Below are 138,510 nucleotides of genomic sequence, written 5' to 3' on the forward strand. Positions count from 1 at the left end.
GCATGGAACATGGAACATCATCATGACATTTCCAATGCCCACATGGAGCTGCACAAGGGGGTTGATGAGGCCCAACTGAAGATGGCACACACACGAGGCTGGCCCTGGCACACAAAAACTAAGCCTGAACAGCCTGCTTTGATGAGGTCTACACTCAATCCTCTGGGGAGACCACTACCCTGCTGGAGTTTCAGCGCTTGGAGCTTCCTGGGACCTAACCCTAACCTTAACTGTGACACTCACATACCGCTCAAACTAAACTTCACCCTAACTCTAAACCTAACCCTACACATGACCCGCAACCACGCATGGACCCTCATTCAGTCCTCCAGGGTGATCACGGCACTGGTGTCGCTTCGGCCCTGGCAACGTCCATGGAACGAACCTTAACCTTGGCTAAAGCTTTCTCCTAATGGGGACCCAATTCCTAAGTCTGAGGACATGACAGACATGGGGCCCAGAAGTGGAGGAGGATTACTCGGTATGGAACCTGGAACATCACCATGTCATTTCCAAAGACCAGAAGGAGCTCCACAGGGGACTTCTTGAGGTCTAACCGAGGAGTGGCCATGGCACCCAAAACTCAGCCTGACTGGGACCCTCCTTAGACCCCTCTACTCAGCCCTGCGGGGAGACAACTGCCCTACTGGGGGTATAGCGCCAGGAACCTCCTGTGACCAAGCCCTAATCTTAACGGTGACCCACAGTATACACGTGAACCTAAACCTCACCTCACTTTAACACTCACCCTACACCTGGCTCGCACCATGCATGTACCCTCACATCATCAATACAGGGAGATCACAGGACTGGTGTCACTTCGGGCCTGGAGATTTCCCTGGCCCAAACCCTAACTGTAGCTAAGGCTTTCTCCACATGGGGACCGAATTCCACACTCTGACAACAGCACGCACAATGGGTTGAGAAGTAGTGCAGGATAATTCTGTGTGAAACGTGGAACACCACCATGTCATTTCCAAAGCACGGCTTCCGATGCAGAGGAGGATTCCTGAGGCCTACCAAGTGTGCGGATATAGATGTCTGGCTTGGAACGCAAAGACTAATGCTAACAGGTACCCTCCCTTCTGCACTCCAGTCAGCCCTTTGGGGAGACAACTGCACTGCTGTAGGTTCAGGGCCTGGAACCTCCTGGGAACCCCAAACAGAACCGTAACACTACCCCTAAACCTAAACCTAACATGATCTCTCAACTAACTCTACATGAGACCCACACCCACCCATGTGCCCAAATTTCAGCCTTCCATGGAATTCATAAGAATGGTGTCGCATCGGCCCTGGCGACGTCCCTGGACCAAACCCTAACCCTAGCTAAGGCTCTCTCCCCATGGGAACCCAATTCCAAGTCTGACAACAGCATGAACATGGGTTCGAGAATCTCTGCAGAAATACTCAGCATGGAACGTGGAACATCACCATGCCATTTCCAAAGCGCAACTGCAGCTGCACGAGAGGATTCCTGAGGCCTACACGAAGGATGGGCCACACATTTGTCTAGCCTTGGAACCCAAAACTAATCCTGACTGGCACCCTCCGTTGTGTACTCCACTCAACGCTTCGGGGAGACAACTCCTCTGCTGTGTGGTCAGTGCCTTGAGCCTCCTGGGACCTAACCCTACCCCTAACCAGAACCCTCAACTGAAACCTAACCCTCTCTCCAACCCTACAATTCACCCCTCGAGGGAGATCACGGGTTACAACCCTAAACCTACACTTCAGCCGCACCGTCGCGTGGGCCCTCACTTCAGCCCTCGAGGGAGATCACGAAACTGGAGTCGCTTCAGCTCTGGCGACGTCCGTGGACTAAACCATAACACTAGCTAAGGCTATCTCCCCATGGGGACCCAATACCAAAGTCTGACAACACCACACGCCTGGGTCAAGAAGCGGTGCAGGATCCCTCCACATAGAACCTGGAACACCATGTGGTTTCCAAGGCCCGGCTACAGCTGCCCGAGAGGATTCCTGAGGCCTACCCGACCAGTGGCCCATACACTTGTCTGGCCTTGGAACCCAAAGACTAATCCTGACCGGCACCCTCCCTGGTGCACTCCACTCAGCCCTTAGGGGAGACAACTGCACTGCTGTGGGTTCAGCGCCTGGAGTCTCCTGGGACCTAACCCTAATCCTAACCCTAACCTTAACCCTAACCCTAGTCTTCTGCAGAGGGTCAAGGGTCAGTTCCCAGGTCTGAACCAGGTGGCCTCAGGGATGCGGCTCTGGCCTTGGAGTTGCTGCTGTTGCTGCTACATCGCAGCTGAATGTGGCGTGGCTATTTGTCTCTGACGCTGTGAGAGGGAGAAGTTCCTCTGGCAGCTAGGAGTGAGACATGAGAGGAAAGAGCTGTGTGCCTGTACAGAGCAGCTGCCTGTGGTCAGCAATTCTGGCCTTTTACCGATTGGAGATTCCCATCCAAAGTCCTGGATTCACCCAAAATTGGGCTATTAAGTATATAAACTGGGCCACTTCATTCTACAAGTCTCAACTGTTAAAAAATAAGGCTAACAGAAAAACCGGGGAGCGTGTTTATGTCTCTGACACAGAAGGCGTCCTTGGGCTGGTAGAGAAGCCCTAGGAGCTGTCCAGGTGCTGAAAATGTGTTGAAAGAGGGTTATAGTTTTTTTAGTCACAGCTCCGTATCTCCTGCCCTCTCCCTCTAAATCCAAGTGTTCAGAGTGATAAGGGCATAGATGTGTCACCACTGCTACTAATGAGTGGGGAAAAACTGCCCTCTTATATCAGGGTGGTAACCAACACTAAGAATTATAATAATCTTGTTTTTCAATTAGGATTTTATGTTGTTGCAGCTTAAAAAGGGACTCATTTGGGAAATGAATGGATACTGTTGACTTAGGAAAATTCACTCGAGCAGAATTTTCCTTTTTTGAATATGAAAATTCTCAAAATATACTACAGAGAGTGACATAATGAATACCTACACACAAACACAGACTTTGCAATTATTATAAATTTGCCATGTTTGCTTGACATCTTCTATTGTGAAAGATTGTAGGTTATAGACATCACAAGATTTCACTCCTAATTAATTCAGTATTCACCTATACCAAAGGAGACATGATCTCCTACAAAACCACACTAGCATTTGCGCATAAAAAACTTAAAAAAAAAAATTCCTGCATATCTTCTAATAGTCAGTCAGGAAGGGTTTTTCAAAAGACAATTAACATCAGAAAGTGGGGGAAATAGCGAGCATTGAGAACAGGCCATGAGAAATGATACTTCCATGGCTAAGAATTTAGGAGTTTCAAAGAATCAACAGAAAAATCCCCTTTGTAAAAAGAAAAGAGAAACTACTGTTTTTCCATGAAACTATAAGGATAACCCTACAATTATGTGTGTGAGAGCTTGCCTGTGTCTCTGCCTGGTGTACCAATATGTCCTAACTTTCCTAACCTGTAAGAACCACTGGGCCCAAGAAACTGTATCTCTGCTTTCTCATTGATGCATACCAGCATGCCAAGTGTCTGGGTGGTGGTTACTCAAACAGTAAGCAGACTGTGACTTTTATGCCTTTTGAGGACTCTGGACACAGGTCTGGGCAATATAGCACTCTATTTTCACGGCTGTGGTCCTGGGGTCTTCAGGAAGCACCGAGGCACTCTCCCACTCAGAGCCAGCAACAGGGCCCTCAGCTACATGCTGCTCAACTCCCCCACCTTACAGTTCATCGGCCGTCCCAACACAGCCACCCACATGCTCCAGCAAACCGCATTTGGAGTGGTTTTTATTGTGGCTGTTTCCACTGTTACGGCCCAAACCATCACTGTGGCCTTGGTCTTCAGGGTCACTGCACCAGGGAAGAGAGGGTGGCTCCCTGAGCCCCAGCTCCCTGTGGGCTCCGGCTGGGAACCTCGCCCCGTTCCCTGACACAGACACAGTCCGAGCCTGGGTATGTCCTCCTCCTGTGCAGCAAGGGCTCCGCCATTGTCCTCTACTGTGTCCTGGGATGCCTCGGCTCTGGGCCCGGGGCTCCATCACTGCCCTCTACTGTGTCCTGTGATGCCTCAGCTCCCGCGCCCCGGGGCAGTTTCATGGTGGCTTTCCTGACGCCTCCAGCAAGTTCCTGACATCCAGCACGCTGGCGTTCTGTGGCATCCAGGCCACCCTCCTGCCTGTCTCTCATAGCACCAAGGGCAAGGTCACGGAGGCCAGAGAGATGGTCTCAATCCGGGGCTTCAAGGCTGCATCTGTGCCCCCAGGTGCTACATTATCCCCCTGAGGCCTGGCCAGAACACCCCAAGAGGGGTGTGGCATAAAGACATCTTCTATGGGCAAATAAAACATTAACAGTTAACAGTAAGTCACCCATTTTGCAAATATTTAATGTTTTTTAATGTTTCTTCTCATTTTTGAGAGAGAGAACGAGAGAGAGAGGGGGGCAGGGGCAGAGAGAGAGGGAGACGCAGAATCTGAAGCAGGCTCCAGGCTCCAGGCTCCAAACTGTCAGCACAGAGCCCAACGCAAGGCTCCCAACCCACGAACCCTGAGACCATGACCTGAACCAAAGTCAGACGCTTAACCGACGGAGCCCCCCAGCGCCCCTGCACTTGTTCAGTACAAAAGTCAAACTCACGGGTCACCTGGGTGGCTCAGTTGGTTGAGCGTCCGACTTCGGCTCAGGTCGTGATCTCGCGGTCTGTGAGTTCAAGCCCCGCATGGGGCTCTGTGCTGACAGCTGGGAGCCTGGAGCCTGCTTCGGATTCTGTGTCTCCCTCTCTCTCTGCCCCTCCCACGCTCACGCTCTGTCTGTCTCTCTCTCTCTCTCTGTCAAAAATAAACATTTAAAACATTAAGAAAAAGTCAAACTCACTGCTGACAATGTCACTGAAAAGGTGAGCTCTGGATGCTCTGCATCATTTGAAGGCGCCAGCCTCTTGGACGCACGCAGGATCCGCCACTCGCGGTGCATGCCGCTTCTTGAGCCACTGCTCTGGCCCAGGCCCCAGGTTTGCCTCAACTTCATTTTCTGTTTTCCCCAATTACAAAAGCCTTCCCTACACTAAGATTTTGATCATGTCTCCTTTTTAAAAGCATGCACTTCTCACGGTTAGTCTCCATCTATTTTACGTCTATTTCACTTTGGTGAACGGTGGGGAGTCACCATTCCCGGACCGAGTAGGAGCTGGTTCCGAAGCCCCAGGTGAGTGACCACAGGGGAAGAGTCAGGACAAAGGAGCTGCAGCTTTGTGAGCCCTCCAGGAACACAGTATGTGGGCAGACTCGGAGCCCCAGGAACCCCAGGTATGTCGGTTAAAGGGGGGGACTTCCGAGATGGGAAGATTTAAGGGCAGGGTCCCAGTCAGTTGGAGGGGATCACCAAGCAGAAAGGGGGATAAGGAGCCCAGTGCCAGGCCCATGCCCCATGTGTGACCTTTCAGGCTCCACCATAGGAGGCCTGGGGTACAGCTCTGCAGATTCCGGCCCCTCTGACTATACCTTAGCCATATGTGAATTTCTTCCCAGGAGTTTCCGTTTGGGGACCTCTATTGGGGGAGCAGGATGGGGGAGGGGTGCTTTCAGGAGAGGCCTCCCTATTGTGAGGGGAGAGCCATGAAGACACCTTTCTCCACTGACTCGGCACTTGGGGTTTCCCCAGTCCTAGCCCTCCGCCTGGGCCCAGACACCTGCAGGAGCCTCGTGCTGCTGCACCCGACCCCTGACCCAAGCGCCGTGCCGTGGGGAAAGTGCACCGGGCAGCTGGTGCATTCTCCAGCTTTCCCCTTGCTGATAGGACCAGAGGAAGCCAGTAAAGGCCTGGCTGTTACTTTCATTTGTCTTCTTGACTAGATGGATTCATAGACAATTCTTTCAGTTTCTGGACCCAATTTCAACGTCCAGGAAGTGCCCCTCCTCAAAAAAAAAAAAAAAAAAAAAACCACAAAGCAATTCTTGGACACCACTGGGGTATCCAAGAACTCAGTTCTGACACCTTCTACCTCAAGACAGCATCAGGTTCTACAGGTTAAGGACTCGGTCCCACCCCCCACTTCAGATGCCAGTCACAAGCCCCAGGCTGTTACCTGTGCTTCTAACCCACTGACTAGACTGGAAGGTCCCAATGACCTCCTCCTTAGGGTCTCTATTTGCTGGAGTGGCTCACAGAAATCAGGGAACACTTAGGTTTACCAGTTTATTAAAGGGTGTGATAATTATGAATCGACAGCCAGATGAAGAGATATACAGGGTGAGGCCAGGGAAAGAGTGTACCACTCTCCCCGCATCTCCAAAGGGCAACATTGCCACCAGCCACTTTGACTCCTGAGCTCAGCTGAGCCCCAAGCAAGGAAGTGTCTCCCCCTCTGCTGTACGAACAGTGCTCAGAATGGCCATAAGGAATAGAGGCTATCATCAGTTGTCGAGCAAACACTCTATTTTACTCAAAGTCCACATATACATTACACTTTACAAAAACAGCATCTAGCTGGGTCTCTTGGTCCCCCTCTAATCCAACAAAAGGGAGAAAAGAGGACAAAGTCCCTCTTTTAAACGCTGGGGCTGCCCTGTGCACCCCCAGACCCCTGGTCCAGTGCACAGCAGGCAGGGTTAGTGGAACGCCCACCAGCGGCCAGCACAGGGCACCCGGAGCCCTCACCACCAGGCTAGCGGAGGTCCCTGCCAGGACCATGAACACGCAGATGCACAGAAGGACCCCGCCTCAAGAGGAGGAGACCGGGTACCCATAGTGGTTGCGGTCAGCTTCACCCAGGGTCAGTGTCAGTGACAGGCTGGGCTTCCGTCCCAGCTCCTCCTCCTCCAGGCAGCGCTGTGGGGGCCGGGACTTAAAGAAATCCGAGACGTAGCGAACCTAGGAGACAAGACAAGGGCTGATGGGGGCAGGGGAACGGGAAGGTCGTGGGGGGGTGAGGGATGGGCTCTGAGGGGGAAGAGTGGAGTAGGGAGGGCAAGAGGATCCCCCCACCCAGGGTGGGTCTCCTGACCCAGGAGCTCACCGTGAGGCCGGCCACCAGTGCCCCCTGCAGGAGGCCAACAAGGACATCACTCCAGTGGTGCTTGTGGTCAGACACTCGGGTGTAGCCGACGTAGAGAGCAAAGGCCAGCAGGAAAAACTGCACTGTGGGCCGCAGAAGCCGCGCCCACTTCCAGCAAAGCCGTGCCTGCACGTAGAGCTGGGGGCCGGAGGGCAGCCATCAGCCCAGGAGCCCGCTGGGCTCACCCCACACCCAGGGCGCAGACGGGAGTGGAGGCCAGGAACACAAAGCCAGCAGCCTCCAGTTTCTAAGAACAAACCAGTCACCTCGACCCATCACCACCTCCCCTTCCCCCTTTTGCAGAAGGAGAAACTGAGGCCCAGTCCCACAAGCCAATCCTGGGAAACAGACTTACCGCCAAGAACATCATGCAGTACATCCCAAAGGAGGAGTGTCCAGAATAGAAAGACAGTCTAAGAAAGGAGAGCACAGGTGTCAGGAGGGGCTGCACAGGGAACAGAGCCCAGGGCCCAGGCTCAGAGACCGGGAAGCTCACTGACATCTCTGCCTTCGAAGTCCCCGGGCCCCTGGCCCCCAGCCCCCTGTGTATCCCACAGTCTGGGACCCAGCATAGGGAGGGTTTTATGGGGAAACGTGGCCCCTTTTCATTTCCCTGACCACACAAAGCAAAGTCTCCAACTGGGGCTCACAGTCTTTAACAAGGATACCGTAGGCCACAAACTCAGAACCAGGGCAGACAAACAGATAACACCACAGTTTGGGGATCATTTCCCATCTGTGGTTCTTGATGCAGGAATTAAGCTCAAGGTTTAGCAAAAGGGACACCAGTGGACAAGAGAATGGCAGATTAAGGAACTCCAAAGGTCCAGCCCTCCATAAACATAATGAAATCACACTGGCAGTGGCCACCACCAGGACTAGCAAAACAGACCTCTTTGCACGGATTTGTGATTGTCTGGACCCATCTGGTGGATCTGCAGAGCTACGCCACTCTCCTGTGGCCGACGCAGCTACCTGGGGAATTGCTCTGAAGCCTTTACAGCAAATGTCGGTCACTGCTGCCCAGGGCAATGCATGGCAGCCGAGGCACAGGGACCCACCAGGACGCTCAGGAAAGGAGCCCTTGGCTCTCACCTCTGGCTGACCTTCAGGTGCTGCGCAAACAGGAAGCCTGCCTGAGCTCGGAAGGCAGGCCCCGACACAGCACACACAGCCCATCGGCAAACTCAGAGAGAGGTCTTTCTCCCAGTGCCAGATGTTTAAGGAAATCTCTGTCCAAGTACTAGCTGATCGTGCAGCTAACAGAAAGAACTTCATGGCCACACAGGACAAAGAATACAGAATTTACAAAATTAGTTCAAAAGGTCGCTAACCAACCGACCGACAACTGCAACAAAGAGCAACAATAATCGCTGGGTGGGAGAGCACAAGATATTTCCAGAGTTGCTACATGACAACATTAAAGATGCCCAGTTCTCAACCAAATAGTCACAAAGCATACAGGGGGAAAAGTGTGGCCGATACACAGGGTGAAAAGAAATCTGTTAACAGAAGCTGTCCCCAGGATGCCCAGGTGCTAGACTTACTGGACAAAGACTTTTCTCTGGCCATTTAAAATCTGTTTAAAGAGGGAAACAATGTCTCACTAAACAGAGAATATCAGCAAAGAGACAGAAGTTACCCAAAGGAACCAAACAGAAATTCTGGAGCTGAAAACAGTAAGTAGTATCTGAAATGAAAAATCACTAGCAGGTCTGAATGGGCAGAAAGAACCGTGAGCATGGACACAGGTCAACTGAGACAATTCAACTGGAGGGGCACAGAGTAAGAAGGGAGAAAAAGAGGTAGGCACCAGGGATGCCCACACACACGGGGGAGCCCAAAGAGGGGAGGAGAGACAGACAGGGGCAGAAAGAGTATTTGAAGACATAATGGCTGAACACTGCCCAAGCCGGATCAAAGACACGAATCTACACATCTAAGAAGCTTGAGAACTCGAACGGGAGAAGCTCAGAGACACAGCGTAATCAAACTGCCAAGGACAGTCAAGCAAGAACCGTGCACACGGCAAGAGAAGAGGCCGCTGTGGTACGAGGGTCCTTAGTACGACTAGCAGCCAGTTTCTTGTCAGAAGCCATGGAAGCCAGAGGCAGTGGGGTGATACTTTCAAAATAACCAAGAATTCTAGGTCTGGCAAAATCACCTCCTAAAAATGAAGGAGAAATTCGGACATTCCCAGATAAACACAAACTGAAAGAATTCATTACTCAAACACCCGCCCTATAAGAAATTCCAAAAGGGAGTCTTTCCAGGAGAGATGAAGGGTACTAGACAGTTAGCTCAGGCTCACACAAAGATCTGAGATACACGAGTCAAGGTAGTTACACAATACGACCATCAGTATTCATGTACTTGAGCTCGTAATTCCTGATTTTTTTCTAACAATTTTATGGGATGCCTGCGTGGTTCACTTGGTTAAGCATCTGACTTTGGTTCAGGTCATGATCTCGCAGTGTGTGAGTTCAAGCCCAGTGCTGGGCTCCATGCTGACAGCTGAGAGCCCGGAACCTGCTTCAGAGTCTGTGTCTCCCTCAGTCTCTACCCCTCCTGCCACTTGTGTGCTCTCTCTCTTTCTCTCAAAAATAAATAAATTGGGGCGCCTGGGTGGCTCAGTCGGTTAAGCGTCCGACTTCGGCTCAGGTCATGATATCACGGCTCGTGGGTTCGAGCCCCACATCGGGCTCTGTGCTGACAGCTCAGAGCCTGGAGCCTGTTTCAGATTCTGTGTCTCCCTCTCTCTCTGACCCTCTCTTGTTCATGCTCTGTCTCTCTCTGTCTCAAAAAAATCAGCAAACGTTAAAAAAAATTGTTTTTGAATAAACAAATAAAAATTTAAAAAAATAATTTTTTAACTGCACATACAGATGGGTGTTAGCTAGATTTATTGTGGTGATCATTTCAAGGTAAATACAAATGTTGAACCATGTTGCGCACCTAAAACAAACATCGCATCATATTAATTATGTCAATTATGCCTCATTTTTCTTTTTTTTTTTTTTTTAGTGATTAATTTTTTTTTTCCTGAAATTTATTGACAAATTGGTTTCCATACAACACCCAGTGTTCATCCCAAAAGGTGCCCTCCTCAATACCCATCACCCACCCTCTCCTCCCTCCCACCCCCCATCAACCCTCAGTTTGTTCTCAGTTTTTAACAGTCTCTTATGCTTTGGCTCTCTCCCATTCTAACCTCTTTTTTTTTTTTTTTCCTTCCCCTCCCCCATGGGTTCCTGTTAAGTTTCTCAGGATCCACATAAGAGTGAAACCATATGGTATCTGTCTTTCTCTGTATGGCTTATTTCACTTAGCATCACACTCTCCAGTTCCATCCACGTTGCTACAAAAGGCCATATTCATTTTTTCCCATTGCCACGTAATATTCCATTGTGTATATAAACCACAATTTCTTTATCCATTCATCAGTTGATGGACATTAAGGCTCTTTCCATAATTTGGCTATTGTTGAGAGTGCTGCTATGAACATTGGGGTACAAGTGGCCCTATGCATCAGTGCTCCTGTATCCCTTGGATAAATTCCTAGCAGTGCTATTGCTGGGTCATAGGGTAGGTCTATTTTTAATTTTCTGAGGAACCTCCGCACTGCTTTCCAGAGCGGCTGCACCAATTTGCATTCCCACCAACAGTGCCAGAGGGTTCCCGTTTCTCCACATCCTCTCCAGCATCTACAGTCTCCTGATTTGTTCATTTTGGCCACTCTGTATGCCTCATTTTTCAAAAACCTGAGTAAAACAGTAATTATAAATCTGAGTTGATGAACACACAATGTATAAAATATAATTTGTGAAAATAATCTCATAAGGGGGGCAGAGCTATATAGCCACAAACTTTCTGCACAATCAGTAACTAACGTAAAAGGCAGTAATGAAGAAATTCTAAAGCCAGGAAAAAAGAATATGTAGAAAGCAAATAACAAACACCAGAAGCTCTTTCCTATGGGGGATTACATTAAATATAAATGTATTAACCTCTCCAATTAAAAGGCGGAGGTTGCAAAACAAACTTACAAAGTGACGTAACTTTGCATATGCCGTATACCTTCAGACGCACAAACAGGCTGAAAGTACAAATGTGGGAAAAGCATTCCATTCAGACAGCAACCAAAAGACAGCCAGAGTGGCCACGCTGCTATGGGACAAAACAGACGATGAAAAGAAAAGAAAAAAACCGTTCACAGAGACAAAGGACGTTACACAGTGATCAAGGCACACGTGTCAAGAACACATCACAATCACAAAGAAAACTCACAGAACAAGAACCCCGAAAGAAGTGAGGCAGAAACACACACACCTCACATGTGAGCACAGACACGGGAGAGGCCAGACAAAAGACTGCACGGTGTGTGACCCCACGTGCGTGAAGCGTCAGAAGAGGCACACCCACCCACAGGAAGGGGGTTCGTGAGTGCCGGGGGCCTCGTAACTAATAGACACAGAGCTTCTTTCTTGGGATGATAAAACATATTCTGGAATACGAGAGTGGGGATGGTGGCACGACACTGTGAATGTACTAAGAATCAATGAATTGTACGTATTGAAATAGTTAAATTTGTGATTTTTAGGGATGTGAATTTTCTTTCAAAATTTTAAACAGGAAAATAGATGCCAATTAATTGAGAAGTTTATCAGAGAATGTGAGAGCACAGAGCAGAAGCCGGACAGCGGGGCCTGAGGTCTGGGGGGCTGTTCTGCTCAGGACCCCGCATCCCGGCCCCACCTCACATCCCCACACCTCCCCAACCCAGGCCCACGGGCCCCACCCGGCCTCACCCCACCTTACCCTCCAGGAAGCTCACCCTTCCACATCCAGCGCCTGGGGGTCCTGCTCTAGCCCCGACTCCTCCCCCAGGGGTGGGGACAGCCGTGGCTTAGGGTCCCCAGCATCGCCCCGAGTGAAGGCGGCCGGTCCAGCACCCACCTGGACTCGGTGACGTTGGCGGGGCTTCCCCTGCACACCTTCTCCACCTGCACGTACACGGAGCAGTTGACGCGGCTCCAGTCAGGGTCACACACCGCCAGGAAGTTGGGCCGCAGTCGGCCGATCATGTACTTGGCCAGGTCGGTGAGCGACTGACTCACCGCAGCCCCAAACAGGAACGTCCCCAACACCTTGTAGACGGCCGCCACGTAGTTGTTGAAGTCGGAGCGGGAATAGAGGCGGTCTGTGTATACCAGGTAGGCCTCCCCGGCAGAGACCTGCACAGGGAGCCGCTGAGGGCACTCATGGCTGGGCTGGGGAGGCAACTGTGAGGGTCTCCACCAAGCCCTGGCTCGCTGGGCCTCGGACTCCCCACAGAAAGGGCTTCGGGGTGCCTGGCCTCCCTGAGTCTACTGGGATTCTGGGAACTCCAAAGGGGGGGCCCCCTTCCCCACATACCATTCAGGGCAAAACTTGGCCCCACCCCCAGCACCCAACCTACCACCCTCCAACCTCTCCTGCCTTACGAGGATGATGGTGGCTGTGATGGTGACCCCAGCCATGAGCCCGTGGGTGATGGTGTCTGGACGGTAGGGGTACCGGATGGAGTCATCTCCACAGTAGAACCCTCGCTTATATGGTGCGTTCACAAGCGTCAGGATGGCAAAAGGCAGAGAGGCTGGGGGCAGGGGAGAGAAGCCAGTGGCCACACGGTTCTCCCCATGCTGTGTGGTCCCACCAGCCAAGCCCAGGGGCCACAGATGCCAGCCTTTGTCGGGCACTTGGCCACCTGCCTCGGCCTTCCCGCCCTGGTTTCCTCACCTCCGCGTCAACCTGACGGCGAGAAGGAGCTTTCCCCATGGCGAATGGGAGTCTGCTCCCTCATTAAAACCCCCTCATGGTTCCCCATCGTCCTCAGATAAACACCAAAATCCTCCCCGGGCCCATTGTACAGCCCCCACCCCACCTCCCCCCTCACTCACTCCCATCCAGCCTCCTTTCTCCTCCCTGAGCAAACTCCATAAGCATGCAACCGAGCTCCGTCCCCGAGCTACCTTCCCATGCAACCAAGCTAACCCTAACCCTAACCCTGAGCTCCGTCCACCCTTCCTGACTGCCCACACTGGCGCCCCTTTCACAGAACAGAATTTCTGTTCTCCACGTCTCTGGGCCTGGATGCACTTCTGCAACATAGTGTGATACTTGATTGTCAGCCCCACCCAAAGGGCTTGACGGACACCTGAGGGGGGCCCACCATGTGCAAGGCTGTCCCCGGAGCCTGCCCAGGGCTGGGCCTAGGCAGGTGTTTTAATAAGCATCTTTTAAAAGAAGAGAGGCCCTCCCTGCCCCTCACTGTAAGGCAGGCCAGAGAGACCAGGAACGCACCACAGAAAGGGCCAGAGCTGAGACACCTGCATTCCTGCCTTTAACCCTGAGCCGGCCAAGGGCCTCGACGCCTCAGTCCAAAGACATATTCAGGAGCCACAAGTTCTGGCAGAATAATGAAAGGCATTGCTGTAGTACTGGGGTCCCAGGACCCCGCTGAGCCAAGGGTGACAAACGAAGGCAGGGTGCCCTTTGCCCCCCAGCAGGGCAGGTGACAAGTGTAAAAGGGTGTGACTCTTCTTTGGCATGAATACCGCAGGAGGCAGGGCCAACTCCTCCTCCTAAGACACCGAATTTAGTGCTGAGTCAAGGGAAACACAGAGGTCTGCCCATGGAGCCGAGTGTTAGGGATAAAGAATCATGGGTCGGCGTGACTGGAATCGGGGAGGCCACACGGAAAAGAAGGTGGATCAAGGGAGCTGAGGAAGTTCAGGGCAGATCTGGGGAAGAGCTCCAGGCGGAGGGAAAGGCAGTCCCAGAGAACAGCAAAGGACCCTGCCTGCACGGCTGGAACACTGGGACTGGAGGGTATTGTAAGAACGGGAATCTCGCTGTGAGTGAGGTGGGAGACAGCAGAGAGCTTGGAGCAAAGGAGCAGAGCATGCGTTCAACGGGTTCCCTCAGGCTGCTGTGAGGTAGGGCAAGGGTAGAGGCAGAGAAGCCAGGCAGGAGACCCCCAAAGTTGGGGGGGAGCGGGGAGGCGGGGCCTAGAATATGCTGAGCCACCAAGTCAAGCCCCATCCCTGCAACCCAACCAGGGCAGGGGCTGGTGCAAGGGGCCTCGGCCGCAAGGTTAGCCTCCGCCTCCTGTCCCCCAGCCCCTTCCACTGGAGGCTCATCACCCTCAGCTGGAAGCAGAGCTGTGGATTCAGGAAGCAGAGCTCAAAGCACTGAACTGGGGGGCCTTTCCCTGCCTGGGAAACTCTGGTTCACACCCTCATGGCAGACACTTCCAGAACCTCCCTGCCTTTACATCATCCCCGCCCCCCATTTTTTCATCAGGGTCCTTGTCACCCAATGAAACCCAACTTCTTATATCGTGAAGCTTCAAGAATGGTAGCGGGGTCTGCCTGGGCCTCGAGCGCCTGGCACAAAGAAGCAACACTTGCCTGCAGCAGGTGCCTGAACCTCTCTGGGCTGAAACAGCACCTCCCTTAGACTGTTCCGTGGAAAAGACTTAATTATTTGCACGTCACTTAGCGCCTGGGATACATAAGTGCCACACGGATGTTTAAATGTAAATAACAGGTGCTCAATAAATGATGGCTAGGGCTAGCGGATGGCTAGTCCCCCCTGTGGACCTCTTCCCGTTACCACCTGGCCCACTCCAAAGAGCTTAGGGTTAGGGTGAGGGTTGGGGCTGGCGCGCGATCCTTCAGGGCATTACCCCTCCGCCCTTCAGCGACCTCCGTCCCGGCGGAGGTGCAGGAACCCCACAAGGAGGGGGTGGGGGCTGCGACTTAGGCCCGAGGGGGCCCCTCCCCGCGCCGGGGGGGGGGGTAGAATTCCGGGGCCATTGTCCGCACCGCCCCGGAGCAAACACTCAGCCTTTGTTCCCGGGGCCCTGGGGGAGGGGCGGGGAGGGGGGCGGCCTCGGGCCACCCCCTCCCCCAGCCTGGCCCTCAAACCCGCCCGACAGGTTTGGTCTGCGCCGCCGGAGGCGACGGGTCCACCCGTAGCCCGGGGCCCAGCCTTTCTCTCCACCTGTGCACCCCCTCCCCACACACAACCCGCCTGGGAAGGGGGTTCGAATCCCACCGAGCGGCTGAGTGTGCCCCTGGGGAACGCCGATCCCGGGAGTGGGGGTGGAGGTCCTCCCGGCGGTGCCCCGCCCCCGGCCGCGCCCCCGGCCGCCCAGAACCTGGACCGCCGCCCGCGTGAGTCACCGCCCCGGCCGGGGGACGCAAACCCTCCGCGACCCGGGACGGCCGAGGGGGTGGGGGGGCACGCAGAACGATGTGGGCGCCGAGGTCACCCCAGAGCTCCCCCGCCTGCGGCCCCCACCCCACCCCACCCCACCCCCGCTACAAACCAGCCCTCGGGGCGCCTGGGCGCGCACCGCCGGGGAAGGGGTCCGCCCCGCCACGCGCGGGGCCCCGCGGCTCTTACCGACCAGCACGCACAGCACGTCGAGCAGCACGAAGACCCACCTCCGTTCCATGCCGCCCCCGCCCCGGGCCGCGCCCGCGCCCCCCGACGCCGGTCCCAGCGCGTCCCGTCGCGCCCCGACCTGGCAGCGGGGTCACATGGGCGCCGAGCTGGGCCCAGCAGGGGCGGGGCGGGGCGGGGCGGGGCGTGCAGGGGAGGGCAGCGGAGGGCAGGGGAGCGGCGGGAGGGCGGGGCGGGGCGGGGGCAGAGTCCGGCCGCGGCGGGCAGGGAGGGGCGGGCTGGAGAGTTCCTGCGCGTGGGGGCGGGAGACCCCAGCCCGGGTCTGGAGGGCGGGGAGGGGTCGTCCGCGCCCTGGCCGGGAGGCTGAGGGACCGAGGCCCAGAGTCACCCTCCGACTGGGCCGGCTGAGTCGGGGAAGGGCCGGGTGGCGAGAAGGAAGGAAGGAACCAGCGAACCAGCGAGGGAGGGAGGGAGCGGGCGAGGGGCCAGGCCCCTCTCCGAGCATCGGTTTCACTGGGGGGGCGGCGCTCGCGCTGCGCACATCTTAGTACGTCTGAGTCAGGAAGTGCCTAAAAAGTATGAAAACCGATGGGGTGTCATGGCTTAATCGCGGGGTTTTTTTTCTCTCCTCCTAATGCTGGAAGCCCTGGCATTCCGGTGATGCGTGGCGTTTCAGGTCAGGCCCCTCAGCACCCACTGCGGAGGCTGTTGGCGCTGTCCCCACTTTACAGAGGAGGAAACGGAGGTGGCAGGAGGTAGACGTAGGAACTCGCTCACAAGCTGGTTAGGTTCTGTGCCCCGTGCCCCCACTAGGTCCCAGGGAGCCCTGAGCTGGGAGGCGCCCAGGAGTCAAGAGCATCTAAGCTAGGGAAACTGAGGTCCAAGGGGCCATCACTAGATCCTTTGGGCTGAAACCATCTGAGAAGCCTTGGTGAGAGCCCTGCTTTGACATGGCAGGAAACATGACACAAACACGAGGTTCTGTCACTCAGGGTCACACAGCGTAAAGGGGGAGGTGGGGGAGAGTCGAACCCAGGGGGCCTGGCCCCAGGGTCTGCTCCCTTGACTTCTCAAACACATTCACCCTCCAAGCCCCTCCAACAACCCTAAAACAGGATGTTTCCCAACTCTTTAAAAAAAAATTTTAACATTTATGCATTTTTGAGAGACAGAGCATTAGCGAGGGAGTCTCAACCCTTTTTAGAGATGAAGGGAGCCAGACCCAAAGAAAGACAGGGAGCCCCTGATCCAAAGGCGGCTGGGGCTTAAACTCAGAGTCCCACTGACCCTGCTCCCTGGGAGGGTGACCAGGCACAGGCACTTACAGGGTGCGGGGGACCCAGGAGGGAGCCGGGGACCTTGGGGAAGAGGGGCAGTGTGCAGCAGACCTGGAGCTCCTTTGCTATTAGGGTTGGGGGCGGGTGTCTGAGCGCCAGCTCCTCTGCGCCCTGGGACAACTTCCCTCTTCTGAGGGGCCGGCAGAGACACTCCCCCACACACTCACTCAAAATAACTCAGCCCACTCCCAGGACCTGGCAAAGGCTAGCATGGAAACTTCTGGACCCGGATTTTCCGTCTGTGGTGAGCCGGAAAGATAGTGTGATAGGCATGTCCCCAGTATGGCTTCCCCTCTTTCCAACCGCATTCGTTGTTGGGGGCGGGAGTGATGGGCACATCCTAAAAAAAAAAAAAAATCCAGCTTCCTCCCTCGCCCCTAGACTTCTTCCGGTGGTGGGGGTGGGGTGGGGTGGGGAGATCATATTTACTTGCCCAGAGGGATTTTCCAGTGTCTGGGCCGGGGTGGGGCTGTCCCAAGGGTCCTGTTTCAGGCTCGGCTGGATCCAGCGCTCTGGATCCAGCGCTCCTCGAGCAGGTGCGCCCCCCCCCCCCACCCAGGTAGGCTCCGGCCCTGCTCACTGGCTTTTCCTGCTGCCACTGGGGGGGGGGGGGGGGGGGGCGCCCCGGGGTAAGGCAGGTCCTGGGCTCCAGCTCCCGTCTTTCATTTGTTCACTCATTCAGGCAATGCCTAATGAATCACGGTTTTTGTGCAAATTACCTGACTTACATGCGATCAGCATCCGCGATGCCCAGCAAAATGTTCCATAAATGCTAGCTAGCCTCCTCATTGCTGTATTTAACTCACTTTAACCTCAGGGTGACTGCCCAGACATGTTCAGTTAAGGTAGACGAAGGGCAATGCTATACCAGAGTCCAGGAAATGCGGGGTTCTTACTGAGCGCCTACTACTCGCTGGGGGGAGCGTGCCAATGGGAGCGTGGTCCTGGGGGTGACCTGGGCAGGGGCTGCGAGTGGGACCCAAGCAGTCTCTAGGGGAGGCTCCTGCGGGCAGAGGCCAGGGGTAGGAAGAAGTAGGCCTGTTCTCTGATGAGCCATCAGCCCTCCCCGCTGACCTCAATCCCACCCTGTCCTTAAAACACCTGGATAGGGTCAGGATTAAAATCTAATGTGGGCAGTAAGGATTAGGATTAAGGTTAGGAATGGGGTCTGCTAGCTGGGTTCCTTCACACTTCAAGGAGGCTTTGCACTTGGAATCCGTCTTACATCCTTCTCGGAGAGAATCCGAGGCTAGTGAGGCCTGCTCTGGGGACAGAACCTGGGCTGGGAGCCAGCCCTGGAAGGCTTCTCCCCACCTGCAGGTGCCAGGGACTTGCCTATGTCCCCTAGAGACCACACCAACCCCTTGGTCCCTTATGGTCTACCAAGGAGTGGCGGTCAGTTTTCATCAACCTCATGGGCTCCAGGTGATGAAGTTGAGGGTGCGATGCCCGGGGGGGTGGGCAGAAAGGTGCCGCCCACACACTGGGTGCCACCTGAGTGCCGCCATCACTCCCAGGTCTTTCTACACTTCTCTCAGAGGCTCAGGCCGTACTGGGAGTTCTTCCAGAACTGGGGCTTACCCCCTGCTAAGGGTCCCAGAGCCGTACACCTGGGGAGCTGGGACAGGCCGGTCCGCGAGCATGTCTGCCCACCTAAGCCCTGAGGTGGCACTGAAGTACTTCACCAGGAACACCTGACTCACCAGGAACCACCCCGGAGGGTTAATCAAACAGCAGTGGGGAGGCAGGTACTTGGAGTCCCCTTCAAGTTAGAATCCAGCAGCAGTGAATTCTGAACCCCAGGTTAGGCTGCCACCTCAGGCAGACCACCCTGACTGCACAGTCACCCCCCCCCGCCCCGCCCAGACACACACGCACCTCCGTGTCCAGCAGCCCCTTGAGCTCTGGCACTATCTGTGTCTGTGTACCATCCTCTCCTCCCCAGCCCTGAGCACCAGGGGCAGGGGCCGGCACACAGCAGGCCCCCAATCAATGCTTACCCAATTACGAATGACGGAGGGCCCACAGCCTGGGGTTATCAGGGTGACTCCCACTCCAGGGCCCTTCAGCCTTAGCACCCCTCCGGACTGAGCTGCCGCTCCTGCCCCCACGTGCTCCCTGCTGCTGTCACCCCTCCACCCAGACCGACCGCCAGACCCTGCCTGGGAGGCCGCTTCTTCTGCCTCCGAGGGTGAGCAGCTGACACAGGCCTGGCCGGTCACTAGTTCAGTTACAAGACACTAGAGGACATACTATTCAAGGGCTTCTGCTGGCGCTACTGGGGGAGGGAGCACAGACACAAGGCCCGGTTCCCTGCAGTTTCTGGTGCCACCGCAGGCACCAGGGAGGAAAGCGCACCTAAGGATGAGCATCCAGGAAGCAGAACACCGCACCGGCGATGCCCGGCCTGAGCGCTGCCCACACAGCTGGACCGTCCCAAGAGCACAACTTCCAGCCCTGAGAGGTGCTACCGTCTCAAAGCTGAGGAAGGCAGGAGGAGGACAGCTGCCACCACAAACAGGGCATGCTGGGCAGTGCCACGGTCACAGGGAAGACTGGCAGGGGCCTCTGTATGTCCAGATCAACACTAGGAATAGGACTCATTTACAAACAACAGGCAGGGCTGGAGAAAGGGGGACCCCCAACCCAGAGGAAAGTGCATCCAGAAACGACCCAGAGGCTGAAACAGCAAAGATCCCAGGCGACTATCATAAAAAAGTTAAAGTTTCGACAGGAGAAGGTAGAAAATGGGGAATTTCAGTAGAGAAATGGAAAAACCCAAGTACACATACCGGAACCAAAACATACGAGGTGTGAGCGAGACAACGCTGGGGGACGGGCCACACGCAGTGCGCGTAGCAGCTGGGGGTCCGCAGGACGGAAGGAGACATGTGCGGAGGCCTGCGGGGCAGGGAGCACCCAGCGGTCTCGTGTGTGGCCGGACACTCGGGGGCAGCAGAGATGTCAGGAGAGACAATGGCCAAGACGTCCCCAAACTTAGGAAAGGCACTAACCAGCGTGCCCAAACAGCTCCGCACAAAAGCCACACCTCCGTGCACCCCAATCAGACTGGGGGCGCCACATTCGAAACAAAAATCACCGTCAGAGGAAAGAGACAGGCTCTACCTGGGGAAACCCTGGAGTTTTTCATCTGAAGCAACAGAAACCAGGGGTAAATGGACCATATTTAAAATGCTGAAAGAAGGGGCGCCTGGGTGGCGCAGTCGGTTAAGCGTCCGACTTCAGCCAGGTCACGATCTCGCGGTCTGTGAGTTCGAGCCCCGCGTCGGGCTCTGGGCTGATGGCTCAGAGCCTGGAGCCTGTTTCTGATTCTGTGTCTCCCTCTCTCTCTGCTCCTCCCCCGTTCATACTCTGTCTCTCTCTGTCCCAAAAATAAATAAACGTTGAAAAAAAAAAAAAAGCTGAAAGAAAATAAATCAACCCAGAATCCTGTATCCAGCAAAAATAAAACACAGCTAGGAAGTACTTCAAACACGGAGAAATCAGGGCCTGGTCAGGCCAGCAAAGCTGCCACCCACAGACACTGAGCGCAGCGCCTCACAGTGACAGACAAGGAGCCCGCCCGGAAACCCAGAGTCCAGTGAGGAGTGAGCACAGGGACAGACACCCACCTTCAAAGGCCACGCAGAACAACGAGCTCCCACCACACCCGTCTCCAAACCCGGAATGCAGACACCGAGGGCTGGGGACGGTGTGGCACAGCTGGGGATTTCTCACACAACTGGACACGCTCTTGCCATCTGATTTACCCAAACGAGTTGAAAACGTGTGCTTGAAAACAAACGTGCACACGGATTTTGCAGCGGCTGCCTCCAGAAGTGCCCAAACTGGATGCGACCAAGACAGCCTTCAGCAGGAGGCGATGCCAGACGTGGTCCACGCAGAGGCTGGAATACTACTCAGCACTAACAGAAACGAGCCATCAAACCACAGACTTGGAGGCGCCTTCAATGCACAGAGGGAAGGAGGCCGGGAAGGCCCCACTGCACACACACACCAAGGGACACCCTCATCAAGCTGCTCAGAACCGGCAAGAAAGTCCAGTTTTAGGTTTCAGTACAATCACACACTTATCTGTGAAGCCTTCACTAATCTCCCCAGAAAAGCCAAACATTTTAGGGTCCGCTGCACCAGGATTAGAGAGCCGTGTCAGAATGCTGCAATTACAGGTGTATCTGCAGGTGTCTTCCCTTGTGTAGACAGAAGCGCCCTGAGATGAGAAACATCTTACTCATTTCTTTACCCAAAATATAATTTAGCGCTGACCATACAGGAATGACCAAAAGAACAAACAGGTGAGTGACACCCCAGGGCCTGGGCGGCTCAGTTGGTTGGGCGTCCGACTCCGGCTCAGGTCACGATCTCACGGTTCGTGGGTTTGGGCTCTGTGCCGGGCTCTGTGCTGACAGCTCGGAGCCTGGAGCCTGCTTCGGATTCTGTGTCTCCCTCTCTCTCTCTCTCTCTGCCCCTCCCTGGCTCTCACTGTCTCTCTCTCAAAAATAAACAAACATTAAAAACAATTTTTTTTTTTTTTAAAGATACTTCTAACCTCTAATTCTCCAGAAAGGAGAAACAAAGAAACAAAAGGCATGTTATTGAATACCGGGAAGCAAAAAATAAAAAAATAAAAAGATAAAAATCTTAAAAGCTGGGTAAAAAAACTAAGATAAGCAGATTTCTTGTTGTAAACAGAGCCAACCAGAAGACAGCAGAGCAACTTCTCTAAAGCACTCGGGAAAATGTAACTACACGAAAACGCCTCAATCAAAATCATTCTCAAGTCCCTCTAAGTGCCCTGGCCCCTGTGCCCTGGCTTCCAACACTGGACAACCAACCCTGCAGGAATAAACCCCAGATGTTGAGACCCTGACTCCCCCCACCCTCCCAACATACCTGGTACCTGATTCGTCCTCTCTTGGACTCCACCCCCGTCCCAGCCAGGCTGCCCCCCTCCCCGCTGTCTCCCGCCCCCCCTCCCAGTAAGGTGCCCCACCTGACTCTGACTCCAGCCCCCTCCCCTCTGCAGTCACCACAGGCAACTATGAACAGTGGTCTTAAGCCCCTGCTTACTCCCCCAGGGACTCCAGACCCCGAATGAAGCCAGCCATCCCTGACCTGCCCAGCCTCTCCCACTACCCTCCAGCTCTCACCCTGGGCCTCTTCCCCGGGGACCTGGGGCTTTTCTGTGGCCTTGGCCCTCATGGTGGACCGGCCCCCCACAGCCTGACTGCTGCCAGCACAGGGCCCACCAAACGACCCACGGTCCCCAGCACCTCCTCCCAACAGCACAAGGCATCCATGGGCTTCAAATCAAGTTTAATAAATAAAACAGCAAGGGATTCAAGGCAGTTATCACTTCACAGTGTGGTCCTTGGTGGGGTGAGGGAAGGTCGAGGCCAACTCTGCAGACGGGCTCGAGCCAAAACCCTCTCCTGGTGACACCCGGGGGTTGGGGAGCACTGCCCTGGCCCCATGGAGGACCCCACTCCAATTTGTAAACAGAAACATAAATAAAATGAGGAAAGCTGGGAGAGAGAAGGACCGGGCCCCCAAACCATCTTGCTGGGGAGCTTCAACAGAAATATGACCCACGGGGTCAGGGGAACGGACTGGAGCCAGCCCCCTCGGTGCCTTGGTACCAAGGGGGCAGGGGGGTGGGGGGTCACCTGTCCCCTCGACCCCACCCCCGAGGCTACTCCTGGCTGGAGAGAGGGGGTAGGCAGGTGTGGGGTAAAGTGCGGCTTTTCCTGACGAGGAGAGCAGGGCAGAGGTCGAGGGTGGGCGGGGCCGACATCGAGGTATATGGCTCTGTGCCCCAAGGGGTTTGGCACCGAGTAGCAGCTGCCCACGACCCCCGAGCTGGGGCAGCCTGAGGCCCTGCCAGGTGCAGGGAGACAGAGCCAAGCGGAGGGCCGAGGGCGCCCCGGGCGGAGGCTGCTGGTGGGGCAGCATCCCGCCCCATCTCCCACCTCCCCGATGGGGCAGGGACACCTTCCTCTGCTGGCTAGACGGGGCCGGGCCCTCTGCATCCAGCTGCCTGGCGGGTCCTGCGGTGGGGGCAGCGGCCTGGACAGCACGAACAGTGGTGCTGGGCACTGAGAGCGCCAGTCTGTGTGTGAGGAGGGCAGGGCAGCGTCCCAGCCACCGCTCACCCCCGTCCTTGACGCGTTCTGAAGCAGAGGCGGCGTGACCCGGGACCCACAAGGAGGGGAGGGGTCGGGAAGACTGGCAGAGGCAGGCCCCGCGGTGGCCCCGCGTCCTGTCCGGGCCACACGTGCCGCCCGCGGCCAGAGCTCAACACGTCATCACGTTACAGCTGCAGGGGAGAGACCGAGAGAGGGTGAGGGTCAGTCCAGTCCCACTGAAGGCACGGCCTCGGCGCCGTGGGCTGAAACCGTGGCTCCCGACCTTGCCGCCCCCAGCAGACCGTGTTTTCACTCGTGCTGGCTGACAGGCTCCCCAAGGCAGCACTGTCCTTGGCGCCTGGGGAGGGCTGGTGGCCGGGGCAGGGGTGGGAGGAGCCTGGCACTGGCCCCGTTTGTACCTTTTTGGGTTTTGAACCATATGAGTGTATTACCTAGTCAAAAAAATAAATAAGCCAAATTAAAAGTAGAGAATAAAAGTAAAGAAACCAACAGAGCCTGCTCCACATGGCCATGCCATCCTCGGGCCCTCGGGGGCACATCCCTCCCCTCTCCAAAGCTCAGCCTAAGGCTGGGGGACACTCCAGCTGGGCATGGGGACCCGGGGCAGGGGCCGCACTCACTGTGACAGGGGCTCCGAGTGCAGCCCGGGGGCTGGGCACGCTGGGTGGGCGGCCAGGAAGGGATTCACGTCCCCAATGCCGATGAGTCCAAACTCAGTGACCGACAAGGCCACCTGTGCTGGGGCCACAGCCTCCTCAGACTCTCCATTCATATCCACGTGGCTAGAGATGAGGGGCAGCTCCTCGGGGAGGGCCCCCGGCAGGGCCAAGTCCACAGCCAATCTCGGGCTGGTGCTGGGCTCCGGAGTGGCTGTGGCCGGGGGGTAGAAGGCTGGTTCGGCCAGGGCTGGGGGCCGCCTGGGCAGGGGCACAGCTGGGGGCGTGTCCAGCTGCTGAAACGGACAAGGCCCTGGCTCCGAGGACGGGAGGCTGTCGGAGCTCTCCCCAGGCTCACCAAGACTGCCGGCCGCGCTCTCTACGCTCAGCGGCTCTGCGGGGGAGAACACAGCTGAGGCCGGGCCCCCAGTGGCACCCCACACCAGCCCTCCTGGGACCCAGAGCCATCCTGGCTCAGGTGCACTCAGTTAAAATCACACTTATGCCTCCTACAACCTGTGCGGGGCTCCTGCCCAATCTTTGCGGGGCCCAGCAAAGCCTGAGGACCCCTCTGCAAAAAGGCGTTCTCATGCAAAGACAGAAAATACATACAGACACAAAGGAAACCGGTCGTACTGAAACTGTGTGCCTGGGCTAACAGCCCTGCCCTGGGAGGTACTGACCCCCATTTTTTAAACCAGATCAGAGCGAAACAGGTTCAAAGGAAAACGCCTGGATGCCAAGTACAGCTAAACATGGAATTTGAGAAACCTTTGTGCACAGGTTCATGACGAGCAGTCCCGGGGGGTAGGTAGATGTGGTCCCCCTTTCAGACAAACCATGGAACCTGCCAGATTCAGGAACGAGGGACGATCTAAAGCCCACAGGACCACAGGCTCCCAGAACCAAGGTCCCCACCGTTATCTCTGTGGCCTCTGTCAGAAACTCAGTCCTGAGCCAGACCCGGTCTTGCTCTCGTGTGGCCCTAAGCCCAGGATGCCAGAGAGGCTTGGACACCCATCTGACCTCCCACATGGCACCTGGGGCCTGCAGAGGGGCCCCCACTTCAGGCCATGGGGCACAAGGTTCCCCTCCACGTAACAAGTCCCCACGGCCACTCGTGCGTGTGGCTGCCCACGTATGGTAACGTACTGGGGTAGATGGGCACCGGCTGGCTCCCCGAGCCCAGCCCTGAGAGCTCCTGGGGCCCATGTCAGGGCACCAGTGAGGAGGGGGCTCCCCCAAGAGCAGGGACCCACCCCGTATTCTCACCTGTGTGCATCCGTGCCAGGGGGTCCTGCTCAGAGCCCAGGCTGTCGGCAGTAGGGGGCAGAGGCGGTGAGGAGTGGGGGCGGCCATCAGGGTCACTGCTGTCCAGGTCCTGGTCTACATCCCTGTGGGGGGAGCATACGGTGAGGGGCTGTGGGAGAGACAGCCCCTCAGGTGGGAGGTGTCCGCCTGGGATGCCCACCCCCGGCACGCACGTGGCTCCAGACGGGCCGTATTTCCTCCGGCCCAGCCTCGTCTGCTGGGAGAAGTAGTCGTAGCGCTCGGACTTCTTCCACAGGTAGTAGTACTCCACACATTCGCCCACGGAGCGCGTGCGTACCTGCGAGCGAGCCCAGCGGTCACCGTGGCCCCCAGACCCCACTGTCCTCACCTGCCAGCCCCTTCTGCCTCCAGAACAGCAGGGACAGGTCCTGGCCCCTGCCGCTCCTGGACAAAGCAAGACTCTGCCTGCAGCCCCCATCGCCTGCTTCCAACCCGCCCCCGGGGGGCATCCCCTCTCCTGAAGCAGGACGGCGCCCCATCCCACCACCTAACTGGTGTGGAGCCAGAACCCCATTACTCACCCCAGATCCACACATCCAGTGCCCACCTCCCTCGCTCCAGACCACTAGCTCCCAAAGGCAGCGGCATCCACCTCGTCGCCCAGCAGAGAGGGGGAGCAAAGGTGCTGGTGCAGACACAGGGACGGAAGCCTGCTTTTCCCACCAAGTGCAAAGGGTCACGAACAGCAGGGGAGAGCTGCCCACGAGGGCAAACCAGACACCACTAAGGCACACGCCACGGGTTCGTGAACCCAGCTCAACAACACAACAGGGAAAAGCGAAAATAACTTTGTGTGTATGGTATCCCGGGAAGGGAAGCACACAAATAGGTCTGGCGGGGAGCTGGACCCTCCACTTACAAAACCTCTTGTGGGGAAGAAAAGTCACAGGAATGAAATGTACAACCCAGGGAACATGGTCAACGAAGCGTAACAAGGTTACAGAGCAACAGAAAGCGACTATGTTACTGGGGTGAGCGCTGACTGCACAGAACTGTCCAACCCAAAACCAATACATATCCCGTGCCAACTATACTTGCGTTAGAAACAAATGTTTAAAAACCCTCTCTTGACAACACAGGGCATCTTCCCACTTTGGAGGACCAGCCCACGGCAAGCCCAGGGCTGTGCCTGCAGAGGGCAATGGCACCAGAGTCCACACCACTGTTGGCCAAGATGAGGACCAGACACTGGTGCCCAGGACGAGTCCGGAAACCAGCAGGGACAGGGGCACACGTAGATGGTCTCATCTTCTCAGTGAGACCCCTTCGCACACCCATCTTGCCAGGGGATGAAGTCCTGTGCAATCTCCCTGGGGCCGACTCCAGCAAAAACCGGAAGTGCCCGAAGGAGGCCACAGCCGTAACCAGGGTGGACAGGCACGTGGCTGACGGCACGCGAAGGAAACAACGGCACTGCGCCGACAGTGCCGTGCTTACGAAAGCGGCCTGGGCCGTGGTGAAAACGCGGTGAGCAGAGAGCTGCATCAGGCCACAGGGCACAGATGTGACAAGAGAATCAAGCACTGCCTGTCACAGCGCTGGGCATGGTCGGCTGAGCACCATCAGCCCCCTGACTCTCCACAGGCCTCTGGCCCCCAGCAGGCACCTCATTCACTCCAACCTCCCGGGAGAAGACGCCGAGGCCTGAATGCGAGCCTGGCCTCGGCCAGGCCCTTCTCTACTACATACGTCCCCATGAGCAGCAGGAAGGAGCCACACTAGTAGCCCTAGACAGAGGACAGCAGACTGGATAACGGGTGAGGTGGGGGATCCACGGTGAGACGGAGCCACAGGTATGTGCCCAGGTAGATGTCCCCCAGGCTGCACACCAGAGGGGCCGAGGCTCTGCCAAGAGGTCAATCTGGGAGTCATGACGCACGAAGCCACGGGCAGATGGCATCACCGAGGGATATGCAGGGACCAGCAGAGACCCAGGCCCTGGGGGGGAGGCAGGGGAACCTGGCACTCGGCTGTGCCCCTGGTCATGAGTATTTGCCGTGGGTGGGTCCTCTGAGGAAAGCAGAGACCCTCAGACCGCAAGGCAAGCGGCGGAGGGTGGAGTCCAGGCTGGGGGTGGGCACCACACCAACCAACAGGCTCTACTTCAAGGAACAGCAGGGCAGTACCGAGGAATCGCGAGCAGACAAGACTGCTAGAGTCCACCTCGAGGCAATGTCTCTCCCCAAACTGGAGCCTTCTCTTGGGGACCGGAAGGTGGCCCAGCAAACGTCAGCAGAGGAACCAGAGCAAGACATCAAGGGACGTGTGGCAAGCCAGAGGCAGGCGACAGGGCTTCAGCCACGGCTCAGAGGGCCCCGCCCTGGGCCTGGTGAGTCTCAAGCTCGCTGGGGGGTGAAGGCGACGTGCCTGGGCTCCCAAGCCGCTCGCAGCCCCAAGGCGTAGCTGGTGGAGCCCCGGCGGGAGCAGGGCAGGCCACACCCTCACCTTGTTGGCCTGGATCAGGTGGAAGTTCTTCCCGTGCACTCGGAAGCCATGCTCAAAGTTCCTGCACTCCTCCTCGCTCCAAGCACAGAACCCATCTGCAAGCAGGAGGGAGGGCACAACGGCATCAGCAGTGCCCAGGACGTGACAACAGAGAGAGCGGGAAGAGCTGGCGCTGCACGCTCACCTCGGATCACCTTCACGTTGAATCGCAGCCTCCGCAGAGCCTCCTCTGCGTTGAAATTGCATTTCACCAGCTCATAAAGTGCCTGGGGGGAAGCCACGCTCACTCTTCCAACCTGCCCGCTTCATCCCACCCAACCCACCCCGGAGTAACAGCCAGGGACGTTCACACCACCACAGTCGGGGGGGGGGGGGGGGGACGACATCAGGGGGCATTCAGACCCCCACCGGGGCAGGGATACCAGGAGCGCTCACACTGCCACCAGGGTGGGGAATGTCAGGGACGTTCACACCCCCACCAGAGTGGGGGGACAACATCAGGGAGCATTCACACCCCCATCGGGGCGGGGATACCAAGAGCGCTCACACCCCCACCGGGGTGGGGAATGTCAGGGACGTTCACACCGCCACCAGGGTGGGGATATCGGGAGCACTCACACCCCCACCGGGGCGGGGAATGTCAGGGACGTTCACACCCCCACCAGAGTGGGGGACAACATCAGGGAGCATTCACACCCCCATCGGGGCGGGGATACCAAGAGCGCTCACACCCCCACCGGGGTGGGGAATGTCAGGGACGTTCACACCGCCACCAGGGTGGGGATATCGGGAGCACTCACACCCCCACCGGGGCGGGGAATGTCAGGGACGTTCACACCCCCACCAGGGTGGGGATATCGGGAGCACTCACACCGCCACCAGGGTGGGGAATGTCAGGGACGTTCACACTGCCACCGGGGTGGGGATATCGGGAGCACTCACACCGCCACCAGGGTGGGGAATGTCAGGGACGTTCACACCGCCACCAGGGTGGGGATACCGGGAGCACTCACACCACCACCGGGGTGGGGAATGTCAGGGACGTTCACACCCCCACCAGAGTGGGGGGACAACATCAGGGAGCATTCACACCCCCATCGGGGCGGGGATACCAAGAGCGCTCACACCCCCACCGGGGCGAGGAATGTCAGGGACGTTCACACCCCCACCAGGGTGGGGATACCGGGAGCACTCACACCACCACCGGGGTGGGGAATGTCAGGGACGTTCACACCCCCACCAGAGTGGGGGGACAACATCAGGGAGCACTGACACCCCCATCGGGGTGGGGATACCAAGAGCGCTCACACCCCCACCGGGGCGAGGAATGTCAGGGACGTTCACACCGCCACCAGGGTGGGGATACCGGGAGCACTCACACCACCACCGGGGTGGGGAATGTCAGGGACGTTCACACCCCCACCAGAGTGGGGGGACAACATCAGGGAGCATTCACACCCCCATCGGGGCGGGGATACCAAGAGCGCTCACACCCCCACCGGGGTGGGGAATGTCAGGACGTTCACACCCCCACCAGAGTGGGGGACAACATCAGGGAGCATTCACACCCCCATCGGGGCGGGGATACCAAGAGCGCTCACACCCCCACCGGGGTGGGGAATGTCAGGGACGTTCACACCGCCACCAGGGTGGGGATATCGGGAGCACTCACACCCCCACCGGGGCGGGGAATGTCAGGGACGTTCACACCGCCACCAGGGTAGGGATATCGGGGTGTTTATACCATCATTTCCCCCTTGACAAGTTGTTTTTCATTTCAATTTGCCACCATCACACGACCACACTGGCGCACCTCCCAAACCCCCTCCCGCCCTTGCGTGGGCCCTGCCCTCTGACTCAGGGTGCTACAGCGCCACCGCCCTCTGCGCCCCTGTGGCAGCCCCACCTGCTCGCTGTCTTTCACCGTTTCTCCCTCCGGGAGCTGAGACCCAGCCATCTCGTGCCACCTGCGCTTCACTGCCCGGTACAGGAACTCCTCCACCTCCCTCTCAGGGAGGACGTTGGGGTCCCAAAGCAGCTGGTCGTCATTCTCATAGACTGTGGAGAAGGAGAGCCAGGGTCACATCACAGGCACGCGGCCTGCACCCACCTCCGGAGCTCACGCGCCCCTCTTCCAGCGGCCCCGTCAGAAGCACCTGTCAGGGCAGGCCATCTCAGCTCCTTCCAGGGGATTCCCCTGGTTCTTCCACAACGAAGACCATACGCACAGATATCAAAAGATACTATTTCACGACCAACTAGCGTTTACTCCAGAACGCGAGGTTGGTTTAATGTTTGAAAATCTATCAATATAAAGCATTACATGAACAGGATGGAAAAAAAAACAACCATCTCAAGAGACTCAGAAAAAATACTTGACACGAGTCCAACTCGTTCACGGTAAAAACTGTCAGCTACTAACAGGAGGGAACTTTCTCCTCTACAGATAAAATCACGTTTGTTTGTTTATTTATTTTTTGAGAGAGCATGAGCGCAAGTGAGGAAGGGCAGAGAGAGAGGAGGGAGAGAATCCCAAGCAGGCTCCAGGCTCTACACTGTCAGCACAGAGCGCAACACAGGGCTCGAACTCAGGAACCATGAGATCACGACCTGAGCTGAAACCAAGAGCTGGACATGTAACCGACTGAGCCCCACAGGCGCCTTATCCAATACAGAGCACCTACAGAAGCTTAGAGCCAACAGCATACTAAAGGGGTTACTGAACACTTCCCCCAACTTTGGGAACAAGAGAAAAACGTCCTCTATCACCTCTAGATCCTAGAGGAAACACCAGTACAACAAAGCAAGGAAAAAAAATAAAAATACAAAGATCGCGAAGAAAGCAAGCCATCGCAAGTTATGCCACTGAATACCTAAGAAAATACAAAAGAACCTACAAAACATTAAAGTTGGTAAATGAGTTTAGCAAAGTCACTCCGCACAAGATCAACTAAAACAAAGTGCACTTCTACTGACAGAAATCAAGTACAGACGAAACTTCTGAAAACCTCTCGTAAAGCAGCACAAATAGGAGCACAAAGTATACACAGGACTGCTGCAAAACCACGGCTGGCCCCGCTGGGGTTCGAGAGGGAACCACACGTGTGGACGGCGAGTGTCAATACCACAAAGGTCACTTCTGCACAAATTCATTTCAGGGTCCAGGGCACCCCTGATCACAATCCTGGCAGGCATCTTGAGGCAGCTGACAAGCTGTGCACAACTTGTGTGGACAACAAGGCTCCAGAGGGTGGAGGCCTGGCGTCGTCTCCCACTTCCTCTGAGCGGCAACAGTAAGACAGCGTGCTGATGGCCAGGGTCCCGCTAGAGAGACCGGCAGGGCAGTGGCGGGCCATTCCAGAAGCGGTACTGGAGCAGCGGCACGCCACATGGGTCAAAGCAGTCCTGACCCACACCTCCAACCACACCCTGGACATGAAGCCGAACCTCGGCTTTCTGTGCAGCAGGGAAACAAAGCAGAACGTCTTGCACGGAAACTTCTCACCGGCACACACACTGTGGGCAGAGTGAAAGCTTGGCCGCTGCCTCCCGGGAGGGACCGTGGCGGCACATGCGGCAGATGACAGACTCGTACCCGGAGCGCAGGAGGGACTGCCACAAATGAGAGAGAGAGGCACACCGGTTTGAAAGGGGGGAAAAGCCTTGAGCAGGTGCCTCACAACAGACGCCACGGCCAGTAAACGTGTTCGCCCTCAGAGAAACGCCAATTACAGCCACAAAGAGACGCCCCTCCACACCTGCTAGGAGGGCTCCAGTCAACATCACATTGTCACGTGTGCACGGGGACGCGGAACGTCGCCGGAGGGGCCCCTGACAAGTGTCTCCTGACCAAAACATGAGCCGACAGTGCAGCTCCCAGCCATCTGTCCGGGAAGAGAGAGAGACACACGTACACGTTCGCGGCCACACGTGCCAGCCGTAGCTATCGACCAACAATAGAAGAGATGGGCCATGCGGTCCGTCCACACAAGGAAACAGGGCACAGCGCAATCGAGGTTCTTCTCGGGTGCAGCACAAAGGGAGATGCCAGCTCCCAGCCCCTCGGGGTCAAGGGCCGGCTTGCAGAAGAGGAAAAGGCCCAAAGCCCAGATGCTACTGAGGCTGCGGTTCCAGACTGGGGTCCACCCGTCCTCAAGACCCTCCGAGGGTGTAGCTAAGGAGTGCGCACTGGTGCCTCTTTCTGGCGGACGGTCTCGGGTTCTCTCGCAGACCGCCCTCCACCTGACCTCCCTGTGACCCAGCCGACCTGAGCTTTCCCGGCCCCTCCTTTACCCAAACTGCTTATGGTGCAGCAACCACGTGCCACCAAGCCCACATCCCAGCCACCAGCCAGAGCCCCTGACATCTCCCCTGCCTGCCCCGTCTCTCCGCCAATCTCAGCTGCTGAATCATCCTGGGAAAGACCCCTGGCCATGAGTGCCAGCCCCAGGCTCACAGGGGCTTTGGGGCCCGGAAAACAAGACTCAGGCCAATAGCCAGGTGACTTCACGTCCCATTTTCTTCACCTACAGCTGGAGGTGTCAACGCCTATCTGGAAACACAACAAGCCTCATCCCATGTTCTAGGGGAATCGGGGACAGACAGATATCAGGTCCGGGACGGCGAGCGTCCTGAGCCTCACCCCATGTTCTAGGGGGAACAGTGCAAGGCACAGAGACCCTAGTCTCTGGAGGACACTTGGGACAAGGTCCAGACACATGAAGGGCCAGGTGGGGAAAGGTGTGCATGCCCAGAGAGACGAGGACAGTGACCTGGGCAGGGAGGAAAGGGGCAGAAGGGGCGAGCCGAGGGCAGCAGAGGGGTACCAGCTGCACAGGGTGGCAGGACCACACAGCACTAAGCTGGAAGGACAGTGAGCAGGGATGGGGCGCCAACTGGCCCACCTCTTCCTGCCCTGGCCTTGGCCCCAAGTGTCCTACAAGCTCAGGGTGGTGCAGGGGGCACCTGGCCTGAGCCTGGCCCCTCAGATCCCCCCACCAAGAAGGCATGCAGCAGGTTCGTTCCTGACGGGACTGGGGCTCTCCTCTCTCCTCCTCCCTGTAGCCCACACTCACCAGGCCCCACTTACTTTTCTCACCATGGCGGTCCAAGTGCAGGCTGCTGAGGTCAGCTTGGAACTGAGGCCCAACCATGATCTCCTGCAAAGGCAAAGGCCCAGGACACTCAGGGATGATGGGAGGCCAGGCCACAAGGTGATGACATGGGCCCCTGGGTGGCTGCCTAGAGCCCAGGGCTCATCTGTGCAATCTGCCCACAGATACCAAGTCCTGTGATCTTGAGCACAAGAGGCAGAGGTGGACGTGTGTGCGTGTCAGTGACTCTGTCTACATCCACTTATCCATCTGTCTGCTGTAGCTGTCATGTGGCCAGGGCGGGAGGCTCGAAGACCCAAGGGTTCTGAGGTCCAGTCTGAAGGCCCCAGAAGGACCTCCAGGACAGGACCTTGGGCCACATCACAGGGACAGGACTCCGGGGACAGGTCCTCAGGCCACATGATGGGGACAAGAGCAGCAGGTGTGAGTCTCAGTCCCCAACAGCACGGTCAGGCCACAGCCCAGCTCCCCTCTCAGAAACCACGTGCTCAGCCTTGCCCCCAAGGGGCACGGATCCAGGTTCAAGGCACCGCTGGGTCAGAGCCACTCACCTTCTTACACTTGTTGGCAGGAAGAGGGTCCTCCTCTGTGTCGGACGAGGTGGAGGAGCCAGGCTCTTTGTCTCCGTCAGCCAGGAAGCAGGCTTTGGGGAAAGGGGAACAGCTGAGTCGCGCCCACGGCAGTCTGAGTGGCCTAACTGGCTAGTGGGCCCTGGAGGGCCACTGCCTGCACTTCCCCCCGACTCTCCATCCACCTGACCCCACACTTTGCCCTTCCAGAAAAGGAGCCTGACCCTGGACAGGTGATGGGTGTGAGATGGGCACAGGGCACAGGACAGGGGAGTCAGGAGGCACCTCACACTGCCAGGCCTCACAGGCAGGCAGAGTCGAGGGGACGGGCTGTCAGCTACAAGAACCCGCACATTCCCTCCTCATGTAAACCAAAGCCATTCGTGTCAGCGCACAGGCCAAGGCAAGGAGACAGGAGCCCCTGAGGAGCTCAGACTGAGATCGGGACACATCCAGGTGCAACAGACATCCGTGCACAAGTCCTCGATCCCCAGCATCCCGGGGCCCCTTCCCCTGCATCACCAGAGCTGTGCGTGGCCCGCCCCCAAGGACAGTGCAGGAGCGGGCGGGACACCTACGTCCACTCCGGTTAGGAAACAGATCGGAGGCCTCATGGGAGGTCACGGACGGGGTAAGGTCGTCAGCCGAGGACTGTGTCTCTTCCTCTTCTTCCCCTGAAAGCAAATCCTTCGCTATTTGTTCCTTTTAACAAGAAAGCAAAGAACGTTTTTGTGGTTTGTTTCAACAACCTCGAGACGACACTTAATAACAAGTGACCGCGCTAACTCAGCGACTACCAGCAGCAGCCTCACGCTGGAAATGCCCCAAGAGCGCCCGTGGGTGGTTCCTTCCGCTCTGAAGATGAAGGGACCAGGCACAAGGACAGGCCGGCAAGGGGACCACTCCTTACACCCAGGGTCAGCAGAGCCCCTCCCTCCTGACACCTGCCCCAGAGGGCCCGGCCCGAGGGCATTTCTCCACACCAGTCTCCACTCGGCCCCTTCTCTAGCCCCTGCCCGTGGCCACCCAAGCCATGGGCGGGAAGCCACAGCCACTGAATCAGCTCTGACTCTGGGGAGTGGGGCGGGGGAACAGACAGGGCTCTTTAAGCAGTAGGCCTGGCCTGATGCCACGACAGCACATCTGTGAGCGCCAGGGCCTTCTCGCCTGTCCTCCCTGAACCCTGCTCCCAGTCCACTCACCTTGTCCAGGGTCATGTCAGGGAGATTGGCTGTGGTGTCACTGCCCTCGCTCTCCCGCTCCGAGATGGGGTCTGACGCTTCATAGCCATAGAGGGCAAGCAGTTCATCAAGGGGCATGTCGCTGCTCTGCAGGGGCCAGGGCTGAGTCAGGAGGCTGCTCGGGGTTCTGAGCCACACTGGCCACCACAAGCAGAACCACCTCGTCGCACTCACAGCAGCTAACTCCAGCCAGACCCCAGGCCCAGTCCTTCAACCAAAGACTCCCTTACGACCCCCAGTAGATGCAGGGACAAGACACCTGTTCCCAGAGAAGTCAGCTATTTGCCCAAGGTCACCAGCCTTGAAGGGTGGGGCCAGGATTGGCCTCTCCATCCTCACGGCACTGCCCAGGCTTAACTCCAGCAATGCAAGGATGGCTCAATACCTGTAAATCTACCCTCACAACTTATGATGTCAATAAATCAGATGGGGAAAAACAAGACCATCTTGATAAACGTGAAAGAAACATCTGGGAAAATCCAACATCTGCTTCTGATTGAAAAAACCAAAACAACAACTACAACGACAACGACAACTCAAGATGCTAAGTAGAGAGATGTCTGCCTCATCAATGTGACAGAGGTGCCGTGAGCCCTCAAGGGGTTGGTAACGAGCCACCAGAGCAACCCCATCCCATCTGAACAAGAAGGGAGGCTCAAGCCCACCGTAAGACACTACACGCCAATGCAACAGGACAAGAAACAGGAATGAGACATTTGATGACTGGGAAGGAAGAGACGAAACTACCACTGCCTTCCTCTCTAGGGCTGGTCGCTGTTCCTCACACCCACCTGTCTGCTCCCGAAGCCAGTGTTGTCCAGCCACACTGCGCCCTGACCCTGCGGGTCACAGCCAGCCTCCAGCTCCCTGGACCTCCCTCTCATTCTCTCAAGATGCCTGCCTCCCCTGTACCCCAGTTCCTGCCCTGCCCTCACCCCGGGGGGCTCCAAGTCCACGTGGAAGAACACCCAACTTGTGCCCAGCCCCCTCCCAACTGACCCCGAGGTCCCCCTTCCACCCTCACGGGACCCCACTGACAGGGACATTCGTTACCTCCACCACAGTTTCCAACCGTGCATTTGTTGGGGGATTAACACAGTGGCCCAAAGACCCCCCTGGGCTCCCGGGACCCTTTCTGGGGGGGTCCCAGAGGCACGGCAACTTTCACGGTAACAGGACGTGACTTCCGGCTCTCGCTGTGCTGGCACTGGTGCCAAGGGAGCGAGCCAACGGCGGGGCACAGCACCCTCCGGTCGAGGCAGGAGCACAGGGTGTGCGAGCGGTTAGCGTGCGCACCTCCCACCACCCACTCAGCTGTAAACGTGCCATTCTCGCTCCAGAACATCCGGTACAAAATCACTGATTTCATCAACTCTCCCTCTGAGCAGCCGTGGTTCAATCTGCCGCGTGAGGAGACAGGAAGCACGCGGAGTGGCTGCCACACCCTGCAGTGAGGGTTTGTGCAGAAGCACCAGGGTCACGGCCGTGCCGGACGCACACCGTCCCGAGCTCGCCGCTGCACTCGTACCAGACGGCACGGCTGGCAGGCGACAGTGGTCTGGCCCGGCGCGGACGCCTTCGGACACGGGCCAAGTTGGCCGTTACGTCCAAACAAACAACTATGTGCCACAAGGGTGAAACTCCGGTCCCTGAAGAAAAAATTAGAATTTTGGGAACTCTGGATCTGACAACGTGTGCCTGACAAATTCACGATCCTGTTAGGTAAGGTCATACAGAATGGCAGTGTTTCCACAATTACCTTGGATGTTATATTCTTTCCTGATCAGTTTTTAAAAATTACGTCTGAAGAAAACCTAGATAAGGTATTCAAGTAATAAATGGCTGACTTTAGTTTTTGGTTAGATTTGAGAAGTTTTAAATTCACGTTAAACTTTTGTTTTTTTCTTTAATGTCTATTTATTTATTTTTGAGAGAGACAGAGCATGAAAAGGAGAGGGACACAGAGAGAGAGAGAGAGAGAGAGAGAGAGAGAGAGAGAGAGAGAGAGAAAGAAAGAGAGAGAGAGAGAATCCCAAGCAGGCTCTAGCTGTGAGTGCAGAGCCCCAATGTGGGGCTCAAGCCCAGGAATCTTGAGATCATGACCTGAGCCAAAGTCAACAGTCAGATGTTTAACCGACTGAGCCCCCCAGGTACCCATGTTTTCTTTTTTGTTTTGTTTTTAACTTTTTTATGTTTGTTTATTTTTCAGAAAGAGACAGACAGAGTGTGAGCAGAGGAGGGACAGAGACAGAGGGAGACACAGAATCCGAAGCAGGCTCCAGGCTCCGAGCTGTCAGCCCAGAGCCTGACGTGGGGCTCGAACTCATGAGCCGTGAGATCATGACCTGAGACGAAGTCGGACGCTCAACCGACTGAGCCACCCAGGCAACCTCCGTGTTGTCTTTGCTGAAGAGAAGACTTGCCTTTGGTCCTAAGACCAAATTGGCACCGAGCGATACATAGCACCAAACTGCATAAAGTGCCCACGATTATTGCGTTAAAAAAAAAAAAATTCCCAATACTTGAAAGATGTTTGATGAGATCAGTGTAGATACTGAACAAACCAAATGTTCGTGTCTCGCCAAGATGCACATGCCAGAGCCCCAACTCTCAATGTGACTGCACGTGGGGATGAGCGTTTACACAAGGAATTACAGGGAAATGAGTCGTGAGGATGGGGCCCTGATCCAAGAGGGTCAGGTCCTCAAGAGAACGGGCCCCAGACAACCCGCCCTCGCTCCGACACGAGCATAAGGACACAGCGAGAAGGCAAGGAACCAGAAGTCAGGATGAGAGCCCTCGGCAGAAACCACCATGCCTGAGCCTGGCTGCGGACTTCTGGCCTCCACGATTATGACAGAAATAAATCTCTTGCGCGGAAGCCCCCCGGGTGTCTCGGATCCTGTGGTGCACAGGCTGCAAACACCTCACGATGAGGAGGATAGAGAGCCGCCGCAAGGTCGCCACCAACAGGTCCTGACACAACCAAGCACGGAAGGTCACAGGGCATGTGGCAGAAGCCCCTCTGCAATCCCCTTTACAGAGCCACCACTGACTGACTCTGGGGGCAGCGTCCAGGAATATCCACCACGATCTGGGAAGGCGCTCTCCTCTTCCAAGAACAGACGTGTATGAAGCTAGGTTTACCCTCCAACCAAGAGAACAGATCACTGCTCATCAACGTCTGCCTTCAAGACAGTGGCTGGGCTCTCGGATCCGCTTCTGCATTTACAGAAACACAAAGCGGTTCCACTCTTCTCCCCAACTGGCTTTAGTTGGGGAAAAGCTGTTTTCTCATTTTCACAAAAATACGCTATTTCTATTAACAACGGATTTACTGCATAACCCGCACAAAACCCCTTGAGATCCTCCAACATTTGAAGGCCACAGAGGGGGTTCTGAGGCCAAAAAGTCTGACCACAGTGGGTTTTGTGCCTGGAACCCTAAAGCCCCAGAGGCACGACCGGGTCTGGCCCGGCCCCCACCACCTCAGCTCCTAGCACAGTGCCTGGCGCTTTGCAAACAGATGTGCACACAGCACTTGTCCCTGTGAAATCTGAGCTTCGAGACTAATTCAGCAAATGAAGAAACCGTGACCTTGCCCGGGGGCTCCCCCTACACAGGGGCACAGGGGACGAGCTCAGCCAAGCACCTGGGAGATGAAGTCCTTCTCCAACTCTCCCTCCGGCTTCCCTGGGTCTCCTGCAGCCTGGTCGCACTCCTGCCGAATGCCGTAGTTCTGTGACAGGATCTCAACAAGGTTGAACTGATGGTCTGCAGAGCCCATGGACACCACTGTGGAGGAGACACCCGCCTGCGTGAGCTCCCCACCCCTCACCCCACGCACACCAGCCATCGTGCAAGGCTGAGGACGACTGGGGTAGGACGCAACAGTGGCCCGCTGTCACCTGGGACAAAGCCCACAGCCTGCAGGTACGTGCACGTGTGGGTACATGCATACACGTGCAGAAGGCTGTGTGTGTGTGTGTGTGTGTGTGTGCGCGCGCGCGCGCACGTGCGTGCACGTTCAGACGGGTGTGCACACCAGTGGCCAGCATGGTCAGTCTACCACGTGGGAACTCCCAACAGAACGACCCCTGAGAGAAGAACACACCTGGCTAACTGGACACACGGATTCTGGACATTTGGGGGGATGTGTTCTCCTGGGCGCTTGCTTGGTCCCCCAACCACAGACACCGGTGAGGGTGTGGGCAAGAGCCCACACACTGGGAAGAAATGAGCACCAGGCGAGCGAGGGCAGGAAGAGCGGAAGGCCTGGCGGGGCCCTCAACTCCGGAAACGCACAGGTGACTGCGCACCCACGAGGGCCTGCGGGGGCCAGCACGGTGCGGGCAGGACGCCCGCAGGACACACGCAGCAGGCCCGTCTGAGGCCAGTCCTTTCTGCTGCCTCGGCAGAGCAACACCAGTGCCACCCGCACAGGCCAATGTGTGGTGCACGTCACCGGATTTCTGGTTTTCCCAGAAGAAGCAGGATGTGATCATTGCTCTCTCTCTCCCCATTCTGGTCTTCAGTAAGTCAAATTTAAAGAAAACAAACACAAAAGGAAACGGCTAGAGCTCAATCCCCCCAGGCCAGGGAGCGATGAAGGCTGAGGCTGGACGGGAAGGGGGCCAACAGCCAGCCTGGGAGGGGTGCACAGCACCCGGGAGCTCACCCACAGCAAAGCCCCCAGTTTTCCTGCGGCCAGCGGCTCCAGCCCGAGGCCTTGGCTAAGGTGCCTGCCAGGCCAGCGGGACACGCCAGGAGTAAGGGACTCTGGCCCTCTCCTGGGCAGCCCTGCCCGCACCAGAAAATGGGGAGAGCCCTGGCCACTCTGTCTACATACCTGTCCCTGGACCCTGGGAGCCAGCACACTGTGTCTGGCTCTGCCAGGCTGGGTGGGACTCTGTCTGTCACAACCACAAAGGCCCTGGTGGCCCTGGGCAGGAGGAAGGAAGGGGCAAGGAATGTACCTGCTGTTGTCTGCAAGCTGGGCTCCCCGGGGCACAGGCTGTGAGTGAGGCAGGAGGCCACGCGAGGGCTCTGCCTCTCCAGCGAGGAGGCCTGCAGAGAAAGAGAAGCAAGGTTAGCCCGGTGGGCCCAGGACCCGCTGGGGCACATCTCTGCATCCCGCCTGGGAGCAGGTTCAGGTCAGAGCCCAACTCCCCAGACAGCCTCAGAAATGGCCTCATATGGGAGGAATCTCATCTGGCTTCTGTGCAGAAACTGACAGAGTCCAAAAATCACATGAGGAGGGGCAGGCAGCAAGGGAGACACAGAATCTGAAGCAGGCTCCAGGCTCTGAACTGACAGCACAGAGCCCAACGCAGGGCTCGAACCCACGAACCATGAGATCATGACCTGAGCCAGAGTCGGACACTGAACCGACTGAGCCACCCAGGTGCCCCAAGACATAAAACTATGAAACTATAGAAGTCTTAGAGAAAAACACAGGAATACATCTTTTGTTACCCTGGACACAGGCCGTGGCTTCTTAGATAAGGCACCAAGAGTTAAACTACACGAACCAGATTTCATCTAAAGAAAAACTTTTCTGTTTGAAAGGCCATCACTGAAGAAGGCAATCCACAGAGCAGGGAGAGGCCTTCAAACCGTGCAGCTGAGAAAGGACCTGTGTCGAGAACACACGAGGAACTCTTGCAACTTGTTAATGAAAAGATAACCCAATTTAAAAATGGGCAAAGCATCTGAACAGACATTTCTTCAAAGAGATACCCAGACGGCCAATGAGCACATGAAGAAATGCTCATCAGAAGAAAGCAAATCAAAGGCGGAAATGCAAAACGGAGCCAGCACTTTGGGGAGCAGCTGGCGTAGGAGTTCCACTGATTGCTAGACACCTAGGGGTCAGAGTGTGCCACCCCAACGTGTGCCACTCTGGCGTGAGGGCTACTCTGGGACGAAGACACTGAGCAAGAACAGACACAGGACGACCTCCGTAAATCACTGTGCGGGTGCCTCCCCTCCCAAACCAGGAAGGGAGCAGGTTAGCACCGAAGATGACCGGGCACCCAGCTCACTGAACACACACACCTTACTAACTAGCCTGACCTCCTACTAGTTCCCTGCACATCCACCTTCCCACGACTTGCTGCCTGGGCAGATTCAAAGTCCTCCCGTGTCGTAACAGTCCATACAAGTTTATCGTTCTTTTGTGCAGACGCTCTCAGAAGTCCAAGCCCTAGCCACCCCCTTGGGTTACTCATCTGACTTCTCCGGCACATGTGCTGCTGGGTTAATAAACGGTGTATGTTTCTCCTTTGTTCATCTGTCTCTTGACAGTCTAAGTCCCCACCTGAAAACCTAAGAGGGGAAGGGAAAGGGTTAAGCCCTGCTTCCCCTAAGACACCCAACGGAGAAGAAACCACACATCTACACTAACACTTGCACATGAGCATTCGTGGAGAAACCATTCACGAGAGCCAAAGATGGAAAGAACACGAATGTCCATCCGCTGATGAACAGACAAACCAAAACTGAACAAAGGAACGTCCCTTGGCCCCGAGCAGGAGCGAGGCGCCCACACCCGCCACCCCGCGGACGGACCCTGAACACACGACGCTCAGGGAGGGAACCAGACACAAGAGGCCACACAGGGTGTGAGTCCACGTGTGTGAACGTCCAGAATAGGCCCATCCACGGACAGGAAGGGGGCTCGTGGGGGCCGGGGGTGAGGAAAGATCAGGGGTGACGGCTGATAGAGACAGGGTTTGCTTCAGGGGAGATGGAATGTTCTAGAGTTGACTGCTGATGGTCATACAACTCTGAATGTACTTAAAACCACTGAATTAAAAATTTAAAAAAAAAAAAAAAAAAAAAAGGGGGCGCCTGAGTGGCTCAGTCGGTTGAGCAAGCGACTCATGATCTCACGGTCCGTGGGTTTGAGCCCCGCGTCAGGATCTGTGCTGACAGCTCAGAGCCTGGAGCGTGTTTGAGATTCTGTGCCTCCCTCTCTCTGACCCTCCCCTGTTTATGCTCTGTCTCTCTCTGTCTCAAAAATAAATAAACGTTAAAAAAAATTAAAAAAAAAAAAAAAACCACTGAATTGTACACGTTAAAATGAGCAAACTGTATACGAATTATACCTCCTTAAAGCCATCTGTACGTGCGCGCGCGCACACACACACACAACTGGAGTATTTAATAAAACTTTTAGAGCTTAGAACAGCAGTTTAGTAAGAATTTCCTCAGAGTCCTCAAGAAAACCTCAAGAGGTTGTGTAACCCTCCTCCTAAGAGAAACAAAGGGACTGAAGCTCAGAGAGATCGAGCCACATACCCTAGCTCACACAGCACATAAGGAGAGCGACTACAAACTCCGACCGAGGCCCTTCAAAAACCTGGCAGCATAAATGAAGGAACAGCACAGCCAGGAGAGAGAGCTGGCAGGCAAAGCCAAGCCACAGGCACCGGAGCACAGCAGGCAGGGGCTCACAGGGACCATGGTGCAGAAATGAGGGGCACAGGGCATGGTGGGCATGGGGCCCCAGCTTCTCCAGGAGGAAGTGTAGCATGGTACACGGCCTCTGCCGGGAGCACCGGGAGGTTCTGGGCTGGAGCAGGGAGTAGGGAGTTAGGGAGCCCGGTCGGGGCAGCAGAGGCAGCACAGACAGAGGGGAAAGGAGCCAGTGGGGTGGAGCTGACACGCGGCAGCGGGGGCTGGAAGCAGGCAGGGGACACAGAGCACCGTGGCCTGCGTGGCCTGCGTGGCCTGCCACAGATGGCTTCACCTTCAGCCCGCACCCTAAGTGTCCTCTGAAACCACACGGACCCTCTCTAGGACCCTCCGCAGTGATGAGTTTCCAGCCTCCCTGGGCTCCCTCCCCCAGTGCAACTAGGCTGGCTTTCTGTCTCTTGCTACCAAGAGCTCTGATGGGCAGGCCGAGAGAGGCCAGCGTGTGGACGGCTCCTTTTCCAGACAGAACGCTGCTCCCAGTCCAGACCTGAGGTGCAGGGTCTGAGAAGGATGTGGCCCTTATGTGACTTGCCCTCTGACAGAGGAGCTCAGGCAAAGGAGCAAAGACAAGTGTCTGGAAGGCTCCTTCCCACCCCACCCCCCCCCAAGGAGGGGGCAGGACTCTGAGCACCCTGCTCCCCACAGGGGACTCAGTGGCCTCAGATCCCCAAGTTCATTTCCAGAGGACTCCAAGTTCCTCAAAACTCACCAAGAAACACTGACTTTGTGGATTCTCTTCCCTCCCCCCGTCCCAACATCTGACCTCTCAGTGCAAGCCCTGGGGTTCCCAGGGGTTCTACTTCCTCTGTTCAGAACACTCTGGATGTCTCCATCAGAGTCAAAGCCCTCCACTCTGCCAAAATGGAAGAAGAAACAGGATGGGGAGTGGGTGGAGGACATTCTGGGTAAAAAACAAGGAAAGGAGGGAGGAAGAAAAGGAATTCTAAAGACTTGATCACAGAGGAGTGGGCGACCCCAGCCTCGGGAAGGACAGGCACGGTCACCAGTCCTGACTCAGGGGACCCTGACTGCTCAGATGTGGAGGCCAGGGCAGCTCTTCTCCCGGGACAGCGTACGACTCCTCCCACAACTTCCAAGCAGAACCCACAATGATGCCGTGGCAGATTCCACTCTGCAAAACAGCTGCACCCACACATCCCGTCCCGCAAGCTCTTCTGGGACACTGACATGCCACCCCCTCCAGAAGTGGGATTCTGTGCCCCTCCCTGGGGATCTGGATGGGCCTGGGACTTCAGGCAGGGTGGGGGACGGGGGCACACTCCATGTGACTTTCAAGGCTAGGTCTTAAAATGCAAGTCAGGTTCCATCTGGTACCTTCTGGCAAAGCCATTCAGCTGCCATGCTGTGAGGAAGCCCAAGCTACACAAAGGTCGTGTGTCCGTGTCCCAGACAACAGCCAACACCAACCACACGTGAGCAAGGAAGCTTGCCTCCATGGGGGTCGGCTCCAGCCCCGGCCACCAACCATTGCAACCGCCAAGAGCAACCCTGAATGAAAACCGCCTGGCTGAGCCCAGCCAGCCCTCAGCACCACAAAAGACAGCAATGAAACAACTGTAATTTTAAATTGAATTTCAGGGGTGCCTGGGTGGCTCAGGTGGTTAAGCGTCCGGCTTCGGCTCAGGTCACGATCTCGTGGTCTGTGGGCTCGAGCCCTGCGTCGGGCTCTGTGCTGACAGCTCGGAGCCTGGAGCTGATTCGGATTCTGTGTCTCCCTCTGTCTCTCTGCTCCTCACCCACTCACGCTCTGTCTCTCTCTCTCAAAAATAAATAAAAGATTAAAAATTTTTTTTTTCAATAAACAAATAAACAATTGACTTTCAAAGTGATTCCTTACACGGTGACAGCTCCCCAGAACACCTTCCACCCACAGCCAGTTGCACTGCCTGGTTCCCCACTGACTGCTGGGGCGCCACCCTCCCCCAGCTGACCAACGCTTACGGAACACGTGCTCTGGGCCAGGTGCACCACAGTCCATCAACAAACAGGTTCTGCCCGTCTCCTCCCACACACGTCACCAGTCTAGCTGGGGACACGGACAGCAAACGAGTGGGAGTGGACATCCACAGGACTGAGGGGACACGATGGGGTTCTGGGACAACACCAGGGCAGCGGAGTCTCCCCAAGGGCATTACGCCGCAGGGGGGAATGGAAGGAGTGGGGGCGGGGGGAGGTGGTCTGTGAGGGTCGCGTCACTGGGGTGAGATCACAGGGAGGAGATGCACTTTACCCTAAGGACAAAGGAAAGGCGTGGAGGGTTTTAAGCACAAGACAAAGTGTACTTGGGTCTTTCAAAGACCGATATCCAGGAGGAAGACAGTGTGAAACGCTCCCATCTTTTCTCCTGGTGCTGACAACTACACCAATCAGGCGGCTAATACCGATCAAGCACGTACCAGTAGCTTACAAACTGCCATCTGTACCGGTTAGACACAGCCGATTGCCAGCAGCTTCCCCGTGCAAGCCACGGAGCTGAGATCTTGGGAGAGCTCTCGACTGGAGGGTCTCATTTCAGAGATGAGGAAACCAAGGCTCTGAAACATTCGGTCACCTGCCCAAGGTCACACAGAACTAAGAGGTTCCAGCGCTGCAACAGGTCCCCTGGGCAGAGACTGGCTGTGGCTCACCGCTTCTGACATCTGCACACTTCTTGGCCCTTTACTGACCAGGCTCTCTCCGACCAGACTCTAAGGCCCTTCATTTAGGACAGGCACCATCAGGTTTGTGCTCACGGCCAGACGCTCGGGCCTTGCACCGAGCCAGGCACGTGGGGGATCTCACACAAAGACCTTCTCCTAGGAAACCAACTCAAATCCACTCAAATGCACCACTGCACACTGTCAACATGTGGGACGGGGACACCCTGGGCAGCTGGCTGCTGTGAGGGTCTAGGGCCTTTGCACCAGGCAAGGCAGAGTCAACAGCCAAACCCAACAGCTCCCAGGGGAGGCCAGCTGGGGAGTCTGCCCCGTCCATCCACAGCACACCTGCCAGGCTGAGAGTGCTGACCCAATGCGGGGCTGACCCAGCCACTGAGCCGGGAGCACACACAGACCCAAAGACACTACCGCCACAGCCCGCTAGGCCACTGAGACACCTAGCTTTTCTGCCTTTGACTCCCAAGACCAGCTTCCCTAAATGCAAAGCAAGGAGAACTAAGAAACCTTTCGGTCCAGCCACCCCACACAACTGGCTGGTGAGGCCCCGCCTTGCACCCAGACACCCACACCACCTCTAGCGCCAACCAGGGCCTGTTGCTGCCCCTCAGAAGGTCACTGGTGGGAGAGAATGGCCATGTCCGCCCTGCACAGCACCTACCCACGTCGCGCCAGGACAGAGGACTCACCTTGGCCCCACAGCCATGCCGAGTATCCCACGACCCTGCTGCGCCTCACTGGGTGGACCCCTTCTCTTCTCTGGGTCTCGGGGAGGGGGGGGCGGGGCTACTCATTTGATGAGGGTTGCGTGCTGAGTCTGACAACCTGCTGCATCCCCAGACTAAAACGTCGCGCGCTGAGAGTCACATTACTGAGCCCTGGCAGCTGCAGTCTCCTTTAATCATCAGTAGGGCCCCAAGAGCAGAGCAGTGCACCAAGTCTTATCCAACATTCCAAAGTTTAAAAAAGGCCCAAAAGTGAAAGTCTCCCGTCCCTGGTTTGACAGGACTTGAAACTACTTGCTGACTGTGTTTTCCCAAACGATCCCAGGCGTTATCAGATCAGCCCTCACAGCTCCACACCCCACAAACCCTCAAATCGGAAAACCTCTGCATCGGAAAACACATCTGGCCCCAAGGACTTCGGGGAAGGGTTCGTGGGCCTGCTTCACGGCCCGAGACAGGAGGCTCCGAGAAGTAACTTGAAGCAGCCGGGCCAGGCTGGTCTGCCCGCCCGGGAGGCGGGGGGGGGGGGGGGGGGGGGGGGGGGAGCCCCGACGCCCTAGGCCCTCCCAGCGCACCCCGGTGCCGGCGCTACGCAGGGCGGGCCCTATGTCGGAGTTCGAGTCCCGTTCGGGACCTGGTGGGAGCGAATGCGCGGTGCCCAGCACGGGGGGGGGCGGGGAGGGGGGGCTCACGAGCGGGCTGCGGTGCCGGGTCTCACCCGGGGTTCCGACGGGAGAGCGCGGCGCGCCACGACCGCGCGCCCGGAGAGCGCACTCCGCAAAGTTGGCCAACGCCGGGAGGGCAGGGCTGCGCGCCGCCGGGAGCCCCCGGGGGTCCAGGGCCTAGGAACGAGGAACCCGGGAGGGGGGTGGGGAGCGGAGTGGGGGTCGAGTGCCGGGGAATCCCGGCCGGAGAGCAGGGCGCGTGCCCCCACCCCGCGTCTGCCCTCTCCCCGCAGGCCCGCCCCTCCCCTCCCCACTCCGCGCCCCCGCCCCCTGCCCGCACATGCGCACTGCACCCCGCGATGTGGCAGCCGACCGGGGGGGGGGGGGGAACAGAGCCGGGGGCGGCCGCCGACGGAGCTCCGCGCCCCTCGGGCCCCGACGGGCGCGGCGCCCCGAGCCCAACCTCCGCGCCCCGGGGCAGGGGTCTCCGCGCCCGGGGCCCCCGCACGGCCGGGCCCAGGGGCGGGGGGTGCGGGCGCGCGGGGGCGGGGGGCCGGCTCCCCCGGCCCGCTCACTCACCTCCGCCATGGCCGTGTGTGCGCGGGAGGCGGCGGCCGCGCCGGGATCCCCGGATGCGGGGCCGCGCGCTCATTGGCTGCGGCGCCCGGGAAGGCGGGGGCACCGGGCGGGGCCGGGGCGGGGCCGGGGGCGGGGCGCGGGCGGGGCGCGGGCGGGCGCGTAGTAGGTGCGCGGAGCTGGCTATGCGGGGAGCGCGGAGCGGGCGCGCGGACGGGGATGCGCGGGGCCGTCGCCGGACCCCGGCCTGGGCCGCGCCTGGGCGGCGGGCTGTGGTGGAGGGAGGCTGATCCCTGAGAGCCACACCTGCGCAGGGAGCCCTGTCCCATTTCCTCCTTCCGATCCCAGGGCCGAGTGCTGTCCGCGCCCCGAGTTAGGGATGAGGAAACGGGCCGCCCGTGCGCCGGTGTTGGACCCAGGATGGAAGGCTGGGCAGCGTGGTTCTGGAACTTTCTGCACTTTTGGCCCGGGGATGACCCACCTCGTGTGCCGGCAGAGTCGACTGGGGCTTGCGAAAATGTGCCTGAAGACGAGCTTTGAGAAGGCGGCTCCCTGTGCTGGGAGCCGGTCCTGGCGGGGTGGGCAAGAGGGGAGGATCCCAACGCAGGGCCATTTGGCTCCGAAGTCGTAGTTGTTGTGTTTAGTTTATTGATTAAATGTCTGTGGACCTAATGCACTTCCCGAACCTTTGCTAGGCACGGGGGCAGAGTTTGAACGTGACAGCCCCAACATTTTAAATTTCGGACTGACGAGGGCTCTGAGCACGAGGGCAGAAGGTGTACCAAGAGTGTTGTAATCAAAAGCAAGAGAGGACGGAGGCAGGCCAGTGGCAAGGCCCTCAGCCTGCAGAGACGTCAGCCGCTGACTAGGATGGAGGGGTGGGGACAGAGGTGGACAGCTTGGAAAAGTAGACCCCACAAGACCCCCTGATGCAGTGAAGGTGGCGAGAATGTGAAGATGGCTCCCAGATTCCTGGCTGGCACAAAGGGTGGTGGTTCCAAGACCGAGGAGGTGAGGAATTCAAAAGCCTAGTTCCTTTCCCAGCCATCAGCCAGTGGGGTACTGAGAAGCTGAGATCCACCAGGCATGATGCTTGATAAAAAGCATTATCCCCAGCCCTCTGAGAGTCTACCAGCCAGGAGACAGAAGAACCACTTTTGAAAGGTCTACCCTGGGGCACCTCGGTTAGTTGGGCATCTGACTTTAGCTCAGGTCGTGACCTCACCATTGGTGAGTTTGAGCCCCGCATCGGGCTTTCTACTGTCAGCACAGAGCCCTCTTCGGATCATCTGTCCGCCCCCCACCCCCACCCCACTCTCTCTTGCTCTCTCAAAAATGAATAAAAACGTTAAAAAAAAAAAAAGTCTACCCTGCCCTTCACAGTTATATGAGTCAGTGGGCTCCCTACTCCTTGTGTTAGATACACCTCATTCAGATTGGAGGTTCAGGCGCTTGTGTCTGAGAGTCCTCACTGATACCTGGAGCAGTTGATCATTCATTCATCCATTTATTCATTCAGTTAATCAATGAACTAAGCGCATGGCCCCTACAGCCCTCAACTAGGTGCTGGGCTTGCAGGGATCCAGTGAGGCAGGGAGACGGCCAATAGATACAACGAGAGGGGGGTGTCTGTGTTTATAACGTGTGCAGAAACCAAGGCAAAGGGTTTGAGTCAGGCTGAGAAACCAGAGAAGACTTCTTAGAAACGGCTTGGACAAGAATCATCAGAGAGATGCGAAGGGGCAGCAGGGGATCCAGATGAAGGGAAGAAAGTTTTTAAGGTCTGAAAGCCTCTCTCCACAGGCTGATTATTACAGTTACAGTGTAGAAATGAGGCAACATTGGCCGGCTGATAAAAAATTAACATGGTAGTGAGGGGCAGACGAACACCATGTGCCTTCCAATGTGATGCCCTTAGAAGGACACTACATCACTTAATCTGGCCAGGAATGCGTATCCTGCATATATTTGAGAAAACTGCAGACAAACCCCGAATAAGGAACATGCTGTTAAACAAACAGAGAAAGACTGTATTCTTCAGAAATGTTACTGCCATAAAAGACCACTTTTTCCGACAGGACAACTAAATGCAATATCTGATCCTACTGGATCTGCCAGTGCGGACGGAAAGACTATAAGGACCATTATTGGAAACATAACTGGAATATGAATGACAAAACTGGAATTCAGACGTGGATTGGATAAACGTGTTACATCAATGTTAAGTTCGGGGACATTGATAACAGTCCTGTGGTTCTGTAAGAGAATATTCTTATTCTCAAAAAATTTACACTGAAATATTGAGAGGTTAACATAGACTGAATGTCCGTGTCCCCCCGAATTCATATGTTGAAACTGAATCCCCGATATGATGGTATTTGATGGTGGAGACTTTGGGACGTCATGAGGACGGAACCTGCGTGAATGGGATGAGTGCCTTATTTTTCTTAAAATTTTTATGTTTATTTATCTATTTTTCAGAGAGAGACAGAGGGGAGGGAAGGGTCAGAGAAAGAAAGAGAGAGAGCCTCCCAAGCAGGCTCCGTGCTATTGGCACAGAGCCCAATGTGGGGCTCGAACTCACAAACCTCGAGATCGTGACCTGAGCCGAAACCAGGAGTTGGATGGACGCTCAACCAACTGAGCCACCCAGGTGCCCTGGGATCAGTGCCCTTATGGCAGAGACCACAGGGAGCACCCTTGCCCCTCTGTCCCCATGAGCAGATGGTGCAAAGACAGCCTCTGAACCAGGAAGCAGGTCCTCACCAGTGACCAAATCTGCTGGCACTTTGATCTTGGACTTTCCAGCCTCTAGAACTATGGAAAATACTTTTCTGCTGTTTATAAGGCACCTGGTCTGTGACGTTTCTGTTAGAACAGCCCAAAGGGAGTAGACAGGAGTAAGGTGGCATGACACCAGCAACTTAGGTGGTTCGGAACAAATGATAAAGCAAACGGAGCAAAATGCTAATAGCGGAACCTGGGAGAGGGTATGTGAAGATATCTTCCTATGCTTCTTCTTGCAATTGTTCTGTATACCTGAATGGTTTTCAAATAAAAAGTAAAAATAATAAAGCTAAGAAAATAAAAAGCAGTGTCTTTAGCCGAGTCTTAAAGGAGGAAGAAGAGGCTGGGAGGGTGTCCTCCCAGTAGGGACCATGAAGACAAAGGCCTGGAGAGCTGATGATTGGGCACCTGCAAGTGCGCAGGCCCTCCTGGTGCAGACGGGGAGTGCACAGCACCCTTAGTCTGACGGTTGCTGACAAAGCACTCGGGCCCCTCAGGGACTGGGGTCTGGGCTGGGCTGCCCCAGCAACTCAGCCTCGGAGACAGGGAGAGAGGGAGGAGGGTGTGGCTGCAGGTGGGGGGTGATGAGTCCAGCCCAGGGTGGCGCTGGGGGCTGTAGCTCACCACACTAATCTTTTTCTTACAAGTTTCCCTGCAGAAAAAGAAGCCTAACAAGGTCCTGGGTGAGGTGTTTCCAGAACATACATCGAGCTGAGCAGTTCTGGGTGGACTGTACTGGATGCTGTGTGCACCATGCAAACCCCCCAAACATACAGAAGCAGCATTTCTCTCAGCTGCTAGGGGTGCCAGTGGCTGGTGGCTCGAAGCTGAGTGTCTCCCAGGTCCCCCCTCCTTCACAGAGGCTGCCCACACCAGGACTTCCCCATGCAAACGCATAAAGGCCAGCACCTGTGGCTACCGGGGGACAACTGTGTAGCTCCAGAGGCCCCCATAGGGTCAGCTGAGACCATCTTCTCAGCCCCCTGTCCCTCTGTCCAGGCCTGCTTCCTTCACTGCCTGGCACGCTCCAACCACAAGGGCGGTCCCCAGGAACCCCCTGTCCGTGATCCCTGTCTCAAGGTTTGTTTCCCGAGGGCATAACCTCCGAGTCCTATTCTGAACGATTTAAAGGACAAACAAAAGGAGCTATACAATTTTAAAGCGTAACATAAAACTGAGGAGGAACTAAGACCAAGTGTCCAGTCAGGAGATGTAATAGGCCAAACTCAGAAGGACTCTCAGAACAGGTGACAGGGCAAATCCCAGCCACATGCTCTGCATGCTGTCTAGTAAGGACAAGCTGCGTGGAGACAAAGCTAGTCACACTCTTCCACAAGTTTACCATGTTCTAGAAAATTCCAAATCGTGGGGACAGAGAACAGATGAGTGGTTGCCAGGGCCCTGGGGTTGGAGGGACCGGATGACAGCAGAGCAGCGTGAGGGAAGTTCAAAGGGGGACAAAACCCGTCTCTGTCAATAGTGGTGGCAGTTATACAGCTGCCTGTGTCAGTCTCGTCAAACTGTATCCACAACAGTCCGTACATCTCGATAAAGCTGACCACAAAACACAGTTGTGACGTGCAACATATATGATTCTTCATTCATGCCTTAAATCACAAGATAATAATTTAAACAGCACTATCCACAATAGCCAAAGTATGGAAGGAGCCCAAATGTCCATCGACGGATGAATGGATAAAGAAGATGTGGTATATATGTACAATGGAGTATTACTCAGCCATCAAAAAGAACGAAATCTTGCCATTTGCAACTACGTGGATGGAACTGGGGGTATGATGCTAAGTGAAATTAGTCAGAGAAAGACAAGTATCCTATGACTTCACCCATAGGTGGAATTTTAAAAACTTAACAGATGAACATAGGGGAAGGGAAAGAAAAATAATATAAAAACGGGGAGGGGGGGCAAAATACAAGAGACTTTTTTTTAATGTTTATTTTTGAGAGAGACAGAGACAGAGTGGAAGCGGGGTGGGACAGAGAGAGACACACACAGAATCTGAAGCAGGCTCCAGGCTCTGAGCTGTCTGCACAGAGCCTGACGTGGGGCTCGAACTCGCGAACCGCGAGATCATGACCTGAGCCGAAGTCAGACGCTTAACCAACTGAGCCACTCAGGCGCCCCAAGAGACTCTTAAAGATAGAGAACAAACTGAGGGCTGCTGGGGGGGTTACGGGTGGGGGGATGCGCTAAATGGGCGAGGGGCATTAAGGAGGACACTTGTTGGGATGAGCACGCAGTGCTGTACGTAGGGGATGGATCACTGGGTTCTACTCCTGAAATCACTACTGCACAACATGCTAAGTAACTTGGATGTACATTAAAAAATAAATAAATAGGGGCGCCTGGGTGGCTCAGTCGGTTAAGCGTCCGACTTCAGCTCAGGTCACGATCTCGCGGTCCGTGAGTTCGAGCCCCGCGTCGGGCTCTGGGCTGATGGCTCAGAGCCTGGAGCCTGTTTCCGATTCTGTGTCTCCCTCTCTCTCTGCCCCTCCCCCCGTTCATGCTCTGTCTCTCTCTGTCTCAAAAATAAATAAACGTTAAAAAAATTTTAAAAATAAATAAATAAATAAATACATAGATTGTAACCCTAGAAAAATACCTGGCTACTCATGTTACAAAGGGCTAATTTCCATAATTCTGTATCTAAAGACTTTCTACAAATCAATGAAGACCAGCAATTCTCATTTAAAAAAGATAATAATTTAAACTTCGGCTGGTTAAATTTTATGTTATAAAGATACGTCGGTGTGAAGTTTGTTTTTTCTCAACTTGCATAAGAACATTAAAACACGAGATGGTCTTTGACCAGAGATCACACACGTCATTTCGGACCCTGAGTTGGTTCAAAGCTTCTGTTTTGTCTTGTTTCGAAGGTCCCTGAGGTTGAAAATGCCGGTTCGCCTTCCCTTTCCCGGTGGAAGTGTGCCTGAACTGCCTGCGGGGCCGCCAGCTGCGCGGCAACCAAGGACGGTCCTCGCCCTCCGCCTCCTGTTAGGAGTCCGTGTTTAGCGTCGCTACTCTGTACTAGCTTCCTCTCGCTGCTGTAACAGATTACTGCAAAACCAGCCAATAGAATCCACACGCACGTGTCATTCGGGGGACAGAAATGAAGGGGCCAGCAGGGGCTTGCTCCAACCCGAAGCCCTAAGGGGAGAATGCGTTTCCTTCCACAGCTGCGTTCCTCCATCAAAGCCGGGGCTTGACATCATCTTGCTCTGGCGGCAGAAATAGTACCTTCTTTTTCTGAGGCCAAATCTCCCTTTGCCTCTCTAAGGATGTGTGACTGTATTGCACAGGATAATGTCTTTACCTCCGAATCTTTAATCTCATCCACAAACTCCCTTTTGCCAAACAAAATAAGATTCACAGGTTTCGGGACATCTTTGGGGCATTCTTCAGGGAACCACTCTGCCAGATTCAGGATGGGACCTCACGACATCACAGGCGTTTGAGTCTTGCTTGTTCACTCGTGCTCTTCCTCCCAAACACGTCCTCGGAAGGTCTTCAGTGGTCCCAACTGTGCCCCCCAGAGCAGCATAGAAAGTCAGCGGGTCCACCCATTAGAGCAGGGGCGCCTGGCTGGCTGGGTCCAAGGATTTCAGGTTTGTGAGTTCAAGCCCCATGCGGGGTGTAGAGATTACTAAAATTAAATTAAATTAAAGTTAAAATGTGTGCATATTTAAGCAACAATTGCCACAGGCTCTGAGCTAGGGTCCCAGCCTCCTGGAATGTCAGTTATTTGCTGGTTTATGTCATCGTATCATTCAAGAGGGTGAGGATAGATTTTTGCTGTTAACTTTTTACTTCTGAGCGCCTGTCTCGAGCACCTGTATTCACTAAATATCCTTTGTTAGTGAATGAATTAGTGTCTTTAAGTGACTTAGAGCCTGTTAGCAATTTTGTATTCTCAGACTCATGGCTCAGGACCCGACACTTGGCAGGCGCTAGGAGAACCCTTGTGGAGGGCTGGCCTAAGGGGGTCATCACAGCACACTGTCAGGACCCAGCAAATAGCCCAGAAGTAGCCTGACCAGAATCAGCAAAATATGAGCCTTTGTTTAGAGTTTCGGAGTATCTCTCCGGCTGTGGTCAGCTGAATAACAGCTCTCAAAGATGCCAATGTCATTGTCCCGGGACCTGGGATTTGTCACCTCAAAGGGGGACCTTGTCAAGACCCCCGAGGCAAGAGTGACCCTGGGTTCCCAGGGGGCCCAGCGTCCTCACGAGGTCCTCACAAGAGGGAGGCAGAGAGCCGGGGGGACCCCATGCTGTTGGCCGTGAGGATGAGGAGGGGCCGCGGGCCCAGGATGCGGCGTCTCTGGCAGCCGGAAAAGGGGGACACAGGGCTCCCTGGGGCCCCGGGGGAACCGGCCCTGCCCACGCCCGGGTGTTAGGACTTCTGAGGCCAGAGCCGTCAGAACCAGTGTGTGTGGTGAATTGCTCGAGCGGCGCCCCCACCCTGGAGGCTCGGATAGGGGCTGTGAGTCTTTCCCAACCTCTGAGAGCCTCAGTGTCCACTTCTGTAAAATGTGCACAAGTACAGCCCCCCTTCACTGGGCCACTGGAAAGATCAGTAAGTCATGCAATAGGCATCAGCTGGTTTTATTGTAGGGTCACTGAGTTTGAGGTGCATGGGGACACCCAGGAGACTCAGAGGGAACGAGGGAGGGAAGTGGGCACCTGAGAAGCGCAGAGGGCAGGACAGCGCGATCTGGAAGATAACAGGGCCGTACAAATCCCAGGCTGAATGTAAGCATGAACATTATCATTTTCCTCCTTGTCCTCGATTTGGCCACCAGCCTGCCCTCCCGCCTTCGGGCCAAAACACTCAGAGCCGACGACACACAAGGTTAGGGCGCAGTTGGGTGTTTACTGGGAATGGGATCTCAGAGGCCAGGCATGGGTCGCTCACACTCTTTTGGTGATGCTCTTGGGGGTGGCCAGCTCGTACAAGCGGGGGGATGCCTGAGCCACCAGAGACGCGGGGGAAATGTGGTAGGGGTCATAGCCCTCGTTGAGGTCTTTGCGCACTTTGGGCTTGGCCAGGGAGATGATCCGGGGACTGGCCACTGCCTTCTTGGTGACGTCCAGCACCTCCCAGCGTGGATCTCGGTCAGGAACACACTGGTCCGACTGGGCCTTGGGCACTGGAGAGGGCAGGAGAGAGGGACCGAGTCAGGCACTGAGACTTCAGACATGTGGAGGTCAGAGCTCCCAAGTTCAAAACGGATACACACGACATGGCCCATCCGCCTGCTGGACCACCACTCAGCCAGAGCGGAGCGAGGCGCCCACCCCCGCCACCCTGCGGACAGACCCTGGACACACGACACTCAGGGAGGGAACCAGACACGAGAGGCCACACGGGGTGTGAGTCCACATGTGTGAAACATCCAGAACAGGCTCATCCACTGACGGGAAGGGGGCTCGTGGGGGCCGGGGGCTGGGGAGGGGGTGTAACCTCTCATAGGGACTGGGTTTCTCTTTAGGGAGATGAAAATTCTAAATTTGATTGTGGTAATTGATGCACAACCCTGTGAACGTACTAAAAACTTTTCAAATGTATGCTTTATTTTATTTTTTACTGAGGTATGTTGAATTGTACGCTTCAAAAGGGTGAATTGAAAAGAGAAAAAATATTTCAAGTGGCCACAGGTCCCAGACAGGGGCACACAGAGGAGCCAGCCAAAGGAGGGAGGCTAGAGACCGAGGGTGAGGGGGGTGCCTGGCCGGCCCCTTCACCTCCTCCCCTCCCTGCTCTGATGCCTCAGCCTCTGAAGCAGACGGGTATGAGAGGCATCTCCTCTCCCTGGCTGGTGCTGCACGCCTGGTGGGGGGATGGAGGGCAGCTCCCCAGGACAGGGCCCCCTGGGGACTCGGCACCAGCCTCCTGGCCGAGACTGCCCTGATCCTCTGGGCTCCTGCCGGGCCCTCTCAAGAAACGCAGCTTTCTGCACTGGGTAACGTGGCTCCCACCAGCCACGTGTGAGTACAGAATGCCTGATTTGGGCTGCAGCTTTATTTGATTCAATTTTAATGAAATCAATCAACTAATTTAGATCAACCGATAGGTTGATTTCAATTTCATCGAAGTGGCCACACCCGGCCAGCGGCTGCGGTTGAGGACTCACGGCTCTCACGCGCAGAGGCCTGTGGCTCAGCCAGGCTCCTCCTTCTCACCCCCGGCGGCCCCCGCGGAAACCCCTCCTGCTGGTCTGCCCCTCCTCCCCTCCTCCCCACCCCCCCTTCCTGCAGCACGTGGGCTGTCTGGGGACTAGAAGAGAAGTGGTCACCGGTGGTCACTGTCTTAGCCTTCGGTCTGTGCGAGCTTCAGGACCCTGGGGTTGCCTCCTTTCCACACCCGCTTGGCCCAGAGCCTCCGTGCGAGTGGAAACGGGCCGTCCGCCCTCTCGGCGGAGCAACCCCAGCTCAGTGGGGTCCCTCCCACCAGGCAGGCACAAGTCCACGGGGGGGCCTGGCGGGGCAAGGTCACCAGGGTTGGACACAGATGTGCCGGGCAGGTGACCCAAGAAGCGGCCTGTCCAAGGGGAAGGGGCCGAGCAGAAGGGCCTCAGCGCCCCTCAGGGCTAAGAAGACCGTGCCCAGACCCAGGCTTCTTTGAACTCCTCTGAGAATCTAGGAGCACGACCACCATCGTGACATCTAGACTTCCGACTCTGCCCGGGACAACTTAACAGTGGTGACAGAGTGTGTTTCCATACAATACACAATGGACACACGGAGAAGCAAAGCAGCCATGGACTGTGCCCACACCTGTCTAGCTTCACGTGCACTGTCTCTCCCCTTCAAGTGCTAGTCACAACCATCAGTGGACGCGAGTCTGCAGTGTGAAAAACACAGCCTTATACCCTCCTTGCAAACACACGACACACACGTGTGTTTATATCCCAGATGCGGGTGTGTGACAGGGACAGAAAGACAATGTGGCCTAACACCATGGTATGTGTTCTCACGTGTACATTCACTTAACTGGTCTTTTCATGAATATTAAGAGAATGGATAAATGGATGGGCAAACAAAAGATCCCGTAAGCACAGTTAAAAGAAGAGAGACCAGGAAAAGGTTATGTTGCCATGTGCTCAACAAAGGGTTGGTGATTATCTTATATAAAGAGCTGCTCTAAATCAATAACAAAAAAAAGGGGGGGGGACTAGAAAACCAGGAAAATGATAGAACAGAGTGAACCAAAGTGGCCAATCGGGCTCTCTGGTGACTAAGTGCCTCTGACACTGTTGGCCTGGCACATAACAGATGCAGAAATATACTGGAAGGTCTGTTAGAAGGTGACGGGTGCTGAACAAGTGGTCCCCAGAGGTGGGCTGGCTTGTGGACTGAGACAGGGCAGTGAGGGCCCTCACCAAGGGGGCAGAGAGGAGCCAAGCCCTGTGGGAGGCAGAGGGGCATCTGGGGAGCGCCTGCCAGGCTGTAGGAAGGGCCACTGGGGAGGCGCAAGCAGAATGGAGTCAGGTGGAGGAAGCCAGGGCACAGATCGCAAGGTCCTGTGGACCACACGGAGAGAGGCAGGTCCCCTGAGTGGGTCATGAGCAGAGGAGGACAGAATCTGAAACAGGCAGGGGTGGCGCCCAGGATCAGGGCAGTCCTGGTCTGGTCCAGGGACGCACGGTGGGCCCACAAGGGTTGTGGGGGTGGAGGCAGCTAGGGGCCTCCATAGCTCAGAAGGCAGAGCCGACAGGAGTCCTCCTTGCCTTGGACGTGGACGGTGTCATAGAAACGCCGGGCAGGGAGAGCATCTGGAAGGAAGGGTGCACGCAGGCAAGCACATACATGTGGCCACACAACTTTGCGGATCTGTGTGTGCACACCCAGAAACACACCAAACTGGATTATCTTTGGTGTGGGGTCCAGTTCTCTACCGCTCCTATGTGGTTGGGGGGCCGGGTACCTCATGTGTTTTAGAGGAAAGGGGAAGAATCAGGTAGGTGCCACCTTAAAGCTTCCCTTGGACCTCAGCCTGGCTCTTGGGTTGGCGTCTGGCCTTGCACCCCACCTTGCTCTCCTGCACCCACTTGCCCTTGCCAGGAGACCCAGTCAGGCCACAAGCCCTCTCAGTTCTGCTCCTGGGGAGTGGTCCCCTCTGCCAGCCCCCAGGGGAGCCTGTATGGGCCACACTGTGAATGGTCTACAGGTGTCTGGACAACTGGTGTGCAGTCTAGGGAGAAGATAAAGCAAAGGGGGAAGGGCAAATCTAGAAGAAGCAGGCCTGTAGCCCAGGTCTACTGACTGACCCCATCCCCACCCCCACCCCATGGCCTGTGGCCAGTGGGGAAGGACACAAGAGCCTGACAAGGAGGCAAGCCCCAGCGGAACTACTTACTGGCCAAGTGAAGGAGGCGATTGTAGTCCGACACGTGCGGCTTGGGTTTTGGCATGGGGTCCCACTCTTCCAACAGGGTGGCTGGGGCCCTGGGCTTTGCCAGCTGTAGGATCCTTGTGCTGGGGATTGCCATCTGGGCTGCCTTGGATACTTGGGACACCTGGAAACAATTACAAGGGAAGAGTAAAACAGCCCATGATTCCTCATAGGCCCCTGGATAAGAAAGACCCCTTTAGTGTTCTAAAAAAAAAAAAAAAGAAAGAAAGAAAAAAAAAAAGATTGGGAAGTTCAGCAAAGGATTAGTAGCTATCATATATAAAGAGTTCCTCTAAATCAATAACCCAAAAATCACTATGGGTTTTTATGATTTATATGACTGGGCTAATCATGTAGGAGAGTAAACCTAAATGGTGAATAATCATCTCCTTGACCAGGGAAATATAAATTAAAACCACAAAATATTACTTTATGTAAGCAGACTCGGAAAAAATTAAAAAGTCTGAAAAATTATCATGCCCTGGCAAGAATATGGGAGGAGAGAAATCCTCATGCATGGCTGGTAGGACAGTAAATTAGTACAAACACTTTGGAGAGCGTTTGTCCTTCTCAGGTTGAACATGTGCACTGTTGAAGACTACCATATAGAGAAGCCCTACCGAAGCACAAGGGAATGAGTGATATTCACCGTAGCTTGAATATCATGGCAAACAGTTGGAAGCAGCCAGGTTGTCTACCAGTAGGGGACTGGGTAAATCGATTATTCTATACTCGTATGGTAGGGTGCAATCCAGCATGTTAAGTAGTGTTTCTATATGAATCACATGCAGTGTTCTAGAAAACAAATATTGAGAGGAAAGCAAGAAAGTTAAGATGCTGCGTATGTATATGGCTACGATTATAGTTTATGGGTCTATAATAATAAAGTTTAAAATTATGCATATGAGGCAGAGCTGGAAAGAGTGGGGATGATGGAGGGGACAGACATTTCACTGAGAAACTTGACCCACTTCCTCCATAGACAACTTCTTAGTGTTTTCCAGAGAATCCAGACACAATCACAATTGTCGGCTTGGCTACTGTGCATCAGCCTACACAAACGCAGTGCCTAGACTGAGCTCTGTCATCTCAAGGCTAATCGTTGTCTGCCCCCACCCCCAAAAAAGTGCATACAAGGCACGCTCTTCCCAGGCTGCGCTCTCTTTAGTACGTGTCCTGCTCCCCCCCCCTTCCTTACCACTAGCCCACCAGCTGGCTCCTGCACATGTGCAAAGAGTCTGCCCGCAAATGAATCGAAGGGTGGGAAAAATAACATTCTGAATGTGTCTGGCTGTGACAAAAGGGGAAGATGAGCTGGCCACTCCTGCCACCTCTGGAGCGGGAGGAGGAAGCAAGGGTAGTTGTTGGGATGTTTTACTCCTTATAGAGGCGGCGTAGGTCTGAAATAAACCTGTCGAAGTGTTGGAGTAGGTCCAGGAATGCTTGTGATCGGAGGCGCTGTGTTTTAATGTCTCGTGTCATACGAAAGCTCTCTGCACAGTACAGTTTTAGCAGGAACCTGCTTGGAAGCAGGGGTTGGCCGAAATGACCTCCAGGGGTCGGTCTGAAATTTGAGTCCCTTTCCTCTTAAAATCGTCTTCCTTGAAAATCACAGATGCTACTCCTATCAAAGACATCTTGGTGTTTACAATGTTATGTCCCATTCAACCCTCTATTGCCTCCCTCCTCCCCACTCCCTGCCTCTCCCCGCCTCCTTTCTTCCCCCACAACTGACATAGCCCAGGCCTGACTGCTGAGGTAGACACGGGCCCAACGGCAGTCCTGCCTGGAGAGGTGGGCAGGCAGGTAAACTTTCACCTACCCATGCCTTCAGCGAACACTGATTACCACTCTGTGCCCCGCACAGGGTAAGACAGGCTCAGGAATGCTGCCACAATAAACAAGAAAGGTGCAGTCTCTGTCCTCAGGCTGCTCACAGTCTGGTGGAAGGATCAAGGGTCCATCCAGAGACTATGCTAGGGGCTGGGAAGCAGGCTGAAGGTGGGGTTCCCACCAGACTGGCCGGAAACGGGAGGGTTGGAGGAGGAGAGTTCATTGAGTTCATTGAGTACACAGGGGCCACATGTAGATGGCAGAGGTGTTCCAAGTAGCGGGACCCGAGTGGGTACAGGCCCAGAGGGTTGTTGAGGGACCCTGCAATGGAGCCCGGCAAGGCAGGAGCATGAGGGAGGGAGGTCAGGGAGCACCAAGCCTTGTTGAGCCTTCACTCCTCAGCCCGGGGATGTGGACTCTCCCAGGGACCGGACCGTGCCAGGGTCAGGTGCACAGAAGGGAGGAGGTGTGAGGGCAGGAGCCCAGAAAACAGCAGATGCGTCCCTGGGTAAGAGGTCGGTGGGACCGGTCGAGAGGACAGTGCCCTCCTTCGGATCCTGGTTCAACCAAATTGACCATAAAAGGCCTTTTTGGGGACCACTGAAAAAGTGAACACAGACTGAGTATTCTGATATTAAAGTATTACTGTTAAACTTTTTAGTGTGATCATTGTTATTATGGTTGTCAGTTAGAAGTACATCCTGGAGTGCCTGCAATGGTATGACGTCTGGATTTACTTTTAAATATTTTTGAAGGGCAGGGGCCCGTCCAGAAAATAACCACGTGAAAAAATCCATCAACACGTTCTTTGACGCACGTTAAAACCGCAGTGAGATACCAGCTCCGAGGCAGCTTTATTGGTGCCAGCCCCAACCGGGAGACAGCTCAGACCTCTTCAGTGGCCGAGGGAATAAAGTTGTGGCCATCCGTGGGACGAAACAGGACTCGGCAACTAAGAAGGCATGAACTGCTAGCAGGCGCGAGCATCTCGGAGACGTTAGCTGAGCCGCGAGGGCGGCCACGAGTCTGCGGCTCATTCCCGGCCCCGGGGGAGAAGGGGAGGCGGGGGAACGGGGGTCACGTGTCCGGCCTGAGGGGGCAGCAGACCAGTGTTTGGTTCGGAACGGACTGAACAGTTCCAGGCCCTCTGAGATGCCCACGTGTGAGCCGAAGGCCTGGGCCCCACCTTGAGCCCACGCGGGCAGGGAAGGTGTCCCCGCGCAGGCTTCAAGCGAAACGAAGCTCTGTCCTGAGCAGACACCTGTGAATCCTGCGTGTTCACCTGCGCGGTGACACGCAGGCCGCTCTGGAGTCTGTTTGTCCCTTCTGCCGCGGACCTCCGGCCCCCGGTTGAGGGGGGCGCCCCAGAGGATAGCAAGGCACCTACCTCAGACATGTTTATGCTCCAAATGTTATTCCGGACCCTCGGGGTGGCCAGTTCCCTCAGGCGACTCGAAGCTTGGTATTCCAGAGTAGGGCGAGGAACGGGCCAGACAGAGGTGCTCCTGAGGGACATCCACATTTGAGACAGCAGCCCGACCAGGGGCATGTCCGTGTGCTTCTGTCACCTCTTCTCAGCCCATCTCTGACTTGGGGAATAAGGGACAGCCCCCGGGGGCCGCGGAGGGTTTTGAAAACACCTCCAGGAGGGGATTCCTTAAACAATCCCCAAAAGAAGGCCCCTAAGTGTTCTCAAGGATAGAGCTACCCTCTCCCGAGGTCAGGTCGTCGCAGCTCTGTGTGCAGTGGCCGCCTCCCCATTCAGCACTCCCATGTCCCCGTCTGTGGTGACAGCATCTCCCGGGGCCTCTTGCCCACACACCTGTCATCGGGGCTGGGGTCAGGATAGAAGGGATAGAAGGGCGTGTCCTGTTCTTGCCACAGGAAGCTGGGGAAAGTGCACTTGTACTGAGCTTGAGGGGCTCGCATCTCCTTAACTCAGACGTCAGCTCTGCCTGTGTCCCCGAAATAAAGCCATGTTTCACCTTTTCTCATCTCTGAGGTTGGAATGCGGCTGATAAATGCTGTCAGCCAAACGTCAGAAGCTCCACGGGTGCCCCTGCCCGCATGTGCTCTGCATAGTTGTTGGCACAGAAATGGCCTCCGCCGAGTTACATGCATCCCTCCACGTGCAGATATCAAGTCTAATCACACTTTACATTATCTTCAGATTACACGGTGAGTCAGCATTAAAGTGAAAAGTTACTGTCACAAAGACAGGCATAAAGACAGCGTGTGGGGGATGCCTGGGTGGCTCAGTCGGTTAAGCGTCCAGCTTCGGCTCAGGTCATGATCTCATGGCTCATGAGTTGGAGCCCCGCGTCGGGTTCTGTGCCGACAGCTCAGAGCCTGGAGCCTGCTTCAGATTCTGTGTCTTCCTCTCCCTGCTCCTCCCCCACTCACTCTCTCTCTCTCTCTCTCTCTCTCTCAAAAATAAATAAATGTTAAAAAAAATACAGTGTGTGGAACTTGTCAACATCTGAGTCAAAAAGTGATTCAAAACATTCAGACGCATTTCAGCTACTTTATTTCCATTATTATTTTCCCTTTTGTGTGCATAAAAGTACGTAATTAAAAATCTGTATCTAAATAACTCTAAAGATCACTTTTAACAAAATTAAAGTTCTGAGTGATAAGAAGGAATTGTGTTAAAAGTTGTACATAAAATAATGTCTTAGGATTCCTAGCTTTTGGGGGCCAAAAAAATCCATAATGGTGATAAGTAACATTTATTGAGCACTTGCTAGGTCTGACGCTGTACGAAGTACCTTTTGTGGATGCTCCCCACCTCCACCCATCCCACAGGTGCATAGCTGTGCCTCAGGGGTCGAGAACCTGCCCATGGGCCTCCAGCTGGGGATAGCCCAGCCCTGTTTGAAGTCAGGTCATCTACTCCTAGGACTTGGACTCTCCCCATACTACAGCTTGTCGAGGAAAAGGGGAGGTTTTCTGCCCCATTCTGCCTTCCTTCCCTTACCTGTTGTTGTTGAAATACTCCGAGTAGAACCTTTTAGGTCGAGCTAGCTCCTCCACTCGGCGCGTCACCACTATGCAAAATAGGAGAGACAGCCCCAACTTAAAAACCTGCCCACCCTCAGGGGTTTCCTTCTTGTTGAATCCAGCATTTCACTGGCTACGGCAAATGGCACAATGTACACACTGAGCGCCTAGAGAGCTGAGCACCAGTTACCTTGCAGAGGAGTGACTTTTGCTGCCCCCATCCTGGGGACAATGGTCTCAGGGGCCTGAAGCCCCTTACTCAGGACACACAGGATGGGAGCCACAGGGCTGGCATGGGAGCTCAGACCCATCATCAGTTCCTCAACAGAACTCAGTGTGGCTCCAACAACCCACTGGCTGGGAAAGTGGATTTTGGTCTGCAGTTAGTACAAGCGTAGGGTTTACAGGGGCTTCGTGTTCACTGCGAGAAAGATTCTAAACCCCCAAGAGAGAACTTGCCTTATTACTTCTCTCCAGGAAGAGATTTCTTGAAATATTTTATTTGAAGGAATCCATTTCTCTCAAAAACTATAGAGACCATTGCAGAAGGGAAGGCAAAGAGTCTTTTAATAAATTTAGTATTAATCCCCATTTTGGCTGTAGTGCAAATTTGGATTCCCCCTAGAGAGTCTGCCCCACACCCCCCCACCCCAGGACCAGCCTCCTGAGGCTCTGGCTCCTCAGGGGACTGAGGCCAGAGATGACACACCTGGGGAAGGGGGATGGCCGGCGAGGGAGGAGCAGCAGGGAGTTCTGTCCTGAGGTTAGGGCTAGGGAAGCCCCAAGATCTCCTCCGTTGGAACGAGGCATGGGTTGGAGTGGAATGGGGTTGACCCAGCCCCAGGAGACCAGGGGCAGCACGTGAGACAGGGTGGCCAAGCACCAGAGCTGGGACAAGGGCTACCTCTGGCCAACCCCTGAGCTAGGTGACCCCTGATGGAGAATTGGGGGTGGTGGGTGGGCTCAGCCTACCTGGCACCGTGACAGTGAGGGTGGTGTCTTCAAGAAACCTCTCTGTCCAGTACACAGAAGGCCTGGAATACACCGAGGCGTGGCTCAGAGCGAAGGAAGCCAGGGCACAGGACACAGACGATGGGGCACAGGCAGGGTGGTTGGAGGAGGAAGGAAGTTGGAGGAGGACAAGTTGAGAGGATGTGGAAAGGGGCAGGTCAGAGAGGCTCGTGGGAAATGTGGTTTATCTTGAGCAGGGCTGGTGTTCAGAGAAAGGGGAGGTGGGAAAAGAAAAAGGCGCAGCTAAGGGCGGAGCCCAGGGGCCCCATCACAGCAGCAGACCCACTCCTCAGCTGGGTGGGCTGGCGTCCAGAGCATCAGGTGGTTGGGAACAGCCCTTGGGGTGAGGAAGCCCTCCATCGGAGGGCCCTTTCCCCCAGGTCTTGCCCCTGGAGAGGAGGGCAGATCCCCCCGTGGCAGGAGACGGAGAGGCTCCCTGAGACTCACCAGTAGACACAGAACTGCAAGTTCCTCTTGCACGGGGACACCCAGGCATAGCCCTTACAGCAGCACCCCATCCTGTGATGAGACGGCCCAAGCCCCTGCCTTTGCTCTGCGGCTCCATTCGCCCAAAGGCCTCACTGTCCTCAGGCAGTTCCCAGAGGCCACCCCAGTCCCGCCTCTGGAACCCTGACTTCTCACCTCCCTCTGCACCTGCCCCCAGGTCATCATGTGAGTGACAGAGAGCAGTCGGGACGGCAGCCCAGGGGGTGAACACGGGGGCGGTGGGGGGGGGGGAACCGCCAGGAGCTGCCCTCCTCCTCATGGACCCCCACCCCTGCCTCCAGTGAGGCTTCCCACAGGCCTCACCTGTCTCTTAGGGCTTGCCAGTTGGTCTTGGGCTTTGCCAGCTCAAAGACCCGCTTCCTCCTCCTCCTCCTCCCTCTGGCTGAGGCAGCACTGGGGAGCCTCTGGGTGATGGACAGCCGGCTTGGGGAGAGGGGCGTGGTGAGCGGGTCGGGGCCTGTGCCCAGTGAGGCTCCTGGCCTGTCTGGGGGCGGGTCTGGCATCGCAGACACCTGGGTGAAGTCCTAGCTCCCCCAGCCGGGTGCGCAACCCCGGCCAGGTCACCGCCTCTGTGAAACGGCAGGAGACCTGCTCCCGGCTCCCTAAATCTCGTGAGCATGCATTAAGTGCCTACTGTGTGCCAGACCCCTGGAAACCCAGGAAGCGGGAGGAATAGGATGTTGGGGGCTCAGACGCCCGCCTGTCCCCTCGCTGGGTGCTGCCCCTGGCCGGAAGCCCCCCCGAGGCCCCTCCCACCGGCCTGCGCCTTTTTTCCCACGGCAGGTGTCCCCGGCCACCGCCCGCCACACCACAGGTCTGGATGTGTGTTTATCACACAAGCTCCATGGGGGGCGTGGGGGCTGTGCAGGGTTCCAGGGGGGCCACGGGGAGCGCACACGGAGTCCACCAGTGCTGGCCCACGGGCGCTCCCGCTGGAACCGGCTGAGGCTGGCCAGGGCCGGCGGAGGGCAGGCGGGAGGCCCACAGCGCAGAGCCCCGCCCGTGCGAGGGAGCACCCGCTTCTTTCCAGGACACACAACTTGCCAGAAACCAGCCCCCGCAGGTTCGCAGGCCACCAGTTACCACTGTACCCGAGCTGGCGGGGACTTGGAATGGTTTCAGCTTCTGAGCTGCGCCGGGAGACCCTCCCGCTTGCTTTCCTCTCTGACGGGGTCTCCACCCCTGACTCCTCAACTCGGGGAAGGTCTCCAACCCCAACCCACCCTCCGCCTGGACAGGGCTGTGTTCGCTGGCTCCTGCCTCAGAGGCCAGTGAGCGGCTGTCCCCCAGTCCTCCCGCCCACAGCGGGGGTACCTGGGGCCTCGCCGGGGCTGCTGCCCTCCCCCCGCTGCCCCTGCCCTTGCCACAAGCCCCACTCCGTGGTGCCCACCTCATCTCAGGTATGCCCTCCGCGTCTTTCTCCAGAACCCTCTCCAGCGGCTCGAGGGCCTCCTCGGGGGCCCGGGGGCCAGGCGGTTCTCCCCCAGTCACCTCCTCTGGGAGGGTCTCCGCTTCTCGGTCTTCAAAACTCAGCTCCTCGTCATCCAGGCACGTGGTGTCCTTGGTCCCTGGACTCCTGAACACTGTGCCCTGCACGCCGAGGGCATCATCGTCCTGTCCCCAGTCGGGCCCGCCTTCGGCCTCCGAGCTGTGGTGGCTGTGGGACAGACTTCGCCGGCGGTCCCCCATGTACTGGGTCCTCCCCAGTCCTGCAGCCTTGCTCCCCAACACCCGAGTGTGTCTGTGGTCGCGGTCACCGGGCAACAGGAGAATGGCCCGCCCGCATTCGCATTCTCGGGGTCCACATTCCGTTCCCAACAGGTCTGCCCCTCCCCATGGGGGCTCTCCCACCAGGTCCTGCCAGGGGGCTGCTTAGCCCCTCTCTCTGTCTCTTCCTGGCTGAACCAGGAGTAGGACCTGACCCCATCCCACATTTCTTCTTAGTAAGAGGCCCCAGTTGTGCTCAGTTCAAGGGGCCAGTGCTGGTGGCTGTACCTTCCCAGGACTGGCTTAGGAATGAGACCCGAGGGGGAATCTGCAGGGGGCTTCGAGGAATGGTTTCCTCTCTCTTGAAAGGACACATAGGGGGTGCCTGGGTGCCTCAGTCGGTTGAGCGGCTGGCTTTATTTAGCTCAGGTCATGATCTTGCAGTTTGTGGGTTCGAGCCCTGGGTCGGGCTCTGTGCAGACAGCTTGGAGCCTGGAGTCAGCTTCGGATCCTGTGTCTCCCTCTCTCTCTGCCCCTCCCCCGCTCATGCTCTCTCTCTCTCTCTCTCAAAAATAAATAAACATTTAAACAATTGTTTAAGTAATAAAATTTATTTCCCTTCTTTTTTGGGGGGGAGGCATATGACACAGAGAAAAGACAGAGGTACGAGGGCGTGGCGGGGGGGCTCTCCTGTGGTGGACGGAGTGTGGTGAGGCTGATCCTGACGGTGCAGGCACACAGGCCTGTGGGCCCAGGACGGGAGACACGTGCGGTCCCACGTGGAGGGTAGTCCCTAGGCGCTCACGCCAGGAATGCGATGCCCCTGCACGAGACCTCCCACGCTGCCGTTCGCCCGAGGTTCTGCAATCCAAGGTCCATGTGCAGAGTGGACAGAGCAAGTTCCTGTTCTATATCTCCGGCTCCAAAACTCCATTTAATATGTTGTCCTCCGATAGAGGACGTGTCACATGTTAAACTGATAAGAACAGATGCTACAATTGATCTTAGCCAAAAGGCTGAGAAGCGATAAAAATCCTTGTTAAGTCCACTTTCCTTCTAGAGACAGCTCATTAAACCTGCTTCGCGTGAATTCAAGTCCATATTGGGAAGGCCAGGCATCCCTTCGAGCTCACGGGGGGAGCAGGGTCTCCAGAGCCAGGCGCACACACGAGGTCAAGGAGAGGGCGCTGAAGAGGCCAGAGCTCCACCGGCCCTGAGGGAAGGGCTGGACGGTCCACTTCTGCTGCCCAAATATGCGGAAAAGCAAGAAAGTTCACAGCCAAAGGGCTGAAGGCAGGGTGGTAATCTCTGGATATGCGGATGTTTCCAATGGAGAACAGGCCGCAGCCTGCCAGGGAGGGTCCGTTCCCTGCCCCTTGTGGCGGTAGGCCTGGGGTCCCCACTTCCCATGGCTGTCAGCCAAGGGCAGTCCCGGCTCCCAAGGGGCACCGCAGCGCTGGCCCGGGGCCCTCCTTCCATTTCTAGCCGGCAGCGAGGCCTGCCCCTCTCCTGCCCCTCACGTGTCTGGAGTCAGCCGAGAAAGGGCCTCAGTTCCTAAGGACCCACGTGATCACATGAGGCCCCTCCTGGGTAACCCAGCGCAGGGTCTGCAGCCTTAACCACATCGTGCAGTCCCTTTGGCTACACAGGACACTGTGTTCCCGGCATCTTTGAGGCTACTATGCTTCCTACCACACCCAGCTCACTCCACACACAAAAGTCCACTCGAAATGATTTCAGGGCTCGCAAGGCAATCGGTAAGAAAAAGCATGAACCAAGCGTGAAACAGGAAGCAGACAGGAGCAGACATTTCACAGGAGACACGAAGACATGACACGCGGTGTCACAAACAGGCAGGGAAATGAAGGGAGCACTGGTGAGGTCACAGTTCACACCCATCCGGCCGGCGAAACCGAAGACTGGCCGTAAGACGTCAGAGAGAACGACCTCTTGTACACACAGGGACGCGGCCCAACTGTGGAGGACAATTTGGCATGATGTCATAAAGGTGCATCTGGCGACACCCAGCTGGACACCGGCAGAGCTGACCGCGGGGGCCCGCCCGGCAGCACCACTCACAATGGGGAGAAGCGGAGGGCAGCCCAGGAGCCGGCTCACAGGGGAAGCGGAGGAGGGCCCGGCAGCGTGAGCAGAGCAGCACCCGGAGAGCACGGACGTGGCTCAGGAGAAGCAGGCGGAACGGAAGGAGCGGCCTGCAGGCACCCGCGTGCCCACAAGGAGCCCTGAGGGCGGTGCTGGTGGGGTCGTGGGGCGCAGGTGGCTGAGTCCTTCCCTCCCTATTCTGGGGTTCTGAGTCGAGCTCACGGGTGCTCGTTATGTGAGGCAGGAGCGAGCGCCCCAGCGGGCAGCCGAACAAGAAGTGAGACGTAAGACAGGGTCACACCGGACTAGTAGCGATGGCATCTCAGGAGGGACACAGGACCCTTACTTACTCGGATTCCGAACACAGGCCAGGGCGGGGGGACGAGGCGGGAGGAAAGAAACGAAGGAGCGGTGGCATGACCAGTACTGTTCCCTAAACTCCCTCCACCTGGTTTTAAGTGACTTCGAACTAAGCCTGCAGAGAGAAGACACAGCTACTCACCCCGCCGTGCCTGCGGGGCGCAATGCAGGCCAGAGCCCGGGACCCTGCCTGGACCCCGTGGTGGCGGGAGGGAAGGGGGGGATGGCGTGGGGAGGGGGGGCGGCGCAGGTGCGCGGCGGCCCTTCGCAGGGAGACGCGGCAGTGACGCGGCGTGACCACCAGAGGTCGCCCCTCTCAAGGGCATGTCGGGCTCCCCGGGAGCCGGGCCGATCGGGCGCCCTCACCGCCTCGAGGCCCCGCCCCACTCCTCATCTCTTATTCCCCGCCCCCACTTGCCTCCGGGAAGAAACGTGCTCAGGGAGACAAAGTCACCGCCCAAGACTGCGCTGGACTCGCACGCACGGCGGCTGCCTCCGGTGGTGCCCCCAGCTAGGACCACATTTGCAAAATGCAGTGGTGATGGGGGATGCCCTAAGACTACAGATGAAGCGGGTAGCTTCCTCGGGCTAAAGTAGTCTCCCTGAAGACCAGCCACAACTATGCTCTTCCCTCACACAGCAACCTTCTGTGGCTCCCACCTTCCACAGAATGTTTCCTAGAGCAGGGACACAGACTGGTATCTTCAAGGTGCCTGTAAGTGAGATAAAGGCCCAGAGTTCAGTACCATCAAATATGGTGGTGATAAATCACTCCCCTTTTTGCTGAATTACAATGCTTCTGGGTACCTCTAGAGGAAAATCTCAGATTGCGGCTAACCAAAGTTTGACTTGCTCAGTTTTATTAATCCTTTTTAACCAAAAGAGAGCAGGCCCATGTCTGGGGGCAGGGAGGGAGACCCAAAAAAGCTGGAATTTAAGAACCTTATTTTGTTGGTACTGCTGTTTGTTTACACACCTTGTTTCTGGTTTTGTTCTGTGATTGTTTCAAAATAACTGCCTAGAAAAATTGCAAGCGTGTACTGAGAACCGCCATGGACTTTTCACCCGGATTCACCAACTGTTAACATGTCGACACATTGCTTTATCATTCCCTGAACATTTGAGGACAGTCGCAAGCATCACGCCCCTTCACCCCCCCCCAAGACTTGAAGACTCGGCACGTATTTCTAAGAACGAGGATGTTCTCTTGCATAACCACAGCAGGTTATCAAAATCAGGGTGAACATAGCATTGATACAACCCCTTAGTTCATCAAGATTTCTTCCCCAAATTTCAGAGACAGTCCCATAATGTCCTTTCCCACTGTTTCTTCCCCTCCAGAGGCAGTCCAAGCGAGGCATCACACCTATGAGCCTCTTCGGTACCCTGTCCTCTGACAACCCTTCACACTCTTTCATGAGCTAAACAGTTTTGAAGGTTTGGGCCAGTTATGTCACACTGTCTGGGTTTCTCTAACATGTTCTCATGATCGGTGAAGGGATGTGCATTTTGGCAAGAATCCCTCAGCGGGTGCTGTCCGAAGGCGAGCGGAGCCAACAACACATCCCGTCGCTGCGGACGCGAGCCTCCCTCCTTTGACTCAGGTGGTCTGTCCAGGTTTCTCCACAATACAGTGCCATGTTCTCCCCCTTGAAGGTAATAAGCATCTTTTGAGAAATACTTGAAGACTATTCAGATACTGTTTCCTCTCATCAAACTTTCAGCCACGACTTTTACAGCTTCTTTCTTTTTATGGAAAGTTGTGCTGGTTTCCCACTTACAGACACGGTACACTCTCTTTCGTACAAATGTACTCAGGAAATGGGTCAATGTGCTGACCTAAAGAAATACATCAGGCTACAAGAGTACGCGTGGGTCGACCAAAATCATGACGGCGACTCGAGTGATAGGGACGCAAAAGCTGTGTGTTGTCCTCCAGGCGACACTCCAGGCCCCTCCCCCCAAATCCCTCCTGCTCAGTGGGAACATGTGTCCCCAGTTCCCAACACAGGCTTTGGGGATGTAGGGATGGCCGGAGCACAAGCTGTACAGGGCGGAGTGACGTGTTTCTGCCGGGGCCCCCCATCCCCCCCAAAACCCGGCACCTGGGGGCATCTAGAGTCTCCTGCGGCTGCTCTAACAAATTGCCCCAAAGGCGGTGGTTTCAAACAACACACATTTATTCTCTTACAGTTCTGGGGTCAGAAGTCAACTCGGTCTCACTGCGCTAAAGTCAGGGTGTGGGAAGGGCTGGCTCGCTCGGAAGGCTCCAGGGGAGCACCTGTTCCCACAGATCCGAGAAGCCACACGGGGGATGGGGTGACAATTTAAAGAGGAGCCACATCAAGGAGCCACTACTGCCACCACTGTTAGGGGCTGCAGCAGAAGCCACATGATGGAAGCTGGGACCTCGGTGGCCTGTCCAGAGAGCCGGAGCCACAGCGGGGACACCACCTAAAGCCAGAAGAAAGGGAGAGGGACAGACACCCGGCTTCTCCCTCTAGGGTTCCCCCAGATCTCCCACTGGCGGAAGAGACAGGGCAGGGGTTCTCCGAGGTGTCGAGTTTTTTCTACAGCGCAGAGCAGGCGGGGGGCGGGCCGAGTGCAGAGGGGCCAGTGACCTGCTCTCCGGGTCGCTTGCTCTGCTCTGTTCAAGGAAGCCGCAGTGACACTGAAATCCTAAATCCTTTGGTATGCGGTAGGATCGTATTTTGTTACAGTGACTAGGGGAGCCTGGGTGGCTCAGTCCATTGAGCGTGTCTGACTCTTGGTCTCAGCTCAGGTCTTGATCTCAGGGTCGTGAGTTCAGGCCCCGTGCTGGGCAGCACGTTGGGCATGGAGCCTGCTTAAAATCCTATCATTATTATTAAACTCGTCATGTTTCCCAAAACTTTGTGATGGAGGGAAATCATTTATACAGAGGCCCCGAGGCCTCACCCGCCCTCTGCTCGTGCCCTTTGTCAGGTGACTCTGAAGTTCTTCCTCTGATGGCTGACTTTGGCAAACGGAAGGTGGAAGACGTGGGTGGCTGCGCCTGTTCCTACCCTCGCCGTCTCCGCTTGCCATTGAAAACGTGCCTGGGCGAGCCTGCTGGAGGATGAGGACATGCGGGACACAGCGGGGTCAGCGCGGCCAGCCGACCCCAACACGCTAAGCGCCCACTGCTGAGCGCCACCCCCGAGGTGTCACCACTGACCTCACGCTGGTTTCCTAGCAAAAGCCGAGGGATGTGATGCCTTCCTCCCTCCGGGCGGTCGGACCACGAAGTATCCATCACATCATGGAAGGACGTTCCGGGGGGACTAATACAGCCTCCTGACGCCTCCCAAGACCCCCACCTCTGAACCCTCTGAACCCTGCCTACCACCACCCCGGCCAAAGCTTCCTTACCCCACCCTCACCTAAGACTAAATTAAGACCTCCCCAAATGGGAGGGGTAAGTGATCGGGCAGTGAGTCCGCACTGGGGGTCCTGGGGAAGGTAGCCCATGAGCCCTACCCACCTACCCCCCACCGAGGTGGTGCCTGCAGGATCGGAGATTGGGGTCGGCTGGGATTTGCTGGTCTGAAGGGCCTGGAGGAGGCGGCCTAGGGCCTCCCAGCCTTCTGCACGTTTTACAAAACAGGGTTTCCCCAGCATTCCTGGCCCTGGCCCCACCTACCTAGTGCCAGGAGCGCCCCAGATGTGACCCCAGACAGGGCCCCGTGGTCCCTGGGGCAGGACAGCCCCCATGTCAGGACTGACACGGGGGTGAGGCCTGCTGCAGGGAGTCTGACCAGCAGGGTGAAGTTCATGCTGTCTGCTCTCATCCGAAATAGAAAAGCATCCTTCACTCATGTTTAAGAAGCTTTGACCCTGAGGAAGACGCTTGTCGTGGCTTTGACATCTCCGACCCCGGTGAGGACAGCCTGTCTGTCGTCACAGATGCAACATAGCTTCATGGCTGCGACAAAGACCCAGCAGGTCTATGGCTTATTGAAATGGAGGGATCTTTTCTCTCTCACAAGTCGGGGTCTGTGCATTGCAGCTCAAGAAAGAGGGCGAGGGGAGGCTGTGCCCCCTGCCCTGGGTCCTGCACTTTACTTTCGGGGCTGGATAGCATCTGTCCTAACACAGAGCTTGGCGGATTTCACAGCAGACCCCCAGACCCTCCACCCCCTCTCCCTCGTCCACGGGAATAACCACTGTCCTGCCTTCTGTCCTCATACATGACTTTTCTTTATCAACGGGATCCTTCGGTATTCGTGTTCATTTGCGTCTGGCCTGTGAGGCTCAGAATGGTGCCCGTGAGACGCCCTGTGTTCACACAGCTGGGCAGGGTCCCACCGAGTGAACACACCTGGGTCGTTTGCCCAATCCACAGATGGTAGGACCTGGGGCGGGGGGGGGGGGGGGGGGGTCCAGGCCCAGAAAAGACGCTGCCACTCTTGTTCATATCCCATTGGCTGGAACTTAGTCACATGGCTACACTTGGTTGCAAGGGAGTCTGGGAAAGGTAGTCTCTCTCTCTCTCACATGCGCGTACACACACACAGACACACACACACAGCTAGATATTCTATTTCAAGGGCATTTAAGGGGTGGCTGCGGTTCTCCTCTGTGGTTGCCTTCAGCAGCCAACAACAGAAGATCCTGCCTCAAATGGGCTTAAGCAGTGAGGCAACATATTATCTCCCCCCCAAAACGGCTCCCGACGCTTCCCAGCAAGCCTCCCTACTCAGAATCTCCTGGACTTCTCTCCGCTTTGCTGCTCTGTGATCCTCTGGGTTCTGCTACTTTTTGCATTGTTTTCTTCCTCACTGGGCACTAGTATGGCTGCAGCTGCTCCGGACATCTCATCATGAGGCTGCCATAGCCAAAGGCACGTGGTCAGCAAGGAAACCTTCTGCGGTCAGCTGAACAACAGCCCCGAAGATGCGCTCCAAATCCCCACCACCTGTGAACACATTATGCTGTGGACAAGGAGGATCACGGTTGCAGATGGAATTAGGGCTGTGATCGGCTGACCTTGAGGTGGGGAGATCATCCCGGATTATCTTCGCGGGCTCAATGTAATCGTAAGGGCCTTGATAAGTGAAAGCAGGAGGTGAAAGAGAGAGAGCTCCAGAGCTGGCAGCATGAGGAATCAGCCCACATTGCTGAAGGGGTATAAGCAGAGGACGGCAGCGGCTTCCAGAAGCTGCCCCCCTCCAAGACCTCTCCCCCATCTCATTGGCCAGGAGGGGGTTACACGCCCACGCATAAACCAATCCCCAGCAACGAAGTGGACCGCCAGTGAAGATTTGTGCCAGCACCACACAGAACGGGCTTCCCCGAGTCACACCATGGGGAGGGCACCCAAACATTAGGCTCTGTCCGCAAGGAAGGAGACTGACAGGTGACTGGCGACCAGCTGTGGGACCAGGAGCGTGACAGGCTGGAATGAGAGGAGGCAGCGCGGCGTGCAGGCAGCTGCAACGCAGACTTGCAAGGCAGGGGCAGCTCTGAGGCAGGTGCCCTACACGGGGTGGTCACCACAGAAGACACGACACGCGCTGCCTTGCCCAGCAATGTCTTGGCTAATATCTAAACCCCATGCCTCAGGCATTTGGGCTCTGCTTGTACCGGCTTGAATTGTGTCTCCCCAGAGAGACACGTTCAAGTCCCAAAACCCCCTCCACACGAGCGATCTGAGAAGACCAGGAGGAACTTCACTCTGTGTGGTCCCCAAGGCTCCATTAACCCTGACCCAGGGCGAGGGCCATCTCCAAGAGTAGTAGGGGATGCTCTCCTGCCCCCTCTGGGCCCTCCTCCCCCAGGCTGCCCCCCAGGAGGCACAGCCCAGGCTCCTCTGAGCTGTTGCCTGCTGACCCGGCTGCCAGAATCTGTTGCCATGGCAACCTGCTCATTACCAAGTCCCCCCAGTGGGACATCATTGGAGCAGCTGGTGACATTTGAATACGGACAGTGTGTTAGATATGAGTACTGTATTGATGTGAAAGTTCCCGATTGTGATAACCGTGGTGGGTTGTAAAAGAGAATCCTGGTTTTTAGAAAATATACGGTGATGTGTTATGGGTGAAGGGGCATTACACTTCCAGTCTTAAATGGCTCAGAAAAGTGCATTTAAATATAAGTATATGCATACAGATAATAGATAGATATAGACACAGAACACAACAAAGCAGACAGGACTAAATGCAACCAATTGGTGAGTCTGTGCAGAGTCTATGAGAGTTTCTGGTATTAACCTTGAAAGTTTCTGCAAATTTGAAATTAGAGCAAAATTAAAAGTTGAGAAAAACAATACCCAAAGTGCAGAGCGCTGGACCCCATCAAGAGACTTGGCTGCACAGGCCCAGAGTCTGAATTCACCAGCAGCTGAGGACAAGAAAGCTGTTGTGGGTCGGACTGTGTGGCCCCCAAACACGTTCACGTCCCAACTCCCAGAACCTGTGAATGAGACCTTATTCGAAAACGGAGTTGGGAAATGAACTTGAAACGAGACGAGGTCATACTGAAGTGGAGTGGCCCTAAGTCCAGTGACTGGTGTCCTTATAAGAAGAGGGAATAAGGACACAGACAGAGGAGGAGGCCAAGGAGGATAGAGGCAGAGACGGGAGGAACGTGTATGCAAGCCAAGGACCCCGAAGGCTGCAGGTACGAGTGTGCAAGGGCGGGCATGCGCTGGGACACGCGGACCAGGCAGGCACCCACACACCTGCTGTGTGTGCCCCCGAAATCCTGGGTCTATTTGCCTATCAGCCCGCCCTTATTATTGTGCGATTAAGTAAGTGGAGGCGGCCGACCACGCAGTAAAAAGGTCCTTCCCAGTCAGCTGGAGAGAGTCTGCGTGTGAGTGTGAATGGGGGTCTGCTGCCGCCTCTGTAGGTGGGAGGAGGCCTGGCCCTGCACCCCCTCCGGCTGACTCCTCCGAAAAACACAGCATCTTAGAGTCTCGATGGCCATTCCGTGGCTCGTTCGCTCCGCAAACGTTTGTGGGGCACCTGCTGTGAGCCAAGCGCTGGTCTGGGCCTCGAAACTCAGCAAGGAGGCAGTCCTGGCCGACCCAGAGTGCTAGAAGAAAATGAAGAGTAGGGGGAAAGGAGGGGGAGGGGCGTTTTGGATGGACGGCCAGGGAGGGCCTTTCCTCCGCGAGAGTCCTGTGGAGATCTGGAGAAAGAGCACACCAGGCAGGCAGAGGGCGCAGCCCGTGCAAAGGTCCTGGGACTGGACCGACTGCCTCGTTGGGGTGCAGCCGGGAGGCAGGCCCGTGTTGGCTGGAACAGAATGAGTGGGGGGGGGGGGCAGGGGAGGAGCAGGTCGTGGGAGGGGGGAGGCAGGGCCACCGGACGCCCAGGGAAAGGTGCTTTCTCATTGACTCTGACACTTCAGCTTGTGGGGCCGGTTGCTAATTGCTAACCTGAAGACTCACAGCTGCAAACAGAAGAATTCCATCCCCAAGGCTACACTTTATTGCCCCGGAAGGCGTTAACTAGTTTTGCTTTACCTTGAACTCGGAATTTGTAAAATTTGAGTCTCCTTTGAAGCAGCTTTGCACTCAGATAAATCTATGACGAGTGGTCACTGCATATTTGGATGAGGTTTACGTTGTGAACGTTTTGCAAGTTTGACTTCGCCGCTGCCCCACCCCCAGAGCTAAAAGCTAGTTTAGCACTTTATTTTACACATGGGGAAACTGAGGGCAGGGCAGAGGGTTTTGCCCAGGGTCCTCTGGGCAGTTCAGGGAGCCAGGCTGCCATCCACGATGTGAGTGGCCTCCCTGACTTCAGGGAACAAAGAAGGGGCTCTGTGGCTTGGTTGGGGGGCTAAAGTAAGGATGGGGATCAAAGGGATAGCCTCATCCAGGGGCTCAGGGATTGAGTCCTGCCTCCGGGGAGGTAAAGGTAAGCGCCAGTCAGGGGCTGGCAGGGAGTGGGGAGGGGTGGGGGAGGGGAAATGAGTGGTCACCATGGCAACATGAGCTCCCAGGGAGGGCGAGGGGCTGGCGTGGCGGGTGCGGGAGGAAGCCCAGCTGGAAAGACTAGATGACACCAACTGCAAATCCAGGCAACCCCAGAACCCCCTCACGCTTGGTGACTCTCTGGAAGGGAATCACAGAACTCACTGAACACGCGGGCGAAGCCTACGCGGGCGAACAGGGCCAAGGGAGGAGCGTGGGGGGCGGGGCGCGGTTCAGCAGGAACAGCCAGGCTGTCCCCCCGGCCACATCCCCGCCAGACCCAGCAGGTGGCCCCCTGTGGCTGAACTCCGCCTCCAGGTCCGCGGATTTGGGGACCCAAGGCCGCACTTTAAACCACAGGCATGGGCTGTGTCCCGGAGCCCTCCGGGCAAGCTCAAATTCCCCGCCAGGCAGCGGCCCTAGCAGCGCCCGCCTTGGCTGCACACATGGTGCCAGATGGGACCTTCCCCCAGCCGCCAACAGCATGGGGTAGGACGCAGAGTGCGGGGAGGAGGCCGAACCACAGAGAAGGGACTGACTTGTCCTGATTCAAACTCAGGCCAGAGGCCCAGGCAGGGCCTGGAAGGCAGGGGGTGGCGCCTCCCTGAGAAGGAGGCTGTGAGGGTGTGGGAGGGCAGCCTGGCCGAGGCTGAAGGCTTGGGGTCTGCACCCAGCGCTGGCGGAATCGCCTTCCTGACACCTGCCAGCTGGGCCTACCGCCCTGTGCCTCAGTTTCCCCCTGTGAGAGTCGGGTCAGCAGAGTCTAAGGGTTCAGCAGTCCATCCCTGTCACCCACTGCGGGCTTCACGACGGGCCCTGCGCGGTCTGCATGTCCACGCAACCCTGGAGGGCGGAACATCTCCAACATACAGGTGGGGCGCGGCCCCAGCAGGCCCTCCGCGGAGGCTGGCTTGACAGGGGTCGGCAAACGCAGTCCGCTCCCTCCCCGAGGTTCCTGTTTATTGAAGTCGTTTTTCTCCGTGGTAGCCGCTCCGTCGCTGCCGCGGAGAAGCGGGGGAGGGGGGGGGGGAACAGCTTAATTGAATCCCACACGGCAGAGGGGGTGCCGGCAGCTGGAGGGAAGAGCAGGGGCGGGGGAGCGAGGTCCGGCCCCCCGCGGCCAAGGGGGAGCCCGACCACGGTGGGTCTGGAGGTAGCCTACAATTATCACCCTAATGTGATTATATTAATTATCATCGCAAAACTGTGCCTGCTTCTGCAGAACGCGCCTGTGCGTCGAGCTCTGCCCACAAAGGCGCCCGGGCCTCATCGCAGCCCAAGCATCGGGAGACCCAGACATGCCCCGGGACTCGCTGGAGGCCGCGCCATGGAAAAATCCGGGGCTTGAATTCCAGCGTGGAGCGCTGCCCTTAAGCTCCTCCCTGATTAGCGTTCGGATCTCCAGGCCCAGAAAAGTACAGCACACGCAGAGAACAGGTTCACAGACAGTGGGGGCCTGGGCACAGGGTGGGTCTCCAAGGCCAGGATATGGGGCCATGAGGAGCCATAGAAGGTTTGGGAGCAGGGGTAGCAGGTGAAGGCAGAGGGCAGACTGGGGTGGGATGCAGACCCATGGTGGGCCCCATCCCCAGGCCCCTTCCCTCCACCTTTGGAAGGTCCCTGCTGCCCCAGTGCCCTTCCCTGTCTCAGATTCTGCCCCTTCTGCAAAGCCCTCCTTGGTTAGTGCCACCTTCCCCAACGCAGTGGGATGTCCAGCTCCCAGGCCTTCCGGGCCTGCCTGCCTAGGGCAGGGCTGTTTCTACTTCACCAGACTGAAGACTTGGCCTATCAGTGTTCTTTGACTACAAATGGAAAAACAACAAACAAACAAACAAACAAACAAACAAATATTATCAAGCTGGCTTACACAGGGAAGGAACTTTACTGGCCCTCTGAACTGCAATGGTGTGCAGTCGTGGACTTCAGGCACAGTCAGATCCAGGTGCCCACAAGGTCACCAGGCATCTGACTCCTCATCTCTGGCCTCTTGTTGTCAATAGTAGCGGCTCGGGTCAGACAAAGGGGCACCATTTTGTGATTTGCCCACTGCTAGTGGTGGCCCTGGATGTCCATGGCTCTCCTGGGTGTAGGGGCACTCAGTGTAGCAGCCAGGCTGGAGGGACAGAAGACTCATGCCTCCCCCCCCACCCTGCGGGTTGCACCCGGGGCTGAGCGCTGGGCGCACACAACAGGCCATTCCTATCAACTTGCTATCACAGGCGGTGCGTGACAGAACCAGGGTTATGAAGGGGGATCTGACCTCACCGGGGGGCCGGCCACCCTGAGAAGGAGAAGGCGGCTTGATACCTAAACGCAGAGTGAGAGCACATGGCGAGGGTGTTCCCAGCGAGGAGCCAGCACGGGGACAGGAGGCAGGGGCCTTGTTGAGCTGCTGGTCCCATCTGGGCACGTCCTCTTGAGTGTCGTGAGGCATGGGGCAGCCACAGCACACGCACACTACATGCTGACACGTGCACACGGTGCGTGCACAGAGAAGCACACACACAGCCCGCGCAGGTGCGAGGACAGCAGGTGCACACGTTCGAACACACGCGCGCTCCTGCACTTACCCCTGCACTGTGTCCTGTGCACGCAGCAGGCATGTGGCCACACTAACACGCCCACAGAGTGAACATGTACACAGACGCCCATGCGCACACGCACAGCACACACCTGCGCACGCGCGCGCACACACACACACAGCACACAGGCTGCCGGCAACGAGTGGCTAGTGGGGAAGAGGCAAGAAGGCGCCCGGTTGCCCTGGCAACACATCCTGGGACCAGCCGTGCCGGACCAGGCCTCGTTAGTGCGGCTCATCTGGCGGGCTGTCAGCAGGTGGAAGGCTGCTCAGGACCCCAGCTCCACACAAAGGCTCCTGGTGGTTTCGTGGTGGGCCTGACAGTCCCGGCCCCGTGAGGGTGAGAGGAGAGAAAGGAGCCAGGCCTGGGTTCAGACCAGGAGACAGGGCCCTGAACTGGCGCACAGGGCACACTCACAGTCTGCTCAAGAATCCCAGAGGAAACCAGCTCTGGTGTTGGGGCGGGGGGGCGGGTCCTAGTGGACCCCAGCTCTGAGCCAGCGGTCGGGGGTCGGGGGGGAATCCAATCCAGCCCTTGGCCACGCACATGGGTTCAAGGCCAGCTCCTTCCCGGGCTCCCTGCGGTCTCGTTTCTCTGCCGTGAAGTGGGTGCCAGAGGAAGAGACCAGCAGACAACTGCAGGCACCCAGGGCGCAGGAGCTGCACACAGTAGGGCCACACCCGGATCCTCGCCTCTGGTCTGCGACATGCAGCTTCCCGGCTGGGATGTGGTGGCCTTGTTCCCAGCATACCCCGGGAGCTCAGCTCTCGCCCCCTTCAGGCAGAAAGACTGAACACTCAGATGTGTTTGCTGTCCCCACAGCCCACCGGGTCTGGTGGGGCCGCTCAGGCCCACCGGTTCTACAAGGACACTGGCTGTGCCAGGTGGGGGTGGGCAGGCCCCACACAGGCTTTGTGGAGGAAGGGGTGGCAGGGAAGCACCCCCAGGGCTCAGCCGTGCCCCCTCGACTGCAGGCAGTGACTCTGTCCCAGAACTGGTGTTGAGGAAGCACACCCTTGTTGAGCAGGTCACTGGAAATGCAGCTGACCTGCTTCCGTTCTCTGGACCGGTCCCCCCGCCCCCACATCAGACGGAGCGAGTCTGGAGTAAACGGAGCGCACGTCAGCCGAGCTCCCACACTCCCCGAGACTGACCTGCTCTCCTCCTCGTGATGCCCCACCTCCGACCCCCGGCATTCTGTGACAGGAGCTCCCACACGTCCCCCAGGTCATGGATGCCACCTCCCATCACGCCTTGACGCGACAAGGGTTCTCCACATCCCATGCCAACTCAGCTCCTTGGTGAGAGCCAAGCTGGGGTGAAGGGCGGGTGCCCCTTCACGGCCGGCTTCCCTGTTCCCCAGCTACCCTGCAGGAGCACAGACGTGGGGGTCAAGCTGTGGCTTTCCAATTATTCATCAGTCGCCGGTCAGGCACCTCTTGGGAGCCCAGCATGGTTTTGGACCTGAAGACACCACTCACCGAGATGAACCTGTCCCGACCCTGGAGTCGGAGACAGACAGGACCCCATGCAGCATGTGAGCCGAGGTCGGACGTAGGACATACTGAGAAAAGCCCCCCTTCCCAGCCAAGAGGACCCGGAAGGCTTCCTGGAGGAGGCACCATCTCAGCTGAAGCCTGAAAGTGGAGAAGTTGGGGGCTAGGAGGCATTCGAGGCTGAGGGCACAGCATCGATGTGAATGGCCTACAGCCCGGGCTGTTCCTGCCGCCCTGGCCCGGGGCCTCTCCAAGTGGCATGACAAGCAAGGGTGGGGGTGGCCTCCTGGCTGAAATGCTGGCTTTCTATTCCTGTCTGACCTCAAGGCCTAGGGCTTGAGAGTGAGGGCTGCGTCAGCAGGGGCATTCCTGCCTTGGCAGCTCATGGCATCTGAGGGGGGGTCCTTATCGGTGATGACACCTCAGTCCAGTTTGCTCCACAGCCTGGAAGTGGCAGGCCCGAGCATCCTTCTGGTGGCCACAGTGGGTTCCCGTCCTGGCTCTCATTAGCTGGGCTGCCACGGGCAGCTTACTGAAGGTCCCCAGCCTGGCCTGTGAGGTGGGATGTCGTGTGTGCAGATGGGGGACGAAAACAGGACCCCGCTCACTGACCTGCTGTGACTGCGAGAGGGCCTGGGGGTCCCCAGGGCCATTGCTCTGCGGCATTCCCGCCTCCCCCACAAGCAGGAGACGGTCCCAGAGGATGCAAAGGGCTGAGAAAACTCCACCGACCCTCCCTGGAACTCCAGGCAAAATTCCTCTCGTTACTGAACAAGCAGATCTCCACCCCCGCACTCCCGAAACACCTTTATTGCACTAAAAACAGCATTTATAAACAAACACACTTGGGGGAGGGTGTCTTGAAGATTTACCCACAGTCGACACGGAACACAAAGATATCGAATAGTGCAGGGGTGTATAAAACACCCCCCCCCCCCCAGACGCAAAGCAGGGATGAGAGGTCGGGGTCAGAGGGAAGGGAGATAGTGGAAGCCCCAAGCATCTGACTCAATGCAGGGTCCTCTGTCTGCCTGTTCCAGCCCACAAGCCTGGTGCTGGGTGGTCCCCAGGTTCCAGAGTAAAGGGGAGCCCCTCTGACACTAGCAGCAGGGAGCATGAAGGAGCAGGCCTAGGACAGAGGTAGGGGCAAGGGGGGCACAGCAAGGGACCTCAGCTCCAAGGGCCCCAAATTCTCCCCAAAGTGCAAAGGGGACCGAGTGCTTTCCCAGGCTATGGGGGAAGGGTCCTCCGCCCCTTCCCCAGTGGGATTTGGGAACCTACTTAGGAGAGACAGTGTTTGGATGGGGAGGGGTGCCCCCATCCTGGTCTGCCCTGGTCCAAGGGTGCCCACCAGGTGGGCTAGGAGAGGCCCCTGCTTCAAACCATACTGTTTCTGTCGTGTTAGGCCAGAAACTGTCTGCAAACGTCATTCAAGGAGCCACGTACTGACACAACACTTAAATCCATGCAGCGGCCTAGCGGCACGAAGGGGCACAAGCAGGGTACTCCTGGCCTGCCAGCTTCATCCCTCCGTCCCACCCACACTAACCACAATCATTTACCACGTGGAGTAAAATCCAGCCATCAGTCCCTGGTGTCCAGCTGCCAAGGGTGCTACGCAGGAGGCTGGCAGGGTGGCAGCTCCCAGCCCCAGAGGGGCAGGGAGGAGGGGGTCGGGGGGCCGGGAGGCTGCTCTCTGGGTCTGTTCTGAGCAGCCCCTCCTGGGGAAGCAGGCTCCGGATGTCCCAGCAGGGTCTCAGGTGAGGTGAGTCGGGCCAGGGAAGGCGCTGGAGGAAGACAGCACACAGGAGAGCTGTCTGCTTTCCACCAGCCCTCCTGGGGCTTCCTCTGCGTCCGGGCCCCCTTCTCTGCCTGTCTTTTGCCAGGTCGTGGCTCTCAGACCACACGTGGCACCCTGCTCCCCGGCGGGCTCTGGCTCTGGGGCCCTGTGGGTGCTGTTGGCAGATCCCAGGCCTGCTACCGCTCTCTGGCGGGGGAGGGGGTGTCTCATGGGCCGGGCCAGGAGAACTCCCATACGACCAAGGGAAAGATGGGCCTCAGCCTCAGGACTGGTCACCTCTAGGCCTGTGATCCACACCAGCTGCCTCCAGGAACAGGTTCCGGCCCCCCACACCCCACCCTGAGAACCCCTTTCCAGAACTCTTGAAGGGGTAAGGCCGCGCAGAACTTGGGGCACGGGGGGGTCGGGAGGGGGGACGCTCAGCCCTGCCAAGTGTCCCTTTCTCTTTGCTGGCAGCCCCCTCTCTTCCTCTTCCAAAAAAAAAAAATGAATCCGTGAAAAATAGTATCCTGGCCACCCCCGGCATCGACTGCAGCCCCAGTCTGAGCTTGAACACGCCACACCCCAGCCCCCGCCCCCCACCGGCCTGGCCACGCGGCCTCCCGCCCATGGGGACCCGGGTGGGGTCTTCCCCCCACCCCCCCACCCCGCACCCTACCCTCCGCAGGGAGGCAGGGAGGGGCCTTTACAGGAAAGGCAGCAGGGAGGCCAGGGGCAGCTCCTTCTCCCCGAGCAGCGTGTCCCGCTTGAGGCTGCCACCCTTGTTGACCACCTTGATCCGGAGGGCCAGCTTCCGGACGCTGGCCGGCCCCAGGCCGTCGAAAAAGAAGTCCTCGTTGAAGACGGGGTGGCGGCTGTTCTTGATGATGGTGCTGCGCTGCTTCTGCAGCTTGCCGGGGACCAGGCACAGGCCCACACAGCAGTTGATGCTCCGGGCGTCACACAGGCGGTCATAGAGGCCCTCGGCAGCCAGCAGGCGCACCCGCAGGCGGGCCTGGGCCGCCTCATACTCTGCCAGCAGCCTGACGCTGCCCCGAGGGCCCATCCGGACGGCGTGCTCCGCCCGGGGCGCCTGGCCAGTCTCAGGGCCCGGCTCCGGGGTGGCCCTGCGGGTCAAACGGCGCCGAGCCCCGGGGCTGGCGTCTGGTGCACTGTCCTCAGCAGACAGAGAGCCGTGGCGGCCCGCCGAGTGCTTGAGCTGGCTCACTTTGGCCTGGCTGTCCTGGGCAAAGCCTTTCAGCAGTGACACAGAGCGAGAGAGCAGAGGGGACCCGAATGGGGAGGACTCGGCCGAGGACCCAGTATCACTCTCCCCACCGCTGAAGTAGCGACTGGGGCTCATGAGGGCCCCACCAGCCTCCCTGGGCACCCCATCTCCCCCATTGGCCTTGGGGGCCCCCCGACGGCGCCCGGCACCTGGGGACCCCACCTGAGCCAGGGCTCCATGTTCGCTGTGGAACAGGGACTCCTTGCGCCGCGTGTGGGGGCTCTCTGCCAGTGTGGCAAAGCCATAGGACGTCTGGGCTTTGGGCACAGAGGGCAGGGACATGGCGCCCTGGGCCTGGGGGTCTGCGTTGGTGGCAGCCTCCTCCGCTGTCCAGTCCTCCGCACTCTCAATCTGGATCACGTGCCGGGTGGCTGCCTTCAGCAGGCTCTTGCTCTCAGCCGGCAGCTTGGCAGACAGCCGGGGACTCCGGGGGGCTCGGCGGGGTGTCCCCGAGGCCAGGTTCTGATCGGAGGTGGCGGGGCCCAGCTCTGCCTGCGCGTCGGGATCTGTGGGGCCAGCGGGCAGCTTGGGGGGTATGAAGAAGTCAGGGATCTTGTCGGGTGTGAGCACATTGCTGTACAGGGGTCCCTTGGATCCCCTGTCCCCTGCCTCACTCCCAGGGCTGGCGTTTTCTCCGGACCCCCGGAGACGCTCCAGGAACCACACGTTGGTTTTCTTCATGGGGGCAGGCAGAGGGGAGGCCAGGAAGCGCTGCAGAGTCTGAGAGGACAAGCGGGGTCAGGAGCTGCATCCCAGGCCCTGGGAGAAGGGAACAGGGGCTCCCGACGCCTGTGTAGGGGAGCCACAGGGGCAGGTCCCGGCCAAGGGGGGTTGCGCAGGATCACTCAGAGCGCGTCACCTCTCCCCCGTCCTCCCTCCCCAGGGAGATCGAGCTTAACTTCCCAGAACCAAGGCGAAGCGAGGGAGGTGGGGGCGACGTTCGACTCTTGGGAAGCTCCCAGGGGACAGCGACCCCTCTCCCGCCCCCACCCCGTCTTGAGGATCTCAAAGCGCTTGCTAAAGGGTCTGTGCTCAGTCCAAAGGGAAGGCACCCCTGGTATGCGCGGATCCCCAGGATGTCCCCGCTCCGCCCCCCCCCCGCCCCCCCTCCCACCCCCCGCCAAGCTCCCACCCACCTGTGGCTTTGCCCAGGACTGAGGGTCCAGGCACCAGGGTCTGGGCAGGGAGAGGAGGTCAGTCGGAGGACTGAAGGCGCAGCGAGCTGACCCCTCCCGCGTGTCTCCCCGCCCCCCCCCCCCCCCGCCAGACTCAGCTTGGGGTGGGGGCGGGGGTCCTAGCAGACCCCCGCGGACCGTGGCGGGGTCCCCACACTCACCTGCCCCGGGGTGGTGACCCGAGGCTGGAGGCTGTCCCGCGGGCACGCCGGAGTCGCAGCGCGAAGGGGTCGGGGCCCGCGGGGGGACGCGGTCGCAGGTCCAGCTCGGGCGGCGGCGGCAGCGCAGCGGGGACTCATTCACCGGCGGCGGCGGCGGGAAACCGCCCAGCCCGGCCGCCGCGCCGCCGTATTCCTCCTAGTACAGCCGCACGCGCAGCCCCCGCCCCGCCCCCAGGCCCTAGGGGCCCCCGCCCCGCCCCTCCCCGCCCCCAGGCCCAGGCCCCAGGGGCCCGGTGGGGGTCGATGGGAGGCAAGCAGGTGGTTGCGCCTCGTCGAAGGCCAGTCGTAGCTCTTGTGCCTGCGGATCCGCGCTGTAGGGCCCCCCGGAGGCCCCAAGCCCCTGCCTCAGCTCACCTGGGCGGGACACAGACCCGCACCTGCCGTGGGCCGGGGCTCCAGAGACAGGCCCTTCCCGTCTCACGCGATGAGTACAGTAATGGCAACAATTGGGGCGCCTGGGGGGGCGCAGTCGGTTGAGCCTCCGACTTCCGCTCGGGTCATGATCTCACGGTTGGTGGGTTCGAGCCCCGCGTCGGGCTCTGGGCTGACCGCTCGGAACCTGGAGCCTGCTTCGGATTCTGTGTCTCCCTCTCGCTCTCTGCCCCTCCCCCACTCGTGCTCGCTCTCTCTCGCTCTCTCTCTCTCTCTCTCTCTCTCAAAAATGAATAAACATTTAAAAAAAAAAAAGTGCGGCTGAAGGTGTCCCTGCCGGCCCCCAAGGGTTCACCAGAACCGGGTGGGTCTGTGCAGGGGAAGTGAGGGTTTCCCTCCGGAAATAAGGACATGGCCGCTGAGACGCGCTCCTCCCCAGTAAACGGGCAGGCGTCCGCACCCTGCAGCCGTGCAAGAAGCGGCCTTCATTTCGAGAACAAATGTTTATTGAGCAGCTGGTGGACGCCGGGCGGGCAGCAGTCTGGGTGCTGAGGACGCGACTGTGATGCGTGGACACAATGTCCAGCTTTCCGATGCGTCCCAGTGCGAGGGATGCCAGAAGACAGACACCGATGAAGTGTTACGGGTTCGGTGGTTCCTGTGACACACGCATAACAGGAAACCGTGACCCAGGGGAAGAGGGGACAGCACCGACATGCTGTTCACGGACGGAGAGACAGAGGAGGGGTGAGACCAGGACAGGGCCCCAGGCCTGGCAGCTCCTGAGCACACAAGGGTCTGCTGGATCCCAGCCCCTCCCAACTTGTGATCTGCTCCCCTCAACCTCTGCTTCCTCATTCCTGGCCCTCCCTCCCAGCCTCGATGCCCCCTTCTGAAACCTAAGGCCTACCCGTCTTGGGTGAGGAGACAGCACGATAATGTATGACCAGGACTGATCCAAAGCCTGAGCTTTATTTAATTACGATTGTCCCAGAGCCTCCTGTGTTCCAAGAGTGTCCCCAAGCCCCACCGTGGCCCCAGCTTCGGCTGGGGCTGGTCTGGAGTGACCACTGGTTCAACAGCAGAAGGGGGTGCAGGGGGGCAGGTGGGAGCCGGACAGAACTCCTGCCCCTCCGATGCCTCCACCTGACCTTGGAGTGAGGTGGGCTTTGGAGTTCCATTGTCCAGATGAGAAAAGCAAGGCTCAGCAGGGCCCATGACTCCCCCCCAAAGGTCTGTCTCAGCTTTGCTCTCTCTCAGCAAATATTAAGGCCCCTCTTTGTGCTGTGGGCAACACTGGCACGACCACAGAGTCTGACAGGGGAGGCAGATGCCAATGAATGCGTCATTTCACCACTGCCTCCAGGAAGCCTGCCCTGCCTGCCAGCCTGGGCTGGGCCAGCATCACGGCCCGGCAGAGCCCGCTGGCTGAACCGCAGCTTGAGCTACCATGAAGAATGCCCTGGAGCGCATACTTGTTTGACATCCGTTCCCCCTGCCAGCCTGGAACTGCAGGGAGGAAGGGGTGTGGCAGCCTTGTCCCTGCCTTGTCCCCAAGACACTGGGGTCTTTAATAACTACCTGGCAGACAGATGGATGAACCAGCACCACAGTAAGAGGGATGACTCCTGGAAGCGCACTCCTTCTGGAAGCAGGCAGGAGGGAGGACCTCAGAGGCCACGGGCCGCCTTGCTCCATTGCACAGACAGGGACAGTGGTGCCCACTAAGGTGGAGTGACCATCTCAGGTCTTCTGACGACAAGCCACGCTGCGTGCTGGGGGCTTCACTCCGCCCTCACCCCTACCCAGCTGAGGCAGGTCTACTCCCAGTCGGGTTGAGGGAGGAGGCAATGAGTTTATTCTGTGCCGGTTCCTGTGCTAAGCAACTGGGGGTGCTCATCTGGGGTTCGAATCCTGAGGCCAACACTTCCTGAAGTGTCCAGACCTCTCTGCCTCTATCTCCTCGGCTGTCCACCAGCATAACAGCTGTCCCTGCACCACAGCCACAGAGCAAGGACAGACAGGTGCTGACAGGCAAAGTGCTCACAACAGGGCCTAGAGCACTGATGTGAGCGCCAGCCTTCACTTCTTGGACGTTGCTCCTGGTGAGAAAAGGGGCTCAGCTGTGGGAGGCCTGGCCGGGCCTCGAAGGGAACCCCAGAACCTGAACCCCACCACTGCTAGCTCAGCCGAAGCCACACCCCTGTGCCTCCACCCCATCACCTTTGGGGGCTGGGGAAACTGAGCCCCAGACAGAAAAGGTACCTGGGGACAGGTCCCAAACACCTGCCTTGGGAGGGGCGGGGGCCAGGAGGCTGGCCCTTCCTGCTGGTTAGTGAGGCTTGCGGTCCGTACAGAACCTCTCCCAGCCGACAAAACCTACCTCCTCTGCAGAGCCCTGTGGCTGACCGGCGTGGCAGACCCCCCGGGACTCCCCCACACCCCAAGTTGCAGCCTTCCTGGGATCAGAAAGGGAGAGGTGCAGGCTTCCAGTCCAAGCTGGGGAGGGGGACCAGGCGATATTGGCCAGCACCCCCACCCCTGACCTGAGTCATGCCACTGCATGATGGATGGCCTTGGTCTTCCACTCCCACCCCCCAGGGAGCTAGCCTCATGGGAAGGAGGAGGGACAGGGTGCTTCCCAGGAGCTAGCCTGAGTCATAGGCCGCCCCCCACAGCCACCGCAGACAGGTCTTGGGAGAAGGACAGGGAGGGGCCTCAAAGAAGGAAGCTCCAGTCCAGAGGGCCACCTTGTACCCACACAGCTGTGGCAACAGCTGCTCCTCTGAGCTCTGTCTCCTCCCCTGGAAAAGGAAGGCCCGTCTGCAAGCTCCCAGGAGAGACCCCGACCCAACAAGGCTGAGGTTAACTCTCTGTGGGGGAGGGCCACCATGCCCAGTTTCCAGGTAAGGAAACTGAGGCACACGGGGCAGCCCAATTCCACAGGGTACGCAGTTCGGGGAAGGGAAGCAACCAGTCTGAGTTGACACGGTGGCTGCCTCCCACCCCAAGACTCCCTGAGGGTGAGGCTGGCGCAAGGAGCATCTGTTGAACAACTGAAGGTAGAATGGCACAAGAGACGTGTGGGGGACCCAGCTGAAGCTAGGCTCACAGCTCCGTCACTGTGTGTGCACCCCAGACCTGGCTTTTCCAGCGCAGAGAGCAGGACGAGGAGGTGATTGGGTGCGAACCCCAGCTCTGCTACCCCCCCGCGGTGAGGCCTCGAACAAGCTCTGTCCTCCGCTCCACCTGTAGTCACACACAGGTCATCCTTCTGGTCCCTAAATGTGCTGGGGGCCACACGCACCACAGGGCCTTTGCACATGCCATTCCTTCTGCCTAGAACTCTGTCCTCGTCATCTGGGGCTCTCATCCTCCAGATCGCAGCCCCTGTGTCCCACAGATCACTAAGTTCAGGACTCTTTCCTTTTCACTGTTGTCATTACATGCTTAGCAGTGATTTGCTGATTAATGTCACTTGGCTGTTCACTCCACAAGGACAGACCACAAGGACCAGTCTCGGTCCTGCTGCACCCTTGTTACTCCACCAGAGGTCCAGGCAGGTAAGAGGAGAATGCAGGCTTACTAAAGGGTGTCAGGATGGGGGGGAGGGGTGGATGGACCAGTGAATGGAATGCCCAATAGATGGCTGGATCGATGGGTGGACGTGGGTTGGGTGCACACACCGGTGGCTCTCTGCCTCCGTGTCTCTAAAGTAAGAGGCACGGCGTCTGTCTCCTCGGGCTCTGTTTTTTGACGGCTTTCCCCCTGGTTACAGACAGAGCAGGGTGTGGGCTGCTCCCCTCGCCCTCACCAGGCTCCCCCAGGGCAGGGGGTGTGGCCTGCTGACTGCAGAGAAATCTCATCAGATCTCTCAGTCTCCCCAGAGATCCAGACCCTGGGCAGGGGTGTGGCCCTGGCAGGGCGGCCTCTCCAGGAGGGCCAGAGGAGGGGTTCCGGGAGAGATGGCGGTCTCTGGGAAGGAGAGCCCGGAAATCATGTGAGGCAAGGTCTGCAGAGCAACAGCTATGTGCAGGGGCTCTGTCGGTGACAGAGGTGGTCTGAGAGAAGTCAGGCCACATTCGGGGGGAAGTCAGGAGCAGTTTGGAGGGAAAAGAACTTTTTGCCAGACATGCAGGGGCATCTTGAAAGAGGTTTGCAGCATTCAGGAAATACAGATGTTTCCAAGGGGAAGACGGGGGTGTTGGGGAAGCTTTATCTCGGGGTAAAAACAGGTGTGAGGGAGATACCGGGGGTTCTCGGACAGCAGACCACTGCCCCACAGGCCCAGCGCCCTCTTCCCCATCCCCCCCTCCAGTCCCCACATCCTCCAGCCCCGAAAGGCCACACCGTGGGCCTTGGCTCTGCCCCTGGGACACTGGCCTCAGCCTTCCAGCCAGAGGGCCTCTCAATGTGCAGGTGGGTTCGTTTCCTCATGGTCGTGTTACCAGCAGATCCCAAATGTCCATGCAGGTTGGCAGCCGGGAGGGCAGAGTCCCACAACCACCCACCGCCCCCCACCCCCGAGCCGGTTGTGCTGGCCTTGCCTGGATGCCCCCCATCCCAGCTGGGCCCCAAGGCTACCCGCCCCTTCAACATCAGCAGGTGCCCCGGCCTGAGGACCCAAAGCATCTCAATTCTTCCCCATAAAAGACAACTGTGCACTGATTTTTCAGGTGGAAAAACTGAACCAGTCAAGGACAGGAATCCCTCTTTCCAGGGAGAGAAGCTGAAGTCCATCTGGGAAAAGAGGTGGGCCTCCTTAACCCATCGGGGGCCCTGGCCAGGGCTTGGAGATGGAGGACTGCTTGTCTTTAATGTATTGTCTTTAGAGGTGAGAAAAGGTTCTGTCTTTGGTATGGACACCCTCACTCCAGGCAGAGGGTGGAGGCAGGCAGGGCGCCAGCAGGATAAACGGGTCGCGGGCCCCCATTTCTTGGCCTTGTTGACCCCGCCCAGGGACGGCTGGAGAGAGGCCTATGCGGGGGAAGGAGAGACAGTGGCGGTTCCAGCCTGACCAGGGTCCGGAGGGAGAGGCTGAGGAGCCCGTAAGGCCACAACAGGGGCATCTGCGGAGCAGGACAGGAGCTGGGAGCTGAGAACCATCACCTGGGGAAGAAAGAGAAGGAGAGGTCAAGGGTCAGCTGAGACGGCCACCAGAGACCCAGGCTCCGGCGTCCGGGACCCTGAACCTCAGTGACAGGGCCCAGTGAGGGCCTCCAGGCTGAGGGACCGGGGTGAAGCTCCCCACGTTCTTACAGTGTGACCTAGGGTAGTGCTCTAACCTCCCTGTGCTATTTCTTCTGCAAAACGACAATGCTAACGACAGTGCCAGTTCAGAACCACGGGGGAAGCCTGTGGAGTTTCGGGAGGTGGGAGCATAGCTATTATTACTGCCATCAGCATTGTTTCTCGGGTCACAAACACCTTGGGGAAGGGAAGCAAACGTGCAAACACACAGCCCCCGACCTGCTGTGTCCCATGGGCCCACCCCCAGCCCCAGAAGCCCTTCCCTAGACTGGAAACCCCTTCTGTGCCTGCAGCCTGAGGCCCGGGTGGGGGAGGAGGCAGGAAGGGGACCGTTGTCTTGGGGACAGGAGAGCAGCCCAACCTGGCCGGAAGCTCCTCTCTGCTGAGCCCTTGGGGAAATTCCACAACCCTCTTCCTATGCAGCCCCTCCCTCCCCAGCTGAGCCCCCAGCTCCTGGCTTCCAAATCCCAGGTCCTGCCTCTCCCTCCTCCCCAAGACAGTTCATGCCACCACCACCCCCTGCACCCGCAGCTCACGCGCATGTCCTGCCTAAACCACCCCCCACCTCCCCCAGAGGCCCCAGTCTCTCACCAAAAGGTCCTGGAACCACCCAGACCCAGACCTGCCTGTCCCTCCCCAACACCAAAAGCAAAAGCCCAAGGGTGCACCTTTTCATCTCGCGCACCTCTCCTGAAACACCCATCGGACCCAGGCTACGCTAGCCCCTCCTCCAGAATAGTGCCCCCCCCCCCCCGCCTCCCCGTTAAACACGGAGTTACCATAGCAACTCAGCAATTCCACTCCTGGGTATATGCCCGAGAGCCATGAACATAGTCCACGCAAAAACCTGGACGTATGTGTTCTGAGTGGTCTTCCTCGTGATAGCCAAAAAGTGGAAACACCCAAATGTCCACTGACAGTGAGTGGCTAAACACGTGCCCACCGCGCACGCGCACGTCCACAGATGACCGCATCCCCCGCGCATGCGCACGTCCCTCGGCTGCAAGCCGAAGCGAGACGTCCACACCTGCTGCCCGTGGGCGCACCCCGAACACACGACACTCAGGGAGGGAACCAGACACGAGAGGCCATACGGAGTGTGAGTCCACGTGTGTGAAACGTCCAGAACAGGCTCATCCACGGATGGGAAGGGAGCTCGTGGGGGCCGGGGACTGGGGGAGGGGTGATGGTGACAGGGTACCTTTTGGGGTGGTAGAATGTTCTGGAATTAGGTAGAGGATGGTTGCACATCTCTAAACATGCTAAAAAACAAAACAAAACAAAACACTGAGTGGCACACTTTAAATGGGTGAACTGTGTGCTTTGTGAATTTTCTTAGTTTCTAAAGTGAGAGAAAAGCTGGCGACGGGAGAAGCTGGGATCCGTGGGGCCCACTGCGCACCTGGCTCAGGGCTCGCGTTTGACCACGCCGCGAAGATGCAGCTCGCTTTCGGCCGCCACGATGGGTTGCCCATTCTGCAGGTGGTAGTCGATCAGATGGCTGATGCTCTCAAAGAGCACATCCTTCGTCCGCACCTGTGGGGCCAGAGGCCTCAGCGTCAGCAGCACCGGGAGCTGGAGAGGCCTGCTGACTGGGAATCTGCCACCTCAGGAGCCCGCCCCGTGGGTCTGATGCACGCTCCAGTCTGAGAGCTGCTGCGTCAGAAGCTTCCAGGACTTCAACCACAGAATCAGACTCAAGATTCCAGAGTAAGGTATGCACACGGGCCCCAAAACCACCAGGGTTCTGTGGTCCCCAACAGACCCCTTTTTGGTGGTCCCCAAAAAGTCATGTCCGTGTCCCAAACCCTGGAAGCCGTGGACAGGAACTTATTTGGAGAAAGTGTCTTTGCAGATGTGTCTTTGATGCAGTTCAAAGACACAGCTGATGGTTAAAAACCACGCAGGCTTCAAAGACGTCAAAACAGATGAACGTAGGGAAAGGGGGTGGGGGGGTAGGGTAGAGGGAAGCAAACCACAAGAGACTCAATGATAGAGAACAAACTGAGGGCTGAGAGAGGGAGGTGGGTGGGGGTGGGCTAGATGGGTGATGGGCACTAAGGAGGGCATTCATTGTGATGAGCACTGGATGTTGTATGTGTTATGAATCCCTGAATTACACTCCTGAAGCCAATTTTACTATACATGTGAACTAACTAGAATTTCAGTAAATACTTGATGTCAAAAAATAAAACTTGAATTTGAAAAAGGAACTAAGCTTAGTCTCTTCAAAAAAAATGAGAGAGGGGTGGCTGGGGGCTCAGTCGGTTAAGCATCTGACTTTGGCTCAGGTCATGTTCTCGTGGTCCATGGGTTCGAGCCCCACATTGGAGTCTACGCTGACAGTTTGGAGCCTGGAACCTGCTTGGGATTCTCTGTCTCCCTCTCTCTGTGCTCCCCCCCCCCCAATTGTTCTCTCTCCCCTGCTTCTCAAAAATAAATAAACTTTGGGGCGCCTGGGTGACTCAGTCGGTTAAGCGACCGGCTTCGGCTCAGCTCATGATCTCGCAGTTTGTGAGTTTGAGCCCCGGGTCGGGCTCTGTGCTGACAGCTCAGAGCCTGGAGCCTGCTTCAGATTCTGTGTCTCCCTCTCTCACTGCCCCTCCCTGGCTTGCAGTCTGTCTCTCTCTCAAAAATAAATAAACATTAAGAAATTTTTAATAAATAGATGAAAGGAAAGTGTGCATCATGAAGAAATTTACTAACTTGTAGACCCTAGAACTCCTTGCAAATTGACATGTTTATGAGGCTTGAAATACATTATTTAAAAAAAAACACTCAAAGACATCATTCTTTGTAAGACACACAGTGATGACATGAGACAAAGATAATGTAAAAACGGGGTGGGGGGACAAAACAAGAGACCCATAAATATGGAGAACAAACTGAGAGTTACAGGAGGGGGTATGGGAGGGGGGATGAGCTAAATGGGTTAGGGGCACCAAGGAATCTACTCCTGAAATCATTGTCATACTAAATGCTAACTAACTTGGATGTAAATTTTAAAAAATAAAAAATAAAATAAATAAATATATCAAAAAAAAGAAAAAAAAGACGCATAGTGATGACAGACTGTAGGGGCAAAAGCGCATCTTATAATTGATCAAATACAGCACTTTGTAACGCCTGAAAGGCCTCGAGGCTAGAAAAGGTTTTGTAACCCCTAAAACGCCGTATAGACTGGGAACTCCCTTGTAAACCCTAAAATTCTTCTTAAGCGGGAAAATACTTTGTAATTCTAAGTTACCTGGTAAACGGAAACAGAATCTGCTTTGTAACCCTCAAACTACTTTGTTAAACCTAAAGGTGCTAAGGCCGTCCATCGGGCCATGCTCCCGGCCCGGCCCCGCCCCCTGCGGCCCAGGCCCGCCCCTGAGGCCCCGGCCCGCCCCTGAGGCCCCGCCCCTCCGCTCTCAGGCCCCGCCTCCGGCCCCCGCGCGCCACCTTACCACGCCCTCAGGGTCCACAAGTAGCAGGTGCTTGGGCTGCCCCGCGTGCATGCCTGTGAGGACGTACTGCCCGGGATTGGTGACGCTGTCGCGCACCAGGAAGTCCCCGTCGGCTCGAAGCAGCTTCTCTGCGGCCCTTCGGCTCATCTGGCCATGGTACCAGGGCTCCTGCCGCAGCTGCTCCTCCGTGGGGGCGATGGGGGCCCGGCGGGTGGGGGGGCTGGGCCACTGGTCCTCCAAGGGAAGGGGCGCTACCGCCGCCCCCGTCCCCGCAGAGCACTCGTGCAGCTTCAGAGCGTCCTCGAAGGGTCCTGGAGGCGAAGATGAAGTGCAGGAGGCGGGGTTGGCAGCTGCCTCCTGCTGGAAAGCGGAGGGGGGTGGCCTGGGCTGGGAGGAAAAAGCTCCAGGTGGTTACCCCCCCACCCAGGACCTGAGCAACATTGAGCACCTAGGGTGCCTCAGACCTTGCCCTAAGGCCACAGTACGTCACTGGCCGTGCGCTGAGTGGGTGTGTGTGTGCTCTGTGTGGTGCCAACCTGGTCACCAGTCACCTTCCTGCCCCTCTAATGGGTTCTATTAGTTATGTAGTATATTTTCACGGATTTGGTTAAATCTATGCAAATGAGGTCGGCGTTTCTTCCTCTCCAATGTTTATGCCTGTTTCACTAATTGCCTGGTGACATCGCCAGCTCCTCTAATACGACACTGCATCTCGGTGGCAGGCGGCAGGCATCCCTTTCTCTTACAGACGTTCACAGAAAAGCTTCCTATGATCTGCAGGGGTTTTCTGAGGCTTCCAGCAAGCACCAGTGTGACACTGGACAAGCCACTCGCCCTCTCTGAGCCTGTCTCCTCACTGTAAAGCTGGATGTGGAGCTGTGGAGCAGTATAGATCAGACACCCTGGAAGGCAGAATCCCAGCGCTGACCCCCGCACTCCCACATGCCTTCCACTTTCTCGCCCTTGGGAATCCCTCCTCCCTGACTCCTTCCATGGTCTGGGCGCAGCCAACCCAGACTCCAGCCACCGGGACGTGTGACCGCACGAATCAGAGACAGACCCAGAATTTTCAATGGAAGCCTGGCCAGAGTTGCTGGGCCGCCTGATCACCCCGGGGGACCACCGGCCTCAGAAGCCCCCACACTGGAGCAGCTCCTTTCCCAGGTGAGGACTGCTGTGGGGAGGCAGCGGGGGCCACGCCTTTAGTCTGGCAACTGCTGCACAGTGGGCACTATCAGCCCATGTCCTATTGCGATAAGAAATCCAGTTGGGGGGCCTGGGTGACGGCACGGAACCTGCTTAGGATTCTCTCCCTCCCTCTCTCTCTGCCCCCCGCTCACATGCACACTCTCCAGTTGTCAGGTGGTGGGGAAGGAGGCTTGGCAGACTTTGTGAAGGAAGAAATTTCCAGCCGGCTTCCTGGGGCACTCCCACTAGGGAGGCGTCCCGAGGAAGGGAGATGACCATGCCTGTGGATGACCACGACATTGGCGTGGTTGCAGATAATGACGCTGTTTGGATCGCAAACTTCCCCCGTTAGACTGACCACCCCCTCAGGCTGGGGCATCACAGAGGGAAGAAAGGAATCAAGTGTTCACTCCATCAATATGTGGTTCGGCCTCCCTCATTAGACTGGGGTCCCCTCAAGGTTGCCTCCCCCACCAGGCTGGGATTCCCAGTGGAAGGGGCTTGGGCCTACTGCCTTGAGCCACAGAGTCACCTGAGGAGGGAGCTAAAATCCCCTTGTCAGTCTGGGAGACCCAGAGGTAAGGAGCTACCCCCCCCCCGCCCCCAAGAGACTAAGGAGTATCATGGAGAACAGGGGCCTGAGCCTCCCCCATCATACTAGCCACTCTTTCCAGGCATGAACTAGGCCCCTCCCCTCAGACTAGGGACCCCTATAGAGAGGAGGCTGGCTTACTCCCAACAGACTGAAGAGCCCCGGGGAGGGGGGTGGGGGGAGGCCACCAGAGCCTCCCCTATCACACTAGGGAGTCCTGTAGGAAACACTCCCCACCCCACCCTCACCACTTTGCAAAGTCCCAACTGGAGAGGGCTGGGCCTCCCCCATCAGACTACAGCTTGCTAGGGGCATGGCCTCCCCCCGCAGGCTGGCCTGCCCCTACATACGCATGTCGAACAGGTCCTTCTTGGGGCTGTCCTCCGGCTGCAGGGGCTCTGGGGCATCCAGACCCTGTGTGTTGACGTACAGGTGGTCCTCATAGTCTCTGGGGCCCCGTGCATCAGCCTGCACGTAGCCATCCCCTGGTGGGCCTGGGGAGGGTAGGAGGAGTGGAGGGGGCAGCTGGGGGAGCAGCGGACCCCACCTGGGAGCCCCGCCCAAGCCCGCCTCCCTGCCGGGTGGAAACTTCACACCCTCTTGCAGAGCCATCTGGAGTGAAAACCCATAAATGTCCAACCAGGGGCTGTGGGGCACTAGAGGGCCACTCTCGGGGAGGGGACTAGGCAGGACGATGGCAGAAACCCCCATGTTTCTGTTAAATGTCCCCATCTAAAAATTACTAACAACGAACTGTCCCCCCTGTAATTATGCTGTCCACATGACACATAGGTCATGTGTTTCTGTTTCTGTCCTATTGTAGGATTTCCTTTCTTCTCAAGCTTAATTGTAAGTGTGTAACGCATTTGCATGGTTCAAAAGCCACAACCACAGTAAAAATTGTCCTTGGAGGGATTTCTCACTTGGGTCCACTCAGTGCCCCATTCAGATTCTGCTGGATCCTGACCACTTTGCCTCTGCCCTGTTCCCCTGCCCTCACCCCTCCCAGGGTGTTGGGTTTTTGCTGGTCTGACAGGTTCCCAGGTAAATGGCGTCTGGGGGACCTTACTTCCCATTTCTCTTATTTTGAGCAAGGCTGAGCTTTTCCCAGGTTCAAAGGGCATTTGTGCGTACTTTTCTCAGAACCGTCTCTTCATTTCCAGACGTCACCGCTTTTAATCCTTGGCAGAGAAATAATGATTTTGGCACACTGCGTGGCCAAATCCAGCCCAAGGGCCCTGCTGTTTGCAATCCCCGTGGTATGCCAACTACATCCTTAACCTCATGGGCATTGGGCTCACAGGCCAGCTCCACCTGCCCTCTGTGGACAGGGGGAAGTTCGCCACCCTCTCTGTGCCTAACTCTCTTCCTCTGTAAAATAGGGAGAATGGGAGTCTCCTTCATAAGCGGGGTGAGGACCAAAACCGTAGAACAGCGTCTGGCAAACAGATATGATTCCATACGAGTGCTGGCCATGTGCCAGGCCTGGGTGGCTGATGGGGGCAGAGGGGTTTCAGTGCAGGCTTCCCGGTCTGCCTGGAGGAGGCATGGATTCTCCCAGCCTTTCGTGGCCAGGGCCAGGGAAGAGGGAAGAAACTCAGGTTGTAGAATCCGGACAGAGAGAATCCCCAGACACAGGAGCTGGGGCATCGATGTATTGGAAGGAGTTCTTGGCTAGAGAATTGGGAAAGGTGTAAAAAGAAGCCTTAACAGTGTGTGCAAAGGCTCGGGGCTGGGAAGTGCCTATGAACCCTGGAAGTCATGGGTGAGCAGCCCATGTCCCAGACAAACAGCACACAAGGGCCACGCTATAGCTTGGCACCTGGTTCTTTAACCACTGGGTGCTGGCAGTCGACGAGGGTTCTGATGCTTGGCAGCGAAGTGCCCAGATTATCTGGGAAGATCTAAAAAAAAAAAGCCCAGCACAGATGTTAGGCTGTGAGGGGACAGGCAACTACAGCAGGCTGGTGGGCGAACCGACGGGCACCCTCGCTTCGGAGAGCAGCTTAGCGGCCTCCAGTAACGTGACTAACAGGCTCTGATGTCAGCAGCCTCACGGCTCGGCACCCACAGGAGAAACACGGGGCTGCACACCGTGTGTGTGTGGGGGGGGACCCTCGGTGCCCACCAGTAGGGGCTACGTAGGCAAGCAAGCTCCAGGAGGCTGACACTGCAGAACCTCAAAGCGACCAAGACGCCCACAGCACGCCTGGAGAGTCACCATGTCTGCGGGTGCCTGTTCTTACCGAGCCCGAGAGGAGACACAGAGGAGCCGGGGGGCTGAGCGCCCCGACTGGGAGCGGAGGGCCAAGGGGGTGCCAGCCTTACGTCACTTCTCATTCTGTGTAACAGGGCAAAGTGTCCGTGGGCCAAACACCCAGTCGATTTGTGAAAGCCAAAGCCTGAAGTGCCGGGCGGCGGGGACACGCGTGATTTCCATCACAAGAACAAGGAGCCGCCCTCGGGGGACCGGACTGTGTGGAGACCAGAACCAGCGGAATGACGAACATCCGTGGCCCTTCGTCACACCGCAGACGCCACAGCAAGCACCTGGAGTCTACCCAAGTGTCCGTGAGTCAAGTGCAGGCGAGATAAAAGAGACCCTCTGCGCGGGGGGGTCGCGGGCAGTGCGAACAAGAACGGGCACGGGGCGCGTGCTGACGCGGAAGGAACTTCAGGGTGGATTGCTACATGGGAAAAGCTAGGCGGGAGCGAAAGACATAGTTCATGGATTGGAAAGCGCTTGAACGTCCGTGGAAAATACTGGAAAAATAACGGAAACTGGTACTGACAGTGGTGGCCTGACTGGGGAGGTGGATAGGCAGACGGGGCCAGGGTGACACCACGACTTCTCACTGAAGGCCTTTCTGTGCTCTGGCATTTTGAACCACGTGAATGCTGTGTCCCTCCCAAAATGCAATGAACCTAGTCTGTACGGAAGAAAGACAAACCAACTAAGAGTGTGGGGGGCGCACAACATCTCGCGGGTGAAAGTGAAGTGGGGCAGAAGAGAGGAACTGGGGGGGGGGGTGGGGGCCTCCCTGAGCCTCCAGGGCATCTGCTGTTACCTGAGGGGCCCAGGTCCCACGGCAGACTGCGGGTGTCCCTTCGAGCAGGCGATACGCCCTGAAAAAGAGAGTGAGGGGTCCTTCTGCCACGTGCAAGCCCCTTCCCAGCCCAGCACCCCGCCCTCCCGGAGGGCTGGACCTTCCCAGCCCAACACCCCACCATCCAACACCCTGCCCTCCTGCACGGCTGGAGACCTAAGTCAGATGCTAAGAGGGAAGCTCTGCACCCTGCCAACCCTGCCCCCAGGCCCTGGCTGCTGCATGCTGTTCCCTTCACCTGGATGCCCTTCCCTGCACTGCTCTCCCGGGCAACTCCTATTCACCCGTCAGGGCCCAGCCCAAACACTGCTTCCTTGTGGAAGTCCTCCGACCACAAAGTCAGTCTCCCGGTTGTACATTCTCATTACCTCCCCTGGAAACCTGTCTCGTCTCGTGGCCCTGATTAAACTGCCAATAGAATTCTCTAATCAGTATCTGAGGGTGGAAGTCACATCTGGAGGAGGGCCAGACCCATCTGTGCAATTTGGGGCAGGAAGGAGGGAAAGGAAGGGCAGGGAAGCATGAGATACCCTCCCCTAGGGTCAAGGAGAAGGGGAGCAGAAGGAGAAGCCAGGGTCAGGCCCAAGGAGCCAGTGCCTAGAGATGACCTCCCACCATCCCTTCCCCATGAGGGCCACAGAGGCTGACCTGGCCGAGGGCGCCGACGGCACAGGGTTGAGTTAGGGCGAGCCTGGAGTCCACCAGCCCACCCAGGGGCGGCTCCTTCCCTGGGATGCTGTTGTAGTAATTGTGTTCCGTTTCCTCCTCGTCCCCCCAGGCCGTCTCCTCGGGCCTGGTCAGCCTGGGGACAGACAGCAAGAAGGAGCACAGGCAGGGACCCCAGGTCTCAGGGGCAGAGAGAGAGGGAGCTCCTGCCAGGACGCCAAGGCTGCGTGGCTGGAGCTTTGCTCGGTGCGCCGGGCTGAGCCCCTTCCTGCTCTGGGCCAGTGCGCTTTCCTCCTCTGTAAGATGGGACCTCACACTCTTTCCAGTGCCTTCTAGAAACCACAGCTGGTCTCCACTCCCTTGCGCCCACCTCTGCCCACCCCACCCCCACCAGGCAGCACACACAGGTCTGGCAGGATGGGAGTGCCCTCAGCACCATCTGGCCCTGCAAGGGCCCCTGTAGAAATTGATCAGGCGACTGCGGTTCCTGACAGCCAGACGGGGGAGGCTGTTATCAGTGTTTATCAGGCACGAGGGTGCAGGCAGTGAGGGGCTGAACGGAGGAGAAGCGCACGGCAGCACGTACGCCTGCAGACGCTCCCTATTCCTTAACGTGAGCACGTTCGTAGGTCTAACACGCTCACCTGTCCGTCACTTAGTCTGGCAAGTTTCCACCCAGTGAGCTACTAAGTAGCTAAAAGCAGGGCTCAGCAAGTCTGGCCCCCGCCTGCATGCGTGCAGCCTAGGAGCTAAGAATGCTTCCTACTCTTATAAACCACAAAACTTTTAAGCGATTAGGAGAACATCCAAAGAACAATGTTTGGTGACACGTGAAAATTACATGAAATTCCGAATTTAGCGCCTATAAATACGGTTTTGCTGGCAGGCAGCCCATTGATCCTTTCACGTATGGTCCCCAGCCGCTCTTGCTACAATGGCTGAGGCAGGTGTTCTGGCCCAGGAAGCTGAACACACCGACCGGCCCTTTTGCAGAAGCGTCGGCCACACCCGTCCAGGCTGGTGATGACCACAGCCGCTGACTGGCTCCCCTAATCCTCGCCTCAGCCCGAGCGCGGGCTGTTTTCGCCCGGGTTTTATAGAGGAGGGTGTGGCGACCGGGGGCAGTGGAGCCGCGTGCCCACTGGGAGCAGAGAGGGAAGGAGGGACAAAGCGAAGGCCCACACCCGGGGTGGAGATGGTGAGCGCAGGGACTGCGCATCTGGCCTTGGTCGGGTGGCACGATGTCTCTGGGAAGACGTGGAGGACGTGGCCTGGTACCTTTCCGGGGGCAGGACCACCCTGGGGGGGCTGTGCAGGTACTGTTTGAAGCGCAGCTCGAAGGCTTGGCCCACGGTGCTGATGATGCTCTGGGCGAGGCCCTCACAGCACTCCAGGATGTGGCAGGCTGCAGAGGGTCATGGTCACGTAGCATCAGCATAGCCTCGGCCCACTGGCACAGCAGCCCCCAGGGCCCCCGGCCGCCCCCACTGGGACCTCACCTCTCTGGTTGATGGGATCCTTGGCTACGTAGGCCACATAATCAGTCATGTCCTGGGGGAGAGAGAGGACAAGTGGGAGGGCTGGACCTGCCGGGGCCACCCCGGCCTGGTAAGGGGGCAGGGGTGGATGGGCATGGGGCCGTAGGGCACAGACAGGACCAGGAGTCTACCCCCCCCAGTCCCTGGCCTTACCGTGTCACCTCCCGACGCAAAGGAGATAGACTGCATGTGGTGGTTGGCAATGACCTGGCGGGAGAGAGACACAGTCATGGGGGGCCACAGTCCTGGGGCCGGGGAAGGGGGCAGGCTCACCAGGCCAGGGCCACAGAGAAGCGACCAGGAAAGGGCTGGAGTCAGAATGGGTACCAGGGTGACCAGGAGAGCAGCTGGATGGGGAACGCCCACCACCCTCACACGTGCATACTTCTGACACCCAGACACAGACGCATGGACATGCCCGCAGACGTGCACAGACACACGGACAGCCCACAGATGTGCACAGACGCACAGAAATGCCCGCAGCTGTGCACAGACACGGACACGCCCATAGACGTGCACAGACGCACGGACACGCCCTCCTACACACAGATGCTCACACATGCAGTCACACACACTCAAGCCCATCTTTGCGCCCTCACGCCTGGTGCTCTGGCCCGCGCGTCCGCCCAGACACACACCGCGGACGGCGCACTAATCTGGCACAGCCAATGCAGCCATGGAGGCTTGGAGGAGACACAGGAGGGAAGAGCCGGAGGCTCTGTTCTGGCACCAGCGCCCGGGCATCGTCATCTGTGTGCTCATTTGCGTGCTCATTTGCATGCTCATTTGCATTTGCTTGCTCATTTGCATGCTTGCTTTTGGTGCACACTTGCAGGCCTGTTTCCGTGTTCATTCGCGTGCTCGTTTGCATCCATTTGCCACCTCCCATTGCTGTCCTCAGTGCTCATGTTCCTTCAGGGCCCAGGGAGCAGTGGCCGCCTCACCAGGTGCTCCACAGATGCCCTGTTTGGGCTCCCTCCGCGGTGCCCCCACATCACCGCTCTTCCCAGGCTCACAGTGCTGTCTGGACAAGTCCTAACTCCCCACCACGAACCTCACTGACCTCTCCAGCTCTGTCTCCCCACAGGGTGACCTATGCCTGGGACATCTCTCCTCACCTCCTCCCTTGGAGCCAGCATCACCGCCTTCAGGAAGCCCTTCGTGACACCCCTGCTAGGTTACAGTGCCCTGTGCACACGTACAGCACCCCCTTGCCTGGCCTCACAATGCTTTTTAGAATTTGTAATTATTCCCTTATCTGTGCAATATTATTTTGCTGGATTGTTTCCACTAGAAGATTCCCGGCCAGGGCTCTCACCCTCAGCACTGCTGACAATGGGGGGGGGGGCCCATCTCGGCGGGGGTGTCCTGGGCACTGTGGGGGTTCAGCAGCCTCCCTGCACCCCACCCCCGCACTCGTGCCAACTGTGAGTGCCATGAGGGCAGCTCGGCTCCTGGCTCGGGCGGGGCCTCGGCACATCTCCAGGTGAACATGTTCACACACAGCCCCACACCTGCCATCTCTCCAGCTTTGCCCACGGGACCCTGGACCTGCCCTGCACGGGGGGCTGCTGGGGGCTGAGGACACGGGTGGCGGCACTCACCTGGCGCGTGGCAGGCACGGACAGGTTGAGGCCGTCGGTGGAGATGCTCACAGCGATGCTCATGCCAGCGAAGCGCAGGTTGGTCTTGCCCAGGATGGAGGCCAGCGCCTTGTTCGGGGCCTGGGGACAGGGCAGAGGGCAGTGCTGGGCCTGCAGAGTGGGGAGCCCAGGCACTGGGAAAGGTGGGGCAGCAGAGGGGCTCCAGCTGGGGCAAGGTCCAGGAAGGCCACGGCGCGCCCTCCCCCCCCCCCGCCCCGCTCCAACCACACCCACCAGGACCACCAGCCCGTCACCCACCTTCTTCTTCCAGGAGCCCCGGATGCCAGGCACTGCCTCATGGAGCCGGTTGATGGCTTCCCTGTGTGGGGGGTTGTAGGAGGAGGCTTAGTGAACTCGGAGGGGGGCTTGGGGAGGGGGTAGGAGCTCAGGGAGTGTGGGGGGCAGAAGCCATGGGCAGAGAAGGTACTTGGATCCTGAGCTGGGAAGGGGCTCACAGGAGGGAGGGAAGCGGGCACCTGGAGAGAGGAGGGAGGAACAGAGCCACGGACCAGGGGCTCTCAGCCCCCAACCCGTTTGTACCCGGCAGATACCCATGCACATACCGACCTCAGCTCTTGCCCTCTGGGGCTTCCTTCTCAGTGATCAACACATCCCTGGGCCATGGCCCAACTCCAAACCACAGGGGTGAGATTCAGGGGAGCCAACGACATAGGGCATCAGCCTGGACCCCAAGTGTCATGCGGCCACAGGCCAGCCAAGATCCCCAGCTGTGGCATGAGAGCGTGACCTCTGCTCTGGGCTCGCCAGACTAAGAGACAGACCTCTGTGAAACCGCTAGCCCCGGGGAGGACTGGGACTTCACGGGCCCTGAAGGTCAGAGGGACCGTGCTGGGCCCCAAGTGGCCGGGGCCCTCACACCCGGCAGGCGCGAAGGCAAAAAGGCGCGGTGGGAAAGGTCTTGCTGCTCAAACAGCGAGATGTGGAGACACCACACAGCCCGACACCCCACCTCCCGTCCCAGGAGACATGGAAACACACGTGCACACAAAACCTGTGCACGCGCGTTCACAGCAGTACGAGTCACAACAATCACCAAAAGGTCGAAGCCACCCAAGTGTCCATTGACAGGTTGACAAACAATGCGTCCACCGCGCAGGCAAAGGTCCACAGAGGAACGTGTCCATCGCGCACACGCACATCACTCAGGTGTGTCCACCGCGCATGCGCACATCCACAGAGAAACGCGACCACCGTGCACGCACGTGTCACTCGGGTACATCCCCCGCCCACGCGCACGTCCACAGATGAACGTGTCCACCCCGCACGCGGACACCCCTCCACCGCGCACGCGCACATCACTCAGCCCGGAGCAGGCGCGAGAGGCACCCGCACCCGCTGCCCCGCGGGCAGACCCTGGACACACGACGCTCAGGGAAGGAACCAGACACGAGAGGCCACACGGGGTGTGAGTCCGCGTCTGGGAAACATCCAGAACAGGCACACCTCTGTGAAGAAACCAAAACACATCGAGTTGTGGACTTTAAGTGCGTGAATTGTTTGATGTGTGAATTACAACTCAGTAGAGTGTTTTTATGTCTACAGTGAATGGCCTGTTTTCACATGCAAAAAGTCATCGATCCTGGGACGCCTGGGTGGCCGGGCTCAGGTCATGATCTCACAGGGGTCCATGCGTTCCAGCCCCACGTGGGGCTCTGTGCTGACAGCTGGCAGCCCTGCCCTTCCCCCGCTCAGGCTCTGTCTCTCTCTCTCTAAATAAATAAATAAATAAATAAATAAATAGATAAAACATTAAAAAACAAAATGGATGTGGATCCCTAAGCCTCTTCATGACTCATTCCTGGCAGCTCAGAGCATCACGAGATCGATGTGCTTAGCACCAAAAAAAGCAGGGACAACGGAGGTGCCACCCAGAACCAGCTCCTAGCCCCTTCCAGGCCTGACCTGAGTCCTAGCCGGACACCAGCCAGCACCCGCGGGTCCAGCACGCCTGTGGAATTCGCACACGGCAAGGCGGCAGGTGTCATTTCTATTAGAATCCAGGGTCTGGGGAGCAGAGACAACTGGACGGCAGGACAGAGCTGGAACTCAGCTTATGCCCCGCCACAAGGCCATTCTCAGTCCCGCCACACTGTTCTCCAAGCTGTGAGGCAGGAGGGAATGTCGCTGCGCAGACTGTCTGAGCGGCTACTGCCACCTCTCCAAAGCCTCACATCAGCCCTCCCTCAGCTGCCCCGAGGCCCTGGCCCCACAGCAGCCAGTCTCAAAGGCTCACCTGGTCACCTGGGTGCGAGTGTTAAAATCCAGAGAGCGCATGGAGCGGAGGACTTCGATGCAGCCCATGTACTAAGAGAAGAGAGAAGAAGCAATTAGCAGGCAGGCCCTAAGCACGAGCCCAGCAGAGCCTGGGTCAGGTGACAAGTGAATCCAAGCCCTCCCTGCAGGGAGCTCTTCACCCTCATCTCCAGCCCCGTCCTCAGCAATGTCCAGCTTTGCTGCCTCAGGCCCTTTGCACCTGCTGCGCCCCTGCTGCTCCCTTCCCCCATCTTCGTGTGCACTGGTTCCTTCCCCGTCTCCAGGCTCAGTGTCACCTCCTCAGAGAGAACCCCCTTCTCTGATGCTAAGCACGTTGTTCCACGGAAGCTGGTTGGCCCTCCAGGCTCAGTCTCGCTTTGGCTTAACCATCAGCTGCTCGTTCTCCCTTCCTGTTGCATTAGAGTGTGAGCCCAGGAAGACCAGGATGGTGATGCTCCTGTCACTACTGTAGCCCCAGAACCCAGCACAGGGCCTGCAAGCAGACTGGGAGGAAACCATCTGGCCTGTGAAACCCAGCGCATTGACTGTCTGGCCCTTCACAGGGAAAGTTTGCTAACTCCTGCCTAGGCCACCATGTCCACGGAAAGGTAGTTCAGACCCTCCAAGAGACAATGCAGACGGACAGAGGAGGTAGAAACAGTCAGCAGAGCTCCCAGACTGCTTCGACCACAGCCAAGGGAGGGGGAGCAGGGACCAGACTAGGGCCACAAGCCTCTTTCCAGCTGTGCCTGTGTGCTGGGGGGCATCTTGAGGGCCATGTGGCCTGTGGTTCCCTGTCTGTGCAACGTCCCGTGATTCCCTGTGATTCCCTGGGCCACAGCACCTGTCCTGTGATTCTCTGTCTGTGCAACGTCCAGACAAGTAAATCCACAGACACAGAGAGGGTTGGCAGGTGCCAGCAGTTAGGGGAGGGGAGGGGATGATGGCTAATGAGGACAGGTTTCTTCTAGGGTGACGGAATGTCCTGGAACCAGATAATGGTGATGGTTGCACAACCTTGCGAATGTACTGAATACTATTAAACTTTGTACACTTTAAAATGGTTAATGGTCGGGGTGCCTGGGTGGCTCAGTCAGTTAAGCGTCTGACTGCAGCTCAGGCCATGATCTCGCGGTTTGTGAGTTCGAGCCCCATGACGGGCTCTGTGCTGAAGGCTCAGAGTCGGGAGCCTGCTTCAGATTCTGTGTCTTCCTCTCTCTCTGCCCCTCCCCCACTTGTACTCTCCCTCTCAGAAATAAACATTAAAAATTGTTTAAATAAAATAAAATGTTAATTTTGTCAATTTTACCTCAATTTTTTAAAAATCATAGATGCCCATACATTTTGACCTTGAAACTCCATTTTTAGGACTTTAGCCCCCAGACACATCAGCCCAGGGACTGCCCGTGTGTTCACAAGTCACTGTGCGGGGTGGCCCACGCTCTGCCCGCTCCACGGGGCTCCGAGCACAGGACTACAGGGAGACAGGTGGACGGGTGCTTGGTGCCCCGATGGATCCGCGCTTACCCACTCCCTTTGCCCTTGGGCCCCCCCCTGGTGCTGGCACCAGGGGCTGGCTCCCTACACCTGGCCCTCTTCCGTGTCTCCTGCCTCAGTCTCCCCTCAGGGAGAGCTTTTGCACACGCACCCCCCTTGCTGCTGGGACCTGTAGAACTGAACAAATCAGCAAGAAATTAGAGACACCCTAAAACAACACATTTGGGCTTGTGCGATCCAATACATGACTGCAGGCCAACCGGAATTCCCACTAAACAATGAATATTTCTTAGTGTAAGTATGCCCCAAATAGTGCAGGGGACATACTTACGGCAAAAATTATTGGTATTCGTTGGAACTTTAAATTTAACTGGGGGCCCTGTATGCTTGCTAAATCCAAACAAATCGTTCTTGAAATGGAAGAGTACGCATTTGTAAAAAGAGACAAGAATTGTTTATTTACATGAAATTATCTCCAAGGTATATTATTAAACAGCAGGAACAAGGTGCAGAATAGAGGTCATGGTGAGTCACGACTCCCTCGGACAAGGGGTCAAGGGGGAGGATGTGCACACATGCGAGTATACACAGTGCGAGTAGATGAGTAATTCTAGCAGATTCTAGCATGGTAAAGTGGTTGTTTCCAGGGGAGAAACCGCATGCTGTTGGCAGACTGAAACTATGCTCACAAGCCGTCCCTCACCCCATTCCCTCCTCCCCTCCCCGTCCCTACCCACCCCCATCCCTCCCTCTATCCCTCCCCCTATCCAGGCCCTTGTATGTCAGGAAAGATGACACATGTCACGAATGGCATGTCAGGAAAGGTGACGCAGCCAAGGCCTAAAAGGCCCTTGTGCCCTGGAGCTTGTCCCCTCACTAGTCCCAGGTCCCTGAGACCCTGCTAGGCCAGCCTGCTCTGTGAGAACAGACACGTCCCCATCCCTATCATCCCAGCTGACACTGGCCAACTGCCGTGGGAATGAAGAGATCGGCCAAGCTGACCCACAAAACCACAAAAAAATAACGTTTGTTGTCCTGCACTAGACTGTGGGATGATTTGCTACACAGCGACTGCTACCTGAGGTAGTGACCAGAAGACAAGGGGCAAGGCAAGCAAAGACCCAGGCAGAGGGAATGGCCACCACAAGGCCCACGCGTGAGAACAAGTTTGAAGAGGCTGCAGGCTCACTCCAGTGCAGCTAGAGCAGAGCACAAAGAGCTAAGAAGGGTAGCAGGATCTGGGCGAGAGGCTGCAGAGCCCCGGGGCTGTGCTGAAGGTCTGGGTTTCATGCTGGGCAAGCTGGGGAGGCATGGGAGAGTTTTAAGTAGGGAAGTGAACAGATCTGTTTCACCTTCTCTTGGGTGGATGGATGGATGGATGGGTGGATGGATGGGTGGATGGGTGGGTGATGGATGGATGGTGGATGGATGGGTGGGTGATGGATGGATGGTGGATGGATGCATGAAAGGGTGATGGATGGACAGATGGATGGATGAGTGAACAAATGGATAATGGATGGGTGGAAGGGAAGATGGCCGGCTGGCTGGCTGGCTGGCTGGCTGGCTGGCTGGCTGATGGATGGATGGATGGATGGATGGATGGATGGATGAACAGGTAGGCCGATGGACAGATGGACAGATGGACAGATGGATGGGCACGGCCTATATGCCAGGCATGTGTTACACACAGGGGACCTCAAAGGGAATTTGCCGTGGTCGCTGCTCCGAGGAGTGGATCTGCACACTGAGAGGACAGCTTTGGTGGGTTTCGGTGTTCTAGGCCCAGGTTCTGATTCCCATACCACCTAATTCCCTAGACTCACCTAATTCATGCCAGCCCTCCCTAGCTGTGAGGCTGGAGTCCTCCAGTGTGCCCCCGGCCCTTCCTTAGATGAAGGGAAGGGGGAGCTCACACAAGAGGGGATACAAAGGGGCCGCCCTGGGACAGATGCCTACAGGGCCAGGCGGGCGAGGCCTGCAGAGAGGTGAGCCCCCCCACACTGATGGATCACAACCCACTTATCACACAAGCATGCTGCACACATTACTTCTCTTAATGACAGCACTCACGTCCCCGTGCTGGAATGACCACTGTTAGGTGGAATGGCCACTCTCAAGAAACAGAGGCCCAATGAGGCTCAGTAAAAGTCATAAGCTGGTAGGTGCAGATGCGGGGTTTGAACCCATGCCCTTAGGCTCTGGAGTCTCTCCACTGCACAACAGGAAGGAGTGGGGACTGGGGTAAACTGCATATTCCATAGCCAGAGGGCCCAGTGCTCCCAGACACCTGAGTCTTCTTTAAAGAGACAAGAAGTCCAAGACTTTGGAGCCAGAGCAGGCGCCAGGCTCTGAGCTGTGAGCACAGAGCCCGACGCGGGGCTCAAACTCACGGACCAGGAGATCGTGAGCTGAGCTGAAGTCGGACACTTAACCGACTGAACCCCCAGGTGCCCCTTCCCACTGCCTTCTCTTTAAAAGTAAAAATTCAGGGGTGCCTGGGGGGCTAAGCCTCTGACTTCGGCCCAGGTCATGATCTTACAGGTCGTGAGTTCGAGGTCGGGGTCAGGCCCGTGCTCACAGCTCAGAGCCTGGAGCCTGCTTCAGATTCTGTGTCTCCCTCTCTCACTGCCCCTGCCCCACTCGTCCTGTGTCCCCTTCTCTCAAAAAATAAATACACATTAAAACAAACATAAAGACAAGGCCGTGGGAGAAGATCCAAGGTCAAATTCAGCCTTGGGTCTGCCAGCGAGTGTGACCTCTGTCCTAGAAGCACAAACTCACCGAACGTCAGCCGTGGTGTGTTGGAGGCTGGCCCCCTGAAGGTGGACACACGTGCTCACCCCCCGAGCCTGTGGATGGGATGGGCCCCAAATCCAAGACATGTGTCCCAGTAAGACACAGGCAGAGGGAGGTGTGTGAGGCTGGAGGTGGAGTGTGGAGAATTCGAGAGGCCGGCACCTCCAGAATCCGGGAGAGCCGGGACAGGTGCTTCCCTCCGGGCCTCAGAAGCAACCAGCCTGCCCCGGCTGGGTCTCAGACCCCGAGCCCCGGGACCAGGAGAGAACACTCTTGTGTTTTAAGCTGCCTCGTTGGTGCTAATGTGTTGCAGCCGCCCCAGGACACTAACACGGAAGGTCAGGACACCCCTGAATGGCCCTGCGTCCCACCTGCTCCTGTGCACGTGCAAAACCAGGGCAGCCCAGAGCCCACCCCAGGACGCCACAGGGAAGGGGTGATTTACCAGTCGGGGAACTGAGGCCCAGAAGGGGACGGGACCAAGCTCCCACCGCCCTCATCTACCTCCTCAAGTCGTGCCACACGGCACATACTATTGTTCACTTAAAATTTCATTTTAAATAAATTCCAATTATAAACATAACTGGGTTTATTTTTCAAGGAAATGGCAGGAAATGACTCAAATTTTCATCAATGGATGAACAAATCGACACGACGCGTCCCCCGAGCACACGCACGTCCCTCGGCCGCGAGCAGGAGTGAGGCACCCACCCCCGCTGCCCCGCGGACGGACCCGAACACGCGACGCTCAGGGAGGGAACCCGACACGAGAGGCCACACGGGGTGTGAGTCCACGTGTGTGAAACGTCCAGAACAGGCTCATCCACGGACGGGAGGGGGGCTCGTAGGGGCCGGGGGAGGGGAAGGGGAGTGAGGGTGAATGCTAATGGGGACAGGGCTTTCTTTCAGGGTGAGGAATGTCCTGGGATTAGATCATGGTGAGGGTTTCACAACTGTATAAATGTACTAAAAATCTGAACTGTACAATTTAAGCGGGCACATTTTATGGTACTGAATTATATCTTTTTTTTTTTTTTTTTTTTTAGCTTATATGAGGAAGAGAGGAGACCTCCTGTTGCCACCATCAGACTCCGGTTTGATGCGCAACAGTGTTTTCCTAACGGCCACTGACGTAAACATCATTACCGGAACGGGAAGCGTCCATCCAGGCAAGAGCTGTCGATTTCTGCTACGACAAATCAGTGGGAGCGTGTTGGGAACCAGGCTGTTTGCACAGCCTCTCAACCCCCCTCCCCAGAAAGGTTCTAGAACAGACAAAACCAAGCTATGCTGGTGGGGGTGGGGAGGCTGCAGGCCCCTGGGGGGACGCGCGGGCACATCTGATTTGGTGTTGCTGCACTACAGGTGCCCAAGCAGACACGATGAGCTTGACACGCCCTCACACGCTTTATGCTCGTCATCCTTAAGTTTTAAAGGTCGGATTAAAAACAACAACACACACACACACACACACACTACATCCCCGCAGACACTTACTAATTACAAAGGAAATAAATTCACCAGTGTGACGGTGTGTCAGTGTCCTGGGGCCACCGTAACAAAGCACCACAATCCGGACAGCTTAGAACAACAGGAATTTATTTTCTCTCAGTTCTGGAGGCCAAACATCGAAACCCAAAGCGTGGGCAGGGCCACACTGCAGCCGAGGGCTCCAGGGGAGCTGACGCTTTGCGTCCTCCAGCTTCTGACGGGGGTGGCCGGATGTCCTCGGCTGCCAGGCACACTCCAGTCTCTGCCCCTGTCGTCACATGTGTGTCTGTGTCCAACTTCTCTTTTAGGACACCGGTCGTGTAGATTTACGGCATCCTGTCATCTAAACTAGATTACGTCTGCAAAGACCCTATTTCCAAAGAAAGTCACATTCTAAGGCTCTGGCAGACACGAATTTGGGGGAACGCCATTCGTACCAGTACACCAAGCGATCCAAGTTTCCGGAACCGGTATCGGGACTGGCACCCGTCCCTGCCTCCTGCTTTGCTCAGTGGGGAAGACACAGCTCTGTGCTGCTCGCCCAGAACGCACAACCTGAGCCCAATCGTGAGCAAACACCAGTCAGACACAGACCCAGGGATGGCCTGCAAGACGACCAGTGTGAGCTCTTCAGAAAGCGGGGGCGCCCTGCTCCTAACACGGGAAGTCTCCCACTGATGCCAACCGCCCTAGGTCCCCAGGGACCTCAGAATGGCCTGCAGGCTCTCGTGTAGGGAAACCCTGTGTGACCACCGTGCTTCCAATCTTAACTCGTCTCAGTCATAACCCAAGCCATGGGAGGCAACTTCTGTTCACTTCCTGTGGTAGAAAACACGTAAGATTTGCCACCTTAACCATTTCTTTTTCTTTAAAGATTTTACTTTTAAGTAATCTCCACACCCAATGCGGGGCTCGATCTCACAGCCCCAAGGTCAAGAGTCGCATGCTCCACCAAGCCAGCCCGGCGCCCCTCACCGTAACCGTCTCTAAGCGCACAGCTCAACAGCATCGAGCGCACTCACACTGTCGCGCAGCCGCCCCCGCCACCTGTCTCCAGAACTTTCCGTCTCCCCAGACTGAGACCCTGTCCCGTGAAGCACTGACTCCCAGCCCCCTGCCGCACCCCTGGCTCCCAGCGTCTACTCTCTGTCTCTCCTCTAGGGACCCCCTGTGAGTGGGGTCACGCAGGACGTGTCCTTCTGTGTCTGGCTCCTGTCACTGCACACAGTGACCTCCAGGTCTGTCCACGTGGTGGCAGGTGGCAGGACGTCCTCCCTTCCTGGGGCTGGGTCATCCTCCGGGGTGTGGACGGACCACGTCGTGTTCACCCTTCATCCACCGACGGACACTTGGGGTGTGTCCACTTTTTTTTTGTCTTTGGCTGTTGTGGAGTGTGCTGCTGTGAACACGGGGGTGCAAATCCCCGTTTGAGTCCCTGGTTTGAATTGTTTGAGGTGCACTCCCAGAAGCGAGATTGCCGGGTCGCGTGGTGATTCCGTGTTTCACTTTTCAGTATGGGTTTTAATACCCACGGAATTAACAAAACCATCACACGTATTGACACGTTATTTATTCTGTGTAGCTCAGACTTTACCAAGAGGTGCCCCCTACTTTGGAACGCCAAGTTGCATACAGCACCTCCAACGGTGTCTGTGGCTGCCACGTGCATGGTGGGTCTCAAAAGGCACTGGACCCTGTTGCCATCACGGTGCTCCTACAGGACGAAGCGTACGTGTTTGCATCCTGAAACACCCCCTAGGTTACCATCAAGCGTTGTCCTTGAGCTTCTCTTTTCGCTGTTGCTTTATTACATCACATGAATTTTAAGGGGAAATGAATGTGCGGGTAGGTGTTATATGTATCTCAAGTTCATTTCGGGGTGGAGGGTTTCAAAATACCAGGCATTAGTAAGTCGTGGTTAATCCAACAGGATTGCAAGCAATTGTCTTAAACTGTTTGTTCCCAAACATTAATGGATGTTGGAATCACCTGGAAACGTTGATTGCTGGGCCCACTCGCAGAGTTTCCAGCTCTGGGGTGGAGCCCAAGAAGCTCCCAGATGTCTAGGCACCTCACACTGCTCATAATTGGTTTAAGCCTCTTTGATAATCCCATTTCCCTTACTGTGAATGGATTTTGCCATTTGGGGGAAATGAGGGAGGGGGTGGGGAGGAATGGTGGAGAGTTTCTGAAAAAGAGAACTAGGGAAGAAATGGTCTTTTCTTCCAGTACATGTGACTGCATCCACATGTGATGCCTGGTGCTGTGGCTACCGTTTTGTGACCACGAGGGCGGCTAAGCCAGCGTGCTGAAGATGGCAGTGCAAACAGATGGAAAGACCTAGGTCTTTAGGGATGTTGTCGAGCCACTGAGCTAGTCCACCCTGGAGACACTCTGCCCCTTTCCTTCAAGGAATAAGCTACATTTGCGGCCAAAGGACAGCTCTACTCAGTCAGCCTCCCATGGTTCCTTGCGTATTGCCGGGATATGAGAACCACACTTCAGGAAAGACTGGGCGACACGGAGTCCTAGTCACTTCACTGACATGTGTCCGGGCTCGAGCTCCCTTCCGCTCCCAGAGTCAGTCTGCCTGGGCAGGGTCACTGTCTTTCTGTGCCCCACAGCACCTCGAGCAGAGTTGGGCACACGCTGTAAAAACCTTCATTCAGGAAGAGCTCCTGAAAGGACACGAGCGAGGGCACCTCAAAAAGCAGAAAGGTCTCATCGGGGAAATTCTAGTGAATGGAGAGGTCGGCGGTGTCAAAATTGTAGGAGTGGGAGGAAAACAAGGCTAGCAGTCCCCGCAGCTTGGTGCAAATTCTGGCTTGTCCACATCACAGGCTCACTTCTGCTCAGATACCCACCTCTTCAGACAAGGTCCAAAGACCAACAGAAACTAGACGAGCCGCCCAGCACAGTAAGCACGTGCCTCGTGGGACCAGTTGAATTTAGTTAAGTAAAATTAAAATTTAGTTTGTTAGTCACACCGGCCACATTTCAATGGCTCAGGGTCACGTGGAGCTACCATGCTGGACAGCACAGATCTAGAACATTCCATTATCTCAGAAAGTTCTTTGGGCAGCGATGACCTCGGTTTAGGGAAAGTCACAGGACACAAGTCTGGCCAAAGAGACATGAGGGGAAGCTGGCTAGGGATTTCTGGGAATGGTCCCCTTATTCAAAAAAGACCCCGCGGGAAGAGGGTCTTTTCTGCAGGCTGACGGGACAGGTGGAGCCACAGCCACTACTTTGCAGCCGGGAAAGGAACTAATCCGAGAGGGAAGTCACGTCAAGGGTGGTGTATTCGCCTCCTGGGGAGGCCGTAACAGGGCACCACAGACTGGGCGGCTCGCAACAACAGAAGCACGTGCCCTCAGAGTCTGGAGACCAGAGGCCTGACATCCAAGTGGTGCAGAGTGCTTCCCTCCGGGGGCTCCGGGGAGGGTCCTTGCCGCTGTCCAGCTCCTGGTGTAGCCAGGTCACTCCAATCTCCGCCTCCCTCGTGTGGCCTCCTCCTCCGGCCCACACGCGGCTCTCAAGGACACCGGTCACCGATTCAGGGCCCACCCTCCTCCAGCATGGCCTCATCCTCGGGTCATACATCTGCAAAGACCCTACTTCCAAACAAGACCGTGTTCTGAGGTTCCAGGTTGACCTGAACACGGGGACACCATTCACCCCAACGCAAGAGAAGAGCCTGAATCCATGATGAGGCCACCAAGCTGCTGAGGTAAGCGCAGCGCCGTCCACCCGGGGTCTCTTCTCACATACGACAATCGACATCTTTTACGTCTAAGCCCCGAGTCAGGGTGTGGTGACACAGCTGAAGGCATCGCAGCTGCCAGGACCCTCACCAGGACAGCGCTCCTGGCAGGTTCCTGGGCGTCGCCGTGCCTCGGCTTCCTGATGTATAAAATGGGTGGGAACCCTCAGAGTTGTGAGGATGATCCCCCCCGATCTACACACAGCACTGAACACGGTGCACCTGGAACTCAGATGCCACGTTCCCATCTCTGCTCTCCGGGGCTGGGCCTTCTCATCTCCAACAGGGATCATTCTAGGCTTTTGTGACGGTTCTGTGACGTCAGGGAGGCGAGCCGACTGAAATACTAGCTTCTTCTTGCCGCTACAATAAAAGACTACAAATTTAACATAAACTTATCCCCTTATAGTTCTGGAGTCAGGAGTCGGACCCGGGCCTCCTGGCTAACACCCGGGCGTGGGCAGGGCCGGTTCCCCCGGGGCCCCAGGGAGCCCCGTGTCCCCCTTTTCCGGCTGCCAGAGGCGCCGCATCCTGGGCCCGCGGCCCCTCCTCATCCTCACGGCCAGCAGCGCGGGGTCCGCCCGGCTCTCTGCCTCCCTCTCGTGAGGACGCCGGGCCCCCAGGGTCACCCCCGCCTCAGGGGCCTGGACAAGGTCCCCTCTGCTGTGTGAGGGGACACATCTGTAGGCCCCAGGACGGGATGTCTCTGGGGTTGTCAATCTGTCAACTGCCCTAGTATCTGGCAGATGGGTGACTTCAGGCTCTGTGGGAGTTCCAGGTCTGGTACTGGATTTTCACTCCGCATCTGTGGACACGCTCTGCCGCGCTGTGCCTCAGTTTCCCAACTTACAAAATGGGAACCATACATCCTCTTCTGCCGTCCCAGGGTCCTAGTGTGAAAGAGTCCTGCTCAGACCAGCCAATCCCGGTGTGACCTGAGGGATGCCTGCCCCCTGCCTGAACCTCATGCCGCTCTGTAAACCAAAAGGCGCTACTTGGCTCTGTGACGTAGACGCGTGGAGAGAGGCTCCCAGGCAAACACGGCGGGGGGCCGAGGCTGTTTGGACCCCACGGGGCCCTCCGACCGGCCGGGGTCAGGGCCCTTCATCTGTCAGTCGGAGACCCCTCTGGGCTGCATCTCCAACACAGACCCTGTCCCCACCTCTCTCCACCCTCACGTTGCCCGGGTCCAGGTCTTCTCCCCTCACCCCCTCCTGGGTCTCTCTGCTGCCCTTCCAGCCCCCACTCCCACCCCGTTTCCATAGCGCCACCAGAAAGACCCTTTCAAACCCCCAACTCCACCCTGCGACCCCTGCTTAAAACCATCTACAGCCAAACTTGCCAGCAAATCTCTCATCTCTCCTTCTCTAAGCCCCATGTAGGTCTCCTGCTGTTACCCAAACACGCCAAACTCATTCCCTGCCACTGGGCCTTTGCACTTGCTTTGCCCCTGCCTGGAACTCTCTTTCCCAAGTTATTTCATGTCTGGGGCCTCACAGCTTCAGGTCTCAGTTTAAATGTCATCTGCCAAGAGACGCCTTCTCCTTAATGCCCCTGCTGAGGTGACCACCCAGTCTCTCACTCTGGTACTTTCGTTCCTGCATCGTAATTTAGCACCTGCCTGCACCTTCCATTTATGTGTTCTCTTGGTTAGTTACTGTCAGTGTCTCCCTCTAGAATCTAAGCCCTGTTAGGGCAGGCACCAGATCTTCCCCATTTCCGACCAGATTGTCAGTGCCTGGCAGGGTGGGCATGCATTAAATACCTGCTGCATTGACAAAAATGTCATGATCACTGGAAGAACCCAACACCCCGCACCCCACAACGCAAGCATCTGAACTCTGAACATCCTACACGCCTGCCCTCACAGCCAGTGGGCAGACACAGCTCCCCTGTCAAGTCCGCAGCACTACCCACGGGACACTCTTGCTACAAAGCCACTTCTGAATCCAGTCAAGCCTGTGGACCCACTGCCAGGACTCAGGAAGGGAAAGGGCAAAGAACCCAGTTAAAAGACGCCGTGAGAAAAGAGATCCAGAATGTGGGGCGGTCCACAGCCTCAACAACTCCACGTTGGGCCTGAGGCTCTACACATCTAACAGGCCCCCCTGGGATGTGATGTCGAACACCTGGCCCCACGTGGAGGGAGTGTCTGGGACATCGAGAACATCCACCCTATCAGGGGCACAGTCCTCTCCTGGGGCCGGCCCTATCAAAGTACCACAAACTGGGCCACTTACAACAACAGAAACATACATGCTCCCAGTTCTGGAGGCCCAGAAGTCTGAGAACAAGGTGGAGGCAGGGCCGCACTCCGTCTGCAGGCTCCAGGGGAGGGTCCTTCCTGCCTCCTCCAGCTCCCGGTGGTGGCGAGCCGCAACCCTTGGTGCCCCCAGGACTGTGGCTGCATCACCCCAGCCTCTGCCTCCGTCCTCCGTGGCTTCTCCCTGTGCGTCTGTGTCCTTATGCCCTCTTCTCATAAACACACCAACCATTACATTAGGGCCACCCTCCAGGATGACCTCATCTTAACGTGATTGCTTCTACAAAGACCCTATTCCTAAATAAGGCTGCATTCGCGGGTCCCCACGGACATGAATTTAGCGGGAGACACTACTCAGCCCAGTCCTGGGAGAGGTCCTGGACACGGTTGTAAAGGAAATGGACAGATAACCAAATGCAATCACATTAACTTCCAGGCTCCTGGTCCCCAAAGGCCAACTGACGGGGTGTGAATGACTACCAGTTTGATGACACTTCGGGATCTCTGGTAATTTCCCAGACGTAACCATGAGCTGTGCGTGTGCAGGAGGACGGCTATCTAGGGAGACGCGTGCGGGACATCTCACAGCAAGCGTCACACTCGGCCGCTTACTTCCTTCTGCTTCGTGGAAAACTACACGCCAGGATAGGTATTTTGAGTGGAGAGGCGAAAATGTTGACCGTCGTAGGTGCAGGTACACAGGGGCTGTTCCGTGCGTTTGCAAGGTTCCCAGTAAAGCACCAGGATAAAAGAGGGCCCCTCTCTTTACACCGCAGCGCGAGTCCCCTAGTCCCACTGCGGTCTGGCTGGGCGCGGCCGTGTCCGGATACCCCTTCCCCGGGCCCCCCACCTGGGCCAAGGTCTCTGCAGGTTCCGATTCCGCCGTCCGAGAAAGAGCTTTGAACGGGCTCCGGCGGTAGGACGCGACCACCCGCGACCGCGCTCCGCAGACCCCCGCTCCCGGCGCCAAAGGGAGCGCGTCCACCCTACGCAAGCGGGCGCCAACGGAGCGGGAGCGCGTTCACCCTGCGCATGCGTGTCCCCCACCCACCTGCCTCCCTCGCCCCGCCCCTCCCCACGTGACGCCGTGGGAACACCGAGCCCGGAGCCTCCCGGTTGGGGGCGGCCGGCGCAGAGCCGGCTGGAGGTGGGGGTCCGGGGTGGCAGGGAGAGGAGGGACGAGGGGGCAGAGGGGTCCGAGGGTCCAAGAGTGGGAAGTGGGGGAGGGGCGCCCCCAGCTGGGGTCCGGGGGAGGTGTGGTCCGCGGGATCCCGGCCGGCGCACTCACCCGCACGATGTAGGAGACCCCGGGCCCCAGGACCCTGGCGTCTGGGTGCAGCCAGCCGTGCGCCGGCTTGTGGATGAAGCTGCCTTTGCGGATCCACTCGTCGGCGCTGGCGTCCGCGGGCCCGGCCGCCCCCCGCGCGCCCCGCGGGCCCCTGCCCCCGGCGGCCCGGCAGCGGCTGAGCGCCGGCAGCGGACAGGGCGCGGCGCAGCGCGGCTCGCAGGCGCCCAGGACCGCGGCCGCCAGCGCAGGGACGCTGGCCGGACCGGCCGGCTCGGACTGGGAGTCGGCGGCCCCCGCGCCCCCGGCCGCCCGAGCTGCCGCGGGGCCCCGGCCCAGGAAGCCCGCGGGGGCAGCGAACTTCCACTGCGGCATGCGCGGCAGCAGCGCGCAGAAGGTGGTGGGCGCCTCGGGCTCCGGGGGCGCGGGGGGCGCGGGGGGCGTGCGCCCGCCCGGACCCTGCGTCATGGCCGCGGTCGCCCGACCGAGCCCGACCGGGCGCTGCGCCTGGCGCGGAGGAGGCCCTCCCCTCCGTCCCGCTCCCTCCCGCTCCCTCCCCGCCCCCGGCCCGGTGATGTCATCCGCCCGGCCCAGCGCGCAGCCGCGGGGGGCTGCGCCCCTGGGACCCGGGCCCTGGGCGTCCCGGCGCCTGCGGAGAGGCTGGGGAAACTGAGGCCCAGAGAGGGCACGGACCCTGCCTGGGATCCGCCAGCCAGCGAGGGAGCGATGTTTCCAACCCAAGACCCGGACAGCGACCCCAGCGTGGCCCCTCCACCCGTTGTCCAAATTCCTAGAAGGACCGAGGTGGGAGAGACTTGGAAATCACTTGTCTTCTCCCGGTTTTGACCGATGGGAAAACTGAGGCCTGCGGAGGGGTGGGGACGCGGTCAGAGGAGAAAGCCCCAAACCCTAACCCCAACCGCTGTTCCAGCTGCAAAGTACTTGAAAATCACGCCCTGCCCTGTGTCCTGATGGGGAAGCTGAGACCCAGAGAGGGGCACGCGACGGCCGCTCGTACTCGGAAGTGTGAATTGGGCCAGCTGGGTCTGGGAGGGGGGACTCAGGACGAAGCCGAGGCCCCCCTTCTGCCGCTTCCCCGTGGGCTTCACTTTCCAAGGCTGTAAGCCGGGGACGCGGGGCTGGAGGGTCACGGGCTCCTCCTCCATTTCTGGGGAGCTCTGTCCCGCAGCGACCCAGCTGAACTCGTGGGCCTCAGCCTCGCAGGCGGGCCCGCCCTTCGGTCCCCAACCTCTCTGTCCCCCACCCAGACCTGAAAGGGTGATTCTTTCTGTACTGGGGATCAGGGATGCCACGGTCACCCCAGGCCTCCTGGCCTCTCTTGACAGACCTTCCTTCCCCTCCCCCGGCTGGGGTGGGGCTGACTGCCGGGAAACAATGGGAGGGGGCCGGGCGCGCGCGCAGGTGGAGGAGGGGTGAGGCTGTCTGGAGCCCGATCGATAAATCAGAGAAATGAGATCACAGACTGGCGGTCGCCGCGGAGCTCGTGGAGGAGGAGGCGAAGCGGAGGAGGGACACGCAGCCGATTGGCCGGCGTTGGGGTGGGGGTCGGGGATGCTGCCCCAAGCCTGTGTGTCTCACACTGGGACGCTCTTGTGCAGGGTCGGGATGAGCCCCCATAGAGCGGGCGTGGCCTCTGGGTCTGCTGGTGGACCCGGGGGGGGGGGGGGGGGGGGGGGACGACGTTTGTCTGGGTCTGGAGCCCCCGTCTGGACGTGTTTGTGTCTATTATTGTCTGCATACATGTGGGACTGTGTGGGAGTGTATATTGAGTGCAAGTTTGAACATGCGTGTGAGGAAGGCACCTGGGTTCCCCTGAGGGGTGTGTGTGTGTGTGTGTGTGTGTGTGCGTGTGTGTGTGTGTGTGTGTGTTAGGGGTCCTGGTGTGTGTCCACCTAGTCAGTTAAAGGGGTGTGTGTTCAAGATTGGCATCCCTGGACTGGGAGAAAGGGACAGAGCAGAGGTCATGCATGTCAGGACCCTTCTGTGTCAAGCCTGAGGTGCAGCCCTGGGGCCCCCTCCTTGGGGAGACATGGTGGCAGTCTGTCCCTCCCAGGCTCCTGGGTTAGGGTCTTCCTGGGTCAAGGATTTATAAGGCCTGGGCTTTCACACAGGAGGCTCAGTCACATGACACCACCCCTGTGTGTCCTTCCTGTCACTAGCAAAGAATGGCAGGAACAGAGCCCAATGGCCAGGATTCGGATCCTGGCATTAGGGGGACACGAGGGCTCATAGTGTGTCCTCAGGCAAGTGTCCAATCTCTCCAAAGCCCCATTTTCTCTCAGTGAACATCACCTGCCGCCCGATTGCTGTGAAGCTTAGACGATCTTTATCAATATCTGAAACACGGTAGGCACCTACTGATGATGGATATTAGAATATATTAAACTCCTATACATCTTTCAAAACCCAGCTTCAATGTCCTCTTTTCCAAGAAGCCTCCCTGACTTCCCCCATTCAAAGCCCGGGTCTGCCTCTGGCCTTACCCAGCCCTGGATCCCTCCTGTGGTTCCATCCAGGCCCCGGGGGCTTTAGAATTGGGGGTCTGGATCTCAAGGGCACAGTTAAGTCTCTTTGCTTTGACATGGACAGTGGGTTAAATGAGCTCACATGTGTGATTCTGACAGCTCTGGTGCCACAGAGATTTATTGGCAAGCAGCTAGAGAGAGAGGGATCAGGCTGCTTCCAGCCTGATTTGGGGGCTGGGACCAGGGGCAGGCAGCTGGCTGTGCATCCACGAGAAGCAGAGAAGAGCCCAAGTTTAGCAGAAACCTGAACTGTGCCAGGGACCCAGGCCCTAGCAGGGTGGACACTGAGCTCTAGGACACAAAGCTCCGCTGGCCGCTGGGCAGGGCTGCAGTTGTCCCTTTCTCTGCGTGGCCTGACTTAACCTGCTGTGACCGGGAGGAAGAAACTGGGGCACTGGAAGGAAGCTCGCCCTGCACGGAGCCACGGGGTCACAGCCCCCAGGGACCAAAGGAAGCAGGGGACCTAGAAGGACCTCAGAGTTCAAAAAAAGGAAGGCAAGATGTGTCTTCTCCACAGCCAGGCCCAGGAGGGGCCTGCCCACACCCCGTGTGACAACACAGGTAAACTGGGTTGGTCCCGGGGCAGCCGGGAATCCTAACCCCAAAGGTGTCAGGGCATGGTGTCCACAACCATGGTGGGAGCGCGTTTGGAGTGGCGGATGCCCATGGTGAACGCTGGCGCCCGGGCTTTGGTCATGGTGACCTGCTCAGGGCTGTGGGTGCCAGGGCCAGGAGTCTCCTCTGGGGGCCGGGGGGCACGGGGCCGGCCCAACATGGTGAAGGCGGGCTGGCGCTGACGGTAGGTGTTCGGGTCGGGGCTCTCGTACTGGCCCGGGCCTGGGATCTCAGCAGGGTCCTGAGGGGGACGGGCGGGGGGCGTGCGGCCCACCACTGTGTAGCTGGGGCTGCTGGGCTTAATGAATATCTGGGAACCCCAGAGGGAGGGCAGGGTATAGGTGTTAGGAGCAGGGGTGGAGGTGTCCTGGAGCTGTGGGCGCAGGCGGGAGCCCAGGGTGAAAGCTGGGGGTGTCCGCTGGTGCACAGGGGCCACCTTCTCTGGGCTGTAGGCCCCTGGGCCTGGTGTCACCTCCAGACCTGTGAGAATGGGGCAGGAGGGTTGATTGGAGTCCTCACTGGCTCAAAGACCTTGCATGGCCTCCCACTGCCCCTACACATCCTGGAGCTCACAGCACTTGTCAGGCAGCCCCAAGGTGTCTCTGCTGCTTCCCAGACCTCCCCCCCCACACACACACACACACTACCTGTTGTCTTTCAAGCCTCCAGGCCTTTGCCCATGCTCAACCCTCTGCCCCGCATACCTTCCGTTTTCCCATTCCCACCTCCAGGGGCTGCTCCTCACCCTTCCAGACAGCCCCACAGCCCCCTCCTCCCTGCAGCCTTCCCCACTCCCTCCTCCTAGGCAGGCCCTCACAGCCCTTCCAAGGGCCCTCCAGGGTCTTCCCCTCCAGACATGGGCACAGTGAGGTGGGATGGTCTCCATGTAGGCCTAACTCCATCACCAGACTGGGGTCTCATAAAAAGCAAGGGCATGTCACATCTACTTCAACTCCTCAGCTTAATACATGTTTGGATGAGTGAGTAGAAGGATGGGAGGTGAGTGATTGAATGGGGAGTGGATGAGTCGATGAATGGATCCATGGATATATAGATAGAGGGATTAAGAGCTGACTTGTGGGTGGGTAGATGGATGGATGATTGGGTGGATGATAAATGGGTTGATGGATTGTGAATGGAAAGATCATGGTGGATGGATCAGTGGATGGATGGAAGGATGGACAGATGGGTGGATGGATGGTTGGATGGAAGGAAGGGTGAGTGGCTGGTGGGTGAATGGATGGATGGATGGATGGATGGACTGACTCATGGTTGGATGGATGGATGGACAGACGGACAGAAGGATGGATGGATGGATGAATGGATGGAAGGAAAGGTGGCTGTCTGGTGGGTGGGTGGATGGATGGATGGAAGGATGGTTGGATGGATGGATGGGTGGATGGGTGGATGGACGGATGGATGGAAGGAAGGGTGGGTGGGTGGATGGACGGATGGAAGGATGGTTGGATGGATGGATGGACAGATGAACAGACAGATGGATGGAAGGAAGGGTGGCTGTCTGGTGGGTGAATGGATGGATGGAAGGATGGTTGGATGGATGGAAGGAAGGGTGGGTGGATGGATGTATGGAAGGAAGGGTGGGTGGGTGGATGGATGGATGGATGGATGGTTGGATGAATGGATGGGTGGATGGACAGATGGACGGATGGATGGATGGATGGAAGGAAGGGTGGGTGGCTGGTGGGTGAATGGATGGATGAACAGATTGAAGGATAATTGGATGGATGGATGGATGGATGGATGGATGGATGGATGGATGGATAGAAAGGTGGCTGGGTGGGTGGGTGGATGGATGGATGGATGGATGGATGGATGGATGGATAGAAAGGTGGCTGGGTGGGTGGATGGATGGATGGATGGAAGGATGGTTGGATGGGTGGATGGACGGATGGATGGAAGGATGGTTGGGTGGATGGATGGATGGATGGATGGAAGGATGGTTGGATGAATGGATGGACGGATGGACGGATGGATGGAAGGAAGGGTGGGTGGCTGGTGGGTGAATGGATGGATGGACAGATGGAAGGATAATTGGATGGATGGATGGATGGATGGATGGATGGATGGATGGATAGAAAGGTGGCTGGGTGGGTAGATGGATGGATGGATGGAAGGATGGGTGGATGGACAGATGGATGGAAGGAAGGGTGGGTGGCTGGTGGGTGAATGGATGGATGGACAGATGGAAGGATGGATGGATGGATGGATGGATGGATGGATGGATGGATGGATAGAAAGGTGGCTGGGTGGGTGGATGTATGGATGGAAGGATGGGTGGATGGACAGATGGATGGAAGGAAGGGTGGGTGGCTGGTGGGTGAATGGATGGATGGACAGACGGAAGGATAATTGGATGGATGGATGGATCGATGGATGGATGGATGGATGGAAAGGTGGCTGGGTGGGTGGATGGATGGATCAGTGGATCAACAGATGGACTGGATGATGAGCAGTGGGTTCATGGATAGGTTGGTGAGTAGATAGATGGGTGAATGGATGGATAGATGAACTGATTGATCAGTGAGTAGATGAGCAAATGGGTGACAGGTCAAAAGAGGAAAGGGTGGATGGGAGACTGGAATCAGGTTATTAAATTCGGCACTTAAGGTGGAAGTGAGTTTTTTGGAGTCTGTGGAGGGAATTGCCACATTTGCCACAGTCCCCACTGTGCCCTGTCATCCCCTGATGTCACGGATGAGCCCCAGATGCCCTCTTGGCACCATATGTACACAGGGTCACTGTCACCCTGGCCCACTTCCTCATTCCGGTTCTCGGGGCCCCCAGCCCCTCCTTGGAGTCCCTTGATTTGTCATTCCAAAGACACTGAAATTCTAAGAGCCTGATGATGGGAGGAGAAGGAGAGGACAGAGGTGGGAGCCTGAACGGGTGGGGTCCTTGTGGGGAAGCATTGATCAGATACTCACCCCGAGACTTGCCCCGGCCCTGCATGGAGTAAGCAGGGGTGCAGCTTCGGCCAAACCGGGTGACTTTTGGGTCCAAGAAGTAGACTGGCCCAGGGCTGACGTCCTGTGGAGACGCTGGGGAGAGGAGCCCCCGGTCCTAATGGCACCTCTGATGGCCCCACCGACCCCGCTCAGTGCCCCTGGTCGGCCCCACCCCCAGCCCCATCTTGGAGAGCAGGGACCTTAGACCACTGACCTGGGGGCCCCGGGTACCTGCTTTGACTTCGTCTGACGAGCACATCAGTGCCCTCGTGATCACAGCTGTGCCCCCCTCGACCTCTCTTCTGCCGCAGACTAGGAAACCAGCTGGTGGGTGGGTCAGGACTGTGCCACAGTAAGAGTAACTAGGCTCTGAGGAGGGCCCTTTGCATGCTTGGGCTCGTCGTGGGGCATGCCTAAGGGGGCCTTGAGTCGGACCTCGGGGGTCTCAGCAGGGCCTCCGTGAGCTTTGTCTGTGGGCAGGCCATCTCCCTGTCTCTGCCTCTGTTTCCCCACTGGCGGGGTGAGTGAGGAGATTGAAAGCTGAGAGGGTCCATGGAGGGCAGCCTGGCACAGGGCACTTCCCTGCTGGGGCCAGTCACTGGGGCCAGTGCTGTCACTGCCGCTTCCAAGCCATTCGGGCATAAATGCACGCGCATCGGTATGTGGCGTGTGGGACATACACTCACTGGCTAGCGGCTCTGTGTGCATGCGGCACACACACGCAGGGAGCACCTTTGCTGACAAAGGAAGGGCGTCCCTCCCCTCATCAAGGCCTCTGCCTGGGCTGTCCTTCCTGGGCCTCTTGTCTCCTGAGGCTCCATGGAACTCCTCCTCCTGCAAGCCCAGACCGTAGGCCTCCTCCTCCAAGAAGTCTTCCCTGGGCATTAGCAAAGTCTACACTGGCCACCACTCACCCTCAACTCCCCAATCTGTCCCTCTGCCCCAGAGTTTGTCCTGTGACAAGGACAGAACCTGGGAACCCAGGTCGCCCTGGGCCACAGGCCAAGTTCTTAACCCTTCTGGTGATAGATGTGATGCTCATTCCCTTCTTTGCCTTCCTGGGGACCCCTTGGAGTTGCCTGAGTTGGGTTTCAGTTTGGTTTGGGGTTTTTGCTGATTCTGAAGACGTCAGCCGCCCCCTCCCCACGTGCCTTCGTCCAGGTGAATCAAAGTCCTCATTCAGGGCCCTCCCCACCCAGGTGCACTTGGGACCTCAGAGCAGCTCTAGAAAATGGGGTGATGGAATTTGTGGGCATTCATATGAAGGGCACAGTCTTGCTAGAACGTGACGGTGACACTGCCAATAGGCGTGGACGGCGTGCTGGGGCCAGGGCCACCCACATTAACAGCACCGATGCCCGTGACGTTCACTCACATCCTGACGCCATCAGTCCAGCCGGGAGAAGGGTGCACCACGCGGAGGCGAGGACCCCGCTGACGGGGCCAGCCCCACCGCCCGCTGCCTGCCCAACAGCAGGAATTGTCACCCTGTCCTCTCCACAGCTGCCTGTGAGGGGCCTCGTCTTGCCGACAGAGAAACCCCTCCGCACCCACTTCTACTGAGCACTGTGCAGATCCGCAGACTGTGGGAGCTACTCGTGACGGATGTTTGTTTAACCCCCAGGACAGCTCTGTGAGGAGCGTGGCACCACTCCTCACAGAGAAGGAGACGAGGGCACAGAGCGGTTAGGACGCTGGTCCGAAGTCCAGGGGTCTGCAGCGGCCCAAAGACACACTCGGGCCCTAAGCACCACGCCCTGCTGTCTTCTGCCTACCAGGACGCAGCTTCTCCAGGCTCCCCCAGCAAGCTGCCTGCCTCCCTCGGGGGACCTGAGGGGACACAGGGGGCTTGGGAGGCCCCCGCCCCCCCCCCGCACCCCCTGCTGGCCTTACCTGGGCTGGGCCTCCGGAAGAGTGAGTAGGCGGGACTGACCGCCCTGGTGCAGTCGTGCTTGACGTAGCCCAAGGTGGACGGCAGGACGTACAGGCCCGGTCCGGAGCCTGCGACCGAAGCCCTCAGGTGAGGGCCTGGGGCCGGACACCCTGAGGCTTGGGGGAGAACCCGGGGCCCAGCCCCTGAGCCCCCGCCTGGGCTCCCAACCACCCTCCGTGGCACGTGGAGGTGGGGGAGCTGCCCCCACTGGAGGGGGAAAAGTGAGGGAGGGGCATTGTGAGTCACATCTGAGTCAAAGGTAGGAGGGGCTGCAGGCCCAGACAGAGAGACGCTGTCACATTGGGGAAACTGAGGCCCAGACAGAGATACACTGTCACGTTGGGGAAACTGAGGCCCAGACACGGGGATACACTCTCACGTAGGGGAAACTGAGGCCCAGACACGGAGATACACTGTCACGTTGGGGAAACTGAGGCCCAGACACGGGGATACACTCTCACGTAGGGGAAACTGAGGCCCAGACACAGAGATACACTGTCACGTTGGGGAAACTGAGGCCCAGACACGGGGATACACTCTCACGTAGGGGAAACTGAGGCCCAGACACGGAGATACACTGTCACGTTGGGGAAACTGAGGCCCAGACATGGAGATACACTGTCACATTGGGGAAACTGAGGCCCAGACACGGAGATACACTGTCACGTGGGGAAACTGAGGCCCAGACACGGAGATACACTGTCACATTGGGGAAACTGAGGCCCAGACACGGAGATACACTGTCACGTGGGGAAACTGAGGCCCAGACACGGAGATACACTGTCACATTGGGGAAACTGAGGCCCAGACACGGAGATACACTGTCACATTGGGGAAACTGAGGCCCAGACACGGGGATACACTCTCACGTAGGGGAAACTGAGGCCCAGACACAGAGATACACTGTCACGTGGGGAAACTGAGGCCCAGACACAGGGATACACTGTCACATTGGGGAAACTGAGGCCCAGACACGGGGATACACTCTCACGTAGGGGAAACTGAGGCCCAGACACGGAGATACACTGTCACATTGGGGAAACTGAGGCCCAGACACGGAGATACACTGTCACATTGGGGAAACTGAGGCCCAGACATAGGGATACACTGTCACGTTGGGGAAACTGAGGCCCAGACACGGGGATACACTCTCACGTAGGGGAAACTGAGGCCCAGACACGGAGATACACTGTCACGTGGGGAAACTGAGGCCCAGACACAGAGATACACTGTCACATTGGGGAAACTGAGGCCCAGACACAGGGATACACTGTCACGTTGGGGAAACTGAGGCCCAGACACAGGGATACACTGTCACGTTGGGGAAACTGAGGCCCAGACACGGGGATACACTGTCACGTTGGGGAAACTGAGGCCCAGACATGGAGATACACTGTCACGTTGGGGAAACTGAGGCCCAGACACGGAGATACACTGTCACATTGGGGAAACTGAGGCCCAGACACGGAGATACATTGTCACGTGGGGAAACTGAGGCCCAGACACGGAGATACACTGTCACATTGGGGAAACTGAGGCCCAGACACAGGGATACACTGTCACGTTGGGGAAACTGAGGCCCAGACACAGAGATACACTGTCACATTGGGGAAACTGAGGCCCAGACACAGGGATACACTCTCACGTAGGGGAAACTGAGGCCCAGACACGGGGATACACTGTCACGTGGGGAAACTGAGGCCCAGACAGAGGTACACTGTCACGTTGGGGAAACTGAGGCCCCGACAGAGACACCCCACCACAACTGCAGTGCTTGGTGTCCTCAGCAAGAATGTCAGGGCCACGGAGCTTAACTCTTGCTGTCTTGCTACACACAGATAAATGAGGCAGGGGCCTCGGCCCTCACTGAGAATGCACAGCGTCAGAACCAGAGTGCCCGTGGCCCCTGCAGAGTGTCCAGGTCTCAAGCCTCCACACCCGCCCGTTCTCTCCTTGCCGCTCTACGCTGTCGAAGGCACTTATCACTAATATGCTATAAATTCTGCTTATTGGTTTTGCCTTGTGTGTGTCTCCCCCACAGACCTTTGCTGCTCTGTCACTGCTGTAGCATCAGCACCTGCAAGGGTGCCTGGCCCATAAAATGCTCAGTCCTTGCCGGGTGGAGGGCTGCACAAGAGCCAACAGAAATGCTATGTTCACACCCATTCCGCTGGGAGGAAAACTGAGGTTTGGGGAGGAGCAGGGAGTCATCAGAGCCTCCCCCCTCCAGGTGGCTCCCAGAATATTCTAGAAGCCCCAGCACAGCTGGGGAGAATAGAGGACGAGATCCCACCACCATGGCCTCCCTCCCCCACAGTTGGTGCGTACCGTTCTCCGAGGTGGCCGTCCCACAGGACTTCCTCAAGCCGGTCTGAACACTCTGGCACTCAGTGGTCAGCCGTGGAGCAGGGTTGCAGCCAAGGGTCCCCATGGTGAGCAGGGGAGGTGGCTGCACGAGGCACAGGGGCCGGGCAGGTCCTGCGCCTGGTGTTTTCTCCTCAGCTGCAGCGGCTCCGGGCCGCAGGTCAGGTACTGTCCTCAGTCCTTGCAGCCTGTGCTGGTGTCGGCAGAGCCCCAGCCTCACCACACCCCCCCTGGGGACGGCACAGACAGTCCCTTGTCCCGCAGCACAGAGTCTTGGGGCCCCGGCCCTAGCAGGCTGGTCGGCGGACGTTGGCCTGGAAGTGAGGCCAGGATCAAGTGTCGGCCCGGTGGCTGGATGGTCCAGGGAAGAATCCGGTGTCAGCAGAGCAGGTCCCCGGGGAGCCGCCAAGCTGGGCAGCCGGGGCCAGAGAAGGCTCCAGGGAGCCAGAGCCACAAACACAACACCTACAGCCATGTAGCAGAAGGGACTGGTGAGGTCATGGGCGGTGTGGCCCCATTTCTACAGCTGGGGAAACTGAGACGCAGCCCAAGGTCGTACAGTGAGTTTACCACTCTGGGGGTTGCAACTTTAGGCCAAGAAGCCTGCCTGCATTCTTCCTTCCTTCTTGCCTTCATCCAATAAGCACCTATTGAGCACCTACTGCATACAGGTTCTGTTTGGGTTGGTGGGGATACAACAGGAATACACAGACAAGAAGGTAGTGTTCTCAGGAGAGGACAAAGCACATAGTATATATAAACACAGAGTAATATAAATAAGCACATAGTATATAAGAAGGCGTCAAATGTGCTAGAAAACAGGGGCGCCTGGGCGCTCAGTCGGTTGAGTGTCAGACTTCGACTCAGGTCATGATCTCGCGGTTTGTGGATTCGAGCCCCGTGTCGGGATCTGCGCTGACAGCTCAGAGCCTGGAGCCTGCCTCAGACTCTGTGTCTCCCTCTCTCTCTCTGCCCCTCCCCCACCCCCGCATACGTGTGCACCCACACGTGCTCTCTCTCAAAATAAATAAACTATTTTTAAAAATGGAAGAGAGGCATTACTACAGACCCCACGCATTAAAGGGATAGCATGGTCTGTGTGAAGCCACCAGAAAATTCCCATGTGCTCAGGCACTTCATGTGCCTCGTGTTGTTTAATTATCTCAGCATCTCACTGACGGAAATGCAGCTGCTAAAACCTCACCTGTGGTTACAGGTGGGGAAACTGAGGCTCAGAGTTCAGGTCCCTGAGTAACATCAGCAGAGCCAGGAGTTGAATCCAGGGCTCTCTGACTCAGATTTTAGCTCGAGGGTCCAGGTCTTCTCCCAGACTGCAACCCCAGCTCAGCCTTCTGGGAGTGCTGGGGGTCCACTGCCAGCCCTCCCTGGCACTCGAGGCCCCACGGGGCCCAGTCTTGCCCCCTCTGCCCTCGCCCCCTCTCCTCTGGCCACAGTAGCAACCTCCCAGTCCTTAAAGCCACTCAAGCCAGTTCCCACCTCAGGGTGCTTACCTGGGCTCCCTTCACCTGGGGAGACTCGGCCAACAAATCAGCCCATAACCAGTCCCATCCTCAGTAACCTGTGGGCCCCCAAAGTACACAAGCCATTGCTTCCTTCCAGAAGCAGCACAAACTCCAGAGCTGTGACCAGAACTGGGCACTGAGGATGGAGATGGGAGATAGACACCCCCACCTCCTCCTCTCCCTCCTGGCAGAGTCTCTGATTGACCCAAGCTGGCCAGAAGTGCAGGATACGGCCGCTGGGGTCAGCCTCAAGGACCCTAGGCCAGGCAGAGAAAGAACCAGCGTGCCGGCCGGAGGACAGTCCTTCATCCAGGTGCTAGCTGGGACTCAGCCCCAGCTGCCTTAGTTTCCCCACTGTGACATAGGAAGGAGCCAAGAGCGAGTGTGGGGTGGGGAACAGACTGGAATGATTGCCTGAGCCTGAAAGGGAGGTTTTGGGGGCCTCAAGTTCCAGCAACATCACCAGACTGAGCTTAGGCACCCCAGCCGGCCTCGATCCATGACCACTCGGCTCCTCCAGCTCTCACTTTCAGCTCAGAACCCGCACAACTGCCAGGTAACAGCATGTGAATGAGAAGCTAATTAATTCTAAGCCCATGCACATGAGCCACGTTTTTAATCCAATGTATTCACTGGCAGAAAAGAGCAGATCAGCAAACTGAAACAAGGAAGCCCGGACTGGGATGGGGCCCGGGGCTCTGCCCTGGCAACACGGCGCCGCGTGGGGGCCGCGGCTAAGGCCGCGGGCCTCAGTGCCTCGGAGGAGGCTGCAGGGTCTGAGCGCATAAGGGTTAACCCGACCTTTACCCATCTGTGTGCCCACCGCGTGCAGGCGCTGTTCAGGTGCTGGGAAAAGACGTGTGCACAAAACACACAAACTCCCTTCCTCACCCTTTTGTTGAAAGAAGCAAACAAGTGAGTTACACTGCTTTAGAAGGCAAAGCAGTGCCGTGGAGCAAAACCAAGGCTGGGGCGCCCCGGGGGGGCTCCGCCGGTTAGGCGGCCCACTTGGGCTCAGGTCGTGATCTCACGGTCCGTGAGTTCAAGCCCCGCGTCCGGCTCTGTGCTGACAGCTCAGAGCCTGGAGCTGCTTCGGATCCTGTGTCTCCCTCTCTCTCTGCCCCTCCCCCACTCAAGCTCTGTCTTTGTCTCTCTCCAAAATAAATAAACATGGAAAGAAAGAAAGAAAGAAAGAAAGAAAGAAAGAAAGAAAGAAAGAAAGAAAGAAAGAAAGAAAGAAAGAAAGAGAGAAAGAGAGGGAGGGAGGGAGGGAGGGAGGGAGGGAGGGAGGAAGGAAGGAAGAAAGAAGGAAGGAAAGAAAGAAAGGAAGAAAGAAAAAGAAAACCAAAGGTAAGGAGAGGTTGGAGGTGTGGAGAGTTTCCAGTCTGACATGAAGTGGTCACTGAGAAGGTGACATTCACGCAGAGACTTGAAGGAGGTTGGGGGTGGAGGGGGCGGTCTGGGGAGAAGACACAGCAGGCAGAGGCACAGCAGGTACAAAGGGTCTGAGCCTCGAGTGCACCGGGCGTCCGGCAGGAGCAGCGAGGAGGCCCGTGTTGAGTGGAACAGAACGAGCGATGGGGAGAGAGGGAGCGGGCCGTGCAGGGTCCCTGGGGAGGCACCGCGGAGCCCCCGAGGGCCGCGGGCAGAGCTGGCACCTGCTCGAGCCGGTGCTCACCGGCGCCCTCTGGCGGCCGCGGGGAAACAGACCGTGAGCGGGGCTCAGGGGAGGGGGCTGGTCCCGGACGGGTGTGGGGAGGTGGGGGGCTTGGTGGGCGGTGGTGGAGGAGGAGGTAAGAAGCAGGTGGGTCCTGGATCTATTTTAAAACTACAAGCAACAGGGTTTGTGGCACATTTGAGGTAGGGGTGAGGGGACCGGAGGTGTTGGGGACGCTCCCTGTTACTAGGAGGGAACACGCAGGGGAGGGGCAGGTTAGGAGAAGGTCTAGAGCTCAGTTTGGGAACTGTGAGGTGTGGACTCTCCGGTGGACAGCCAGCTACGCGGGTCCAGGCTGTTGGCTCTCTGGGCCACATAACAAATCCCCCCCCCCAACACAGTGGCTCAAAAACACCCACATTTCTTACCTCACAGCTTCTGAAGACAGTCCATAGACAGAGTTGGGTCCTCTGCTCAGGCTGCAGTGCTGCTGTTGGCCAGGGCTGAGGGCTCATCCGGAGGCTCCCCCGGGGAGGGGCCCACGTCCCAGCTCCCCGGGGTTGCTGCAGGATCTGTGGCTGTGGGACTGGGGGGCCCACCTCCAGCTGGCTTCTGGCCAGGTGGCCTCCAAGCATGGCTGCTTAGTTTCTCAAAGCCCCAAAGGAAAAAGTCTGCGCAACATGCAGGATGGAGCTTATGTTGTTTATAACAGTAACGGGAGCAGGTGTCCCACCCAGGGCCCGGGTTCTTCTTCCCTCTCTCAGCCCATCTCTTCCTGAATCCATCAGATCCTTCTTCAATCACGTATCACTGCCCCCAAATCCCCTCGCGTCCCTTCTTCCCCTGCTACCCGTCTTCTGCACAAGAACAAAATGATCTTTTGAAGTCAAAAAGTCACCCCGTACCTGTGTCCTGGTCACAAAACATTCCCCAGGCTCCCACCGTGCCATCAACAAATCCAAACTTCTAACCTTGCCTTTGTTTGGCCGTGAGGGCACAGGCTGCATTTATTGGGCACCTACTACATACCAGCCTCTGTGCAGGTGCAACAACACAGCCCACAAGAAACAGAATGCAAACCACATGTGCAATTTTGAATTTTCTAGCAGCCATGTCAGGAAAAGAAACAAGATCATTTTAATGATACATTTTATTTAACTCAGCATAACCAAAATGTCACTCCAGCATACAAAAGTTGTGCTTGAGACATTTTACGTTCTTCTTTCCTGCTAAGGCTTCAGAACCTAGTGTGTCTTGTGCCCACAGCACATCTCAGCTTGGGGTCCGGACGCTCAGCCACGGTCCAGATGCTCGGTGACCACACGTGGCCACTGTGTGGTCAGCACAGATTTAGAGTGCTTTAGAACCAAACCCTTAGTCCTGTGGCAGTCGGTCCCCCAGGGGACACTGCAGAATGTCTAGGGGCACCTTCTGTTGCAAAGACTGGGCGGGAAGGGTGCTCCTGACACTTGGGGGTGTGGGAGCCAGGGATGCTGCAGGGGAGACTGATGCAGAGGGCTGCAACCAGCATCTGTCCCCGCAGATCAGGCCCGCCCACACAGCCAGCACTGACATCCCTGGACAGGATGCTTCCTGCCCTCCAGAAGCCCCACCATGCCCCCTTGCACTCCTGTCCTCCCCTCTACCCTGTAACCACCATGGTGACTTCAAAAGCAGGGCTATATTGTCCCCCCCTTTTTTTGCTTTACATAAATGGTAGTGCACTGCGTTCCCGTGAGCCCTCTTTCCCTGGACCTAGTGTGTACGATTCATCCTCTTGCTGGGTTCGACTGCAGACCATTCACTCTCATTACTGGGTGTAATATCCCGTTGCATGAAGACGGCACACTTTATCTGATGAGCTTCTAGGAGGTTTCCCCTTGAGGCTACTGCAGATAATGCCGTTCCCAACATTCCAGGCGGAGGGCACAGCCTGTGCCAAGGCCCTGGGGAATCGCTGGGCCTTTGTGTTGAAGAGCGAGGAAGCTCTTGTGGCTGGACCAGCAGAGCAAGGAGGAGAGGAGGAGAGGGAGGGAAGGGAGGAGGACGGGGTGAGGGGGCAGGTGGTGGACATGGGCTTTTACCCTGAGGGAGGTGGGAGCCCTGAAGGACCCTGGGCAGAGGAGGGGTGAGGTCAGGTGTAAGAGAAAAGAAGCCAAGGCTTCTTTGGACCTGAATCTCCTCAAGAACGGATCTGACCTTAACCCAGACGAGGGGGTCTTATTTCTTTAGTTGTCTATCGCCAGTCTCCCCCACACTCCTCTACGCAACATGCTAGCACACGCACACATGGGCGCGCGCACAGGAAGAGGCGGTAGGAGTCCAGAGCAGGGGCAGAGCAAACACCTTTGACTTGTGGGTGAAGGGGGCTATCACTGACATCGCCACTGCTGTGGGTCTCAGTCCCCACCATTCCCTTCTGGAATCATCTGGAGGCTGAAAGTGGGGCTGCACCGCCAGGAGGCTGGGTCAGTGACTGGCCTGCTGTTCTCTGTCCCTGGCACACGGGTGGCAGCAGGCCAGGTGTTCATGGGCCGCCCCATCCAGCGTTAGCTGCGGCTCTGGCTCCCCAGTTGCCCTGATCTGTCACTCCCCCAGGGCCCTCGCAATTGTCCTCTGTCCTGAGGTCAGCCCCCTGACTCAGACTCACGTGCCTCTGTGGCTGCCTGCCCCTTTGTTCCGAGCGGACTCTAACAAAGAAGACTTGTTCTCCCAAGACAAGAACACAGTGAACCAGGGGAGCCAGGCTCCCCTCCGGTCTCCCTCCAGGAAAGTGGCAGCTCTCCACGTGGGACAGAGCTCTCGGGTTCTGCTGGGTGCCCGGCTGCATGTCTGCCAAGTCTCCATTTTACAGGTGCAAACACTGAGGTTCAGAGGAAGGAAGGGCTGTATTGGGAGGACTGGAGGGCTGGATAGGGGTCCCGGCAGGCTTTCCTGGAGCCTACAAACTCCTACCCGGCCAAGTGCTTTCTCTCCTCTCTGGCTCCATCCATCCCTCTGCTGCAGCCCTCTGCCTTCTTTGCTTTTCTAGAACACACCAGGCAGCTCGAGCCTCAGAGCCTTTGCACTCACTGTACCTTCCACCCGGTACACCCTTTCCCCCATACATGCTTGCTAAGTCTCTGCTCAGACCCCTCCTTGCAGACATCTTCCTCTGACCACCCAGCTCACCACTCTACCGATCCCTCTTCCACCTTACTCGCTTCTTCTCACAGAATTTATCACTAGCTAACACAGTATACCGTTCTTCCCACTGCACGGTGTTGGGCTGGAGTTGTGAGAGACGACTGTGCAGCTTGCAGGAGTTTCGTGAGCTGGCTGATGCCACGTGGGTAGTCCTGACGGTGGTTTGATCAGCCACGACGGGATAGCGACACCACAGGAATGAGCAGGCGCCACAGAGTTAGGCTTTTTACCCTGTGTCTCCTGCCCCCTCCCCCTTCCATTAGAATGAACGCTCCTTGGGGCAGGGGTCTGCCCACCTTGATTTCTGCTGTCACCCTGGCACCTAGAACAATGCTTGGCATCTAGGAAGCATTCAATAAATACTGGTTGAATTGAGTGACCCTCATCCCTAGCAACTGCTCCCAGACTTTGACATCAGGCCCCCCGTGACAAACCACCCTTCGGCCTGACTCTGGTCTCTGGCACCATTTCGCCAGACTCCGGAAACATCCTCCAACCTTTAGATGACACGCTCGAGTTCCCCAACACCTTGGCCCCAGGGCCGTCGATAAGCCCCCGGCCTCCAGCAACAGGGCTCCTTCTCGCAGAGGGATCCCAGCGCCCCTAGCCGCGATCCCGGCCCCGCGGGGAAGAGAGCAGGAACCCCGCGGCCTCGGACTCCGGTCCCAGAGACGCCCCTCTGTGCACTCATGCCGCGCGTAACTATCGAGCGCCTGCTGCCTCCCGGGTTCCGCACGCAGATCCCGGGTTCAGGACCTCTCGCTGCCTCCCCGACACTGGCCCCGCGGCCGCGCGACCGAGACGTCGGGCCGGTGCCCACCCCAGAGGGCTGGGGGCGGGGGGCGAGCACCGCAGCTCCTCGCGCGACCTCGCAAGCAGCCAGGTGCCCACAGCACGCGCCCCTGCCCCCGCGGGTCCGCGGTTCGGAGCCCTGCAGGCGCTGTGCGCGGTGCTTTGTGGGAAACACCGACCGGGGTCCGCGGCATGCCGGGAGTTGTAGTGCGGCGGCGCGGGGCGAGCGCAGGGCCCGCCGGGACTTGTGGGCGGGACCGGGGCCGGAAGGCAGGGTGCGAACGTGCTGCGGGGCCGGGGCGCCGCTGCCGACGACAAGATTCGCGACGTCCCGCTGGCTGAGAAGATCGTCACCGAGGACGGCGGCGCCGAAAGTGCCCGAGCCCCTGCCCAGCCCTGACCCTCGGCGCCGGCCCGATCCGGAACCCTACGCCAACCCTAACCATACTGGGCACCCATAGCCCGTGTGGACGGGCCGGGACTCCAGTCTTAGCCTTGGACGCCGAACCCCCTCCCTTCCCAGAAGCCCCAAAGCCAGCTCGGTCCACCCAGGCCCCTGTCGCAGACACCCGGGCACAGTCCTGCAACCTCAGCTCCCACCTTCCTCGCAGAACCACCTCCATGCTCTGAACTTGGCCCCGCCTCATCACTCAGAACTGCTAGACTCCCGTCCGTGCCATCCGTGGCCTAACTCATGTCGCAGGTGCAGACGCCTGAAAGAAGCTTCCTGGGCAAGAGACCTTCTCTGAAGGGCTCTGGTGTGAGCGCCGACCGTGACCCCCGGCCTCAGCCTAACCCTAACCCCCGCCTCAATCCCTACCCCTCCACCATCGTCACCCATCCAGCATTTCCCAACCTCTGAAGTTCCCAGCACTGCTGGCATTGGGGCTCGATTGTTCTCTGGGCCCCGTGGGGGTGTTGAGCAGTAGCAGCCCCCATCGCCATGCCAGGAGCACCCCCCCGCCCCACTCCCGACAACCACCTGCCTCTGCTACATATGGCCCAGGATCACCAGGGTAAGAACCACTGTCCTAGTGTGATAAAACACCAGGGGTTCCCGGGTCTTAGCCTGCAGGTAGGTGGAGGAGAGGGGAGCTACCCACCTAACCAAAGGACATTTCCATTCTGTGCCCAAGACAGGCCACAAACCCAGCCTGAGGACAGAGCCCCCTGCCCACTAGAACACACAGCTCACTTAAATGCTCCAGCAACCATGTTGAAAAAAACACAGTGAAAAAGGGACATAAATAGCATCTGGCTGGCTCAGTCAGGGGAGCATGCGACTCTTCTTGTTCTAGGGTTGTGAGTTTGAGCCCCACATTGGTGGAAAGATTACTTAAAAAAAAAGTCTTGGGGCGCCTGGGTGGCGCAGTCGGTTAAGCGTCCGACTTCAGCCAGGTCACGATCTTGCGGTCCGCGAGTTCGAGCCCCGCGTCGGGCTCTGGGCTGATGGCTCAGAGCCTGGAGCCTGTTTCCGATTCTGTGTGTGTCTCTCTCTCTCTGCCCCTCCCCCGTTCATGCTCTGTCTCTCTCTGTCCCAAAAATAAATAAACGTTGAAAAAAAAAATTAAAAAAAAAAAAGTCTTAGGGCGCCTGGGCAGCTTGGTTAAGCCTCCAACTCTGATTTCAGATCAGGTCATGATCTCTTGAGGCCAAGTGTGGCGGGCTCCGCTGGGCATAGATCCTGCTTAAGAGTCTCTCTCTCCCTCTGCCTCTGCCCCTCCCCAGCTCATGCTCTATAAATCAATAAATCAATACATAACTTTCTAAAAAGTAGCATAGGGGCACCTGGGTGGCTCAGTTGGTTAAGCGTCCGACTTCCTTAAGCTCAGGTCATGATCTCACAGTTCATGAGTTTGAGCCCCGCATCAGGCTCTCTGCTGTCAGCATGGAGCCTGCCTCTGATGCTCTGTCCCTCTCTTTCTGCCCCTCCTCTGCTCACTCTCTCTCTTTCGAAAATGAATAAGCCTTTTTTTTATTTAAATTTATTTCTCTTGAGAAAGAGGGAGAGCACACTTGAGCAGGGGAAAGGCAGAGAGAGGGCAAGAAAGAATCCCATGCAGCCTCCTCGATGTCAGTGCAGGGCTCCAGCCCACGAACCAGGAGATCATGACCCGAGCCGAAAGCAAGAGTCAGATACTTAACTGACCGAGCCGCCCGGTGCCCCCAAAATAAATAAATTTTTTTTAAACTTTAAGGGGCACCTGGGTGGTTCAGTCAGTTAAGTGTCAGCTTTCGGGTCAGGTTATGATCTCACGGTTCATGAGTTCGAGCCTCGAATCAGGCCCTCTGCTGTCAGCGTGGAGCCTGCTTCGGATCCTCTGTCTCCCTCTCTCTCTGCACCTTCTCCACTCGCATTCTCCCTCTCTCTCTCTCAAAAATAAACATTTTGATAAATAAAAAATTAAAAGGTAGCATAAATAAAATGAGTTTTATAGAATGTAAGATAAAATGTATTTTATATAGTATATTCAAAGTACAGTTGTTTCAATATGTAATCAATATTTAAAAAAATTTTTAACATTTATTTTTGAGGCAGAGAGAGACAGAGCATGAACGGGGGAGGGTCAGAGAGAGAGGGAGACACAGAATCCGAAACAGGCTCCAGGCTCTGAGCCGTCCGCACAGAGCCCGACGCGGGGCTCGAACCCACGGACCGTGAGATCATGATCTGAGCTGAAGTCAGACGCTTAACCAACTTGCCAGCCAGGCGTCCCTCAACATATAATAAATATTAGGATGTGTGACATTCTTCATACTAAATCCTCAAAGTTTACTCTGTATTTTCCACTTACGTGCATTTTACATTTAATTTTCATTGGATGTTTTTCATCTATAAGATTTAACAAGATTGCAGATGAAAAACAGATTCACAAAGCCAAGTTGTTCCAAACATACTTAAAAGTTTTCTAGTACTTGAGTCAAGTATCTGCTTGTAAGTTGAAACTTTAATTCAGAATTATATTTCAGGTGGTCAGTAGGGACAAGTCACTGGCGGTGCTGCCCTGGCCTCCGTTCACGGTGTGGCCCAAAGCTGTCACTTCGCCAGCCCGGCCTCCGGTGGTTGCTGGGCCAGGCTGATGTA

General features: G+C 57.3%; 6 protein-coding genes and 1 pseudogene across 22 annotated transcripts; all 7 read right to left on the minus strand.

Annotated features, from left to right (window-relative positions):
• Nucleotides 1-6,155: 6,155 nt before the first annotated feature.
• PLPP2 (phospholipid phosphatase 2) lies at nt 6,156-15,635 on the minus strand. Of its 5 annotated transcripts, none has more exons than XM_043585938.1 (6): nt 15,480-15,635; nt 12,512-12,663; nt 11,985-12,298; nt 7,384-7,441; nt 6,990-7,166; nt 6,156-6,844 (listed from the first exon to the last, which is right to left on the minus strand). In XM_043585938.1, exons 1-6 carry the CDS (start codon nt 15,529-15,531, stop codon nt 6,695-6,697), a joined length of 903 nt encoding a protein of 300 aa, XP_043441873.1. In that variant the 5' UTR covers nt 15,532-15,635; the 3' UTR covers nt 6,156-6,694. The 5 variants fall into 5 exon arrangements, with proteins under 5 accessions (XP_043441873.1, XP_043441875.1, XP_043441874.1 ...); XM_043585940.1 differs by having other exon boundaries at nt 11,985-12,175; nt 15,480-15,634; XM_043585939.1 differs by having other exon boundaries at nt 11,985-12,262; nt 15,480-15,631.
• A 6,501-nt stretch (nt 15,636-22,136) lies between these two features.
• On the minus strand, nt 22,137-46,562 carry MIER2 (MIER family member 2). 9 transcript variants are annotated; one of them, XM_043585945.1, is made up of 14 exons: nt 46,467-46,518; nt 39,317-39,407; nt 37,993-38,135; nt 34,302-34,427; nt 33,678-33,801; nt 33,082-33,173; nt 32,506-32,575; nt 29,323-29,474; nt 27,601-27,682; nt 27,417-27,511; nt 25,124-25,248; nt 24,912-25,033; nt 23,604-24,033; nt 22,137-23,414 (listed from the first exon to the last, which is right to left on the minus strand). In XM_043585945.1, exons 1-14 carry the CDS (start codon nt 46,473-46,475, stop codon nt 23,411-23,413), a joined length of 1,665 nt encoding a protein of 554 aa, XP_043441880.1. In that variant the 5' UTR covers nt 46,476-46,518; the 3' UTR covers nt 22,137-23,410. The 9 variants fall into 9 exon arrangements, with proteins under 9 accessions (XP_043441880.1, XP_043441879.1, XP_043441883.1 ...); XM_043585944.1 differs by having other exon boundaries at nt 22,137-23,153; nt 46,467-46,516; XM_043585948.1 differs by having other exon boundaries at nt 22,137-23,153; nt 23,604-23,853; nt 46,467-46,512.
• Nucleotides 46,563-53,858: 7,296 nt separating this feature from the next.
• Nucleotides 53,859-65,762, minus strand: THEG (theg spermatid protein). 4 transcript variants are annotated; one of them, XM_043585954.1, is made up of 8 exons: nt 65,406-65,762; nt 64,319-64,438; nt 63,956-64,027; nt 63,470-63,531; nt 62,475-62,544; nt 60,885-61,002; nt 57,629-57,788; nt 53,859-54,419 (listed from the first exon to the last, which is right to left on the minus strand). In XM_043585954.1, the coding sequence occupies exons 1-8, from the start codon at nt 65,702-65,704 to the stop codon at nt 54,181-54,183; spliced, it is 1,140 nt and encodes a 379-aa protein (XP_043441889.1). In that variant the 5' UTR covers nt 65,705-65,762; the 3' UTR covers nt 53,859-54,180. The 4 variants fall into 4 exon arrangements, with proteins under 4 accessions (XP_043441889.1, XP_043441890.1, XP_043441891.1 ...); XM_043585955.1 differs by lacking the exon at nt 63,956-64,027; XM_043585956.1 differs by lacking the exon at nt 60,885-61,002.
• An 813-nt stretch (nt 65,763-66,575) lies between these two features.
• Nucleotides 66,576-66,750, minus strand: LOC122488869 (annotated as a pseudogene).
• Nucleotides 66,751-82,652: 15,902 nt separating this feature from the next.
• On the minus strand, nt 82,653-84,786 carry C2CD4C (C2 calcium dependent domain containing 4C). The gene is made up of 2 exons (XM_043585959.1): nt 84,610-84,786; nt 82,653-83,993 (listed from the first exon to the last, which is right to left on the minus strand). Exons 1-2 carry the CDS (start codon nt 84,745-84,747, stop codon nt 82,692-82,694), a joined length of 1,440 nt encoding a protein of 479 aa, XP_043441894.1. The 5' UTR covers nt 84,748-84,786; the 3' UTR covers nt 82,653-82,691.
• Nucleotides 84,787-85,992: 1,206 nt separating this feature from the next.
• SHC2 (SHC adaptor protein 2) lies at nt 85,993-118,350 on the minus strand. 2 transcript variants are annotated; one of them, XR_006298189.1, is made up of 14 exons: nt 117,847-118,350; nt 104,729-104,799; nt 102,733-102,793; nt 102,436-102,555; nt 100,985-101,038; nt 100,793-100,844; nt 100,572-100,698; nt 99,276-99,429; nt 98,589-98,646; nt 95,871-96,014; nt 93,741-94,051; nt 91,694-91,827; nt 91,493-91,553; nt 85,993-90,150 (listed from the first exon to the last, which is right to left on the minus strand). XR_006298189.1 is itself a non-coding variant. In XM_043585960.1 (13 exons), exons 1-12 carry the CDS (start codon nt 118,309-118,311, stop codon nt 91,699-91,701), a joined length of 1,746 nt encoding a protein of 581 aa, XP_043441895.1. In that variant the 5' UTR covers nt 118,312-118,348; the 3' UTR covers nt 85,993-90,150; nt 91,694-91,698. The 2 variants fall into 2 exon arrangements, 1 of the variants encoding a protein (XP_043441895.1); XM_043585960.1 differs by lacking the exon at nt 91,493-91,553 and having other exon boundaries at nt 117,847-118,348.
• A 2,126-nt stretch (nt 118,351-120,476) lies between these two features.
• ODF3L2 (outer dense fiber of sperm tails 3 like 2) lies at nt 120,477-129,077 on the minus strand. Its single transcript, XM_043585961.1, has 4 exons — nt 128,232-129,077; nt 125,864-125,971; nt 123,950-124,063; nt 120,477-121,484 (listed from the first exon to the last, which is right to left on the minus strand). The coding sequence occupies exons 1-4, from the start codon at nt 128,740-128,742 to the stop codon at nt 121,000-121,002; spliced, it is 1,218 nt and encodes a 405-aa protein (XP_043441896.1). The 5' UTR covers nt 128,743-129,077; the 3' UTR covers nt 120,477-120,999.
• Nucleotides 129,078-138,510: the final 9,433 nt, after the last annotated feature.

This window comes from Prionailurus bengalensis, chromosome A2 (genome assembly GCF_016509475.1).
Source record: "Prionailurus bengalensis isolate Pbe53 chromosome A2, Fcat_Pben_1.1_paternal_pri, whole genome shotgun sequence".
NCBI classification, from domain to species: domain Eukaryota; kingdom Metazoa; phylum Chordata; class Mammalia; order Carnivora; family Felidae; genus Prionailurus; species Prionailurus bengalensis.

Bases quoted from the DNA above. Each gene is read 5' to 3' on its own strand.
- PLPP2 (XM_043585938.1), bottom strand. From the start codon at position 15,531: ATGGAACGGAGGTGGGTCTTCGTGCTGCTCGACGTGCTGTGCGTGCTG. The intron at 12,664-15,479 runs GTAAGAGCCGCG...CCCTGCCCCCAG, and splicing joins CGTGCTGTGCGTGCTGGTCG to CCTCTCTGCCTTTTGCCATC. The intron at 12,299-12,511 runs GTAAGGCAGGAG...TTGCCTCCCCAG, and splicing joins TCACAGCCACCATCATCCTC to CCCAGCCATGAGTGCCCTCA.
- MIER2 (XM_043585943.1), bottom strand. The intron at 27,683-29,322 runs GTGGGGCTGCCA...GCTTCCCCCCAG, and splicing joins CGGTGAAAGACAGCGAGCAG to GCACTTTATGAGCTGGTGAA. The intron at 27,512-27,600 runs GTGAGCGTGCAG...TCCTGCTTGCAG, and splicing joins CAACGTGAAGGTGATCCGAG to ATGGGTTCTGTGCTTGGAGC.
- THEG (XM_043585954.1), bottom strand. From the start codon at position 65,704: ATGGGGGACCGCCGGCGAAGTCTGTCCCACAGCCACCACAGCTCGGAG. The intron at 64,439-65,405 runs GTGGGCACCACG...CCTCTCCCCAAG, and splicing joins GAGGGCATACCTGAGATGAG to CCGGCTGTCCATCACCCAGA. The intron at 54,420-57,628 runs GTAAGTAGTTCC...TGCCCTCTCCAG, and splicing joins TCGCCTCCTTCACTTGGCCA to TGCCCAAGGCCCAGTCGGAC.
- C2CD4C (XM_043585959.1), bottom strand. From the start codon at position 84,747: ATGAGTCCCCGCTGCGCTGCCGCCGCCGCCCGAGCTGGACCTGCGACC. The intron at 83,994-84,609 runs GTGAGTGTGGGG...TTGTCCTCTCAG, and splicing joins GGGTCACCACCCCGGGGCAG to ACTCTGCAGCGCTTCCTGGC.
- SHC2 (XM_043585960.1), bottom strand. From the start codon at position 118,311: ATGACGCAGGGTCCGGGCGGGCGCACGCCCCCCGCGCCCCCCGCGCCC. The intron at 100,845-100,984 runs GTAAGGCCAGGG...TCTCTCCCCCAG, and splicing joins TTGCGTCGGGAGGTGACACG to GACATGACTGATTATGTGGC. The intron at 96,015-98,588 runs GTAACAGCAGAT...TACCCTCCCCAG, and splicing joins GTGGGACCTGGGCCCCTCAG to GCCCACCAGGGGATGGCTAC.
- ODF3L2 (XM_043585961.1), bottom strand. From the start codon at position 128,742: ATGGCTGTAGGTGTTGTGTTTGTGGCTCTGGCTCCCTGGAGCCTTCTC. The intron at 125,972-128,231 runs GTACGCACCAAC...CTTCGGTCGCAG, and splicing joins GACGGCCACCTCGGAGAACG to GCTCCGGACCGGGCCTGTAC. The intron at 124,064-125,863 runs GTAAGGCCAGCA...TCCTCTCCCCAG, and splicing joins CTTCCGGAGGCCCAGCCCAG to CGTCTCCACAGGACGTCAGC.